The sequence below is a fragment of the Sinohyriopsis cumingii genome, chromosome 4, assembly GCF_028554795.1.
Source record: "Sinohyriopsis cumingii isolate HCF-2022 chromosome 4, ASM2855479v2, whole genome shotgun sequence".
NCBI classification, from domain to species: Eukaryota; Metazoa; Mollusca; class Bivalvia; order Unionida; family Unionidae; genus Sinohyriopsis; species Sinohyriopsis cumingii.
The window spans coordinates 25,758,983-25,903,161 of record NC_142964.1 but is presented as its reverse complement, the minus strand read 5'-3'; the positions used below and the strand labels follow the sequence as shown (position 1 = coordinate 25,903,161).

The window sequence follows — 144,179 nt, the reverse complement described above, 5'->3', positions numbered from 1 at the left end:
GAAAATTCATCTGATCTTAATGCAATTTTCTGACTTGAAAGGAAACAGATTTTGTTGCAGATTTTTTGATCATTACTTTGAACTAACTGATCATTGATTGTTTTGTAGTCAACCTATTTTGTATTGTCAAAATTGGGGATTTAAAATAATAGTAACCTGACATTCCAAACCATATGAATGGTGCAAAACTGAATTTCAACCAAATTCAGTACAGAAATTGTAACTGGTTCATAGCTTCTCTGATATTAGACCTGAAAAGCTTCTGGGATGGGTTTTGTCCATCAACACAGCACAAGTTTGCTGTCACTACACCTAAACTACTTGGAGGATTGCCATAAAATGTTACACACATACATTCATTTCATGATATTGTCAATTCTAAATGAAATTGGTGCCACTAAAACATCCATTTTGGCCACCAACGTGGCCATCTTGAACTTTTATCACTACTCCTATTGAATGGTCATATCGAGATAGTGTTTGCACTAAAAGACTTCTTTGATGTCTTTTTGGTCCAATATGACCAACACAGCAGACATTGTGAGAACCTTTTTATCGCTACTCTTCCAGAACAAAAAGTCATATTGGCATAAAGGATGTCTTGTTGGTCTCAATGAAAATACTGCCATGCAGACTTTCAAGGGAGCCATCATAAGTCAGTTGGTAGAGTGTCAGACTTGTAATCCAAGGGTCATGTGTTTGATACCTGACCAGGTCACCTGTCTTGGCATGTTTTCACAAAAGGCACTTAGCTCCAATAATATATTAACAGTGCCATTAAAACCTACAAAACAAATGGACAGGCATTCAATATGGCTGCTACATCGTGAAATTCTTGTTATTACTGCTCCTGAATGAATGATCATATCAGGATAGAGTTTGATCATATCAGGATAGAGTTTGATCATATCAAGTTAGAGTCTGATCATATCAGGATAGAGTTTGATCATATCACGATAAGAGTTTGATCATATCAAGATAGAGTTTGATTATATCAAGTTAGAGTTCGATCATATCAAGATAGAGTTTGATCTTATCAAGATAGAGTTTGATCATATCAAGTTAGATTTGATCATATCAGGATAGAGTTTGATTATATCAAGTTAGAGTTTGATCATATCAGGATAGAGTTTGATTATATCAAGTTAGATCATATCAGGACAGAGTTTGATCATATCAAGTTAGAGTTTGATCTTATCAAGATAGAGTTTGATCATGTCAGGATAGAGTTTGATCATATCAGGATAGAGTTTGATCATATCAAGATAGAGTTTGATCAGATAAAGTGTTTGATGTCTAGTTGGTCATGAATGAAAATGGTGCCAATCTGATTTCCAATTTTGCTGCCACAATCGCCATCTATAAAAACTTACTATCTCTACTTCTCTAGGAGATGGCTGGTCATATTGACATTGTGATTTCACTAGAAAACATCTTACAAATGAATCCATATGGGCCTAAATGAGAATGGTTTGCATATCCAATATAGCTGACATTATTACCATCTTGAAAGTTTTGTTTTTGTTAATCGTCCAAAATGGAAAATAATACCATCATGGGGGTGTCACCAGAAGATTACAAGATCTCGAATGTCTTAAATTAAAATGGTGCTGATCTCTGGTGTGGTAACCATGATGGCTATCTTGGAAATTTTGTTATCACTTGACATGGTGTTTTCATCAGAAGAGTTCTTATGGTGTCTAATTGGTCCTAGATGGAGATGATGCAAATTGATCCTCATTATCGCCACAGTTGTGATACAGACTAGGCAGTTTTATTTAATACTTTACGGATATTAGAACCCGGGTCCACACGTTATGGTACCCATAGTCTTGTTTGTAAGCACCAACCCCTATGCCATCTCATCCATGCACACATAACCAAAAGGGTATGCTATAAAGTCGCTGGTATAGGTATTTGTGTATAACTAATTTCCCAAGTTTGAATCTCTGTTAAGTATGAATCAGATTTCGTTAAACTGTATGATAATATTATTTATTCATATTTTAAAAATTGGTTGTTATCTCGTCTAAGATCCAGTGACAACACTTTCTGCTGTGTTAGATGTAGATTTGTAATTATTTATAATAACCACTATATTCCATGATTTCAGCTGCAGTAAATATGAGGGTTTGGGAGTTCTTGGTTCAAACCTCTCCATGACTTTTATTTGCATGCGCAAAATGCCAATTGTGCAACAGCATTCCATGGATTATAATAAGCGGAAGTGACACAACATATGGCCATACCAGAGGTCAGATAGAATGCAGGAACTCTGTTGGTAACTGACAAACCCCCATCATGATCCTACTATGGTAAACATCTGTGTGGTGAAGTTTTCATTCAGGCCTGTCTGATTGAATGTAACTATACTACATAAAATGAGCATGTTTATTTGCAAAAGCCAGATTTTCGATTTCGGATTACTATTACATTTCGTAAAAAAAAAAAATAAAGGTACAATTTGGATCTCATTATCCGCTTACCACGCTACGCCGAAGCGTTGATAAAACAACGGCAAATGAAAAAATCAACCAACTAGATAACGTTGTGTGTATATTAAAGGTTCAGTGGCATTGCAACTCAATTCGTATGCCTTGGAAAATATCAAATATGCAGCAGAATAATGCCATTACAAATAGTGCAAATCACATTTGGTCGCGTATCGAGATGGTTATGGTGCTCGACCGTGTCTTAAATGCAGCATCGGAGTGAAATGTTTCTATCAGCTTTGTTCGCCAAGTGGATCTGTTCGTTATTATTATCGCAAATTTCAACATAGATTTACTGAACCTGTGATTGCACAAACGCCTAGTGCTGTTGATTAAACACCCGACGATGTTGAAACAGACACAGAAGTAAATGAAATAATAGCTAGGATTGAGGCGAGTGCAGTTTCTGATATTAGTAGAATAAAAATAAAATTAAAACAAGTATGGAAATCGTCGAAGAAATTGATAAGATTCTGGAGACTTGGATAAAACAAACCAATTCAGGATCAAGATGAACTCTTGACAGATGTTCGTCAGTTGAGGCGCATGTTTCCACATAGCAAACGTTTCGCGGATCGAGTTATGTTCCAACGCCACGGTCTATTCCACCTCGGTCAGAGGTAATTGTGAACATTACTGATAACCAATGTAATGCAGTTTTGTTAGCAATACATTCAGCAACTGCTGCAAGTGATCTACCTGAAAATGCCAGCAATACATGGTTGAACTCAACTTTAATAATATTGAATTTCCTGTGCAGAATGCTGACATCGGCATGTTTGAACGACTCAAACCTGATGTCACTGTTGTCCGTGCGATTGTTTCAAAAAAAATGCCTGCAGCCGATTTGATTATCTCCACATGCGCGCTGTTGGTTTGGTATTGATTTGCTATTGTAGCATGATTCAGAGTCAATGTGTTATTAAGTGTGGATACAACGAATGATGTATCAACACAACAAATACAAGACAAATAAATTTTCAAGCAAATATTCTATGCATATATTTAAAATCCAACAACTGCTTGACCACCATGACTTTTACTGCAGTGGAATTAGGGGAGATAAAAAAAAAAAAGCACATCATACGACTGAGCCAGAACGTGTTAAAACATTTTGAAGATTACAGCAGTGCAATGAAAAATGAAAGTATCCTATATCATTTATCCAGACTTTTGCGTCCAGTTCTGCTTTCTGTAACCAAACAACAAATACAAAACAAGTTGCCGACCATGTTCCATGCGAGTTTTGTTACACTGTCGACAGACGTGACGCGAAAACTGATCGGCCAGTGTTGTATCGGGTAAGGATTTATTTGTGCTTCTGAAATCATTCGAGCTTACGGTAAAATGGATTCGACAGCAACTCTATTCGCCCACTGGCATCATTGTAACCGGTTATGATATTTATAAGTTTTCTACGGTCACTCGTTGCTGCACCTGTGATGATCCTTCCGATGGAAGCGAAGCTTCTCGTGTGTATAAGAGGAGCTGCATACAATGCATACAATTTACAGTTACCAATTAAACAGTCCAAGAACAATTCCAATAGTGCTTAATAACATGTGTGGGTATGATGGTCATCTAATAATGCAGGTAGTGTTCCATACATCATCGAAAATTACATGGCCTTGAAACTCGGACAACTACAGTTCATCATTTCATTACAGTTTCTGATTACGTCACTGGACAAATTAGTTAGCAATCTAGCGGCAGAAAACTTTAATTCTATTGTACCAGTAAGACTGACTTGTTAACTAGAAAGGGCATGTATCCAGGCGAGCACATAGCGATTGGGACAAGTTTATTCTTTGTTGTTGCGTGAAGGTGTTTTCCGCCAGCGACTTCGCGCACGCAATTACAGACTGTTCCTCATTTGATTACAAAATCATGGGTGACTATCACGATCTGTGCCTGCACACTGATGTGTTTGAGGTATTTCGTGACACTGTTATGCAAGTGTATAAGCTCGATCCCTCGCACCATTTTACGTCAGCGGAAATGGCTTTGGATAATGCGTTCTTGAAAAAAGCGAAAATCGAATTGGAATTGCTCACCGATATGGATATGCATCTGTTTAACGAGCGCTCACTTCGTCGTGCAATATCGACTACAAGTCATCGGTATGCGCGCGCAAAGGAACCCAAACATAGACGGGCATGACCCCGCTGTCCCAAACAGTTATATATATATATATATATATATATATATATATATATATATATATATATATATATATATATATATATATCTGTGTGTGTGAATAATCTGCGATTGGGCAATAGTGGATTGATCCCAAACACGTTGAGATACACAAAAAACATAAACGAGTACTACAGCAATAGCAACTAAGAATACTTCTTTGAAGTTGATCCAGACTTTCCTGAACAACTTCACTGCGCTCATAATGATTATCCGTTAGCACAAGAAGCATTGTTAGTGCCTCGTGAGTGGGTGTCCCCTTGTCAATCATTAATGAATCTGGACGTGAATAAACTAAATATACCAATGTCGTTCCAAATCTCAGAACAAAAACAACTATGTAGTGCACGTACGAAATATGCAGTTGTATTTGCGATTAGGATTGCGTGTAACTCCATCGAGTGCTTGAATAGAAATGCGTTTAAGCCCTTAAGTTATTGTTTAGAGTGTGTGTAAGTCCACTGATTACTTGATTAGGAATGTGTGTAAGTCCATCGAGTGCTTGATTGGGAATGCGTGCAAGTCCATCAAATCCTTGATTAGGAATGCGTGGAAGTCCATCGAGTGCTTGGTTGGGAATGCGCGTAAGTCCATCGAGTGAATGATTAGGTTCACGTGTAAGTCCATAGAGTGGTTGATTGGGAATGCTAGTAAGTCCATAGAGTGCTTTACTGGGAATGCGTGTAAGTCCATCGAGTGCTTAATTAGGAACGCTTGTCCATACAATGCTTGGATTTTCCAAAGCATTTGGATTTCCCCATACATTCAAATGAACACGGATTTGCACACAGCCGCTACCAACGACTTTAAGAAAAGATTTATTCAAGCTCATGCCAGTTCCGTATTGGCACAACAATGGAAAATTTGCTAAAGCGAATCTGCATCTTCCTTTATCGTGATAGCGAACAAAATAACTTTTCAAAGCTTATTTCTGATCTGAAATTTGAGTCCGAAAGATCTTTGACGGTGGCTTTCGTGTTGTTCATGGTAAAAAAGAGCAAAGATTAAGTTCACAAAACCATTCTATTTTGGCTCATCAATACCTGACTAATCAATGTTGTCCAATTATCAGTTTTGTTACGACAAAATCAAACCGTTTAACCAAGATCGTGTCAAGATGCTTGATACCAACACGACTTGCTGCTGATGCATATAACCACTGATGGCGTTTATTTAGATACCGCATTAAGCGCAATCACGAACGAATTTGACAACAGCGATTGTTCGAAAGAACGTTGTTTTGTATAAAAAAAAGGTTCGCAAATTCAAAGACGAATACCCGGGTAAACCAAGAATATGCGTGGTGGGCTCCAAGAACATTAATGGGGCGAAAGATGTTTTCATTGGTTATTGTTCAAAGGAACTTAGTCATGATATGTGGAATGCCTTCGAGACATTACCACTTACACTTTTGGTCATTTTGTGAATGCGAATCTAAAAGCGATTTACTGATACACTAGTACATTAAAATAGATGTTGGTGGTAACTCTGTATTTGCTGAAACTACTTGCAAGTCCTCTCTCACAGTTGCTCTGCTGGTAAGCTTAGGTCTACCCGGTGACAGCCAGAAACGGAAATGTGTTGGCTGTCTTGGAGTATCAGTCCTTTCCGAGAGAGTAAACAACATCATTATGCAATACTGAATCAGTAGCGTAACGTTGCTTGCCTTTTAATTACTTTGGTCCATATAAATAGCGAGCAAAATTATTCCTGATCGGTTCTATGGGTGTTGGTTGTTAAGTTTTTTTCTAAGTAACCGTTGATTATCTCTTCCAAAATTGTATTTGCTGGTTTTATTACTCATAAAATCCAATAGATGCTGAATTGCATTAGCTGGTTTCATTATTTGATGTTGTATGACTAATAAAAGTCGCAGTGCCCAGTCACGAGACCTCTTTCAGATACTTCACACCTCTCTCTCTCTCTCTCTCTCTCTCTCTCTCTCTCTCTCTCTCTCTTTGGGAGTAATAGCACTTCGAGACCTCATTAATAATTATTGTGCGTACTGATGACTGAATAAACGTTCTAAAAGTGTACGATTAAATCATTCCGCATTACCTTGGTCACGATGTATATTGAGATGTCCAACACGAACCCTCACAAGGTATTTCGTCAACAACTCACCCACGGATCCAAGAAATTCTTAACCAGAATCCCCTTGTAATAAGCGAGGCCATGTTGATGATGTTAATGCATAAATACTGTCAACAGCATTTGTAACACTTGCAAAATCTTTTGATGTCAGCCGCTCTGGTTTTTTTTTTTTTGTAACTGCTTGCGACGTCGACAATGGTTAACGCGTATTGCGACGTCGACAATGGTTAACGCGTATTGCGACGTCGACAATGGTTAACGCGTATTGCTGTATCTCCGGCCTTGTCGATCACGTACAGGATCATGTGGAAGAAATATGAGATCAGACTGATGAACCTCATTTGATATTTGGAAATCAAAACTACCACGTGAAATTTTTCTTTGGCACTGGTAGGTAAATTTTCCACAGCTCTTGTTTTATCAACCATGCTCGAGCAACACCATGAATGACCCTACCGTGCTTGCCAAGTTTTCAACGGCGGCTTTTACATCTACAAGAAACGCGAGGAATGTAATATATTTTGTATAAATCCGCTAAGGAACTTTGCTTGTTTCTGTATCAATATACTTTGCCTTCACTGGGTTCCCTGTGCAATCTAGACCTTCGTGCGACCTTTGATGCTCTCTCTAACGATTCGTTCTCCGACACTTGGTCCCTAATTCAGGAGCGGTGTCGTTTGATGCTTGATAAGGAAGATCATGTCGGTATCATGCAGAATCAGCACGATTTACGGGCGCCTCAGCAGGCTTTGGATGGTTGTTAGAATCGAGTAGTATATTAAGCCGTGTACCAAGCCCACATTAATCGTATGTAGGTCGGGGGGGGGGGGGCAGATGTGCATTCACCAGGATATATACTCCATGGAATTTCTGGTAGTTTTGTTAATGTAACAGTAATAATACCGCCGATGACTTGTTTAAAACCGAAACTTTCAGTCGGACGGCTTCGCCATAAACCGATGCGCCTAGAAGGTCTAATAAATGTGAACTTCATTGCTCCGCATTTAAAATAATCGCTGTTCTACCATTATGTGTCTGAACTCGAGTTGAATTTGAAGTACGATTTTTCGTGCGGCATCGCACACAATGTGAAGATATGATTGTATTATATAAAATAATTATGTTATACAATAATTGTTATTCAATGGCATTACGAAAACGATAATTCAACATGATTGATTTACCTGCACAAACAGCACCTAAACCATCCAAACATAGTTGTGATGGAAAAAAGTATTTGTTTCCAATCTCGGTTCGCGCGTTAATCATCGGTTCTACTGAATCAGAAAAACTCAACTGTTGTTGAAGATGATTTTATCATGGCTGACCTGGTATCGGTTGTTGGTTATTGCGCGTTTGACTGATGGTCAATCGTATTATGATATTCTCAAGGATTTAAAGAAAGCGCTGAGAGGCGAAGTGTCATCGACAGGATATGCCAATACCATTGATTTCTTTTCCACAAATTACAAAGCATCTACCACTGATGATTTGGAAGCAAGTGAAAATAATCTTGCAGTATACGACCATGTGATGCTTGAAAATCAAATCATTTCCGGAAGAATATAGAGATATACACAAAACACCGATGTAATGCATTTGGCTCCAGGATAAGTACAAGTGCTAAAAGTAATCCGTAACAACTGTAACACGTTGATGTTATTCCGTGCCATTGACGCTTATGGCCTTCCAAACACTCATTGGACTTTGATATTCCACTGGCTATTCGCGGGATGAATTTCCTGACATGTTTACGCGGATCACTAAGGAACCGTATAGTTTCCTCACTTTTGATTTGATTGTTCTTATCTGGACTCAAATGTGTCTCACACTACAGTTTATCAATAATAACGATCATGTAAAATGTCTGAACCCGACAGGGATGTAATTGAAGAGTACGAATAGCGACGCCGTAAAGCCGCTCACGAATATAAGGAACTGATTGGTAGTGTTACAGAAGGCCGCAAAGGTGTCAAAGGTCTGTTATAGTAAAGACAAACTGCAAAAAAGGTATAACAGCAGGTTTTGAACAAACGTTTTCACACCTGATTAATCCAACAAAGAAAATTGCGGAACGTGCCTATGATATTGCCAAAAGAACAACAGTAGAACAGGTGGCAGCGTCGACGGGAAGAAAAGAAGGACGACTCCAGTTCGTGAAATAGCTAAAAGCATCAAGGTTATTAAGATATCAACAAGAACCACTGCAGACGCTACTGCACGCTTGGAACAGGCGATTGAGGAAGTCAAAGAAGACGTCCGTGTAACTGGAAAGATTACATCAAATAATCACTTTACAAGCTTCAACCACCAATACCACATGTGTACCAGTCAATTATGCAAACACCGAAGCAACATTTTAATGAATACGGTCGGCATTGGATCTTTGAAAATCGCACCAGTGCAGGTCCTTACAAACACTTCAGCTGGGAAAAATTATTGGTCAGAGAACAAAATATTGTAACGCCCCGTGTGTTATATATATCGAAAAGACCAGAGTTCAAGACTAAAAATGCTTTTTAGTAAATAATAAAGGTGATATAGAACATGCTTCTCAATATGGCACAGTGACTTTACATAAACACAGTGTTCGTCACAACACTATCGGCTTTTGATAATATAAATCAGACTTAATTGTCTAAATGCTAAAAGAAAATAATACACCATATTATGGTAAAATTAATTCTATTATTAAATTCCTGTGTATATTAACAGCTAAATATTGGATTTACTATGATACATTCTGACATTGTAGCGTGATCTCAATAAAAACTATAATTTAGGTACTAGTGTACTTGAACAGTGTGGTGGGAGATAGCAGCGGCTTTATAAAGAATTATATAGTAACTCTTTAGCATTTAAATTTAATGGCAATCCTGTAAAAAATCTATTTAAAACTTCTCATAACAATTTGATTCAGTTCTGGGATTTCAAAGTTAATTCCGGTTGTGTAAATATGTATATAAGTGATGGTTTGCCTAAATTCTTTTCTACTTAGATGTTCATACTTTGCCGCTCTGACAGCTATCTGCCAGTGTACTGTCTGCACTCTTATTTATAGACTCCTATTTAGGTCACATGACCTTAGTTAGCCAATCAATGTTTGCCCTTCTCAGGGTTAGCCATGGCGGTAACCGAGTCAACTGTTCAAACTGCATGGAAAAATCCCTCTGCACGCAAAATTTAGACAGAAGTAAGTTGTCCTCTCTATGTCCGTGGTGTAAAATAACAAATTCTACATAACCAAGAACTTACAATAATGAACCTTAACGTTAGTTCTAACTCATCGTTCAACAAAAGTCTGACAAATGTGATTCTTTGGCTGGGCACATTGATAACATCACTATCCTGCATGTCCGCTGTTTCGGCAATGAAACTCCTCCGGATGGTTAAGTCTCTAATTTATGGACTAGCATCATATTTCTGGCTTTGATATTCCAAAAATCATGGAAGGTAAGATAATTCATTTCCTAAACCATTTATGTGAAATTGCAGAACGACACACACATGGTCCAACATGAAAATGAATATGGCACAATGACTACTATTATGCGAACTTCTTTCCACTTAATGTTGATATCCCAGGGCTTGTAGAACTGTTGATGTCTTTAAGTGAATTGCTTGACGAATTCGTTAATACTCATGACAACAGCGTGACATTCCGAGGACAATAGCAAGGTTTTATACTCACATTTAGTATAAAACACAGAGTACTCATTTATAAGAGATGCAGATGGCGGTCTAAACAATGGTGGGTGGGTGGCATGCATTCAGGAACGGAAGAAGGAATGTAGTTTTTAATAACATTTTGGTGTGCTGAGTTAGGTATTACACTCTTCCCACCTTAACTGGTGAACCGCCGGGTCACATACTCTATTTACTGTTGATGTTTGTGGGCTAATTCTCGAGTATTTGGCTGACTCCGGCTTTCAGGGTTAATTTGATTATGAAGTCAGTAGTTGTTTCCCTCCTGTCAGCTGCTGCTTCATACAGTTCCAACATTTTCCCTACTGTTGAGTCTTCTATAGATGAATTCCCAATGACTTTTTTGTTGTTGTTGTAGGGTTTAACGCCATTTTGCAGCTCACGATAGGCTATACATGGCGGCCAGTATTAATGGTGGAGGAAGAACACGGGAAATCCCCGGAAAAAAACCACCGACCCTCGAGAAGCTACTGGCAAGCTTTCTCACATACCCACATTGGCCGAATCCGAGACTCGAACCTACGCAGACAGAGGTGAGATGGCAGTGATCCGTAACGGAGAGCGCTTTAGACCACTCGGCCACTCGGGGCCCCCATTCCCAATGGCAATCGACCTTAAAGTCTCGTAATTATAATAGCATGCCTTCCTGTAAATTAGTTGTTCCGCTGTCATTATTGAGACCACCGTACCAGGGAGGGCCAACATATTAAATTTGTCCAGTAAGACGCCTCTGTATAGAAATGGTGGTAATGGCTTGTAAATATAATTCTCCAAAATCATAGAGGCGTACTCCCATTGGAGTAACTTCTGATCTGGATTCATTCTCTTCCAATCCTTGGGTGGCCAAGGCAACATAATTGATCCAGTTGGTATCTGGATTACTGTATCCTCCTGCCAATCCCGTATGGCTGGTGGGAACAAGGACATACAGCTCCATTCCAGTAGGTTGGCTGCCCTTGTTCTGTATGCCGATACAGGTGGAGGTGATGCTGTATAGGGTTTGCCTGTCCTGACCGGTGTATCCCTCTTCATAGACAGATCCAATATGTTTTCGTCATGCAGAGGTGTACAGCTTCTTGGTTCAGGTGACTGGCGAGCTGGTGTTGCAGGAATCGCAGGTAACAGGACCTGACTAGTTGGTACTGTGACAGGTGGTATGGAACACGGAGAGACAACAGCTGGTGGATTAGCGGACGAAGGATCTTCAATTAATTTTCGGCTTTTGCCTTCTTTGCTGACTTTGCACATATTTCAGATGATTCTCTTCTCTTAGAACCTAATCCAAACGTTGGTGGCATAAATCTTGATATGGTACTTAAACTCCCCTTGGAGACCCCAAGGAGAGCGATGATTTCATACTTTATCTCTTCTGACATTTCCTGACTTCCGCCTCCCTCTGGGAATGAATGACAACTGTCCGAAGTGACCGCCATCATCTTCCTTACCAGGCTACATGCATCCCTTTCATCCTGGCATCGGATGTCAACCTTATACCAAACTTGATTAATTTTATTAAAGACCTTCACCACTGCATTTGAAGCATCTATCTTGATATGATGAATAGTAAGTTCCCTTTTAATTTCGGGCCTCAATGGTGAGTAGGGAGGCGCCATCATGCCATCGATATCATCTTGGTAATCTGGTATAAACGCATGTTCAGACGAACTATGTCTTGATACAGTGGATATATTCTGTTTGTGTTAGTTAAGGAAGAGGTTCCAAGTTGTCGACTAGCTCCAGTGCTGTAGAGAACTTCCCATCCTCTCTGCCACTCAATCCTGGAGCGGGAGATATTTGGGCACTTTCCCACCCAAATCAATAGCCTTACTAGAGCTTGAATAGCTGCACTGCTCTCCTTGGGGGAAGCACCAACAATCTGGTTGTAATCTCTCGGGTGAAGAGCCATCCAAAAACCATTCCCTTCTCCAAAGAAGTCCGAAGGTACATCATCTGCAACCTTAGGATGTAACTGCATGACATGCTGCTTCAAGTCCACCATCCTGCGAAAAACTTTTCCTCATCTGTGCACCAGACGCAGACAACGCGTAGCCTTGAATGGGGCGCAGCAGCGAGATGACACCCAACACTTTGCAACTGCTTTAGAGAACATTCTGAAATTTTAAAATCATTTTATTAACTGACAAGGTCCATCAACATACTAACAATAACAGTTTAGTGCTCTGCGTTCTCAGATCTCTATCATCATTTGGAGAAAGAAGGCCGCTATATATGTAAGATAAACAGAAATAAATGTTTGTTTTTCTCTGGTAACAGAACTATCTGCCACGAAACATTATTGTTATTAAAACGCTGCTGCTCCCTCCCACACACAGTTTCTAATTTGAATAGCAGAACGCTCAACACTGTACGTTTTCCATGCGAAAAGTTATCACGTTCTTTTTCTGCATCAGCTCAGTTGTATTGCAGCCCAGCATATTCTATCTGTAGGACCTCATTACAACATTAACTCACGTATTTGGACACTTCACCATGCAGGTTCCTCTCGTTGTACTTATTTACAACCAGGGAGGACAGGGATCCAGTGATTTGGCGCACAGGTTGGCCAGACCAAGCCCAAACCGAACAATTATTGGTAGCTACCTTCCAGCATTGACTCCTCAGAGTCAAACTATTTAAATATCCCCCTGCCTGCACGAAGCCGTCCACTATCATGTAATCGTCTCCTACTCTTTGAATTTCTTTAGCTGCCTTCTCAATTTGCCACTCTTGTCTCTTCATACCGGTTGAGAAAACTGAAATAATTTTAACGCGCACATGGTTTCTGCTACTCAATTTGTGATACGTCTACTTCGGTGGGTAGAACCAAACTGGTATCTTCTTTCCTCTATACTGCAATAGGAGGTCAACGTGATAAGCTTTTTCTGGTTGTTTCTTCGATTTCTTAACTAAATAAGTTAAGTCATCAAGCTTCTTTGTGATCAGATAAAGTCCTTTCCATTTTGGAACTAACTTATGATAAATTCCTACTTTTCTTATTGGATTGTGCAGCCAAACTGCCTGTCCAACTTCAAATAATCTCTTCTTTGCCTTTAGATCATAGCATTTTCTTCTGGTATTGGGAACTGACTTTAAGATGGGTACGAGCGATGTTGTGTGATTCCTTCAACATCGACTGAAGATTTTTGACATAATCTGCACTTCCAGTTTCAGTTGTGTCCAGGTTGTTCAACTCCGTCGGAGTGCCTATTACTGCCTTCATTGGTAATATAATTTCTCTTCCCAAAGTCATCATGTCTGGTGTAAATCCAGGACTGGCCTTAACGGATGGCCTATATGCCATCATTACTTGTTGGAGATACTCATCCCAACTGTGTTGTTTCTTTTCACAATACATTGAAAGCATAGCTGTGAGGGTCCGATTGAATCTTTCAACAGTTCCATTTGCTTGAGGATGCATGCTGGTGGTCCTCGTCTTCTTGATGTGAAGAAGATCACACATTTCTTGAAATATCTTTGACTGGAAGTTGGTACCCTGATCAGAGTGTACTTGAAGTGGGGTGCCAAATCTACTAACAAAGCAGTCAACAAAGGCCTTTGCAATAGTTTGAGCTTCCTGATCTGGCAATTGATAAGCTTCTGTCCATTTTGTAAACAGGTCACACATGACAAGGATATATCGGTATCCATTTTTACTCTTAGGTAACATATTCAAAATATCCATTGCTACTCGCTCCATTGGCTCCCCAGCTAAATGTTGGCCTAGTGGTGCTCAGTGCGATATCTTCGGCGTTTTCCTTGCCACGCAGCTATCGCAGGTTGTGCAGTAGCTTTCTATCTCCATTCTCATATTTGGCCAGTAAAAGCTATATTTGATTTTCTCAAGTGTCTTCTCTGCACCCAGATGGCCAGCCAATGGAACGTCGTGAAAGTGCTTGAGTACATCTGCCCTCATTTTTGTCGGGACAACCAGCTGATAATGGGTGGTCTTGCCATCTTCACTTATCCATTTTCGGTACAGCATGCCATCCTTCAGGTGTAGCCTATCCCAACTGCGCCATAACGTCTTCAGCTCTGCTGGACTGCCTGAGATATTTGACCACTCAGGTCTGCCAGAAATGTCTTCAGCTGGAGCCATGATAGGGGCAATATCGGGATCCTGCAGCTGCTCTTGACGTATTTCGTCGCTGGACCATCCCACCATAACACACTGAGTAGGTTTTGGACCAGCTTCCGTATGTGCCTTCTGAGCTCGAGTTATGACCCTCACGACGTCTAAATCGTTCTCTTGTACAGGGAAATGATTCACATCTAAACTTTTCTTCTGACTGTTTTCGTTCGGAGAGACCTGAGCAACGTCGGAGGGAGCACCGGATATTTGAGACAGTGGTGGTGACTCATTTTTGTAATTTGAGAATTCAAAATCATCAGAGAATTCATCAGATTATTGTTGCCGCCGACAAACAGCGGAAGGATTTCGGGATAATGCGTCAGCGTTAGAGTATTTCTTACCAACTCTGTGAGTGACATGAAGATTTTAAGTGCCCAGTTCTTGCAGCCATCTTGCAACTTGCCCTCTTGGGCATTTCAGAATTGTCAGTGCGTATGAGGACCTCTTGCCCATAAAGATAATAATGAAATTTCCAAAGTGCAGAGACTACAGCAAGCAACTCCTTTCTTGTCACACAGTATGAAACTTCATGCTTATTCAAGGCTTTGCTCATGTAAGCAATCACCCTCTCATGTCCATCTTGCTCTTGGGAAAGTACAGCTCCAACTGCATATTTATTTGCATCTGTGTCTAAAATAAAGTGAAGTCCAGGTTGTGGATAAGCAAGGATTGAAGTAGTGGTTAGGGCTAGTTTCAAAGCATCAAACGATGTCTGGCACTCCTCCGTCCAAGCAAACTTGACACTCTTTTCACACAACTTATGCAAAGGTCTAGCAGTATCAGCAAAGTTCTTCACAAACCGTCTTTAATAAGAGCATAAATCTAAGAAGCTGCGAACTTGCTTAGGATTCTTTGGTTGCGGTCACTCTTGAACAGCTGAAATTTTATCTGGGTCAGTATGCACGCCATCTTCCGAAACGATATGGCCTAAAAATTTTGCACTGCGTTGGAAGAAGATACATTTTGATGGTTTCAACTTCAGATTTGACTCCAACAGTCTCTTGAAATGTGTTCCAAGCGTTCCAAACTCTGAGGAAAGGAAATCGCTGGTGCGAGGATGTCGTCCATGTATATCAAGCATTCCTTCCAGTGCAATCCCCTTAATATATCTTCCATTAATCTTTCAAATGTTGAAGGACTCCCCGCAAATGGCATTACAGTAAATTGGTATAGGCCAAGGCCGGTTGCAAAAGCTGTTTTCTCTTTATCGTTTGGGTCTAAGCCAATCTGCCAGAATCCTGAGTTGAGATCCATACAATGAAACCATTTTGATCCACTTAAGGCGTCTTGGCATTCATCAACTTTTGGTAATGGATACGCATCTTTGACAGTTACATCATTCAGTTTTCTATAGTCTACGCAAACGCGTGTTGATCCATCTTTCTTGGTAACCAAAACTACAGGGGAAGCCCAGGGGCTATTTGACGGCTCAGTAATTTTCTGTTCCAGCATTTTCTGTAGCTCTTGCTCTTCCACTTCTCGTTTCCCAACTGCTTGTCTCCTTGGTGGCTGGCGTATAGGGGCGGCGTGAAGGGTATTGATGCGGTGTACCACTCTGTCAGTGCGCCCTAGATCATATTTTGATTTGGAGAAAACATCCTGATACTTAATGAGTAGTTCCAAGAAGGCTTGTTTTTCATCATTACTCAAATGTTTGGAAATTCTTTGCAACAATTCTTCCAGATGCCCGGGCACCTTTCCTGGAGCATCATCTGCACTGTGCGTAAGAACTGTAGAACATCTCTGTTCTATCGTTTCTTCTGTGTATTCTGATTCACAAGAGCCCAGCTTCATATTTGGATATACGCTAACATCCGAGTCATTTTCGTTGACGACCTGCAACACTTTGTATTCCTTTCTTGTGTCAATAATGCCCTGAACAATATATAAATGTTCTTTTCCAAAGAGCTCTCTGTTTGATTCAACAAGTCCAATGTTCGAAAGGTGTTCAATTCCTGGTATCATGACTGGTAGCCACATGTAAGAGTTAGCAGATATAGTAATGCTACATTTTGCAACAACTCTACATGACATTGAAACTTCTCCCCCAATCCAACATTGTATATCAGCATAATTTGTCTGAATGCTCAAGTTCTTATAGTCAATTTTACTCGCAAACTTAAGCATAAAATTTTGTCCAAGGATACCTTCGGGCATAATGTCACACACAATCACAGTCTGTGCGTATGGAATACCACCAAACACAATATTTAGTAGAACTTGTCCGTAAACTTGTAGATGTTGACCATTTACTCCCTGCACTTCTTGTGGTGCAGCCACAAGAGCAGGTCGGTTTTCATAAGGTATCTTTTGAAACATAGAGTGCGACAAAAGAGCAGAAGTGGAGCCACTGTCAACACGAAACTTCGCCTCGACACCTAGAATACTTCCAGCTGTATAAAGTCCATTGTCCCATTTTCCTATAACTTCTCCAACCTGACCTAAACGTTTATTATCTACAGTTTTATTTTTCGTCTCTTTGGTCAAATCATTTTCTTTAGGCCATTGTCCTTCCATCAACCCCTGGCCTAATGAGCTGATGGTTTGCTGTTTCCCTGCTGTTTATATTGGGTCTGCTGAGTGATCGCTCCTTTGTATGTAGAATTTCTAGCTTCCATCTTACTTTGACACTTTTGGTAAATTGGGCACTTACGGAACAAATGATCCGGAGAACTGCAGATAAAGCAAGATCTGCTTTTAAATGGTTGAGTTTGAGGCTTCGTCTACCATCTAAATGTATTGTTCTTTTCAATTTTATCTAGCTTTTCCATAAATTGTTTCAGGGTATTTTCTAGAGAAGGGTCAGCTCGTCCATTCTTGTACGAACTTGTTTCTTCTGACTGGTCATTTAGCCCAACTGCACCTCTGACACTTGACTTCCTTGCATTACTATCTCCAATTACTGCTTCATATCTTTCAATCACATCAACTGCTTCTGCAACAGTTTTGCATTCGCCATCCATGCATCTACATTTCATCTCTAATGAAATTGCTTTGTATAATTGGTTCAGTGCAATGGCTTCTTGTGCAACCGCGCCCAAGTTGGAATAAGCCTTTTGTGCCATCTGACGAAGACTGTCCCCAAATAAGGCTATGGACTCATCAGGTTGACGTTTTCTTGCTTCGAATCTTGAAAGCCATCGGTTTTGCTGACGGGTGCTTCCGAATCTATGCCCAAGTTTCCCAACCAGAGCTGAATATGACTGTTTCTCCTCAACAGAGAGACTGATGTAGAAGGTTGGTGCAGCACCCCTAAGGCTTGCACTAAGGGCCAGAATTTTGTCACGGTCACTCCATCGTCCGAGCTCTGCGCAGTTCTCAAAGTGGGAAATGTACTCATCCCAGTCGTCGTTCCCGCTATAAGGTGTCGGCTGCATTGATGGACGTGAATGAGAATAAAATCTCTCAACATCATTAATGTCTTGTTTTATATTGTTTATGGCATGCTCGTGCCCTTCTCTTTCTATAGATATATCTTCACGAGAATCTTCCCTTCCGTCGCCAGGACCCTCAACATATATAATATCGCCCTGACCAGCCTCAGATTCACCCATGTCAGCCCTACATACAACTTCAGGGTCAGGAGAATCAGCCATTTTTCAAATTTTACACGTATATACAGCTATTTACAAGTGTCACTGTCCACCACACTTGCGGTCCAAATTTATGCTGGTCTCTTTAGGTTCGAATCCTGGATGGCAAATATATTTTTACCATCCTATCGCTGCCACCAAAATGTTGTAACACCCCGTGTGTTATATATATCGAAAAGACCAGAGTTCAAGACTAAAAATGCTTTTTAGTAAATAATAAAGGTGATATAGAACATGCTTCTCAATATGGCACAGTGACTTTACATAAACACAGTGTTCGTCACAACACTATCGGCTTTTGATAATATAAATCAGACTTAATTGTCTAAATGCTAAAAGAAAATAATACACCATATTATGGTAAAATTAATTTTATTATTAAATTCCTGTGTATATTAACAGCTAAATATTGGATTTACTATGATACATTCTGACATGGTAGCGTGATCTCAATAAAAACTATAATTTAGGTACTAGTGTACTTGGGCAGTGTGGTGGGAGATAGCAGCGGCTTTATAAAGAATTATATAGTAATTCTTTAGCATTTAAATTTAATGGCAATCCTGTAATAAATCTATTTAAAACTTCTCATAACAATTTGATTCAGTTCTGGGATTTCAAAGTTAATTCCGGTTGTGTAAAAATATATATAAGTGATGGTTTGCCTAAATTCTTTTCTACTTAGATGTTCATACTTTGCCGCTCTGACAGCTATCTGCCAGTGTACTGTCTGCACTCTTATTTATAGACTCCTATTTAGGTCACATGACCTTAGTTAGCCAATCAATGTTTGTCCTTCTCAGGATTAGCCATGGCGGTAACCGAGTCAACTGTTCAAACTGCATGGAAAATCCCTCTGCACACAAAATTTAGACAGAAGTAAGTTGTCCTCTCAATGTCCGTGGTGTGCGTTTTTACTTTTAATCTTATTTATATATTCATACCTATGATTAAGTAGAACAGAACGAAACGGACAAGTGAATGTCGATGCGAATCGAGCGAGAGTACAACGTACTGCTGATGCAATGAGTCGTAATACGGTTAGAAATAGTCCCTATCAAATGCATACTATTTCGCACATTAAAGTAAAATAACAAATTCTACATAACCAAGAACTTGCAATAATGAACAGTAACATTAGTTCTAATTCACTGTTCAACAAAAGTTGAACTGTTGATGTCTTTAAGTGAATTTCTTGACGAATTCATTAATACTCATGACAACAGCGTGACATTACGAGGACAATAGCAAGGTTTTATACTCACATTTAGTATAAAACACAGAGTACTCTTTTATAAGAGATACAGATTGCGGTCTAAACAATGGTGGGTGGGTGGCATGTGTTCAGGAATGGAAGAAGGAATGTAGTTTTTAATAACATTTTGGTGTGCTGAGTTAGGTATTACAATATGTATGGATCAAGTGAGTGTAAAGAGAACTTTCTGTGTATAAGCAAGCTTCTGAGACGCTCTTTAATTTCCATAACCAAGTATTTACTATGGCTTGAGCTGGAGAAATTACTCTAGCAAATGAAGCAATGAGAGATTTTATACATGAAATACACACGACAAAACCAGATCCTGAATAGGCACCCGAATTTAAATATACACAGAACAATGCGAATCAATCATATGCAGAACAACGGCAACAACAACGTACATATGAGTTAGAACAAATGCTAGCATCTGTATCCGTACTAACATGGGTACATCATCCGTATCCGTACTAACATGGGTACATCATCCGTATCCGTACTAACATGGGTACATCATCCGTATCCGTACTAACATGGGTACATCATCCGTATCCGTACTAACATGGGCACAAAAATAGACGAAAGACGTGCATCATCTGCAAAAACACAAGGAAAAGAACAAGTCCAATTGTAAAGAGAACACGAACTTATACAAACAAAAGTGGATAGAGTAACAAACTGTACTACCGTTTCGCAAAAGGAAGAACAATCCGAATGGATAGCATAACAATTAAAAAGGTGGCGAAAGCAACAACCAAAAGAAGGAGAAGGCCTTGGTGGACTGTGTGACCATAATAACCTGGCCGATGGATAGGAAACACTTTTGGGGTCACTTTGTGTCGGTAATAATGCACCAGAAATCGTTAATCAGGATGCATTGATTTGTCAGTAAATGTCCATACATGACTTCATGGACCGTAAAACATCGCTCATTAATGGATGAGCCTGTTGAAGACATCAACGTCGACTAGCTTTAATGAGAATTTATTACAGTTGGCCTAATATTCAATCGCAACCGTTTGGTGGTCTTGGTGCAAATAAGTCATTTGTGTTTTCATAGGACTCGGGCATGGCCTGGAATAATATTTGAACTCTCCGCCGGCGAGTGCGATATAGAAACCATCAATGAAGAAATTCAACGAAGAATAAAAGTTGTGACCGATAAATAGCCTAAAATTTCTCTATCTTCCCATGAACCCACATTCAGTTTTGCCATTCAAATCGATTCAGCACAATCTGCTGTTGACATTACATGGTTGTAAAAAAGATCAGTTTTAGGTTGGCCTTGGATTGCGAGCTGGTCAATTGATTCGTGATCGACTACAACGATTAGTGACTCGAGCACCAGCAAAACCCATTACGCTACCATCAACAGAAACAATGCTGGCTGCTGGTGGTAAAGCTCTTCATGAGCCGCCTTACAATCACTGTCTGAATCGGAAGCCGCTCAACAGCGTATAGGAGATTCCGCTATCGGAAATTTGGTAATGGGAAGTGGTGCTGTTCGGCAAAGCCGTATATGTATTTATACAACATTAATAATAATGTATCAAAAATGGCCCAATTCAAGGATACATCTGATCCTTCATTTGACATTCGCGCGACTGTGTTGGTGGATCGAAGCAAAAGAGATTTTCTGGATCACTCACTCCCAGCAAGGGTTTCTGATCAACAGAAAATAAAATTACATTTGCAAGACACATCTAGATTTCTACTTCCATGGGATGCATTCTTGGAAATTGAGCGAAAACATTTGCAACACGACACTGTCAATTATCTCGCCAATGCTGAAGCTGGATTTGTCAACAATTATAATATAATGTTGTTCAACAGTACGCTTGATCTCATCGACGGAAAGGTAATATAATCAATTCTAGACAACGTTGACATTGTCACATATATTCTCAGACTCGCTAGATATAGTGACGATTAGGCGAGATCAGCTAATCCAATAATGCTTGTCAAAGATTCAGCTAATAATACAAATAATTGACAGCTTATAATTAGATGACCTTAATAACCATGCAGAAACACCTGTCCCTGCAGATGCAGTAGAAAATTTCCCGTTTCCTAATCCTAACTTAAACTTTGGCTTTTAATCAGCGTCGATTGCAATTCATTGTGGACGCATTGCGGTTTTCGTGTGCGTTTTACCTGACTCGCATATTTGGGTATCTTCACTAGCCAAGGTTTCGATATGTTAACCCTATCTGCACCTTGGCCGATCGAGCAGATATTTCTGTGCTTCGAGTCCGTTTAGTTCATTGGATGCGGCGGCGAGCTGGTACATCCAATAAATATTAAGTTGTTAAAATTTGACCACTGTTCCTACATGATCGAGACTAACGGAGCGGACAACTTGAATGGTCTCAAAAAAAAAGCAATTTTCAACCACCGGTATGTGTTTAAACAAATACCTTTCACTAAAAAAAACAAAAAAAAACAAAACAAAAGGCAATAGCTTCTCTCTGGTACGCACTCATACTATCATTGTTAAATTTACAAAGTGCCCTGTTGAAGTCAACTGTCTCCACCATCTTCTGCCGATGTGCAATGCACCGCTGTTACACGTTATTGGTTAGTTGACATCACATACTAAGGCAGGCAACTCATGAAATCCAACAGATGCCGCCAGGACAAAGCACTAAAATATCTGATATATCCGCCAAGGTGTAGATAGGGTAAACATATCGGAACGTTGGCTAGCGAAGATGATTTTTTTCAGAGATGTTTGCAAGGTTATTTTTGGAGTAGAGTACAAAGTTATATTAGTTAGCAAGAACATCGTCAACTATAGAGTTTGGCGTGCTGCTGGTGTTGTTGATGGCAAAATTGCATTATAAATATTAACATTGTAGAAGCTTGTGCTAACCTTTTCACTGTCAACAGAATCATGTTTGTTGTCGTTTATGCAATCTGGAACTGCTTCATTTCTCGTATGCACCACAAATGCGCACCCAAGAAGTTGTTGTTGTTGTTGTTGTATGGTTTAACGCCATTTTCAGCACAAGATAAGCTATACATGGCGGTCAGTATAATTGGTGGAGGAAGAACCCTGGAAAACCCCGGGAAGAACCACCGACCCACGAGAAGCTACTGACAGGCTTTCTCACGTACCAACGTTAGCCGCACCCAAGAAGTGATATTATATGAAAATTTACATAGCAAATAAGTACCCAACGTGGTCTTATCGGACCAAGACATGTTTCTGACGCATTTCAAAATAGGAATCAGGGGAAAAAAAACCAGAGTGGTATGATATTTGTCCACTTATCAGTGACTGAGTTTTCTTTGCGGATAAATTGTCATCAGGAGTCTTCTGAAGAAATTTTGTTTAATTATGCAGATAATCAAACCGCAGGTGTATATCACAGTCTTTGATCGGATATGGACGTGCAGGTGTATGTCACAGTCTTTGATCGGATATGGACGTGCAGGTGTATGTCACAGTCTTTGATCGGATATGGACGTGCAGGTGTATGTCACAGTCTTTGATCGGATATGGACGTGCAGGTGTATGTCACAGTCTTTGATCGGATATGGACGTGCAGGTGTATGTCACAGTCTTTGATCGGATATGGACGTGCATCAAAACATCGACATTGATTTGCAAATTTCTCAATCCGATTTCGTACATTATACCCGATTTATTATTTTCATTCGAACATCTGGCGTTTACCAGACAGGCCATTGTCAACACGTATTGTTATGCATGTGTGAGTGGACCTTACCGACGGTGCTGCCGTCATAGTTGGTTACAAACTGATGTAGCCGAGGCTGCGGTAAAACAATACGTGGATGTACAGATCTTCCCCGATCACCTCGAGTAGTAAATATATCTACAGCTTATACAGGAATGCTGAATAGGGCAGAAGGAAAGGAGGAAACTGAAAGAGTGGCAACTAGTTGACTTGTTTTCTCTAACTGGGATGGGTTTGATAAACCCAAATCTCATAGCTTAAAGGTGTGCGAGTCTGTATTCATCTTATCCGGTCTTTCAGGTGGGTGGAGTTCGACAGTAAAGTTAAACAAATTATATCCAGTCTGGTGAATTAACAATACGTAGCACCGGGCAATACGAACTGACACATTTTACGGTAACGGTATCGCTGGTCTTCGGATATGAAATTCAGTTCGATGGATTCTCTATTCTTCTAATTAGGTACTTAAACGTTTTTCGCGTTGATGTTTTAAGATTAGATTTATTATTATACGCATTGGATTCTGACCGCGGTGATGAGGTTGCGGAACTGGCCGACACAGTGATCGATGAGCTAACAAAGAATGCTAATATCGATAGTAATTTGTTTCCACTTGACGAATATCTGCTTCAAAAAAGTATTATACCCTCGTACACTCAAATATAATCTTTTTCAATGCCAGATAGAAATAGATCGATATAACCACCGTGATGCACCAACTCGAAGCCAGCTTGGAGTCCTTGCATTAGTACGTGACAGCGCTCTATCGCTGACTTCACCACCAAATTTGACAACATAAAATGAAAAAGAAACCCGTTTTAACCGAACATTCCAGCCCCCTATTACACTGTCGTACGAATCCGGATTGATTGTGGACATCATCCTTTGGTTTGCATGGTCGAAAATGTTATAAAGAGTGTTGTTTACAAGCAAAACTATTTGTGCCGTAAACCGCATCCCCGTTTTGAGTCTTCGTAGAGTATATATATATATATATATATATATATATATATATATATATATATATATATATATATATATGTATATAATGTACGCCTTATCAATAATATACCACGAGATGTATACATTTTTCATTTAATGAAAAATGTATACAACCAGGGGCGGATTAAGGCTCACTGGTGCCCTAAGCACTGACAAATTTTGGTGCCCCCCTCCTTTTTGCGGAACATTATAGCATGTTTAAGAAACTACAACAACAACAAAATATTAAATACATAACAGTATGTGCTGCATGTAACCGAGAAATTTACCGTATGAAATCGACCTGGACTTCAACATTGTATCATTGATAAACACTGTAGATATATCCCAAGGAAAGTGCACACATAGTTACGACGAACCATATTCCTGCAGGTTACTTGGTGCAATTTCTATTTCAAGGTTTTAATCCAGCTCCAATTCCTTTTCTCTCTCACTCCACATTTCTGCGTAGTTTGTCCGTTATGCATAAGAAGGGAGGGGAACAGAAAGCAGAAAGGATTGTGATGAAAATGTGTACCATATTAAATTCATTTTGAAAACGGGCATTATTAATACTCATTATCGTTATTTTCATACGTCACTTTTGATTAATGTGTAGAAATTGATCACTGATCTAGAATCAACTGCAGACGCTCGCGAGAATGTTTATATATGCGTATTATTGCGCCATGGGCGGATCACAATTGGATATACCAATAGTATTGGTATATCAAATTGCTTTATACCAACACTTTAAATGCCATGTTATTTTTAATGAATATATATACATATTTTACTCCGATCATCTAGAAATAGCCACAAGAGAAGGATATGTTCCACTAACACAATTATGCTCAACATTTTCTATTCTTTTGCGTGTTTTGCATTATTATTATTATTATTATTATTATTAAACAAGGAACACATATCCTGGACAAGAAAGTGTCATCATGAAATTTGCTGACCCTGGTGTTTATGGAGTAATCTAATAGACATAATACTACATTGCACACAGAAAGTTCTTAGAATAGACGTACTTCCTTTTTGAACAGTATGCATGATTATAATTGCTAAGCAAAAATAGTTCCTACTTTGAAAACAGTATGGCGTGTTTATAATCGCTTAGCAATAATCGCTGTACCTGCTTTGAGAACAGCATGGCGTGATCATCTTCGCTTAGATCAGTCCTGCTGGTCACCTACGTTCTAAAGTCAGTCAAAGCGCGTGAGGTTGTGTCAATCTCATGCAAGCTGCCATTCAAGACCTGTGTGTTTTCAACCCATGGTGAGCTGATAAAATCTGTAAACTTATTTGTTTTGGCTTGTACTAAAAAAGTCTGAATTTCACCAGCAAAACTTAACTTTGGATTGAAACTTAAATCTGGCATGCAGCGATGATACTGGATGATATTTAAGTATATCTTAAAATTGACCAAAGGTCTCGAGTCTAAACTATTGTTTACGATTTCTTTTATGTGAAATTGAGTCAGTGGCAGAATGTTACAACAGTATTATAGTCTAAAGTCAATTTTAAAGGTAAAACATGCAATCCTGAAATAGAAGTCCAAGTTAGGTTGTCTTATGAGACATCTTATGTCAAGATAAAGTCTTCTGTTAGTGAAACAAAGGCCAGATCTCTTTCCTTGATGTGAAATATGTCAGTAAACTTAAGAGAAAGGGTCTTTTAAGTGTCATCCACTATGGGCAGGTTTCTTTTATGTAGCTTTTATATCAAGGTGCCCGCTAAGGCATATTTTGCTGTGTTTTATAACTAAGCCATATGAGATAAAATACAACATAATAAAATACTGTACTGAATATATATATTGTTTCCTTACAAAATATCACTACATGATAAATCTGATATGGTACATTCTTTTAACTGTCTACTCACGTAAATATTAATTTGATAAAATATGAACCTATGGAATGAGGTCTTGTCTGCAAAGGAGTTTGGTTCCAAAAGCTTTCCATTCAGCCAGACCAAATTATTGAGAAACATTTCAAGAGTCTTAATGGACACAAAACTCTGCTATATACGTAACCTTATAAGATTATCAAGAACAGAGCAAACAGAAAACAAGCGGCAGATCACGAAAATGTTTGGTTGATGAGTGGGTCTGTCCCATTTTCTTTTCAACAACAACAACAAAAAATACTTTTCAGTCTTAAAATAAATAATAAAATCGGTCATATTAAGCAAAAACATATACCTCCTTATCTATCTCGAGCCCCCAAAGGGGACGAAAATCCAGAATATGCAATTTCATAGATGTCTGGACGTAGAAAGTGATCTCTGAAAATCCTGAACATACAATTTCATATAGTCTGGACGTAGAGAGTGATCTCTGAAAATCCAGACTATACAGTTTCATAGATGTCTGGACATAGAGAGTGATCTCTGAAAATCCAGAATATACAATTTCATAGATGTCTGGACATAGAAAGTGATCTCTGAAAATCCAGACTATACAATTTCATAGATGTCTGGACATAGTGATCCCTGAAAATTCAGAACATACAATTTCATATAGTCTGGACGTAGAGAGTGATCTCTGAAAATCCAAACTATACAATTTCATAGATGTCTGGACATAGAGAGTGATCTCTGAAAATCCAGAATATATAATTTCATAGAAGAGGACGTAGAAAGTGATCTCTGAAAATCCAGATAATATACAGTTTCATAGATGTTTGGACGTAGAGAGTGATCTCTTGATTAGAAGAGAGACTTGTGTAAAAGAAAATTGCTGCAATAAAAACAGATTTTTATTTTTTTGAATAGACACAGGTCGACAACGTTCTTACAGTCTATGTTTATAAACACGGACTCGTGTATGTTGTTATGTATATTTAAGATATTTTATGTGCTTAACCTTTATCCATATTGAAGATAGATATTTGGTCTACCTGATTTTTGTCATGTTTGTTCAAAGATATTTACTTCTATTTTAGCTAAAGGCCTATCCTAATTTAAGAACATAGACTGGAAGTCTCGCCTTATTTACAGGTTGGTGAAGTTCTCCAGAAAATACTACTGCGTCATTGCTCAGGTGACAGTCTGTATATACAGGATGAGGTAAACACAATTCTTCATTCCTGTTTAATATCAGTCTCTGGAAATCTATGATCAGAGTTTATAGTTGTGTGTATATGTAATTTGAGAGGAAATATTTATTTAAATTATTCGTTGCAAGTAGAAAGTACATATTTACCTGTTGGAATAAAACAGTACTTTGGGATTATTGAAGACTCATCCAAAGACATTCTGGATTATATCATTGTGGTACGTCAGTAATATTGGTACATCATTTCATTCAATACATTGATACACCAACTCATCCAGATTAATGAAATTCGTTCGGAATATTCTATACTTTTGGACTTATGACTGCACAGTTTGGATTATTTGGCATTTAATTTACAACACTGTAAGTCCGTCTTAAAGTTTAACTGTGTAACTTAGCTGCGAAAATATTTGTTGATTTTACAAAGCTTGGTGGTTTCGCTTGTTTCTGTTACATATATTAAGACCACATAATCACAACAATGTCAAAAATGATAGGGTACGTGGGTTAATGAATGTCTAAAATCTGACGGTTAAATGGGTTAAAATATTCATTTTATTGTACTTTTGATACCTTCTAGGACAAATACAAGTTTTAGCTCAGTGGAGAAAAAATCTGCCTACGTGCTCATTGTCCTCGTACAGACTTTCAAGCATTCTGGCAGTAATATCCCTGACCTGAAACATCAGATGTTTCGATTGGTTGACTGATGAGTGGTCAGTGCAAAGAATTTTTAATGCTAAAAATGGAAAGAGAAAACTATATACATGTACATCAAGTGTTTTGGACAGGAAGGTTAGAAGTATTACTGTAGCAAATGTAGGAAAGTGAAAAACCACCACTGTATGTATATGTTATGGTGCGTGTGTGATATGTGATATGATCCGCAATCTCTCTAATGCGTTGGATATTGTTATCTAGGAGATTATTCACCGCGGTGTTATTGTCCGGATCGAGCAAACAATAATATAAAATATGAAATTAATGCATGGAGTAACATAGATCTGAACAAAGCTATATAATAGAACAACACTAGCAGCAGAGGGGCTGTACAGACCGAAACTTTTTGCACAATAAACCCCTCCAGGAAACTATTCCTCGATAGAGGGCTTATTTCGACGAAATAAACCCTTCTATTCAGAATACAGGACAAAAAAAAATGTCCCCCGAAAACTCGAAGAGTTTCCAGGGACAAACTCGTTGAGTTTGCACTGACAACTTGGGTTACTTCAATAAATCTGAAACAGTTTCCGTGGCGGGGTCGTTATTGAAAAATCCATGGGTCGGGTCCATCCCCTCTGCTGCTCTGGGAAATGAGTTTCCAAGGAAAAACATTTTTATGTTAGCGGAATTAAATCATTGACAAATAAATAATGGCAAATATTGGAGAAGCACATACGACTAGATTAGCTCGAGAACGTCTCGAAGCAATTCAGAAATTTCTTCCTGTCCGTGATAGTGTCAGACAAAAATTACAACTAAGACAGCAAGCACGGGAAGGCTTTGCAGAGACTACGGAGGAATTATTTAAACCCGTGACCAAAGCTACTGAAAAATCCGCAGCTGTTACCAAAGAGGCTTTAATAGAGCAAAGGAAAATTTTACAGGATATTTCAGCTGGACTTAAACCCCCGCCTCCACCCGATGAAGTTGTTGTGTCAGTACCTGCTGGTAAGCGAGTAACAGGGAGAATTACTGACCCCGCCAAAAGATTTACGCCGGATTATATTGAACTTCTTAAAAATGTACCAGAAGAGAAATTACCTGAGACAATACTGTTAGGATTGATTAGAAGAGATGTGTCTTTAAACCCAGAACACGGTTCTATGACAGATGATAATTTTATCAAATATTCGTATCGTATACGTGAAAATAAAAAACAAATCAGCAGGGACGATACAAAATACGATAGACTTGTAGATGCTATACGTAAACTTGAAATTCCACCATCGCAACCTCAAGAAGAAAAATCACCGTTGCAACACACAGAACGACAACAATATCCTTCACGGCGAAGAGCAATAGATCCTGACCTAACTCCGTTAAGTGAATACGAGGCTGCATCTGAAGGAAGTCCGCGGGGCCAAAAATTCAAACAAACTAGGTCGCCGATAATTAGCTTAACAACATCTTCTGAAAGTTTGCCTCAAGACATTTTATCCCCAAGAATTGTACCATCAACAGGGGAGGGTTTAGGATCCGGTTTTATTGCCTGCCCTAATAATATCATCGATGATGTATCACGGTTGGAAGTTCTCATCGGAGGAAGACGTGCCGGAAACAATTCTCCGGAAATTATAAATGAAGCCGCAGATATCTGTCAGAGACTATTTCAGCGTGGCATCATGGATATCAGCATCTACCGGGGGCTCATTGATGAACTCGCAGACGGTTACCACAGCGACTAATAATTAAATTTGCTAGCAAATTCAGTTAGATAAACAATAATTAAATAAAATGATACTACACGATTCTTTTCGCAGACCAAGAAGTGTCAGAGTAGTAAACTCACGATTACCAGTATACGAGGTTGTTTACGGAGATGGAGTCGGTGATGTTGTTAGGGATTTAGTCACAAGAATCGCTCCGAAAGCTGGACCGTTAGCAAAACAATTCGCGATGAAAGCCGCTGATGTTGTCAAGGATAAAGCCATTGGCACTGTTGGTAGTCTTGCCGGGAAAGCATTTCAATCAATCAAGGATCGACTAGCACAGCTGATACGAAAAAAAAACCCAGTCGAGAGGTTGGTGCCAGTAAAACTACCATCCACTGAAGCTATGCCGGCAAATGTTAGTAGCGTAGTAAATAAGGCCGTAAATCAGAAATTAGCTGAGATCGCAACAGCAGGAATTACCTCCAAAGCGTTGCAAGATAGTGTAACTGCTAATTTGATAGCTGGTAGTGGTTTCCGGTGACGATAACATTTTAATTAGATCATCACAAATAATAATAATGTTTGCACGAAAATCCAATGACGCGTTTGATATGTCCAAACCAGTACTTAAAGATGATTCTGTACGTGATTTTCAATATTATTCTTATGAAGCACGTGATCCTAACCAACGCGGAAGAATTGAACTACAGGTCCAGGATACAAGTAGATACTTCTTGCCCGCTGAGGCCTTCATCGAAGTTGAAGGTAGGCTTTTAAAGAATGATAACACTAACTACGGAATCGGCGACCGAGTTGGATTTGTTAACAACGGCATCATGGCGTTATTTAAATCCGCTATTTACATGATAGATGGAAAAGAAATTGAAACAATTCATGATAACGTCGACGTTGCCACAACAATTCTCGGGTTGGCGAGATACTCGGATGATTACACCAGATCAGCCGGACCATCAATGATGTTTGCAAAGGATATAACCGACAGCCCCGAGAACAGGAATGTAACAATGAATAATGCCGGTGACGCAGTTGCATCGATGAACGAAAATTTTAATTTGGGTTTTGCAACACGTAGATCGATGTTAAGTGGAGATGAAGAGTTCTCAGGTGTGATTCCATTGTCTCACATCTTTGGATTCTGCAGAGATGTCCACAAGGTCATATTCGGTGCCAAACACACAGTTGTACTTGTGCGAAAACCTGATGATAATGACGCTATCTGGCGAGATGCTGCTGTTGCCCCTGGTCAGGTAATACTAACTAAACTGTGGTTGTGGATGCCAGTGTTGTCTCCGTCAATCACCGAAGAACAACGACTGTTGTCTTTCATGGACACGGGCGGTAAATCACTGCTATCCTGGAAAACAACAACCACAGACGTTATTCAGGGTGATAATGGTGGGTTGTTTACATGGCATATATCATCGCAACAAGGAGTATCAGCACCACGACATATTTTCATTGCATTTCAATACCGTGCTAGAACAGATAGCCAGGAAAGAAATCCAATGGTATTTGATACACTTGGAGTTTCTGAAGTTTCGTTGAGAATAAATGGGCATCAGGAGCCATCTGAGGATATATTAATAGATTTCGAACATCATCGTGTCGCACGCGCGTATCATCGTCTGATGTCATTTATGGGGCGCGACCTTAATGTAGACACTGGCCTGCAAATATCACAGCGAGACTTTATGAGTTTATATCCGATTTATTACTTTTCGCTGGAACATCTTGATCTGGTTAAACAATCTGTTGTCGACCTACATTTCCGAGCTCGTGTAGGTGTTCCTGCTGGTGGTTACAGAGCGATTGCTGTCATACTCTCCGATAAAGCAATGCTGCTTGAAGGTGTTGGCGGACGAATGAGGGTCATCGACGCTCCAATCGAGAATATGTAACGCAATTAAAATCAAACTTAGGATATAATGTCATACAGTCATGTTAATGTCACCTTGACTTCCGGTCAAACGAAGAAATTGCAATCAAAGAACGCAAGCACGTGCGGGACATCAATAACACTAAAACGAGATCAGATTACTGGTGGTCCAAACAAATTGTCGTTGACTAATACTCAGCTTAAACATTTTAATAAGGCACTAACAGCAAAAACCGGTGTCCGACTTGATTTCTCTGCTGCAGCTATCAAGGACATGACTAAAACCGGTGGAATATTTCCTCTTCTCGCAGCAATACCGGCGTTGATTGCCGCGGCAGCACCAGCCGTAGCAAAAGCCGCAGCACTCGGTGCAGTTGGAACTGCAGCTGGAATGGCACTAAAAAAGGCAACGGGAAAAGGATACAAGAAAAAAAAGGGACGCGGTCTAAGACTACCAGGAACTCCACCATCATGGTATCCAAAAAAATTCTAACGCCGTTGAGCAATTTTGATTTACTCGATGCTGTTAAAAAATTGCGTGTAAAACATTTCAGAGGCGTATTTATGCGAGATCAATTACCGCAACGACCGAATAATCCAGAAACTGGCATTATCAATCTCGACAACAAAGATGGTCCGGGAACTCACTGGGTTGCTTACGCGATCGATCCACGTGGAATTATCTATTTTGATTCGTACGGTTTAGCACCGCCAGTTGAGTTTCTCAAGTATGTCAGCAGATTTTCTAATGTTCCAGTGTGGCAGTCGACGTTACCAACACAAACATTAATTGATCCGCCCATTTGTGGGAGGGAGGTTTTAAATGTTCTTGATGCAATCTCAAGAAATCCAGCAACTCCTCCTCATAAAGTAGTGTATGAATATACCGCATCGAGAAATGCTAGCATTTGAAAAACAGCAATAAGAATAATGGTGGATATTTACGGAAGACCTTTCACACGAGGAGGTAAACCAAGCACAGATGCTGATCTCTCAAAATATGCGACCAAAGATGAAGTCGATAATCTTTTGAATATAGCTGGAGTTGACCCAGATGAAGTTGCTATTTTCCAAGACAGGCAAGGAAAACTAAGAACGAGCAACATTAAGTGGAATGATATAATTCGCAGAGTTCTTGGAGCTACCAAGGATAACTTCGTTGCATTTAGTGATGGCGGCCGGATCAAGGACTCGAATATATCAATCGCAAGCATCAAAGACAGTATTGATAAAGGTGTTGATAAATGTGTGAAAAAAGCCGGTGACACGATGACAGGCGAACTCAGCATGAGCGGCAACAAAATAACCGCGTTAGCGAATCCCGAATCCGACCAGGATGCGTCAAACAAACAATACGTGGACATCGTCAACGGTAAACTAAATACGCTGCGTGCAGAGCATGATGTTCACGTGGGCGCGTTTACAAGATTTCGAAGAAACTTCGTAAAAACTGATGAGGTCGTGGATAAGTTCTTTGGGACTCCTCCAGTCGTCGATGTAAAACTCGCTGATGTAAAGACCGACATTAATACGATCAAACAAACACAGCAGGATATCGTATCGGGTATTCCTGATATCGTTAACAAAACCAGTTTGATTAAAGTTCCCACTGGAGTTACTCCGGGGCATATCACCAACATCGTATTCACGGTATCATCGGGATTCGCAACATGGTCACGACAAAATAACACTATCAAATATACAGCAACAGCCACCGGTGTTTACAGGTTGTCTGTGTTTTCAGCCGCTAAATTTGAAATCTTCACAACATATCCTTGGAGACATTCCACCGATAAGTATTCCGGGGTTTGCACTGTAATACTAAACAGCGGAACCGAGGAAACATTTATGCTTGAAGCCGAGGACGATAGTTTAACAGCAACATCTTACTGGTTTTGTTTGGAATTCGTCGCTGCAACGCCTCAATTGGTTACCGCGTAATTGAATAATGTCAACGACGCCAGATGCTCAACAATATCGATACAATCAAGTCCGTGAGTGGCAATCTGAGTTAAAAACTGTCATCGAAGTAACTAGTCAAAAAGTAAAAAAATACAAGCGCCGCATAACAGTGCTGGATATTATGGTTTATTCAGTATCTGCCGTTGTTGCATCTGCCGGAGCAATACTATCAGCGGTCACTCCGGTAACTGCAGCAGTCGCCGCCACGATCTGTGTTTCCGCGGCCACAACAACAGCTGGAGTTTTCGGCATCATAGCAAAAAAAATATCATCATGTGCTAACACAAAATTACACGATTACACGACAAAATTAAATACAGCCACGACCGCATATCAGAAATTATCATCGCTGATATCATCATCGTTAGACGTGCAAAGTAGCGACGCTACGATATCAGATTCTGAATTCAAACTAATGTCAGATGCGTACAATGACTATTTGAAAACTAAACAAATAAATAATGTCAATAGAACTGCTTCAACAAATAGTCACAAACACAACACCGGTAAGGACCACAATGATCTCAGTGTCCTCGACGACACCAGAATTCGGTATTAATTTTCGAACTCCAATTCCAGTGAGTGAAATCGCGTTAGCAAAGCTCAGTGTGTATCACAGCTGGCCCAATGTTAGGTCGGCATCATTTGGTGGTCTGCAGCCAAATAATTCATTCGTGTTCGGGAAAAGCAAAGCCGACTCCGGCGAACAGGGTGAACTTGACTGGAATACAATTACACTTCCCACTGGGAGTTATCAGATCGAAGAAATCAATAATGAGATACAACGCCAAATAAAACGAATCACCGGCAAGGAAGCCAAAATATCTATAACAGCTCATGAACCAACGCTGTCTGCGGTCATTGAAATCTCAACGCCAGGATACGCCGTGGATATTTATAAAAGCTCAATCCGAACATTATTAGGATGGCCAAAGGCCCCCGAGGTTAAACCTCGTCCACCAAAACCTGAAAAATCGGATTTTATGACCTATAAAGAAGCACTACACGACCTCGAGTACAATTATTATTTACTCCTTGCAGATCAATTACTAGCAAGAAAAAGTACTTTAATGCCCGATACTTGGAGTATAGAAGCTCCACGTGTTAAGGGGGGGCAGGAGCTCCGTGTTTACCGTCTAGATGATATAGAATCTGAATTATTTATTCCGATCAATCTAGTACATAAACAACAGCTACAACTCCTGCGAGTATATTTCCAAGATTATATTTCTGATTTAACAAGTCCGCGTGATAATATTATCACAACCATAGAAAAACTAAACAAACTCGCATCGGCCATGGAAACTATAAATCTAAGAATAATTCAGGCTTTACTGGATCTTAAAGACTATATCGATGATAATTATAGACAGATAGCCAGAGCAGATTTTGCAATTAAATATGGTATTCAAGTGAATGATATTTCAGATTTTAAATTTCCTGGATATAACGTGCCCGAGCTGAGAAAATCAGTCTCTGATCTCATCGATCAATCTTTCGAAGATATTCTTGCCGCGTACGAACGAATAAAACCACAACCTGTTATTCTCAAGCACGACAACAGTACAGCATCCGATGGCAGACACATCTCACCCGGGATCGTAAATATCACAGATGTTATTGCGGTCAATCTTGTATGTGACGTCATCGATGGCAGTTACAGCGCATCAGATACTACGACGGCACAACAGGGGTTTATCCTGTATACGTTCACACCAAGAGACCCCCCTGGTTTTCTGATTGTGCAAGAACCAATCAATCCGGTCTATCTACGGTGTCATAACCCGTGGTTGTCAACGATAAATTTCAAACTCACCGACCAGAGGGGGAATTTGTTGGACCTGCGTGACGAGACTGTTAGTATAAACTTACTGGTGAAGTCCTAAGTCAAGGGATCCATAATATTTATAATAGTTTTTTTTTCTGCACTGATCCATTTTCGTCATTTTATCGTGCAAATACCCTATCAAAACCAGCATAAGTTATCGTTGAAAGTGCTAGCACGCATTTAAAAAAAAAACGGTTGTGTATAATGTATCAACCCGAGTACATTCATGCACGAGTTCATATTCATGATAAGCAAATTCTTTACGAGGCAATAAAAACCGCATTTCAAATACAGACATTCCCAGAACAGTATTTCCCCGTTAAAATAGTTATTGACGTGTATGGTGACGAAGACTTCTTGTTAACTCCGTCACAATTAACAGAGCTACAGCAAAATCATATGATCATAGTTTGGTGTCAACGAGAACAGATTATGAACTATTCTCATTCCTGTATTGATGTTGAAACGCTTAAGCAAATCCTGAAAATCTGAAAGCGCCCTTCACTTGAGAAACTCTTTGAGTTTCCAAGGGCAAAAAAAATAATACACTTTTTTTTTTACCCGTGGAAATGTGCTTTACACTCCAAGCGGGGGGGGGGGGCGCTAGCGTTCTCAGGTTCTACTTTCACTTTGTGCTGTGAGTCACACGCTATGCGGTTTATACTTCCTTGTCGGCCTCGTAGTCAGAAACACTAGTATTTTTGTCAGAAATGCAAGGCATTTCCGTGTCTAGATTCTTTATATAACCTTTTAACCGTCTCACCCTGGTGCTAATTAATTTTCGAGTCTCATACTCTTGTGACAATCCAAGACGAATCTTCTCAACTGCACGGCACAGTGGAATAAATTCAGATACCTGATTTTCAGTTATCCCGGCAAGTGATCTGTAAACACGATCTTGCAAACCCTTAATGAACCTATAACGAGCAGGGAGATTGTTCTTCCCCAAGCGTGATAGCTCATTCAAGGATTCAAAATCTGACATAATTGTTTCAGTGTCTAGTAAAATATTAAAACCTCGCTGTTGTAATTCTTTAATTTCAACAAGTATGGTATTTATATTTTCGTGATTCATATTATTATATATTTTTATATTTTTAATAGAAACACTTTGCATGAGAAACGCTAGCTTTCCAAAACAAAACGAGACAGTCGGAAACATTTATCCCCTGCAAGGGCCTAGATCGTCAAATAACGTTCTAGAACCCCACGAGGACTGCTTCCGACATGACAATACAACATGTAACACGAAACACTTTATCCCCTGCAAGAGCCTCTAGATCGTCAAATAACGTTCTATAGGCTCAAGAGGACGTGTTTAGTGAATTGACAAGGACAAACATATAACACGTAACTTATCCTAAGGACGGACCCCTCTGACTGCCAAGTGACTCAGAGGCACATTTATTTACAAGACGAGACAGCCCTGGCTTCTAGGATCGAGTTCTCTAGCAGGCCCGGCAAACATTTATTTGACAACACAAACAACCTTTACCTCTGATTCGAGTATCACAGCAAGCAAAGGTACAATGAACATGTAATCTTATCCTAAGAGACGGTACAGAACAGACAACCTTTACCTCTGATTCGAGTATCACAGCAAGCAAAGGTACAATGAACATGTAATCTTATCCTAAGAGACGGTACAGAACAGACAACCTTTAACCTCTGATTCGAGTATGACAGCAAGTAAAGGCACAATGAACATGTAATCTTATCCTAACTTATCCTAAGACCTTATCCTATGACGACACAAACATACACAGGTGGGTCATTTTCTACGGTCAGCAGCAGAGCAAAACCATCCATTGAATCGACCATTGGATGGTGCACAAAAGACACCCGCCATTGGCGGATTAAATTTATGGTTTTGCTTGCGCGTGCTGACTTTCGATCGACCCAAAGGTCTTAGGGAGCGATTTCGTATATAACCCAACTGTTACTTGCGAGTTGGAAATTCGCTCTAGCAGTGGGCGGGACTTGTTTAAAATATTTTAATTGTATGTTTTCTTAAGCGCGGTCATATAACAAGCACAGAAGAGCAAAACAGTCGGATATATTCAGTAAAACGAGGATATTTGTTTTGTAAAAAAATATATATTCTACGGTAAATAAATGATTACATGTTATGAACTCGATAAAATATTTTATCAAGGTGGCTTTCTTAGGGGGAGCAAATCCTCTGACCAGCAACGACAACTCTGCAAAGCGTTACACACTCTCGGAGGAGTTATCGTCGTTTGTGTCAACGATAAGAGTTATATAACAGAATGAAATCTTCTGTTTGAGCTTCTTTGAAAATGCTGTTTTGTAGATCCCATCTGCGACATGCTGTACAGAAGGTGGACAAATACCGAAATACCTACCGGCTGCGCTCATTGATTGAAATATTATTTCTTCACGAGTCTCAACATTCACAGATTTCACTGCTCTTCTTATAGCTGTTTTACATTTAACTCTTCCTCGTATGGTATTCTTGCTCTGAGTGATCGCTTGAAGGTTTTCAATACTGTTATCAAGTCTGTTCCCGTTAATATGATCAATGACAAGGCCTTTAGGGATCTCTCCGTTAAAAACCTCATAGACGAAACGATGACATAAATACCTCCCTTTCCTAACAGTAAATCTTAAATAACCAGCATTATCAACTGTACCAACTTGTTTCCTCAGCCTGTAGTTTCTCACTATGCCATCTCGGTTTGCCTCATAATTTGGAATAGTTGGATGTCGGACGAATTCTTGATTCATTATACTATAAGCAAATCATTGTCTAATTCATAATTTGTCTGAAAACTTATTTATGTAATCACGCTCGCATTTGAGAGCGTTATCACAGTCTGGATTTTTTTTTATCATAATACCGTTTTAGTTCTCGATAGCGTTTTCCACCACACGCTGAACATAATTGCGTTTTTCCTCGTACTCCAATGCCGCATCTGATACACGGTATCGGTCCTAGACTCCCACCGCGGACCTGTTGAGCATGTTGTCCACAGTATTCGCCTCTGCAGGGTTTGCTACACGGCGCTGATGAATTTAGTTTGATCCACTTGCATTGGTTCATCATATAATATATTTGTCTATTTAAATATTTGTCTTAATTATAATAATGGGTTTTGAAAGACTATCCAGAATAAAACCCATATCAGGTTCTAGATTCGATCTTGACCGGTTAACCGCTGATCCACGACGAAGAGAGTTAGCAGAGGTAATTGGTGTTATCAAGAATGCCAAAGAAGAGTTTCGTCGTGATGGTGCCGCACACACGTGGTCTTCGTATAAAATTATCCTCGGAAACGCGAGCGTTTCTCGGGAAATGCAAAGCATTTCTCGTGACCGTATCATTGATGCTACCATGAACGATACAATCGCGCGTAATATAATTGGGTATCTCGACGATAGAAGATATTTCGTACAGATAAAATTTATTGTTGGAGTCGGCGAGGGAACGTGGATTATCAGAGACAAACTAGACCCTGTTCTTGATGCCAGAGGCGTTCGTGGAAAAACCGTTCTGTTAAGTAAAGACTCAAAACCGGGAGTACTTGTTGGGATTGATATACCATATTATGCCAGAGCGTATCCTGTGACCGCAGTTGTTTATGGAATTTATCCGATGAAGAAACCACGCGTTGATAAACTCAAACCGATGAAGGTGTCGGTGTTGAATTGTGTAGCTGAGCGAGTAATGGAACATTTTAAAAATGCAATGCGAGGAAACGGCCTAACACCGCTAAGACAAACTAAAATAACAGCGTGGGCGACACGAGTAGCGGATAAAGGAGCGTCAATAAATGATGTTGCTGAGCTAGAGCGATTACTAAAATTTCCTATAACGGTTTCATCGTTAACCGGTGAGGTATTGTATGAGTGTAAATACAATTCCCGTGGAACACCAATAACTATTATCGATCATAACAGTCACGCCTGGACTGACTCGGTTAGGATATTTCCGCAAGACCGTGTTGTGAAGTATTATCCGGAATTGCAAAGCAATTCTGGGAGCATGTTTGATTTTATTTATCAGATAAGTAAAACCGATCCAGTGTCTGTGTGGTTATTCAGAAGTAGCGAAGATGGAGAATATGATCAGTTTGTGAGACCCAACGGGGAAATATACAGAACAATGGCGTTACAGCAGGAAATGAAAAAACTCGCAGAAAAATATCATGCTGGCAACACTGATACGTTACTGACACACTGTTTTACTGTCCCGGGTGTTGTCGCGCATGTAGCCCGGGAACGAAATTCATGGAGACCAACTCCGAAAAGTTTTCTTGCTGATATCCAGCAGAGCTGTGTCGAATACGGACACGGCGGTTTGTGGAATACTCAGTATGATCACCGCGGTATGATATCCGTGGACATGACGGCGTGTTATCCAGGAAGTTTCCTTGGGCGTGGAGAATGCAGCGAATATTTTAAACGGTTTGGCCACGCTGGCAATACCATGACAAGAGTAGCTGTCAACGGTGTTTTACCCGATTTTGACTTGACCGGATTTGCTTGTGTGTCGTCGTTTAAATTCGCTAAGGATTTACATCCTGTGTGTTATGTTTGGTTTGGCAGACATTTCGTTGAGAAGCGATGGGCACCGATAGTGTTATTGCGATACATGCTTGACAGTCGAATACTGTTGTCGCTGACGGTCAGCGAAGCGATTATATGTTATTGTCGTCAAACCGAAGTTTGGTTGCCAACTCCAACGCCGGTTACGTTAGAAGAAGTCATCGAAGATTGGTCACGAGAATATCCAGAAACTTCTATCGACGCTATCATCAAGAAAGCTCCTGAAGTACTTAAAAGCAAACTCAGAAATGATGAAAGCACAGCAAAAGATCTAGGACGAAGAATAATAGGGAAATTCACTCAAGGTGGAGCGTATGATCATAAACAACATCACAGTCGATTAATCATGGACAAGACTGAATTGGATCTTATTGTCGCTGATGCAGCCACGAACAACATGTTCTGTAACCGCAAAGATGTGTTTCTGTCAAACGGGGAAAAACTAGGGACTGTTTTTAGTTATATTGACGGAGAATCATCTCAGTACATACATTTGAGATCTTCGATGCTGGCTTATGTATCCATAAATTTGTTGTCGATGATCAATAGATTCCCTGTTGCCGCAGTGAGAGTTGCAACGGATTCATTTTATATTGATAAAAAACACTCAGCGCTGTTGGATAATGTTATATCGGATGATCCATCGTGGGGCTCGTGGAGAATAAAGAATGAAATGTTACACGGATATTGTAAATCGGCTGATGTTGAAATCGAGGATGAGTATCGCAGCGCAGAAATATCTTCGATGGTTTCGTCGGGGGCAACTTCGTTGTTGCCGCCGGTGCACGATCCTGTTACAAGACACAAAAAAGTTTATCTGAACGGTCCTGGTGGTTCTGGTAAAACAACTCGAGCGATTGAATTATTTAGAAACTCTGACATGATTGTGCTAACACCCACACACAGACTTGCCAGGGAGATGAGACAACGGGATGTTAACGCGTGCACGTATCACAGTTTTTTCAAATACAGCGGCGGCACGTGGACACCTGAACGAATGGGAACGAAATATATTCCCGAGAAAATCATCTGGGATGAGATAGACACTGTGCCGTTGGATACATTAAAACAGTTTCTGGATTGGCTGCTAAAGAAAAATACCGCAGTGGTGATGTGCGGCGATCATGGTCAACCACCCCCATTTACAGGTGAATCTCCACACGAGTGGCTGAAAACTTTTGTAGATTATTATGAGGAAATAACTAACGATGTTAGAGCACTCGATGAAACGCTGAAAGAGTTTAAGGCACTGATCAGGCTACAAACCAATAAAGTCCAGTGTGAGATAATGCGTGAAATAATTCCAGAGACTTCGCTGAGCGACTTTTGGGAAACGTGGAAACCAGGTGATTTAATTGTGGCAAGTAGAAAGATAGTCAGGGACACACTTCAGCAGCGGTTATTTCAGTTACATCAGAAGAAATTTCCCATGTTGCCAGTGCCGTTGTGTTATAGACCAGCTGATACGCGATTGCAGAATATTGATGTTGATATTCCAGGGCGCCTGACTGCGTCGGGTCCGGAGAAACAGAATTTAGTATTAAATGATATTGTCACAGTTGATGTTGATGCTGTTGAACAGGCACTGAAAATGAGCAAATCCCCGTGGACGCTAGGATACGCTATGACCATCCACAGTTCGCAGGGACTAACTATTTCAGATACAACAGTTTGGATTGTTGATGATCGCATCGAGTGGTCAAATTTAGTTTATTTAGCCGTGTCAAGAGTAAGAAGGATAGGTCAGTTACGAAGAATTGTATTAGATGATGTTGTCAACGACAGCTCAATCGCTGATGACACAATAAGAAAGAAATTAGCCGGTTACAAACAGAGCGACAAAAAAAATGGTAGAGAGTTTGATCCCAAACAAAGTTTGGATGTTGAATTTGTAATACAATTACAACAACAGCAGAATAATCACTGTGCGAGTTGTAATTGTTTATTGCTGTGGCAGTATTCGAAAAACGACCCAAGGCAATTCACCGTAGATAGAATAGATAGCAGTCGCGGTCATACACGTGAAAATGTGATGTTGACCTGTCTTGAGTGTAACCGACGCAGAGGTGTTGCTGCAGTTATTTAAATGATTGAATCACTTCAGTGCGGATCACTTTAGTGATCGGGGTGGTAATTGTGTATCCTCGGGAATCACCTGAAGTTGCTCGCGTTTAAATCCGCGTTGAGGAGCAGTCGAATCTAATCTGTAGATTGCGTTTCTCCCAGTTGATCTGGTTATGCTGGATATCTTATGTGTAGTAACACTCCATGTGGGATCGGTTGCTCTTTTTTTTCCTCCTTCTAGTTCGCCTGGTTCGTATAAATACCTAACGGTGACATTACCCAGCAGTGGGGACGCTAGCGTCCCTGGCTGCGTTGAAACATTTTGTTGCTGTTGTCCGCGTTCACTGACGCGGGGTATATATTTTTTTGTGATTGCATTTACAGGTCTCATGTTTGTTGTTCTGGTAATTTCATTATTCAGTGCGGCTATCACGTTTGGCAGTCTTGCAACCCATTCACGAGATCTCGTATCGTAAATGAATTCCCTCGCGTACTGGTATCCGAATAATTTCTCAGCGAGTGTTCTATTAAATCGCTCAACAATTGCCTGATCCCGATGAATTTCAGTATGTCCTCGTCGTATGGTAACGTTATGCTGCTTTGTCAGTGATGACACCGCGCCCTGAAATTCCTTGCCAGGATCAACTTGTAATAATCGTGGCCAGTTTAGAGGTCCTCGTTGATAAATTCGTTTAAACGCAGAGGCGACTTCGGACGCTGTTTTAGTCGCTAACGGTTCTGCTTCTTTGTATCTACTGGCAACATCAACTACTGTTAGCGCGTATTTGTATATTTTTCTACGGACAGTATCATGAGGCAGGAATAGTATGTCAGCCTGATGAACTTCATTGGGCACACTAACATCAAAATGTGCAAAGTTGATTTGTCGAGGTGGTGGTAAGTAGATTTGCCATATTGCTTGTTTTGATAGCCAATTTTTGGCAACCTCGCGTGTTACTGATGCCGCGTTGGCGAGTTTATTAATTGCTGAGTTACCTCTCCAGTATCCGATTGGGGAATAATAAATCGCTTGCATTTTTATTTAATTATCCAGCGCCTAATACTAATTTAGATTTCATCGCTGATCTTACTAACCAATTAGCGAGTGACTCCTTAAATGATTTATTTTTTATGGCGCTTAGTGCATGAATTAATTTCACATCCGCGATATGCCTGTCTTGTAGATCTTTACTTCGATAAGCAACATCATGTATGTGACACGCTGCGTCGATAGCGTTTATCGGATACTCTCCCGGTTTTGGTTTAGATTGTTCATCAAGTCTGATATCTAGTCGGGTCCCTGGACCGCAGTAATTGTATCCTGGGAGATGTTTTTCTCCGGGATACTTTGCCCAGGGAGTTCCGGGGAGCTTTCCAAGTTTGGCTGCAATGTCACCTCCGCTAAATTCTCGCTTTTTTTTTGAAATCTAAATTTTTTTGTGCCACATCGCGTACACTTACCAGAAAGTGCTTGTCTGTTATTTTTTGTTGTAATGGTTGTTAGATCATTCGTAGGGGTTCGTGCCTTACACTTCACACAATATAGATCCATAATTATTATTCTTTATATACAAATGGAAATTACAGATTTTTCTGCGACAAAAAAGAAAGAGCCAGTTAAGCATAATTCAGTGCTACCAAACTCTATCCGCGCGATTATAATTGGGCCATCCGGTTCAGGTAAAACACAGCTGTTGCTGAACTTGATAATGAAGTGGATGAAATGGGATAAACTGTATTTGATAGCTCCATCTGTAGATGATCAACGATGCTATAACGTTATAAAAGATTTTAATGAGAGTGCAAGCGCGCTGAGTAAAGACGGTGAGGATGTTGTTGAATTTATCACTGATATCGAAGAAGCCCCCAGCGTCGAGGATCTTGATGAATCAATTAACAACCTAGTAGTGTATGATGATGTTATGTTGGACAAGCAAAAAAATCCCGCAAGAATATTTTCCCGGGGACGTCACAAAAACACTGATGTGATTTATGTTACTCAGCGTTATACACAAATTCCTAAAGTAATCAGGGATAATTGTAATCTTCTTGCGATATTCAATGGAGTTGATACACATACACTGAGAAATATTCATCAAACCTGGTGTGGTGGCGATATGGATTTAAATAAATTTAAAAATTTCTTCAGTCATGCTCAAAGAAAACCTCACGGATTTGTGACAATAAATTTACACGATCCCAGAACAAGATACCGTATTGGACTTGATACACTATTTGCAACATAAAAATGTTTTTCCTTGGAAACTCATTTCCCAGAGCAGCAGAGGGGATGGACCCGACCCATGGATTTTTCAATAACGACCCCGCCACGGAAACTGTTTCAGATTTATTGAAGTAACCCAAGTTGTCAGTGCAAACTCAACGAGTTTGTCCCTGGAAACTCTTCGAGTTTTCGGGGGACATTTTTTTTTGTCCTGTATTCTGAATAGAAGGGTTTATTTCGTCGAAATAAGCCCTCTATCGAGGAATAGTTTCCTGGAGGGGTTTATTGTGCAAAAAGTTTCGGTCTGTACAGCCCCTCTGCTGCTACACTAGCCCCCGTATATAAAATAATAATTGAATCAGTTACATAAATAAAGTGAAATTAAACATGGCATTTGAATAATACACTTTCTCTTACAAATAGAATTACAAGATTTGTGCGAAATGCAATTGGTCTTTTGTCATACCGATTAAACAAATTTCATTATAGAATCGAGTGATTTATCGGTTTAAAATAAATGGCATAACTTGGTAGCTTCCGGTCCTCATACAAACACAATTGTTAGGTCAGCGCTCTCTCTCTCTCTCTCTCTCTCTCTCTCTCAGTCCTTCTGGTCCGCAACCTAAACTTGATACCTGTCTATTGCCACTACGGGGTGCACATGTATGGAGATAAATAGTTTTCCTGTCTGCCTTTTCGAGACTCGCTCTTTCTACGCTGCAGAATCTCTCCCCGTGTCCCTGAACTTCTTACAGACCTCGTCCCTTGAACAATTTAACGAGAAAAGTACTTTTTAATGATCTCGGAGCCAGCTTTCCTTTCCACAGAAATACTTTGACAGCCAAATTTAACTAAACCTTGAATTTCATATGGGAAACACATCAACTCGTTTAGCTAAGCCAATCAAGTTAAGTTTCTCAAACCGCCAAAATTTTAAGACTGACATAGAAGTCAGAATAATTCTCTCTAGTTCGCCTTTATTAATAACCATTCTAGAAAATATAATTTTATTACCACCCATTTCAAATGACCCAATATTTACCAAAGTTTGTCTCTGGTTTGTCTCTACTTTGTCATTTCCTCCACTTGACCCAATGTTAACATATCTGATGGACCGTTATCCCAGCGGGTCCTAATTAAAATCCTATCATGCTTCCAAACAAGAGAGGTTAACCCTCGCAAGCTACCAACGTATGGCGCATGTATATATGTATGTATGTATGTATGTATGTATGTATGTATGTATGTATGTATGTATGTATGTATGTATGTATGTATGTATGTATAAGATTGAATGGTACCGCAGTATTATCAGACTATATCGTAGAGAAGTATAGTTATGGAGTAACAAGGATTGGTCCTACCTATCTAGTCCATAGCAGTAGAGAGAGAGAGTGTGTGTGTGTGTGTGTGTGTGTGTGTGTCAGCTGCAGTAACAATCTATGAGAAGTTTGTAAAACGAAAGCGTTCATCCATGATATTGGCAATTCAGTTACTCTGGTAATAAAGCTTTGATGTCTAGAAAGATGATCAGTTGATAAGGAGGTCTCTTTCATAACTTGCAAATACAGTATTTTATTGATATTAATATTTAATTTGTGCATTTAGTTTTGATTGCCGCGCTATTTATAATACAGTAAAATTAATACCATTGATATATGAAATAAAAAGTTAGACGAAATATTTCATAGGAAAATACTGATATTCAGTTTTCTTCATTTTGTGTAAGCATAATCTGCTACAGGGAAGAAAACAAGTCCTTATAAAATTACAAAGGAGATTCCCATCGTCTAGCTGCCATGCCTCTGGCAAATTCTGCATACAAAATCTCATATCCATTTTATGTCTTTTTTTGGCACATTGGCGTCGTTATTTGCTTCAGCCTTGGTTCTGATTAAATTTCAAGCCGTCTCCTTTCAATAGGGACGCATTGACTCAGACCCTAAATCTTGACTAATCGATCATGCACTTACAAAAGCTGCAAATGAAACTGGCGTGAATACACTAGTCGTCACGCACCCTGTCAAGGGAGGGTAGGTGGGTCGGAGTAATAATCAGTATTAAAGGTCATCTAAAGAGTTCAATCCGAAAAAGAAATTTCCTTCTGTAAGGGGTTTACATTGGAATTGAGGTGACTTTGTATCAAATATATTCTTTTCTGCGACAGACATGTTAATTCTGTGGTAATTTTAACGCTATATTAATATGGGAAATTTGTGGAATAATTTGAAAACAGTCTCTTTTAACTCCTTATTGCCGTTTTCATTTGAACGATATATGCAGATAGAGTTACTTATCGTCTCGGCGAGAAATAGGCGAAGGCCACGGCATGAATGTAATAAAACGATACCAGATTTATGCCAAATATAACTAGGATTTATTTTTGATTTTTGATAGTGATTCCAGTCAATTAAGAAACTTGATTACAGAGACAAACTTATTTTTATGTCAAGATTTTTTTAACTTATTTTGTCATTCAGGAATTACATAGATCTTGAAGGGAATTCATCTCTTTTATCACATATACCATGCGCTGACAGATCTGGGTATATGCACTTTACTAGGAGCAATCAAAAGAATAAACAACATAAACCCTGATATGCCGGTCAATTATTCAGGGTCTACGTTGTTTGCAGTAGGACCCGATTTCTACGCGAGTGAAGACAATGCATGAGATAATGTTAGCAGTAATGCATTAATCAATGCCTTATTGTTCTTCTCCATTTTTTGGGATCGGATATTAAAGCGAAAACGGGGCCATAAAACAACTGAAATGCATCTCTCGGCTGTGCCAATTAAGAATCGTAAAATAAATAATTCAGTGATCTGCTAGAAGTTCTAAATGTTAACCTAATTTCATTTTGGTGTGGAAGTTATGTAAGTACAAAGAAATGGGTCACCCTAGCATTAGTCTGTAGGGCATGTACAATTTTACATGTTTATAACTCCAAACTTTAGTCGTTACATTTTCGATGACTCTTCACATCTTTTTTTACAAATATTCTTGCAACATCATGATTTTGTTTCAGGAAGAAAAAGTTGATTTTTAAATAAAATGATTTGATTGATAATTAGTAAACGAGGAATTCTCCTAAAATCCGAGAGGTCTGTTGCGTTTTGTGTTATTATATACTTTGCGATATGTTTATGTCTTATCTATGACGAAACCAGGTATCGATCAATGCTTGACGAGATGACTGTATCTATTTTCCACTGGGGTCTTTTTGTAGCTGTTGTGTTCGTTGATAACCCAAAATTTCTACAATCTGAAAGAACTCAGTATATTAAGGTGTCGTTGTTATTATCTACGTAAACCTGACCGACTATCTGATTGATTTTCTACTTATATTTCAATTAATAACAACGAGACTATTCATTTACGGTCTTCACTTTAATTTGACTGCTTCTCCATTTTCAACACATGCTGGAATCTAAACCTCTGATTGAATTTAAACAACTCCACATTAATTTGATAGATTTATGTGATTACTCCTGGAAGATCCGTTCGTTCTGCAAAGAACGCTTGTTAGCAGCAGAACTATTTACCTAGGGTTCGACAACCGGCTAATTAGGGGAAATTTACGATCGTTAGTCTCACAGCCAAGGTAAACATCCGACAAATCATTGTTGATTTTGATCCGGAAATTACTGGCGGAATTAGGCATGATTGACACAAAATTGTGTACAACAGTAAGAAATGGAAATCTATATAATTCACACACACACACACACACACACACACATATATATATATCCATACTTTCTTGGCTTTGAACACTGATTCATAATCTGAAACTAAGTATAAATTATTACATTTTTGTGTTATATATATATATATATATATATATATATATATATATATATATATATATATATATGAGTACGTATACTTAACTTTCATTGTTTGTTCGTTATTTTTTATATTTAGACTTAACCTTGTCCAAAATCAAGTTTATTTTCTGTTTGACCTGAATTATCGATATTTTTTATTATGTAAACAGTTAATTCAGAGCTAAATTATTCTCTCTGTGTGTAGGTTTAATATCAGGATCATTATTAATAGAAGTAAATATGTTTATTTGGGTCTGGGTCTAGATTATTGGAGTTCCACTACAATTTACCTGGTGTACATGACCATGTCCACGTTATATATTATAAATTTAGCAACAGACTTTCTTATAATAACCAAGATTTTATTTTGTAGACATTAATAATTCCAATTATTATAAATTGACGGCGTCTTCTATGCTATGATAGGATGTAAACAGTCACGTGATACTGATCTGGAATTTTTTACACATCGATAAATTCTGCGGACTACTTTTGATTCCCTGTTACCATATCATTTGATGTGAAGTTTTATATATATATCAACGCTTTACACCCTAATAATAATAACAACAAGCTCCCACCCACCCACTCCTGTGATTTCCAATAAAAAATGACAAGCCACAGCTTAAAATCGACCATTAGAAGTTAAAACAATGTAATTTCACAGACCTTCCTGCACTCCAACACTCACCCCTTTTGCCGAAGAAGGCATATGGCAGGCTTTAGAAGCCAATCTTCGGAAATTATTGCATTTCACCTCAACAACATGTTACAGCAGCGAATATTAAAGGTCAGGGTCATATGTCAACCAAGCGATGTCACTAAAAATGGACACACTTTTGCTTTTGAAAGATCGAAATGCGTAGAAAGTAACAACGACGTTGCTATAACAACACATGCCATACGCAAGCGTAATTTTCAGTACTAAAAAGGAATATTCCTAGTTTAACCGCAACAACCATTTTTTATATATTAAAATAATAATCATGACAGTAAATCACTGGCATGACCCGCTATAACATTCTACCACGTATCACTGTATAAAGAATCGACGAATCTTGGCTAGCGAAGATAGGGCTATGTATTATATCGCAGTTAAGAAGTTAATGAAAGAAAACTTCGATGTACATAAAAGTGAATGTTTTGTTGGTTAAACCTGCTGATCTGATGTTAGAAAGGAAGTAAATTGGAATTATAAGGATTAAATGATCATGGTTCGGTATTTATCGATGTGTAAATTTTACCTAATCACTCACAAAGTTTACATAAAGTCCTTCGGACTTTATTTTCTTTGTGAGTGATTAGGTAAAATTAACACATCGATAAATACCCAACCGTGATCATTTAATCCCGTAAGAACTTTCTAGAAGTTTACTTTCCATTAGGTAATAGTTATGTTGTTTTATAGAAAATGTTTATTGTTTCCCTGAGGTCAAGTAGAGCACGATATAATCTTGTCACCAGAAAGGTTAGGCCTACTCATTCGTGCTTAAGATCTAGCAGAATCAATTTGTATTATTTGTCCAGAAATTCATTTTGGGCTGGAATTTATTTCTTGAAATTGTACACTTGCAAATTTTTCTGGAAATACAGAGTGCTCATTAACAAAATAATATTCTTGGACAGAGGCCTTCACTGGGACTTGTAGTGAATTCAAACCTGGAATTATATTGTGTTTCAACAAATGAAAGTTGGTACAACAGCACAATACAGGCCGCTACATACACATCAACACCTTCAGCGATGGATTTAATTTGGATTTCTACTAAAGTGTATTCAGAACTTTAAATTGTTAGGACTTGTGTCTGTAATTCTATGATTATTTGTGGATTTAATTTGCAATATTGTAAGTTCTTTTTTCATTTTCACTTTGTATTCTAGGAAAATAAATTATTTGTTGAATTTTACAAAGGTTGTTGCCTTTCACTCTTTTTGTTACTTATTTTCAGAGCATAAACTCTCTCTCTCTCACTATATATATATATATATATATATATATATATATATATATATATATATATATATATATATATATATATATATATATATATATATGACAATCGGAAAAAAACTTATTATATTGAAGGATGACATTTCTAAAACAAAACGATCAGCTGGCCTGTCCCTCATTAATTATCACCGAGTCTTGAAAGAAGGCATACAATCTACAACACAGAACATTTAAGGGCATGTTTCCATCAGTGTCAAAATAGAATCTTCCCGTAACATGGCAAAAGGTCTTTGTGATTGACAGGGTTCGTTATTATTAGTATTATAAGGACTGTCATTTCCTATTGATATACAGGTAAATGTCAGTTTTCTCCTCTTTGCCACACCCACCCCACCCCACCCCACCCCATTCCCATTCTTACCATTACACCCTTCATGATATGTACAGTTTTCTTTCCCGTCCCTTGATGCATGACTCCACAATCTCGGGAAAGACCAACTGTTGTGGCAGCACTGCGGCCAATATGACCGATTTTCACTTTATCTTTAGGCCACATGACATGACGCTGGAGCAATTTTAGTATGCACTTCATATTCTTTCAGCGCTGGATCTTGCCATATTTTGTTTCAGTCGGAGGGCTGATTAAATCAGCTTTTTAGCACTCACCCATCGCTACACAAACTAGCCGTATCTTTATTTCACTGTCATTGTTTTGTCGATACTTTTAACGGCTTTGATGGAAAAGCTCTTCCTCTACACATCTGGCAAATTAGAAAGCGAACTACTTCTACAGCGCAATTCGATTTGAGAGACAGTCTGAAGAAAGGATAGCTGTTGGGCACCCATTGAGCAGTGAATTCTCAGGAATAATTTCATTCAGCACAGAACGTGAGTGTTATAATTTTGCAGTTGCTAAATCTCTTAATAATTTTGGTTCTTTTCTTTAATGCAATGATTCTCTGTAGAGAAGTTATCAAAGGCTTTTGTTAACTTTGCGGTCGCTGCGCTGAAAAATAGATTTTTGTTTTTAACTAAGATAACAACACTTGTGTTAAAGCTTATAGTCGCAATCATCATGCATTGATATATTAAGTTATATTTTCACGAGAGAGAGAGACAGAGAGAGAGAGGTACGTTGGTGTGTGTTTTGTATTTTTAACGTAGCTTTAACAATTTTTCAGTCATATCGATGCGACGTCTGCAGTGTGAGAGTTTATAGTGATGTCTAGCACTGGGACATCATGCCGGCGACATGTAGCATCATGCCCCACCCAGTTACATTATCCTGACACCAAGCCGACCAGTCCTAACACTAATTCCTCTTAATGGTGAGCGCCAAGCAAGGCAGCTGCTTGTACCATTTTTGTAAGTTTTTGATATGATTCGGCCGGGGATTAAACCTGCGACCTCCCGCATCCGAGGCAGATACTCTAACCACTAGGCCATTGGAGCGGTCGAGAGAGTGAGAGAGATTTGCTATGAATTGCCAATGGAAAGTCAAATGGAAATGATGTAACATCGAATTAATGAATGTTTATGTTGATAGACACTTACTGACTTTGAAATGTATCCGATACAAGTCCCGCATAATTTTACCTAGTGTGGATAGCTACAGAAAGAATCCCATTTTATTGGAAGTGTCATGTTGTCGCAAATGTTTGGAAACACCGATTAACATCTTCTTTAACCTAACTGGATAATATTTTATACATGTTTGTTCTGTAATGTATTGTATGACAACAAATAGTTCGGTAAAGTTTTCGTACTAGCTAATTTGATCGTTGATTTTCTTCAGTAGAAAGTTTAAGAAAATCATTTTTGCGATTAATTTAAATTTAAGATAAAGGTCTTTTCTTAGTTAGTCCTACTCTCATGCCATGATTTCAAGGTAAACTTTCCAGATAATCTGTGTCTCATTATCTTTGTTAAGATCCTAGTTGAAAGAAACCAGAGAAAGAAAGAGAGAGGGTGTTTAAACGACTGAAGTGACTCCTACCAGATCGGAACACGGTTGTAGCAGTTATCTATTGAACCAATAATCCAGTAGCGAGTCATAAACAATTCGATTAACTGAGATCATTTTCTCATCAAATCAAGTGCGGTAGATATTAGAGAAAATCTCTTGAGAGTACTGATGTACCAGTGGCGTAGCGACCGCCCAAGCAACCCCAGGAACTGCGTAACGGCGGGAAAGGGAAGGAGGGGACATTAGTGATTCTACTCGTCTTACTGATTTTACTCTTCTTAATGATTCAAATATTTGACAAAATAATCAAGTCCTTTCAATAAAAAAATAAATAAAAAAATAAGACAGAATGAGGGGAGGGGCACACAATTTATTACTACTCCACTGTGACAAATGATGCATTTTGAAATCGACTCCATTTAACTCATAAGTTTCAAGTGCCTGCCTAGGATTAAATTTTAATTTTCTTCTGTGTGTATGTGCTTGTGTATGTGCTATCGCTGTCTGTCTGTCTGTCTCTCTCTCTCTCTCGTTAGCCAGTTAGATATATAGTTTATATTTTTATTAGATAAAGAATGGAGATTTGAGACCGCGGTTATTAATCTGCTCGCGTACATCAATCGACTTTTACTGCATGCAGTTCAATACAAATCATTGTTTTTCTTCCGTCTCCCGGTTCCGTACAATCTGTGCACGAAGCAGTCGAAAATTTTCCAATTTGGCGAACACCGTCTCGAAATGCGCCGTGGCTATCGATTACTAAACATTTTTTGTCCTCCTGCGACAATTTCCGAATTGTCATGTATTCGTTTATGTAAACGCAACGAAATTATTTTTCCACCGTCGCCAGCCAAACCAGTTGCTCTCGATAAAGCTCCAACAACAAATCCTTTTAGCACACCTGTGGTAGTTGCTACAGTCTCAATTAAGGTAACACCTTAAAAAGCGGTTGCTGGTGCATCGAGTATACAAATCGCATCACCGACAAAACAACCGCGTTTGTATTTAGTGAGCGTATTGGTGTTGTTCTTTTTCAATGGTGATTTCATCTCGCAGCTGTTCTTCTATTCATGACGTCACCGCGAAGTATAATTGCTCGATAGGCAGGCATTGTCCACACATATCGCGATCGAGTACAATATATACATGTACAAGCACCTCTAACCAATTATTTTTCTTCACTGGTACAACTGTCAATCATTGAAAATAATTTCCCGGGGAATATTTATGTCTCTGGTTATTGTTTGTACGCTTCTAGGTTCACCTAAGCCTACATCGATTACACCCTTGTGATGTGCAGTCAACGATTGTTCTAGTTAGTTTTGTACACGGACAATCGCGTCTTTTCATGAATATCAGTACGACCTTTTCTTTCGATTGTTGAGGTCTTGTTGGTATGATATAATTTTTAAGAATATTTTTATCGCGGTGGATTTGTCGGTGAATATTGCTTCATCGTTGTAGAAACAGTGTATGGATGTTTTTACCTCCAACCGTGTGTTTTTGGTGCATGTGCGATGACACGGGGGGGGGGGGGGGGGGGGGGGGGGGGGGGGGGGGGGGGGGGGGGGGGGGGGGGGGGGAGGTCGATGGAGAGGTTTCTGGGTTGACAAGCCCTTCCAATCGGTTTAGCACCTTTAAATTCCATAGGATTGTCATCGTGTGGTTCTTCAGAATTCTTCACGTATATGTAATGATAAATCTAAAACACAGACTTAAGGGACGGTTAAGTTCCCGATAGGCAGATGCTGGGTCATTTTAACTGAATTTCCTCTCCGGCGATCAATGACATCGACGTTGCATATACAAAATATTCTTGAACACTGTTGTCTTTTATAGAACGCTTGTGATCATTAGCAATATTTTCATTGTACTCCATCCGTCACTGAATCTGCTCAAGATGAACAAATACCATCCAGACTCGCGCACATTTAAGATATGAAGTTTACGTCTATTAAAGCCATCAATTACAGCAAGGCAAACACGTCCGCCCTTTGCTCTGATTGCTTCTTTCCCTCATCTTACAGTGGTCAATGGAGTTACTGCACGTATTGGTGAGGGTAGCGGCAGACGTAATTATTGATACATTTCATTGAATTTTTTTAACAGAATGAAGCTAGGTTGGAATTGGATTTAGAAAAGACACTTAAAGCAATTTCGTGAATGCGATGCTTTTTTATAATATAATTTAAGGATGAACGAATCTTGCGCCATACTCTTTTGCATAAAACCAACAAAATTATACGCATAGACTTCATCAATGGATCAGATAACATGATGTCGTTCTTAAATGGAGCTAATCACAACGTCAAACGAGAATCAATGTGTGTAACTCATAAACAAATACGACTGTTATATTGATCTATCCCCATGGATGATCAAAGCATAGAATGTATACATAAATATGAACAATGAATAGATCATTGTGAGGAAATATTCAGAATCTTTCATTTTTACGGCCATGATTCAAACTACATTGCTGACTAAAGGGTTACATAATGTTTATGACAGTCGGCTAAATGGTGTGAGGCCAACTGCAGATGGCCGGCTATGTGTTTATTCAGTAATTAGACGGTTGAGTGGGGCTAGTCGCTTCAAAGGGATTTAAGTTTTTGTATCTCTAAGAAGGCCAGATTTCTGCGCTTACAGTTCAATGTGCGAAGATTTGTGCCAAGTGACGCCGACCATCAAATGAGGAGTGCCAGCCAATCAGAATTTAAAAATCTATCAGGAGGAGGAGTTAGTGTCTCAGACAGACATGGGAACAGTGAAATATCTAGCCATACCTGTGTAAAATTAATCAGTGGTTTCCTGACGTTTGAAATGTGTGGAGGATACAAGGAAGTATCGAAATGAATTCCGATCGAACGAGACTCGGAAAAGAGAAAAAGGAATTAAACTTTGAAAGAAATAGGAAGCTTCTACAGGAAGCTCCCAGGGTGCACGTGCGAGACGGTACTAAACTCTCAAGAGAGGGAAGAATTCAGTACGCGAATTAGTACAGAAAGGGGTGCAGAAGAGAGGAGTACAATGGAGTAGCACAAGAAGGGTACGGGAGAAGGAGAAATAGCACAAGAAGCAACACAGGAAGAGTGCAGGAGAGAAGAAGGGATTATAGAAGAGAAGAGAAACGAATGCAGATGAGTAGAAGGGACTAAATAAAGAATGGCATTTGTTAACCAGGTCAATTAATGTATTAATTTAGGAATGCATGGAAATGTAATTGGAAGATTATTATAAATACTAAATAAATATTTAATAATTATTGTGATTAAATTGGTCATAATTGTCATAAATGTCTACCCTTTCTGCCTGCCGTACTAGCCCTAATACGTTGCAGGGTTGTGACAATCATCAACAAGTAAGTTTCATGTATCATTGATAGTAATATTTTCACCCATATAGTTATTGTGATTAATATCGATAAGCACATGAAACAAATGTATATCGTGGCGTTTATTCGATACGATGTAACTCCGGTTCCACAGCTCCCGTCGAATGGTCAAGAAACAACCACATAGAGTACGATCCGCCCAGTCTGCCGAATGATCCATCGAGATTCTTCTTATACCCTGCAGACCCATTGGTTCCTATGCTTTGGTTCCTCGCTGCGAGTAAACCAATATCGCCAGCAAGCTAATGTCACCGATGGCCGCATCATCCGGATTACACGAGACCCAATAGAGTTCTACGACCCCCATCAAAACAGCTCTGCAGCTGAGTATTGCTTCCGTAGAGTGGACAGCTTCCTGACAAAACTCAACTGAATACAGAGAAAAGTTACTCTATAAGAACTCTGGTTGTAGTCAAATCTACGACCAGATAACTGGTTACTGGGTTTCTCACTGCAGGCACTTTTCGTGTGCAGCAGTGGGTAAACCGATCTTAGTATTTTATCATAAAAACAGAGGTAAAAAGTCAACCACCCACGGGCAACGTTGTACGCGGCGATGACAATAAATAAAAAGCAATTACGTGCCACACATGTGTCTTTTATTTCCTCGTTCTTAGTGAAGTCGGAAAGGCATCCCGCGACGGCTCCTCGCGGCATCAAAACAAAGTCTTTTTTTGCCCAAGTTGTTTATTTGCAGTTTCCTAGCTCTTTTGGGTCTACGTCAATAACACCCCGGTTGGTCAATTCGGTCAAATCTATCGACACTCACTAGCTGCTGCCAACTCGTGAATTTATTTTTGGCTGTTTTGAAATGGTGCATCTGTGTTGGTGCCAGCATCAGTGGTTGTTCCTGGATAACATGGCCTGGGACAGTTTCAAATGCTGGATAACATGGCCTGGGACAGTTTCAAATGATGGTTGACGGTTGTTTTTCAAACGCGGCGAAGTACATTTTTAGTTAACTTGACAAGTTTATGTTGGTTCGACTACTGACTGCCTAAACAGGTCCAGGTGTCACTACGCAAATTGATCAATTAAGTATACGTAGTGAAGCCTGCTGAGAAATCTGCAGACACATGTCGATGTTCTGATCCCGGCCCATGCACGACCATAGCTTGTGATATGCACGTGCGACTTGATTGGCTTTGCAATCGAGCAAATTTCTTAGGACGATTCCTGATATCCGTTTAACTGCAGAGAAACGTCAGGCACATCTAACTTGTCAAATAGCATTACCCTGCGGACATCTCTGCAAAAAGTAAATATGTGACTAAGTGGAATCATTCAAGACAACAGCATGTGGGTCCCTTAAAGCATCCAGCGTAAGATGACATATGATTTGTTTCATATGATATGCATGATCGGATGCATCTTTAACCAGCATCAAAGTTCGGCTATTGGATCTCGCACTATGGTCGCTGTAACAGATGAGTCCCAATATCGTCGTAGCAACGCCGACGTAATCCAAACATGTTTCGATTTCATTTCCCTCGATGAGCTATCGTGCGCTGTTGAGCAAAGCCATGATGCTGATGTTGACAAGTGAAACCTTTTTATTGGCGCCGTAATTGTTATTGTTGGCAGGTAAAATTTCCCCTTAATGTCCGTAAAGGCCTCACACAGGAGAAAACATCTAGACGTCTGCAAAATTCACGCTGTTACAATTTTTGATGGTGTATGAGCATAATAAACACAAACAGGTATGAATGGATTTTTGTCAAACCTATTTTATGGATATATCTGAAGAATACCTTGATCGATACTGGTTCAATAAATTGTTTGTTCAATAAAATATTAATGAAAGATCAAAGCATATGAGTATACCTTTACAAATCTGTCACAGCTTCCAATATCTTCTGTTCAAGATATGAGATTGAAGCCAAAATGACAAAACATATTTTTGTCCTGCACCTATGATATATAAATGTTTACTCAGAATTATTAAAAATACTTTTATTGCAAATTTGATATGTTGAAACGATAAAAGGAGTGAATAAACAGACATTTTGTGAATTCCGGAAAGTGCTTGTGGGCCAGTAAAGAGTTTGTTCCTTGGGGACTTTTGTTAACATAGTCTGTTTTGGTGAAAATACTATTAGCCAAATGACGCAAAGAACTTATGATATTGACAAACAAATACTTAGATGTTCATATTTATATGTTTATATAATGTACTTGGATATACCTTCATGTCTCTCGGGCAATTTTTTTCCTCGATGTTTGAACTCAATCAACATTTAACTTCATGGTGACTGTTGGGGTGTGGACGTTTCGAGAATCATTCTTTAACTACACATTCGTTGGGCTAGGTCACATGAATAGGCCAAAGCGACGCAAAATGAGTAGTGTATTCTGTCACGTGGGGTTTATTGCGAAGTAAAGTCGCAGTAGACAGCGTATATAAAGGGAAGACTTAGAAATCGGTTTCATTCCGATTTAGGAGTCATTCTCAGTTCTTGTGCTCCTGTTATAATTCTGCAGACGTGTTTTATGTTGTGCTTAGATGCTATTCGAGAGGAAAAATATTTGTCTGGACTGTTCAGTGGAAATAGAAAGTGCTCTTTATTTGGACTATAATATTATCATGGAACTGTTATAATTCGATGGAATTCTGGACAACGCCATCTTGACAATGTCACAGTTCTTGGCGGACCAGTACATTTCCGGCTTTGAAATTTATCCGGAACTTTTCGTTCACTTATGCCTTTCATAGACCTTTATAAGGATTAGTTTGGATTCACTTCATAATACTGTAAGTTCGTCTTGTATTTTCATTTATAAATTTCATAATTCAATTGTTTGTTAAGTTTTACAAAGCACGTTGGTTCTGCTTTTTTCTGTTACTTACTTTGTCATCATAGAGTCGTAAAAGATCCAAGTTAAGGTAAGAATATAAGAAAGTATGATCCAGGTGGAGGTATGGATATTATAATGTATTATCCAAGTGGTAGTGTGTATATCAGAAAGTGTGATCCAAGTGAAGGTGCTTAAATCAGGAAGTATGATCCAAGTAGATGTGCGTATAACAGAAAGTATAATCCAAGTGGAGGTAAGATCATAAAGTATGATCCAAATTATGATTTTAATATCAGGAAGTATGATTGAAGCTGAAGTGTGTATATAAGAAAGTATGACATAGGTGGAGGTATGGATATAAGAAAGTATGATATAGGTGGAGGTATGGATATCAGAAAGTATGATATAGGTGGAGGTATGAACATTAGAAAATATGATGCAAGTGGAGGTATGGATAGCAGAAAGTATGAAACAAATGGATGTGTGTACATCAGAACGTACGAGCCATATAGATGTATATGATGCAGAAAGTATGATCCAAGCGGAGATGCGTATATCAGAAATAACAATTCAAGTGAATGTATGAAGATCAGAAAGTATGATCCAAATGGATCTGTGTATATCAGAAAGTATGAACCAAGTCAATGTATGGAGATCAGAAAGTACGATCCAAGTTGATGTGTGTATGTCAGAAAATACGATCCAAGTGGATGTGTATATATCAGAAAGTGTGATCCAAGTGGATGTGTGTATAACAGAAAGTGTGATCAAAGAGTATGTGTGTATATCTGAAAGTGTGATTCAAGTTGAGGTGTGTATATCTGAAAGTGTGATCCAAGTGGATGTGTGTATATTAGAAAGTGTGATCCAAGAGGATGTGTGTATATCTAAAAGTGTGATTCAAGTGGATGTTTGTATATCAGAAAGTGTGATCCAAGAGGATGTATGTATATCTAAAAGTGTGATCCAAGTGGATGTGTATAACAGAAAGTGTGATCAAAGAGTATGTGTGTATATCTAAAAGTGTGATTCAAGTGGATGTTTGTATATCAGAAAGTGTGATCCAAGTGGATGTATGTATATCTAAAAGTGTGATCCAAGAGGATGTGTGTATATCTAAAAGTGTGATCCAAGAGGATGTGTGTATATCTAAAAGTGTTATCCAAGTGGATGTGTGTATATCATAAAGTAAGATCAATGTGGATCTGTGTATGTCAGAATGTGTGATCCAAGTGGATGCGTGTATATCAGAAGGTTGGATCCAAGTGGATGGGTGAATATCAGATTGTGTAATCCAAGTGAATTTGCGTATATCTGAAAGTAATCCCAGTGGATGCGTGTATATCAGAAAGTGTGATCCAAGTGGATGTGTGTATATTAGAGTGTGTGATCAAAGTGGATGTGTGTATATCATATTGTGTGATCCGAGTGGATGTGTGTATACCAGGGCGTGTGATCGAAGTGGATGTGTGTATATGAGAAAGTGTGATCCAAGTGGATGTGTGTATATCAGAAAGTGTGATTCAAATGGAAGCATGTATATCAGAAAGTGTGTTTCAAGTGGATATGTGTGCATCAGATTGTATGATCCCATTTATGGCCATGATTAGTGCTGGTTTCCAATTATATCAATCTTCTTTCAAATCCAGAACAGAGAATATACCTTGTGAAAATTGATGCAGGTGGTTTTTGTTCACAAACAAAGTAATCTATGAAAGATAATTAAGAAAGTACCGACGATTCAGACATTCTAGATTATCTCCTAATTTCAGCCTAATATACGAATTAAGGTTTACTGTTTACTTTAATGTCGATATATAAATGATGTTCTCAATTTTTATGATAAATGTTTTGTATCCCGTGGATACATTTTAAGAAGGTTCGTTTATTTTGCGATAAAGACATTCAAGGCACTGCAATTTCATGAGACATTCACTGCATGAATCATCTATGACTAGTGCCAGGCAGTCTGGTGCAAACACCAATGGTATAGACAGTAACTACTCGCCCCAGTCGGAAAGCTCTCATATTTTTCCTCGGCAAGCCAGACAAATGTTTGGGATGTAGTCTTGGACTGCCCAACACGTGTTAGTGTAGAGAATTTGCAGGTAATTATCTTTGAAAAGAAACAACGATAGGCAAGGTCCCTTTGCTATTTGTTTACATCAAAAGCGGATACATTTTTATCTAATCCCTTGAGAAAGTGATTACATCAACAATATATGGTCACAAGACGACAAACTTGTTTATAAATAAATTGTTCTGGCAATATTAGTCCTTTCTGAAATACATTTAAGTTTTCTTTGCCTTAAAGTTGTGAATTGTCATACTTTATTTTCAATAATAATTTTATTTAATCTTTGTCTACAGTCTCCGTGCCGCCTAGCGTCCCATGTTCAATTTCACTTCATTTTTTCACTAGACCCGGATGTGCCTCATCATTGCATTGCATAGGGATGAAAGCCGAAAAAGACCGAGTGTTACTTTTCATGAGATAGAGGATCACAAATGGGAAATGATTTACTGTTGAATTTCTTACACGTGTTGGATAATGTCCAGCTTTTGCTAGCACATTTAATATGAAATCATTACCCATAACTATATTCAGAACTACTTTATATATATATATATATATATATATATATATATATATATATATATATATATATATATATATATATATATATATATATATATATATATATATATATCATGGATATGTAATGAGTTACACAAGTTAGTTCCAAACGTTTGGCCATTTTACGTATTTTATTATAATGACATTCTACAGACAAACTATGTCCTGATTTTAATTTGTACTAAGTAAAATTCTGACTCAAAATGGGTCAGCATGTGTTTTTGAGAAACATACAATTGTCCATGTATACTGTAGCACTTCTGTTGTTTAATCTTCAGTTTCGGAGGTACCTATTTTTAGAGGTTGCAAAACTCTACAGTTTTGGAGATTGGTAAATCTTACATTGAGCCGGCAACATAAGCAATCGGTCTTTAAAAACAGCCGAACTTGATCATTTAAAAAAAAAACACGTTAATTAGCACCATTAAGTTGGTTAAATTTCGTTGCTTGTAAAAATAACTTTTGGTATATAAGCTACTTTGAAACCGAGAGAGAGAGAGAGAGAGAGAGAGAGAGAGAGATTTACAATTTTTTAATGTAATATAGAATGACAATCAGCATATCTTTGCTTTGATTATTTGGTCAATAAAATACTAATGTAGTATTACACTGGAAATTTGCGATTAATAGTTGCCAATTTTTTTTAATTGAAGACGTTTGCTTTAACTTTACAGACGGTTTTAGATAGCAGAGAAAGCTCCCAGGCTTAGCAGGCAAATTGATTTCGGTATTCAAGCGGGATACAATTTTCGTCTGTCAGATTTTATCTAAAATATGTTGAAATGATGTATGATTGTCTTTAGGAATAGAAACGGTCGTTTATCATGAATAGCCAAATATGCCGTTTAAAAAGTAAATAACTAGATAGCATGTATAGCTTATCGAAACGCCATTCATTAGTTTCTTCTCTTTGGAAAAATCTTGTCAGTGATTTATTGACAAAAATGGGAAAAAGATAATAAAGTGAGCATAAAGAATCGGGTTGTAGTTCGGGCATTTTAATTGTTTGCTCATAGATGTTGCTATTATTTACAATAATGCATACATAGCAATTTGTATATCGACACTTTACATTTCTGTCGGTGATGGTGGATTGAAGCTGGGATTTTCTTTCGAACTGGAATGGAGGGTATGGGAGCGGGGTTCTAATATGGAACCTGCCTCTTGTTCTTTTTATATCCTATCACTCTTCCCGAAAGGCTAAACGGGGATGTCCTATCACTCTTTCCGAAAGGCTAAACGGGGATGCTGTACAATGCTGTTATGTATATATATATATATTGTTACGAGTCTAAGCTCTTACAAAAAGTAACAAAAAAGAGTGAAGACAACAAGCTTTGAATAAATTGAACAAACAATTTATATCCCTAGAATATCAAGTGAAAATGAAAAAAAAAAAATTACGCTTTTACGAATCAAATCCAAAAATATTCCAAGAATAAAAAAATAGAAGTCCCAGTAATAAAAGTCCTGAACGAAACTGAGTTCGGGTCCCGATCAAATCCAAAATGGCAGACGATGCTGTCTCTTGTAACCTGCGAAGTGCTGTTATGTCAACAGTTTCTTGTTGAATCACAGAAAATATTATTCCAGTTCTGAATTCAGTATAACTTCCAATAAATGTGTTTATCCAAGAATTTTGTAGGAGCACTTATGTATTTCCAGGGAAAAGAATCACTTGAATTCAAAATAATTTGAAGAAAATAAAATAATTAGCCCAAACTGGACACAACATAAAACAACTTGACTTTTCAAGTATTAAGGCAAGACTGACTGAATTCTTATCATAACATCAGTTATAAGACTAACTAAAACGCAAGACAGATTTCTGGATGTTGGTCAAGAAATCATCGTTCCAGAAGGAGTAGAAGTTTGTTACATGACAATTATAACGTCGTCCAGGTATGGCCTTGACTTAACTTAATAATTCTTACTCTGAGAAAGAATATAAAAGAATCGTTTACCAAAACTGTCGCTGGTTCTGAATCAAGCTCAGAAACTAGATACAGTATTTCTATTATTAGGTGTTTATCAATGAAATTTTTAAAAAATCAAACAGAACTGAGCTGAATTTCTGGACAATGTCAAATACAGTAAACAATATTACATTACAATAGCATGTAATATAATTAAAAAAAATTAAAACTAACAAACAAATAATTAAATTACACACACACACACACACACACACACATAATTTCTAGAAGGTGTGTCGTTGAATGCTGGAAATATAATTTATGAAATATGGCTCGGATGAGACTGGAAGGCGAGATCAATATTGGAAATATAATTCATGGATTATGAATAGGGTGCGATAGGAAGGCTTGATCATTATTGGGACTATAATTTATGGACTATGAATAGGGTGTGATAGGAAGGCTTGATCATTATTGGGACTATAATTTATGGACTATGAATAGGGTGTGATAAGAAGGCTAGATCATTATTGGAAATATAATTTATGGACTATGAATAGGGTGTGATAGGAAGGCTTGATCATTATTGGGACTATAATTTATGGACTATGAATAGGGTGTGACAAGAAGGCTAGATCATTATTGGGACTGCCCTGCATATCCAGACTGTTGGAGTTTGAATACTGGAAATACTTTGACGAAACATTCTGCACATTTACTCAAGAATTAACAGTGATTGCATTCTGCATGTAGGTCAAATTAAATCAATCTTCAAGGTTACAAGTAGGTCAGATATTTAGGTTACGACTATCTTGATATCCGCAGTATTATCTTTCTTAAAATCTTCTGTTGAAACCTTTCGCAGATATCTTTTTAAAAAATTGTCTGTTGAAACGTTGCGCAGGTATGTATTCTGATCAGAAGGGCCTATAAATGACTAAATTCCCTGGATTCAAGTTCAAAATCATGATAAGGTCATATAGTCTAGCATGACCATTCAACGAGAGCATTCTTATTGTGAGTGTGTAGGAGCAGATGTATCATTCTAGTTGTTGCTAACTGATTCGTATAGGATAAATAAAATTTTAAGATCTCTCCCTCTCTCTCTCTCTCTCTCTCTTGGATAGTTTTCATAACATTTACAGAATGCGATGGGAAGCACTTTCTACAAATTGAACTGAGCAAATAATGACTCTGAAAGTAATAATACTGTAGAGAAAGGGTCAATTATGGTAGAAAGCTAGACGTGGTTATTATAGGTTGTAGTCAAGAGTGTCATTCATAGAGAGCCTGGGCTTGAGAGCATACCTTATTTATCCGTATGTAGAACCTGACACCGAGATTATGAACCTCTTTGAGGCAAACAAATAATTTAACACTAAAACGTAAAAACCTGACAATAACTGTCAATTTCATTGATATTTGGAACGCCTAAAGCAAATAGCTGTCAATATCATTGATATTTGGAACGCATGAAGGGAACCGTTGTCAATGTCATTGATATTTGGAACGCATGAAGGGAATCGTTGTCAATGCCATTGATAGTTGATAGTAAAAACCAATGAAGGGATACAAAAAGTCGGGACCTAATATCCAAGTTTTCATTTATAACCTCACTTAGAGAGTAACTATGAAAGATTCAGCATATTGGAAGTGTACGATTGGAGTGTATTTTCATGTTTTATGTTGTTATATAATGCGTTGGAATATCCAATATCGCATTATTCACATACAAGTACGTGTTCTATACCGGTAATTCAGACGATAAACTATAAGTAGAAAATCAGCATCTTTAGATATTTTGTAAAAGACAAACAAATAAGGCGAAATTTACATTAAGTATGCAGATATCGCCCTGGCCGGCTCCGAGTGAAAGACACTTGTTTCTTAAAAATGTACTCTTTAGTCACTTTGCCGTCGCTGATCAAGTTAGGAAACAGATATGTGTGATTCGGAAAAAAGCTTGTTGGAAATATTTCAATATTTCCCCCCAATCATATAATCGAGTAAACACATCGCTCTTTCGAATCGCGTACAAATACGGCGTGTACTCAAGTTACTTTCCATTGATACTTGAATGAACAATAGCCCCATTCTTTGCGACAGACATGAATGTATTTTATGTCTATGTACAATCTGGATATTTGAAAACATTTTCCTTATGCCCACTCACTTAGAATTTGTAAACAACATAGGGAATGTTTTTTTTTTTTAATATAGTGTATGAGTAGCGGGGGGTGGGGGCAACCTTACAAATTTTGTAAGGGTCCATTAAAAAAAATAAACCTTCCAAAAAATGAAAAAAAAAATTCTAAGTGTCTATTTCTGAAAATGAAATCTAAAACAACGCAAAACCACTGCACTTAACGCTACTACAATTTTAGTCTTTTTGGACACTTCATTGTTGTCGTCGACACCTCTGCTGCTGTTTCTTTAACCAAAAATTTTGTCAACACATACACGATATCGTGATTGAGAGTCATGCAAATTTATTGTAAGAAATCCTTGCGGAGTGGCTTGTTCTCTTGAAAAGGAATTTTTAAATTCAATCATGTCCATATCTCCTGAACACCAAGTCTGATGAATATTTCGCAGAGTATGTGTATCAACTCCATTAAACACACCTAAAATATTACAGTTATCTCTGATCACCTTAGGTATTTGTATATAAGGCTGAGTAACATATATAATATCTGTGTTTTGTGCCTGCCTTTAGAAAAAAACGTGAAAGTAAAGGACAAATTAGGTGTGTAAATTGCATATGTGGAGTACGAGGAAAAACACAATCATGTGCACAATGCTGGCGTAAAAAAATATCAAGAACTAATGCGGTATTATAAAAGGAAGTACAATACAGATGTTATTACCGGTTCAATTTCCTCCAATGAGAATTTCAGTTCTGTCAGCATCGGCAAGGACGTTATTAGGGCATGGAGTAATAAGACCACATCCTCGAGTATCAATATCACTTCCAGTTGTTTCTTTTGCTTCCTCGGTGAACGCAATTCCCTCCTTCGTTTAATTTCTTCAGATTCCAAATCTTTTTATTCTTTTTGTTTCCTTTCTCGCTCAACCTCTTTAAATTTCGACTTCATTTATTTTTCCTTTCGTTTCCTTGTTGAGTTTGCTTTTTCACGTTGCTGCTCAATTTCTTCGTATCTTTGTCCCCTTTCCTGCATTGTTTGTCTTATACGCTCATCTACTGCCTGGTTAAAGATGCCAACGTTACTGACATCTTCCTCAGATCTGATTTGCGGAGTATCAGTAGAGATGCGATATACATTCCTAATCCAATCGACAGATCTCATCGTTTTAACATATTCTGGCTTTACATACTTTTACATACTTATATCTTTCATGATATCCAAATGCGGCAATATTAATTATTTGGTTTGGGTCTTTGATAGTGGCGATACCTTCGGGCGTGAATTTATCTATGTTAATTCTGACTATTGGCAGAGGTTGTGGTTGAGGAGGTCGCTGGGGTGGTGGATGAGCTGCTTTAAGGCGTCCAGCAATACCAACAGGCAATGTCTCAAGAGCATTTTGTACTGCCTAAGTTGCTGTAACCATTTTCCTTGTTGGTTCGAAAATTGGTTTAAATAACTGTTCTCCAACTTTTACAAATTCCACCTGAGACCCCTGACGATCTTGTAAATTTTTTTTGACAGAATCACGGACTGGAAGATATTTATTAATTGTCTCTAATCGTCCTCGAGCTAATCTAACTGTGCAAGATTCCATAATTGGCCCACAATTACTCATTATTATTTTATATTATTAAAGATTTTATTATGTACACACTACAGCAGCGACGACAACAATGAAGTGTCCAAAAAAGTAAACACGATCGACAATAATTGTAGTAGCGTTAAGTGCAGTGGTTTTGTCATCATTTTAGATTTCATTTTCGCAAACATTTACTCAGAAATTGACTTTTCTTACAATTTTGTTTTCATTTTTTGGTAAGCTTTTTTTTATTTTTAAAATGGACCCTTCAAACATTTGTAGGGTTCGCCCTCCTCTGCTGCTATATGTAAGCATTCTCCGCTAACAACACATCCACTACCACCACCACCACCACCACCAATAATGAAAGCAGCATCGACAACAACAAAAGTAGCTATTACCAACACTAGTATAGCTATTTCCACTGCTGCTGATACTAATATTACTACTGGCACTACTACTACTATAAAAACAATATCAATTACTAATCGATCGCTCCGGTGGCCTAGTGGTTTGAGCGTCCGCCTCGGATGAAGTAGGTCGCGGGTTCGAACCTCCAGCCGAGTCATACCAAAGACTTATTAAAATGGTAGTAACATCTGCCTCGCTTGGCGCTCAGCATTAAGAGGTTAGTGTTAGGGCTGGTGGTCCTAGTGTCAGGATAGTGTGACTGGGTGGGACATCATGCTACATGTCTGCGGCATGATGCCCCCGTGCTAAACATCACTTAACTGTCACACTACAGACATCGTATCGATATGACTGAAAAATTGTTAAAGCTACCTTAAAAATCCAAATCACAGACACTCAATTACTAAAATTGCTGAAAGTCTACTACTACTATTCCTACATACTACATTTTTTGAGTGTATACTGTGGCATATGCTGACTTCAAGACATGAAACGCCCTGAATGACAACAAAGACACTAAACGCCCTGAATGGCAACAAAGACACGAAATGCCCTGAATGGCAACAAAGACATGAAACGCCCTGAATGGCAACAAAGACATGAAACGCCCTGAATGACAACAAAGACATGAAACGCCCTGAATGGCAACAAAGACATGAAACGCCCTGAATGGCAACAAAGACATGAAACGCCCTGAATGACAACAAAGACATGAAACGCCCTGAATGACAACAAAGACATGAAACGCCCTGAATGACAACAAAGACATGAAACGCCCTGAATGGCAACAAAGACACGAAACGCCCTGAATGGCAACAAAGACACGAAATGCCCTGAATGGCACCAAAGACATGAAACGCCCTGAATGGCAATAAAGATATAAAACGCCCTGAATGGTAACAAAGAGCAGAACACTATCTCTGTACATACAAATATATACATATAGCGGAGATTAAAGCATTTTAATTACAGTTCAAATTCGTTTTATTCCGGCTCCAAGGTTGCAATTACAGTCTCCTCAATCTATATTTTCGTGTCACCAAAACAGTCTTCTAAAAAATCAATAGTTCCAAACAATTCAGTGTGGTTTGATTTCTTACGCTACTCTGTAAGCATCACATCAGTAACTGCGAGAAAGTCCTGGCAGGAATGTCTCTCTGCATGGAAATTCGGTAAGTCCAAAATGTACCTTGGTCCTTATTTTAAACAATGTATCATTTGAGTTAAATAATACTTGAAACAAAATGAGACCAGACCAGGATTATCTCTATACATCGTCAGTTGTATGTATAGATCGGTAAATCTAAGACAGGGGTCTCAAACTCAAACCACCCTGAGGGACGCATGAGGGTATTTTCGATGGCCCAAGGGGTGCGAAACCTTTGTTATCTTTCATGACGCCTTTTGACGCCAATCATTTTGTGCCGCGTGTTTGAGACCCCTGATCTAAAAGGAGACACCGTTAATTGTAATAGTAGTATATTAATGGTAATTTTGGATGGCTATTACTGTTATAAGTCACAGTCGCCATCCCGCATGACTTTGTGCTTATACTACAATAAATCACACGTGTATGAATGTGATCCCGCGGATTGTAATCCGTGAAAATCACAAATATGCGACCAGGCAAGAGGACAAAGTCATGGAGGTAAAATGCTATAACTTATATCAGTGACCGACAAAACCGCCATTGACACACTTTTATGGTAGACATAATTATCTATTGTGATTGTTATTTATATCTATAATTATGTGTTTTAATTTTTATGATTATACGTTGCAAGGTGTATTTAGTAAAAACATTAAATAGCTAATTTTGTCTATTGTGTGTTTGAACTTGCTGAGAATATTAGATACTGTAAGTTATTTTTAATTTTACTCTTTGTATTATAGGAAAATAAATTATATGTTGAATTTTACAAAATGTATTGGTCTTTACTCTTTTCTGTTACCTAGTTTAAGACCATATAGACATAACAATGTTAATGATCTGCATCAACGCTTGCATGGTGAGCAAAGCGACCGACGTTTTCACTCAAAACTATATTACTGATTGTGGCTATACTTCATTACTTCAGATATAGAGTTATTGATTGCCAATACACTGTGGATATTTTTAGGGGCATATAATATGTTACGCTAACAAGAATATTACCATCAGCAGCAACAACGCCAGCATCCGTTGGTAAGATCATCAATGAAGCCGCCAAGCAACGTATACGTAAATCCGCGATTGCAAATATGGTTATAGGGAGATGGAGCTTTAAAAAGCGACAAGTGTTAGACAAAACCAATAATGTATATATAATAGTCCAATTCGAAGATACATGGAATCCCGCTTTAGACATGCGCGTGCCTATATAAATGGATCGAATCAGAAGATATTTCAGTTTTATGCATATCCGGCTAGATACTGTTATCAACAAAAATGGAATTACAACTGCAGGACACGTCTAGGGATCTTCTTCCATATGAGGCATGCCTCGAAATTGAGGGAAATGTGACACACGATGACAATAACCATTATCCTGGTGATGCCCAAGTTGGATCTGTCAAACAACAGAATCATTGTATTGTTCAACAGCGCACGTTCTTCCATCGACGGACATTGCCACAAGGATTCTCGAATTCGCCAGATACAGTGATGATTATGCGAAATCAGCCGGATCAACTACGAAGTTTATCTAAGATACATATAATAACACAAAGCATCAAGTGTATACTATTAGAATGGTCCGAACACGACAGGAAATGCTGAAATTATTCCGGTAGTTGCAATCAATGCCAATATCGTCTCTGAACTTCTATGGCGTCGACTACGGCTGTATGGAGGATTTTGAGGCTGTAGTGTGTGATTCCCCTCAGTCACATATTTGGGTTTTGTAGTTATATTCGCAGTGTTATCGCACAGTCCCATTAGTTTGTAAGAATAACGCCAACGATGCAATTTGGCATAAAGAAAGTGTTCCTGTTAAGTTTGAGTTGTCATCAGTGAATTTGTGGGTGCGTGCGCTAATCGCCTAGCTCTATGCATAATAACGTTTTTCTTCGTGACAAAGTCTGGCACTCATTCAACGCCGTCGTTGCTCGTGTAAACCACAGACTCGGGTTTAACACTTAATACGGTGGAACAGTTTACACAGCAAATAAGTACCAATATGGTTTAATAGAACCAAAACATGTGTTACTTGCGTTTGAAAAACAAAACAAATTGAAGTAATTATGATAAGCGCAGATGATATTTAACAGTTCAACAGTGTCTCAAGTTTCACTGCGGTAAAGCGGTCACCAGGAACCCTCTGAAGAGATTTTGCTTAACTCAGAAGACAAGTTGTACGTACATATCACAATCTCTGTCTTATTTGGTCTGACATAAAAACGTTGGCACTGGTTTGCAAAGTTCCCAGCACGATGTTTGTACGTTGTAGCTGATTTATTACTTTTTTGGAACACCTGAAGTTCTTCAGATGGTCCGCGGTCAACGTTTATATTCACGCACGTGCTGTGGTTTCATTCTGACAAGACTTTGTTTATGGAGAGTACGAGTGGTCGAAGGAGGGTCCTTGCTGTGCTTGTATAAAATTGATAGAACTATTGAACCTGTAACGTTATTAAATAATAATGTCCTGTCACGAAGTTGAAATTGACCCTAACTAAAACCAGCTTGTGAAAAAAGAAAACGCAATCAAAAACGATTGTGGGATCACATTAAGGCTTCTACGAAAAAGTTAACTGGAACCGTTCCCTTGTGGCGGATCCAAGATAACTTAATTAACTTAAACTACAGCTAACTGAAATAATACCTCAGTGACACTCAAATTACCCCAGTTTAAAAGGTGGTGCATCTGCAAAATACCTATGCAATATTTGCATTCCTAATGGCGATTCCAGCGCTGTTATCGGCTGAGGCTCCTGCGATTGCAAAACCGGTTTCGTTTGGGGATATCAGGAATGCTTTGAAAAGGGCAATTGGTGGACAAATAAACAGACTGGGCCCCAATACCAATCTGTGTCTAACTTCTGCAGGTCCATAATTGGTCGCATTATTGTAGGCAAGTGTGTGATAAATCTACCAAGGTAAGTGATCATGCCCATGGTGCGACGAAGCTCACTGATATTTAATGGAGCAGGTAGCTCCTTCACTGCAACAACCTTTGCTGGACTGGGGAGTATGCCATCAGAGCTGATCACGTGACTGAAGAATTTCATTTTGTTCTTCCTAAATTCACATTTTTCGTTGTTGAGCTTCATACCACTCCTATTGAGCTTTTCAAGTACCAAATGTAGGCGTCTGTCATGCTCCTCTAAGTTCCTGCCATAAATGAATATATCATCCATAATGGCTTCTGTCCCTTCATAGCCAGTCAGCAGCTCTGTCAGTTTGCTCTAAAAAAATCTCTTGTGCCGACGTAATACCAGATGGGACTCGTTTAAAGCAGAAGCGACCTAGAGGTGTAATAAAGGTTGTCAGTTTTGCACTTTCTGGATATAAAGGTATTTGATAAAATCCGCCTTCTGCATCAAGTTTGGAGAAGATAGTAAAGCCTATCAGCTTCGGTGATATATAATGTAGAGTAGGGAGCATATATCTTTCCCGTTGGACAGCCTCACTGAACTTCTTCAAGTCAACACAAATTCTGACTTTGCCATTTTTCTGAGGGACTGATACCATAGGCGTACACCATTCTGTGGGCTTAGTTACTTCCTCAATGATGCCTTCCTGATGCATATGGAGCAGTTCTTCTTTCACCTTAGACAACAAGGGAAATGGTACACGCCTGGGTGCAGCTATACTGTATGGCCTGGCATCATCCTGGAGTATGATCTTTACTGGCACACACTTCAACAGGCCAAAAAGCTGTTTTGTTGGTCTCTTCAACTCTTTTCACAAGACCCATTGCATGTGCAACTGCACGTCCAAGGAAATTATTGAGACTTGGTCTCTTGATGTTGTTTCAGACATAACTGTTGCGTCTGCTCCAATGTCTATTTTGAAGTGAAATGAGGCTCCACAAATGTTCCAATTCACACGCCATGCCTCATTATCATCATCGCACATAGTTACTGAGCCAAGGAAGAATGCTTCTTGGTATTCTACATAATCTGTAGCTGGTGTTTCATTGAATGTGACTCATCTACTCTTTTTGAGCGACAGACAATGGCAAAGTGGTCAAACCTGTTACAACGTCTGCACAGGTTACCTTTAGCGGGACATCTCTCACCTCTACCATGCCTCCTGCTGCAGTTGTGACATGTTTGTTGTGCTGTTGTTTGACCAATCTGATTTAGTTTTCGCCACTGACGCTGTCCATTTCATTTGGTCGATCCTGGTTTAGTGCTTGATGCCTTGTTCTGTTTAGAAATTTCATCCAAATCTTTGACCGTCTTTGGTCCCTTATCTGACTTTTACTAGTTCTGACTTTCTCGCTATTTGTATGGCCTGCACTAAGGGAAGGTCGGCCTCCATATGTAGCTTTTTCGAAACCTCTTTATCCAGAATTACAATTACAAGACGATCCCTTATTCTTTCGTCCTTTTGTGCGCCAAAGTCACAATAATCGGCAATTTCATACAAATACCTCCACAGTCTCTCCTGGTTTTTGACTAAGTTGGTGAAAACACGCTCTTTCGTGGATTACATTGCTCTTGGGGACGAAATAATCATCAGATTTCTGCAAAACTGGAGCGTACTCGTTGGCATCTTCGTCGTTAGCAAACTCAAATGATTTAAATATTTGTTCTGCTTCTTTCTCCATTGCATATTTTAGTGAACTTACCTGAACTGCCTCATCTTCCTTATTTAGTTTGGTGGCGTTCTTAAACCGCGCGAAACGCTGTTTCCAATTAGGCCACTCCACTGGCTTACCAAAGTTAAAGATCTACCATGCCTTAAATTTCACCATTTTCACTCACTGAAAAAGTATACTTATCTTCTGCAGTCTCATCTGACATCATGTCATGAAAACGAGGGAGTCTCAAGTTGTTACACAAACAGTATTTATTCACACACGTTCTGAGTACACATCATAAAGCTTCCATGATGGATCGCGGCGCCCCCTGCCTCCGGGAGCATTCCCTATCTAATGTTGCAGCTACTAAGGGGAGCAGTTACTAGTTAGAACTACCAAGCAAACTACGATACGACACACATAAGTAAACAACATTTAATTTTGAAATCATAAAAATAGAGATACGTACTAAATACAAAACCACAGTGGTGTCCGGAGAAGTAACTAGTTTGATGTAGCGTATTAACTCGTTTCAGCCCGACTCAGAACAAAACACTTATATATGCTTTATGTTCATTGATGATACACAGGCAGATACTATCAGTAAATACAAGTGTTGCGTTTCAGTACCAACTGTTCTAAATAAGAACATATATCATCGTTCCTGGCTGTAAGGATAGGCTTTTATACGCGTAGGATACGGACCTGGTGCTCGAGAGCCAGCCATGTTGTGTGGATAATCTTGGCACAGGTTCGACTATTGCTTTGTTCGAATTATAACTCTAAGCTATGTAAATATATTGGCTTCATTCTCATATATTTCTTTCATATAATCATCAATCGAGCAGGTAATGTGGGACCCAGGGATATACCCTTACTTTCTGTTTGGTATAGGTGCCACTTTATAATTACTGCTTAATTTAAGGTGTTGATCCAATAGGTTTGTGCTTTTACAAGTTAAATTCCTTTTGCTTAGCAAATGAGTTCCCGCAGACCTCGAGTTCATACCTTCGACCTTGTTATATCCATTTTAGGGAATGAATGCATGACCGGAATGTTTTGTATTATTTTGCATAGACTTGTGAGATTTAACTAGTTTAAATTAAACAATTTTACCTCGATTAACATTTTTGATTTTATTCTGAAATGAAAGTTGTATTGTGGTTTTTTGTTGTTGTTTTGTTTTTCATTCGCAAGTTACACATTCTCGGAGTCCCTAAGCAGACGAATTCAACTTTGTGACATTCATGTACTTTATGACCACTGGATGCATTTAAATGTAAAATTGCTTACTCATGAATCATTGTTATTCATGAATCCATTTCAACGATCTGATTATGTATAATACACATTGCTCCGAATATTCTAATTTGCCTCTTAACCAGCAAATAGATTTTTCAGTCTTGTAATGAGCCTTGATGGGTAACGCTGTCGTCGATCTGTGTCTGTTTTAGAAGGAATTGCCTGCTCTTATCTCAGAGTAAACACATAAATAAACAGACAGACAGACAAAACAGACTGGGAGATAGACAAAAAAAGCTTTATACTCAAGATGTTATTGAATAGTCAATTATGTTTATGTAATCACACACACGCATATATATATATATATATATATATATATATATATATATATATATATATATATATATATATATATTTCAGATCTTCTGCTAGGAACGCCGATGTTTACTGGTGACCCAGTAATGACCTAGACCGACCATACCGGTATTGTATTGTCATGCCGACCGTAGAGCTCAGATGTCTTACTATACTGACAGTTTTCTCTTTCATAACAGGTAAATATATATATATATATATATATATATATATATATATATATATATATATATATATATATATATATATATATATATATATATATATATATATATATATAGAGAGAGAGAGAGAGAGAGAGAGAGAGAGAGAGAGAGAGAGAGAGAGAGAGAGAATATCGCTACGAGGTCTGCAGTGTGACAGTTTATAGTGATGTTAAGCACTGGGGCATCGGCATGACATGTAGCATGATGTCTCGCCCAGTCACATTATGCTGACACCAGGCCGACCAGTCCTAACACTAACCTTTTAATGCTGAGCGCCAGGCGAGGCATCTGTTAGTACCATTTTTGTAAGTCTTTGGTATGACTCGGCCGGGGATCGAACCCACGACCTCGCTCATCCGAGGCGGACGTTCTAACCTCTAGGCCACCGGAGCGGTAGAGAGAGAGAGAGAGAGATTGTATTCTCATTTTTTCTTGTTTCTATTTTCTTTCCTTCATGGTAAGTTCGACATTATTATTTATATCGCTAATTTTTTTTATTTCGTCGCTAATCAAGGTTATTTATTTATTTCCACCTGATAGTGTATTTGAGGAGTAAATAAATTCACTTATGTCAAATGAGTTTTCATATTTGTATCATATTTGCATGACCAGTGATACCATTTTTATTTGTTTACTCGTTAAAAGGTCATGAGCGGTTTTTCTTCTTTCTTTTTTCTTTATATATTCCGGATCGTAAATTCGTGATGAGAGTGACACCGGCATCGGATACGATATTGATATATGCTACATTATACAAACATTTATTGGATTGTATGTATATAATATTAAACACGGAAAACATCACTTACAGAAAAATAGTCAGAGAGTGTTTCAGGAAGATGGAGGAAATGCAGCAAGATTACACACTGTTGACAAGTGTAAACTTAACTTCGTTTCCTCCATTGTATACATGCATGCTTGAGCTTGAACGAAAGGAAGGAAGGAAGGAAGGAAGGAAAAACGAAAAGGGAAGAGAAGGATAGATAGAGGAATCAAAGACTGTATGGAATTGAATAGGAAAAAGTCTACGATATTGATCTCGTTTGAAAAGCAACATATTCGATGTTCTTACATTGACTGACATAAGCTATTCATTTTGTACAAGTTCAAATAGTACCGGAAGAAGGTGACCCTATTTGGTATAGACCAATATTTCAATACTTAAACCCCGAAAAGATAGCCATTCTTCTGCAAGAATTAAGAATAAATTGAATAGGCAATTCCAGATGAAGTAAATTCCATTGCAGAAAAATCTTGATATAACATTATTAGCTTAATCAATAGCTAGAATATTGTTATTGAAACAGACTTCAATAAAGGAAAGGTGACCTATGACATAGTGCTGCGTAGAGCAGGCAAAGCCGACATGCCATCCTCATCACTGGTGATTCCTAATCGGATAATGTAATCATATCAAGCAAATATCAGTAAGGGTGGCTAATACTGACTATATGACTGAGAGCCCTCAGTGGTAGATCATATCAGAAAATTTGCATAAATGTTAACCAGACTGTCTGTGCCGTAATTATTCATGTTGATCTCTTTTCTCCACTCCAATCAACCCCCGACTTTATATCCTTATCAATCGCCGCCTGTTTTCTCCATCCATCCACCCTCTCTCTCTCTCTCTTTTTGCTGTCCATGGTACTGTCTATTTGTAGCCCCCGAATTCATGAACTAGGTGCAGCTTTTGTGTGGACAAGAATCTATTTCTATTTATTACGTCACCCTGATGTCCTTACGCTCTATCAATCGAAAAAAAAACTAAATGTAATCCTGCGAATGCTTCTATTGGGGATTTCAAGAAAAAAAGTGTGTTATGTTAATAGTTCTTTTTCCCTTTGTTGATGGCTAGTTTATCGAACAAGCAGTTCTTCCTTTATTTCCCAGTTTATTGACGGAACGACTCTCAGATCGTTGCGAAACAGAAAGACATCATTCTGGACTCCTTTTAGCGAGCTGTGTCACTCGTGCGATGTAGAAGTTACATCGCTAGTATTAGCGAAGAAGTACTACGATCGAACCTGGAAAAAAGGAAGTCAGAAACTAAGTCTGCGGCTCAGCAAATCCTACGATCGATCGGGTCAAAGTCTGCTAATGTCGTGTATCCCTGAGAAGATACTAAATAACCTATCTGTGTTGATGTACCGTAAAACGACAACCCTAAAACAATTTTTGGGGCTGAACCCTTACACCGCCTTCAACTGCACCCTGCACCATCGGCGCTAAGTAAGCATCTCAGCTATCTGGCAATGTACTATCCAGTTTTCGATATTATCCCTACGGAGGTTACTTCCGTATGTTAAAAATCGCAAATTAGTTACAAACACGCGACCCTCTTACTTTATTTTCTTGACTTGCTAAGGCGAGTCTAATATATCTCTTGGTTTTAATTTAAATTATTCCTATGTGTGTATATGTGCTTTTGCAAAGCGTAAAATTGCCAAAATGCTTAAATATAATTGATCGGTTTTGAAACATTACTGGAACTTGTAAAGTTTGGCGAAAACCGTAGGAGATCTTGTTTGATTTGACCCAGTAAATAAATAATGTCTGCCGAATACGACTTGGAATGTGTTCTTTTGCAGGTGACAAACTTGGGGCGGAAAAGAGACTCTTCCTGAACATAACTTCCGGTTACAATTCCATATCTCGTCCTGTTCGGAACGCAAGCCATACATTGGTACTTCATTTTGGTCTCCACCTCAACCAAATACTAGACCTGGTAACTGTTCCTCTCTCTCTCTCTCTCTCTCTCTCTCTCTCTCTCACTCTCTCTCTCACACACACACACACACACACACACACACACACACCACTTCTGATCGGAAAGTCAAAATGAATGACTGTATATTGCAAATGTTTTGTATTCCATAAATAGTGGATTTGATCACAGGAAGAGATCGGCATTGATAAAACACAGCGCTAGATGAGTTTACATAACTGTTTTATCTGGCAGCAGACTTTTTTAAATTTAATCGTTTATCATAGTATTCGAAGAGCGATATATATACAATCAGATTAAATCGTCTTTCATAATATCTGAAACAGCAATAGATACGTGAGTAGTATATGGGGGCGATTTGGCGACAAGGGGACTTACCATTAAAAACATGGTCCACGCCCTTTGGCGACTATGTAAATTTAACATCGGAGCACAGGATAGGCATTATAGCGACAAGGGGAATTTAACATGGGAAAAACAGGACCGGCACTATAGCGACAAGGGGAATTGAACATGGGGAATGTGAACAGGAATGGGCCTATAGAGAGACAATGGATTGGGTCTGTCTAGGGACAAGGAAAAAAATGGAACAAGGGAGAGGGAGAGGGAGAGAACACAGACAATAGACATTTTTTTTAAAAAAAGAAAAAAAAAAGGTAGGCATGAAAGGGAATATCTTTTCGAGGCATTGGAGTGGCCCTGAAAAGGGACTTTGGTTTTCTTCTTCTTCTGTTTCTTCTTCTTTTATTTCCTCCACCTCTTCCACCAAGTTCTTACTTTTTCCATCATTCCTTTCTTCTTCTTGTTCTTCTCCTTCTCTGGCATCCAGTCAGGATGACCCAAGGATCTGAACTTTTCCTGGACTTTGATCCAATTATTATTTAACTTCTCAAACTCTGCCTGTTTCTTTTTGTTTTCTTTTCTTTCTTTTGTCCAGTTGTCTTTGATCTTCTGGACTTCTATCTCCATCACTTTTCTCATTAATTTCTCTCCTTTCTTCAGTCTGTCCAGGCTCTCTGCACATAAGAACACTCTGTCCCATACAACATATCTTCAAGAAAGCACCTGACTTTGCTTGCATTGTCAAGTGCTTCCTTTAAGCTTCCCACTCTGACATGGGGGGGATTCATCATACCTCTCATCCTCTTTTCCTCCTCTTCTATCATTCCTGCTATCACGTCTTTTGCTAGGTTCAGGATATTCGCATAGTCCAGGTACTCTGCTATCTTCCATTCTTTTTCTAGTCTCTCCACTACATAGATAGCATCCATTATCCAATAGTAAATATGTATCAAGTTGTTGAACAACTCTGTTGTAGCTACCATTTTCGTTCTCGTTATTCCGTAGAATGGTGCGAACGACGAATGCTATGTGTTCTTTTATAAAAAGCGCGGACGTGAAGGAAAACAACCCCTACTTTTCCCTTCTCATATTATCTACTATCCATACTAACGTAATGAGACAGAAAAAACGTAACCATAATCTACTATCCACACGCGTGAAGAAGCAAAACAAACTCTTACTTTACTATCCACAATCCCCCATTATATACTATCCACACACGGGAAGAAGCCATAACAAACCCCAAAATCTACCATCCACACATGCTAAGCAGCAAACTTAAACACAAACTCTACTATCCACACACGCAGATATGCCAAATCCAACCCCATAATCTACCATTCACACAAGCTAAGCAGCAAACTTAAACCCAAACTCTACTATTCACACACGGGAAGAAGCCTAAACAAACCCCAAAATCTACCATCCACACACGCTAAGCAGCAAACTTAAACCCAAAATCTACTATCCACACTCGCAGACATGTCAAATCAAACCCCAAATTATACTATCCACACACGCTAAGCAGCAAACTTAAAAACAAACTCTACTATTCACACACGGGAAGAAGCCTAAACAAACCCCATGATCTACCATCCACACACACAAAGTAGCAAAAATAAAACCATAATCTACTATCCACACACGCAAAGCATCAAAAACATACCCAAAATATACTATCCACACACGCCAAGAAGCAGAAACAAACCCCAAAATCTACCATCCACACAGAAGGGAAGGTTAAATAATCACACATTCCACTATCCACACAAACGTACGTGAACGCTTACAAAACCCAAAATCTACTATCCACACAAACACACCTGAGCGCTTACAAAACCCTATAATCAACTATCCACACACGGTAAGCAGCAAAAACAGAAACAAAATATACTATCCACACACGCCAAGAAGCAGAAACAAACCCCAAATCTACTATTCACACACGGGGAAGCTAAACACATAACCATAATATACTATCCACACGCGCGAAGAACCAAAACAAACTCTTACTATACTATCCACACACGGAACGAAGCCATAATTAACCCCATAGTGTACCATCCACATACGCTAACAGCAAACTTAAACCCAAAATCTACTATCCACACACGCAGAGATGTCAAATCAAACCCCAAAATCTACCATCCACATACGCTAAGCAGCAAACTTAAACACAATATCTACTATCCACACACGCATATATGCCAAATCAAACCCCAATATCTACCATCCACACACGCTAAGCAGCAAACGTAAACACAAAATCTACTATCCACACATGCAGATATGTCAAATCAAACCCCATAATCTACCATCCACACACGCTAAGCAGCAAACTTAAGCGCACACTCTACTATCCACACAAACGTACGTGAGAGTTTACAAACCCCAATAATCTATTATCTACACTAACGTTCATGAGCGCTTACAAAACCCAATAATCTACTATCCACACACGCAGAGATGCCTAATCAAACCCAAATTATACTATCCACACACGCAGAAAAGCAAACAACTAAACACACAATACTATCCGTTTAATGTTTGATGTGACAAGAAGAAACGTCACAGTACGCAACACAGGGATTGTAAGTTTACACTTCAATCTGTCTGCACTGCAATGGTAACAACGCTCTTGTGTTGGCATTATTTTGCCACACTACCTTAGAAAAAAACAATGCATCACTCAATGAGATCGAGAGATTGAGAGAACAACGGTGTTAAATCCAGTTGGATTACAGAACCAACACGACCAGTGAAGAAATATATTTGTTTGATACCTCATGAAGATTATTTTTTACAATCTAGTAGACCCAAAAGTGACTTGTAGAAAAAATTTTGAACGATGACATACACCTACACGGTTACATTAAATGGTTTACGTCAATGGTTGCTATTTCTTTGTTATTAAATGTTCGTACAAACGATATGTGTGTAAGCGAAAGCTAACACACACGCACGCACACACATACAAGTGTTACTGCCTTGGGTGACAGTAGAACGGGACAGTACTTTAGTCTGGAGTGTTTTGAGAGATGGACAGATATACTTAGCATTACAGTGGAGAGAAAGAAACAAAGAATGGTAAAGAAAAAACAAACGTAGGACACCATTTTTTGGTTCCGTTATTCTTGCGGTATTATAGGACAAATAATTATTGAGACAACCATACATTCTATGTGACATATGTTCCTTGTTTTCATTCATTCATCAATTTCATAAAAAGGTAATGTGATATTTATTGTCGACTGACTGCTTAACCTATTTCAGATTTAAGATATGTCCTGTGTTTTGCAGCACACGTTACCAACCAACAATGTTGCAAAGTTTCCACAAATCTAAGGGCGGGAAGAAAAGAAAAAAAAACAGCACTATAACGCTCCTTGTTCTATCCACAGTCTAAACTGGGAGAAAATAGGTCGAATATTGTTACATATTTTCTGAACGTGTGTTTTGGTTTTAAAATTCCGAGTCAACCATGGGCAGGGTTATTCAGTGCAATGCCACTCGCGTCATTCTTGAACATTGTTACATTTTTTCCAAACATGTGGTTTGGTTTTAGATTTCAGAGTTAACCATAGGCAGGGTTATACAGTGCAATGTCACCCGCGTCATTCTTGAAAAAGTCTTCTGTTTGTTTCCTTTCTTGAAAAACGGTAGATCTAATGTTAGAATTTTTTTCCGTGACACATTACAGTGCCAAAATAAAGAGAAAGCTACGATGCCTGAATTGTATAAACTCGTCAACTCAAGATTTTATTTCATCCAACGATTTACTGATTTACAATTTGTAAGGATGTAAGTGTTTGAAAAAACATGACATGACAAACGGAACAGTTCACAGAAATAGGGTGACTACTGATCACATTTTTGGAGAGGTATCTTCAAACAGGCACAGCTACTATTAGGATTTCAATAAAAACTACTATGACGGAGAGAGAGAGTGTTATTCCTACTGTAGAACATATCACGACCCTTACGTTTGTTTTTACAGTATATTTTCCTTAAGAAAGATTCAAAGAAACATATATCCCACTTAGATCATCACAGCCATAGAAAAAATCCACCATTATTAAATATCACCAGAGTGAACTGAAGATTATGGAAACTAAAAATTCCTCCTTTTTTGATAACGTGGATGTAAAGTTCTTACAGAATAGTTCATCCAAATATGCTGTCATGCATTTGACTATAAAACTGACACAATTTCTGTGGGATCGCCCAGGGTACGATTGTTCTTGCGTTAGTTTTGCTTTTTTTTAATTATTTTATAAATCGCCTAGCAGTGAGACACGACCTATTTCGACACTGTGTGAAAAGGTACTGAAGTCAATTCGTAGTGAACGCGGTCAGAAAATAAGTCTAGCCAATGAAATCGTTTATGATGAGTGATGCATTGTTTTGTTCCAAGTTAGTGTGGCAAAATAATGCCTACGCTCTTGCGTTGTTGCCATTGCAGTGCAGACTGACTGGAGTGTGAACTTGCAAGCCTGTGTTGTGTATTTACCATTTCTTCTTACCACATCAACTACTGAAAGGTCACAGTACTGGTTCACGTTCTGAAACTGTCAATTTCTTTTTTACCTCACTTAAACATTTTGACATACACACTCACATCGGTAGAGTCAGAAGTGTTACAGTATTGAGTGGTATGGTTTTTTGTTTGTTTTTGTTTTTAAAAATTGTGACTCTGGGATTTTTATGAAGTAAATAAACTAAAGTACAGTGAACCTCAAAGATGATAACCCAAGCTGTCTGTCCATTGATGCATGTATTTACATCAGAAGTAATATGATCTCTAAAACACAAAGATATAAAACAAGCATGATTAGAACGAGCACAAAGACAGCAAACTGTAGTAACAAAGATGTTTTCCTTCTCATCTGCGTAACTTAAAGTTTCAATCCCCTTGCAAGACAAACTTGGTACCTTTTGTAGAGCTTGAAATAAAAAACTGAACAAACTTAAGCACTTTGCTATAGATATTTTCTTTCGCAGCAACAGACTAAACAACATAAATACCGTTACAGCAATAAACAATCTTGCATCTTCTATATAAAAAAAAATACGTCAAAAATAGAATTAAAGATTAACGATGATTAACCAACAAAACCGAATTTAACAAAGCCAATGACATGTGTAGAAATGCCTCTCACTTTGAGAAGGTATTTGGATGTAATCTGCCATGCACCAACAACTTGAAAAAAATGTATAAACAGAGAGAAACCTTAATTCAAAATTTAATTTTATTTCAAATTGTTTGCGACTTAAGGGAACATACCAAAGCACTAATAAAGGGTGGAACAGGGAAGAGACACATTAAAGCTTTGATATTTCTGAAAAAAAATGAGGGGATATTCCAAACGTTCTTAACCTCCTATATATGCTTGGACTTGTCTGTGACTTATCCACAAAACAAGAAGTACAGAGTTCTGGTCACGCTGCAAGTGTGTGCGTGTTTTGGAAAATGGTAAAAATTGGATATACAATTTTCTCGTGACACTTATAAAGTGAAGAGAATATGCAAGTGTCAAAAGCCTAAGTCATATAACTTTTGTATTTTGTACGGCTTGTAAAGATTTCCACTTTAGAAAATGTGAAGTATCACAAGTTATTATCACAAACAGAAGTGGAACATAGGGGCTTGCAAGAAAGAAAAAAAAAACAGACAGTTGGTGTCATCAAGAGTGCTAGAGACGGTACCCAAACTTGCTTGCTTGCTTACTTGAATTAAAGTGATTTTCGCTCCAATGGAGCATGTATCACTGGTTTAATCACGCGCCGCGTGATTTTTAATTACTCCTGGGGAAGGAAAGAGAGCCTCATCCCCCAGGCTTTTATGTACTCACAGAGTACTTTTAAATTTAGCCACTCAGGTGTAGAACTAACTAGTCCTTAACAACCTGACTGAAAGGCTTTAAACATGAGTGGGGATAGTCTCACCACACACTCATTTTTCTTAGATGATTGAAATGTCTCAGGTGTCAACCCAAGCAGTATGTAACGCCCGCTACGACTGGTCGGCAGCGATGAGGTCACATTAGGACACATGGGCGTGTGGCAGGTGGAAATCGTTCCACATTCTACCACGTGTACGATGTCCCAGCGTGGTAAAGGAGGAAAAAGGTACTCAGCAAGCCAGCCATGGATGTTAAGTACTCCCCAAAACGCCAGCCCGTACTTATTTCAAATCAAGTCCAGTTTTTGCTAATGGACAATAAAACGTACCAATAATGTGTTAGCTACCTGTGCAATTAGTTCAAATCTAAAGAGTCTGTTAAATTTCATACTTCCTAACGTATTTATCTAATATTAGTACTTAGTGTGCATAAAAATAGCCATACTGGTCTTATTTAAATTAATATGTCTAAGCGACATATAAAAGTTTTGTCACTGTTAGGTTTAACAATTTAAGCTTGTTGCGGTGTTCCAATGGGTCAAGTTTGTTTCGAGAATAGTTTAGTCAAGGAGGGATACCAAGCCAAATATGATTCCCTATTTAATAAAAGGCAATCTTTTGGAGCCCTAAAAAGGGCTTTTTTTCTGCTATAAGGTACCACGTCTCTCTTTCGCCCTCACGATCTTTTCCGCACTCCTAGTCTCATGATTCTTGATATCAGGAAATGCGTAGCCATGATGGGCGGCAATGTAAGCAGCGGCTTCTACCAGTTGACTGAGGGGGTATCCAGTGTAGGCTCGTCTGTAGAATTGGGGAGAACTCTGACCCCAAATCCCCATTGGTTTAAAGGTGTCTAGAGATTTGTAGGCAACGTATCGTATGGTTCTTATAAACTGCCCTGCTTTGTTGACGTCATACAATGCTTCATCTAGCCCCATTTCGGTGTACTTCTCAACGAGGGGTCAGTGTCCCCCTCCTCCTCCTCAACCGCCTCTATTTCCTCTTCTGGTTCTGATACTAATTCTTCAGTTGAGGTAGATAGTTTCAAATCCGCTGCTATGGTGTCAGTCGCTGTTATTGTTATTGTGGTTGTTCTTTCAACTGGGATTGCCTGTAGTATCGGAGTGAGAGAAGAACGTAGTGCCTCCGATAATTGAGTTTGAGTTTGCCATACCGCTTGTCTAACATAATTGGCCTTTTGTTCTGCCACCACTCTTTCCGGCGTGGGTTGTTTGTTAGGTATAGTCGGCTGTTGCCTAGATGTTATTTGTGGTCTCGAGGTGGGTGGAGTGCTAACTGGTTGGGTCTGCATTTCTTGCTCCCGCTGTTGTTGCGTATATTTCTTCCCTCCACGCCGAGTTCTGGGTCTAATTCTTTTAATTTCGTCGTACCCGAACTTACATTATCCATATTATCACCAAAAAAACCGCACAGACCTAAACTAAACACTCACTCACTTTTTACTGACCATCACTATTTAAAAATTTTTGATAAGCGACGGAAATGAAAGGTTTAGAGTCACACTTTCTAACCAAGATAAAGAAATCTTGTGCTTATAGACTCACTTCTGTTGTGTTTTGTTTCTAACTGACTAACATATCATAGGCAATGGAATGTTATTTCTTTTTGAGAGGTTGGGGTAGCCCCGAAAAGGGCTGTTTTTTGTGCGAACGAGGAGCTATGGCCATCTTTTAGGATCTAAGATGGCGACCTCCTCTGGCGACAGGCTTTCTCACAGGATAAGGTCTGCTTCTTCGGAAAGAGAAGAAGAACTCTTTGGTGTCGACACGACAGTCGACAAAGCCTCTATCAGGTTCATGCTGCTGCTGCTGCTGCTGCTGTTGCTGCTGCTGCTCTCTCTGCTGTTTCTGAAGTCTGTACTTCTCCGTCCATTCTTCTTTCTCCCTGTTAATTTCTTCTCTGAAGAGCTCTTCTATCAGGTCTTCAGTAACTTTTAACATTCTAACATTCTCTATCTCGGTATCAGATTTGTAATGACCCTATGCAAATTCACGTAGGCTTCGTTCAACTTGGCTAATCTTGAGCACATCTTCCTAGGAGGATGAAGCGATAAATGGATGGTCAGACTGGAGACTCTCCCGGTTTTATTGTCAAAGCGCGGACGTGAAAGAAAACATCCCTATAAGGTTTTCGAGTCGGAACGTTCAAATAGTGTCATGGGAGGGATAGAGAGAAGCATTAATCAGGATACCTATAGCAAAACAAACGACAAAGGCACTTTTTTTTCTTCAAAACACAACATTTTTTTATTCAGAATCACTTAACACTAACAACTAACAATACAATTTTTCTTTTAACATTAACTATTCAATTTAACTCACAAACATTTTTTTTCTCTCAATTCTCTAACACTATTTTGGACAGGGCTGAGAACGTTGTGAATGAAATTGTGATTTCCACTGTTGGAAGTCATTAGGCCATTGATGGACACTACGTTTCCTAGTTGAGACAAAATATAAGCATAATGGTCACAAAACCATCGATCTAATTTCTCATCGTTTCTAGAAGGATGACGATCAAAATAAGTCACCAAATGTTCTAAAGAATAGCCCAGACTGCGATGATGCAGAAAATACACACAATATTGTCCACACACCAAGGAATCTGTGCCTTGTAATTTCATATTATTGAATCGGGTGGTCTGAGCATTTCTTCTCATAAAGTCAATGATATCGTCTTCCAAAGGGGGCAATCCATACGAATCGAAATATTCCATACATCCTTCTTGAGGAAAGTAGACGGCTACCCAGTGGGTTCCTGGGAGATGACTGTCGTCCGTGTTGATCACATAAGCTTGATGGTCTTGAGGTTTGGGATGAGGGAGTTCATCTTTAGCACAGACGACAGGATTCCAAGAAGCAGTGTACGAACTGTGGTTCAAAAGATAACAAAGTTCCCAGGTATCCACGTTCTGTGTTGTTTTTTCTTCTTTACAGGTGATAATAAGTGATCAATTCTATCCTGACTTTCTCTTGGAAAATGTCTGACAAGTAAAAGGCGTTTAGCTCCGACTTCTTACTCTGGTCCACGAGAGTTTCGATGCGACCGATCTCCAGAGGTGTTAATGGAGGAGAAGAATATTCACGCAAGCCTTTATACCACTGATCCAACACGAATTCTTTCGAGATGAGACCCCACGCTTCGTCCAGGTACTCGTCCAATTTTTCTTCTTGACTCAACATCAGACATTTATCGTGTTGAATTTGGCTGGGATGATCGTTTTGACATCCATAACACTCTTTCTTGATCAATTCCTTCATTTTATCTCCCAGGACTGCAGCAAAACATCGAGACTTCATCATGAGGACTTCTTCGTCTTTGTCTTGGGATTCTTCTTTCATGGTCTCCTCACATTCCATGTCCAAAGTTTCTCCACTAGGTAAAGAGGGATAACAGTCTTCCATGGCTTCTAATAGTCTAGAGTGACTTCTCTCAAACTGTTGATTTCTATCGTATTGTCAAATTCTGCATACAGGGTAACGTTGACCGTCTTGGGTAGAGGATCTGCAAACTGAAGTTCCACCGAATTTTATAGGGTGGAAATGCCTCTCGTCGCTGCCTTGGTCGGAAGTGAAATCAAAAGCCCACAAAGCATAGCCTCCTGCATAATCATCGTACGTAAGGCCATGACTGGTGTTACTTCCTAACTGTCCAGTGGCTTCGTACAGGGACAAGTACGACCTCAAGTAATTCTTCTTGTCAAAGTCAGGTTCGAAAGGTCGGGTACACAATATCTTGCCATAGCGAATGATTTAGATCTTGGACACGTCAAAGTGTTGAAAGTGGAAAGGATTTTGACTGTGGACTCCGTTGAAGGCTGTGTTCATGACAATACCAAGGATTAAACGTTTGGGTAACTGTCCTTCGAACAGATGATCTTCGATCATGGATCGCTGTCCAGTGGGAATGGTGAAGGTTTTCACTTCCACGCGTCGTATTGGATATCTGGCGGTCGTTCTGCTCAACGTGTGACTGATGTCCTTTCCCACTTTAGATAACCCTTCCACACGTCGTACGTAGAGTCTGGCTTCTTGGATGATGGTTTTGTAATCGGCACTATCAGCCACTAAATGGAAAGCGGTACTGCTACGATTCAGTCTCAGGCGGACATTCACTCCGTTCAGCAAATACTTTTCTTGCAACCACATGTCCAAATGCAAGCGATACATCAGTTCTAAGCTCTGTCCATTTTTGATTTTATCTCTTCGTTCTACAGATCCTTCATTGTGGTCTTTCTTTGTATCAATTTCGGTTTCGTCAAAGTGGCCTGCATCGTCAACTTCCCATACCACACAGGCATTGAGATGAGTGTTCTTGACGTCTATTCCGTACGTCAAGAGATTTTCCAGGTAGGCACGATAAGGGTAAGTATCCATGCTGCCACTGACTAGTTTGTTATTCAAGTACAAGTCCACTCCGCTAAACAAGGAATGCATGAAATTGTTGACGGGAGCTACTTGCTCGTCATCTCCTATAGCAGCTCCTGTCTTATCTAGAACTTTGACTTTCAGGTACAAGTAACTGCTGTTCAGATCGATGTAATCTTCAGGTTGTCCTTTGATTTCAAACTCGATGGGAGATGAATCTGTCAAAGAGGAGACAGGATGAAATTCCACCCATTGGGATTCTTGCATGGTCATCATGGTGGGTGGCATGGCAAACAGATCCAGTTCCGACTTGGAACATGCGCAAGACTCTCAGTGCATCATTTTTTTCTGTTTCTCAATACTTTAATAATCGAAAACATCTAAGTCTCGAACGGTTCTTCTTTTCTTTGTCTTTCTAGCTTTAGAATGTGAAGTCTGGTAAAAGGGTGTTTTCTTCTTCTTCGTCTTTTTCTGCCTTGTCCTTGCTGTGTCGTCAGGGAAGTAGGAATGACTGACTCGATAGTACTCAGGGCATTTATAGGTGTTTCTCGTCGGCCTAAAAGGTCTTTGCCTGTTTGCAACAAGACATTTTTGCCTGCCCTCAAGAAAGCTTCTTTAGGGTTTTGTTTGTCGATGATGACATTTTGGAGAAATTCTTTGCCTTGCGTCAGTGCCGCATCTTTCAAGGCGTGCAATCCGCGTGTCACCATCGGTTTCAACACAGGAACGAAAGGCTGATTTTAACATATCTCCTAAACCGTGTCCTCGCTGTCGAGCAACGCCTCGGTACACTGGATACATGACTTACGAGTCGTTAGAGAACCGTTTTCGAAAATGGAGATTCACCGTGACTTTCCCTTTGGTGATTGGAATATTTTCTCCCAGATCTCCTTCTATAGCAATGTTGACCGTGTCCAAATAAGACTTGCTGACAGGCAAATAGTGAGGACGTACAAATTCGCGGTGTACTTGATAAGTGTTTCCACCTTCCTCCTCAGCGAGCGTGGCAGAATCCACTTTGAAAGGAATGACACGCAGTAACGGTACGGAGGTGTGTCCCACCACGTTGTACTCCACCACATCGGAGTACACAAAGATCAAATTCAGTCCCTGGTTCAGTTCTACCGGGGAAGGAAAAAACTTGCCGAAAGAATCGTTCTCGGAAATTACTGGTAATTCGTTTTTCATTTTCATCCTCATCTCCATGTCCCCGCCCAACATGTCAAACAATTCAGGACAAAATAAGAAAGACAACATTTTGTTTCCCTCAGGAAATTTCATCAGGAGGCGACGAGCTACTTTATGGTACTCCAGGGTGACACTTTTTCTGACACTCTCCAAAGCTTTAAGAAACACGACATTAAACCGGGAGGCCATGGTGCTCACCAAATGGTGACCACTAAAATAATAGCCTGGGGGAATGATCAAGCGATAGGTCGTCTTTTGAGTTTCTGAGTTATATATTTTGTTATCTTATTTGACATGGGTATTCAAGTACTGTTGCATTTGCTTGTCATGAACTTCCACTGGAAAAAAAATTGATTGGGTAGGACATTGAGGACTTGGGTCGGATGAATGATTTCCACTAAAGCCACTTCCCAATGGGCTTCGTAATCTAATTGGATGGCCTGAGGTAATTTGGCCGTGTAACAGCACAAAGTGTTATTGGGAAACACCTCCATGGAACTGTCACTGGGTAAGGTTAAGTAAAATTGGTTAGAGTGACTCATAATAATTCAGAGTTTTGGGGTTGTCCGAGGGGTTACTAGAAGTCAGAGGAGTGTCTCCGCCCAAAATAGGGTTAATGTTGTTGTTGTTGGAGTGGTGACTGACACTGGCACTGGACACAAGGTTCCCGTTGTTCCCGTTCGAGGAGAATTTCAAGGAGGATTGGGCAGCAGGTAACCGATGCAACTGCTCAATAAAATGGTCCACAATTGTTTGTCTCCTTGTTGCAAACTCAAATTGGCAATGGCTGCTCCGATGACACAATACACCACGAAGATTTGGCAGAAAAAGACGATTTGCGTTTTAGGCACACGCTCTCCACACCACACCCACAAGGGTTGTTTCTGTAAATCTTGCAGAGAAGAACTGGGTGAAAGAGTGGTCGCAGTAGCTGAGTCTGTGTGAAAGGGCATGATGGTCACTTCTTTTTATAGTCGATGACTTGCGAAGCGTCGATCCAAGAATCAAAACTGAGTGGATATCCTTTCCAATGTACTTTGACTTCTTTGACACGTCGTTTGCCCACTTTACGGGTTCTGCGTTTGAGAATGCTTTCGATGTCGTACACGTCTTCTTTTTTGGTGACACGACTTGATTTGAAATAAGTACGGGCTGGCGTTTTGGGGAGTACTTAACATCCATGGCTGGCTTGCTGAGTACCTTTTTCCTCCTTTACCACGCTCGGACATCGTACACGTGGCAGAATGTGGAACGATTTCCACCTGCCACACGCCCATGTGTCCTAATGTGACCTCATCGCTGCCGACCAATCGTAGCGGGGGTTACATACTGCTTGGGTTGACACCTGAGGCATTTCAATCCAACTAAGAAAAATGAGTGTGTGGTGAGACTATCTCCACTCATGTTTAAAGCCTTTCAGTCAGGTTGTTAAGGACTAGTTAGTCCTACACCTGAGTGGCTAAATTTAAAAGTACTCTGTGAGTACATAAAAGCCTGGGGGATGAGGCTCTCTTTCCTTCCCCAGGAGTAATTAAAAATCACGCGGTGCGTGATTAAACCAGTGATACATGCTCCATTGGAGCGAAAATCACTTTAATTCAAGTAAGCAAGCAAGCAAGTTTGGGTACCGTCTCTAGCACTCTTGATGACACCAACTGTCTAGGTTTTTTTTCTTTCTTGCAAGCCCCTATGTTCCACTTCTGTTTGTGATAATGACTAGTGATACTTCACATTTTCTAAAGTGGAAATCTTTACAAGCCGTACAAAATACAAAAGTTATATGACCTTGGCTTTTGACACTTGCACATTCTCTTCACTTTATAAGTGTCACGAGAAAATTGTATATCCAATTTTTACCATTTTCCAAAACACGCACACACTTGCAGCTTGACCAGAAATCTGTACTTCTTGTTTTGTGGATAAGTCACAGACAAGTCCAAACATATATAGGTGGTTAAGAACGTTAGGAATATCCCCTCATTGTTTTCAGAAATATCAAAGCTTTTATGTGTATTTTCCCTTTTCCACTCTATATTAGTGCTTAGATTTGTTCCAAAAAAGAAAAAAGACAACATCCCCCTCAACACTGTAACACGTCTGTTTTGACTCTACCGATATGAGTGTGAGTGTTTATGTTAAAATGTTTAAGTGAGATATAAAAAAATGGTCAGCTTGAAAACGCGAATCAATACTGTGACGCTCAGTATTTTGATGTGGTAAGAAGAAATGGTACAATATACAAAGAGGGCTTGCAAGTTCACATTCCAGTCTGTCTGCACTGTAATGGTAACAAAGCAAGAACGTAGGGATTATTTTGCCACACAGCCTTAGAACAAAACAATGCATCACCGGTTGTAAGCCATTTCATTGGCTATACTTATTTTCTTACTGCGTTCACTTCTAATTGACTTGAGGAGCTATTCACACAGTGACGAGAATGGCCATGCTTTACTGGGTCTATCCTATAGGCGATTTATAAAAAAAATACTTAAAAAAATTAAACTAATGCACGAACAATTGTACCATGGGCGATCCCATGGAAATTGTATCAGTCTTATTGCAAAATACATCAAGGAATGATGTTTAATTGTACTATTCTGTGAATACGTTTTAGTCGCATTTGTCAGCAGTTCACTCTGGTGATATTTTACAATGGTGGATTTTTTCCGATGGATTTTATTTTCTAAGTGGAATGTGTGTTTCCTTGAAAATTTCTTAGGGAAAATATGCCATAAAAAAACAAACATAATTGTCGTAATTCTTTTTAAAAGTAGGAATAACATATTGTCTCTCTCTCTTATAGTAGTTTTTATTAAAATCTGAATAGTATTTGTTCATTTTGAAGATACCTCTCCAAAAATGTGATCAGTAGTTACCATAAATAGGCGAGCTGTTCCGTTTGTCATGTCATTTTTTTCCCAAAAAAACTTACACCCTAACAATTGTAGAACGATGATTTTTTTTTCTATCAGTAAATCGTTGGATGAAGTAAAATCTTGAGTTGACGAGCTTGGACAATATATGTATTTTAGCTTTATCCTTATTTTGGCACCGCAATGTGTCACGGAAAAGTTTACAACATTAGGTCTACCGTTTTTTTTCTTCTCAGAAAGGCAACAAACACATGACTTTTCAGAGAATAACGCGAGTGTCATTGCACTGTATAACCCTGCTAATGTTTAACTCTGAATTCTAAAACCAAAACATGCGTTCAGAAACAAATTTATCACTGTTCGACCTATTTTCTCTCAGTTTAGACTGTCGATAGAGGACACACGTACTAATAGTATGGAAAAATGGGAACCAGCCTGCCTAAAATAAAGTATTTATATGGGTTAGGCTGACCAGGATTGGTTAATAATGTAAGTTATGTTGTAGGAAAAAGAACTTTTTGAGAGGCTATCCTAGCTGTAAGTGAAAAAAAACAGAGACGTTGTTTTATTGATGGAATTTCAGTCCTTTAACATTCTTGAGTTTGGAACGCTCATTACTAAAATTAGCACCTGACTCTTTGGTGCAGAATTGAAAGCACATGTTTCAAACAAATGCAGGTCCAGAAAATGCCGCGGCTCATATCCTTTCCTCTACAAAGAAGCTGACATCCAGGTTTCATCTATACTGATAAATATAGGTTTGATCATGAGTACTCAAAAACTGTAAGTTATTGAACTTTGAAGATCATGGGGTTTGCATAGGTTTACTATGGGGACTTAATTAGTACCGTGACTCCTAGAACAAGGCGAGTTTTGGTGCTGCTTTTTCCCCGCCCTTAGATTTGTGAAAACCATTCAACATTGTTAGTCGTGTGTGCTACGAAACACAGGACATCTCTTAAATTTGAGATATACAGCAAAATGTTAAGCAGTTGACAATAGATATCACAAAACCTTTTTTATAAAATTGATGAATGAATGAAAACAATGAACATTTCTCACACAGAATGTGAGGTTGTCTTAGTTATCTTTGTTCTATAATGCCGCAAAAAATAACAAACCAATGTAATGTTAAGTCTGCCCATTTCTCAAAACACTCTAGACTAAAGTATTGCCCGTTCTATTGTCACCCAATGCAGTAACACGTGTTTGTGTGTGTGTGTGTGTGTGTGTGTGTGTGTGTGTGTTTGCTTTCGCTTACATACATATCGTTTGTACACAACATTTAAGTACAAATAGAAACCATTGACGTAAACCATTTAATTTAACCGTGCAGATCGCTAGAACAAACCTCTAATAATACATTTTGAAAAGACACGGATCGCCATTGTCGCTTGTTGTCTGCTTTCTTCTTCAAAAATAGATCGTTTCGTCTTGACTATAAAAATTTAATTTGACTAAGTTTTACGCACTACTTGAACTCATACATTTCACGTTGTTGGTGTAAGCCGTCGTTCTCAGTTTTCTGGAAGTTCTTTTTTGGGTTTCTCAAATGTGATACTATCTTTTATGGACCGAACGAAATTTCTTTTGGCGTGAATCAGGACTAGTGGTTTTGTGGCATATTTGGAGAGCATTGATTAAAACTCAGTTATGTCGTCTTCGAAATCACTGACACGGATCTGAGCTAACACTTCAGCTCTTGTGTGAGGCGACACGGCACGTCATTGCCTTTTACTTTCTCAATGAAATCGTTTCATCTTATTGCAAAATTACATTTGACTAGGTTTCATACGCAGCAGGTCCCTGTATATAGGGAGAGTGTCTTAGAGTCAGAGTATTCATTCCACTCTCAAACGATCAAGAAGATGGAAGAGTCAGCACAGATCGACCTGCTGGTCAAATATTTGCTAAAAGTCATACGAAAGCATAATTCACAGGCGAAAGTGGCAACAAAACTTACTCTTTTGGTCGTTGATTTGATGAGTCATACGAAAGTGGATAAGTGCGATGAAGTTTGCTATATCTGCAAAGGTAAATGGGTATTTGTCTCCAGAATACCTGCTTCGTCCAAGAAAGAGAGACTAAAGTCAAGATACCTGTTATCGTTGTCGGGAGAAAGGACACTGGGATTCAGAGTGCCCTAAGAGGAAAGAGAAGAAACAGAAACAAGACGAAAAAGAGGAGAGGGATTCAGAAGAAGAAGAAATTGAAGATGAGGAAGAACTTGTGCCAGTGAAGACATGGAAATGGAAAAATTGACAATGTGAGCCGATGCGTTGGCCCTGATGTGAAATTTCATACTACCTTCTAAAAGAGAATAGACCAGAAAGAAAACGTAAGTGTCTCTTGGTCTTGATATTCTATAATAAGGATGGCGTGTTTTGTTTTTACTCACACTTCATGAAATTGTGCTCTTTCGCCTCTCTCTATCCCTCTGGATCATGTTTTAGTTAGAATTGAAATGGAAGGATGTTTTCCTTCACGCACGCTCTTTAGGCATGCAAGTCGGTAAACAATAGTCAGTCTATTCATCCATTATTTTGTGTCTTGATGTTTTCTAAAAACACACACTGATGCCATAAAATGACGGTTTAAATGGGTTTTGTAGTGTTGGGGTGGGGGTGGGGTGTAGATGTTTGGCAGAGTTGGTCATTGCAGGTGAGGGCTTAGGTGCTTTCAAAAAACTTTTTCTTCTTCACTCTGTGTTGATGGAATATAATGGGTTATTTTCTTCATTCTATGTTGATAGTATATATAAAGGGTTATTTCTTCACTCTGTGTGGATAGTGTATAATGGTTTTCTTCTTCCCTCTGTGTGGTTAGTATATTATGGCTTTTTCCTCTTCCCTCTTTGAGGATAGTGTATATTGAGTTATTTGTTTCTTCTTCCCTCTGCGTGGATTGTAGATATGGGGTTTATTTTTTTACATCTCACCTCTGTGTGGATAGTAGGTATGGGATTTGTATTCTTCCTCTTCCATGTGTAGATAGTATATTTGGGGTTTGTATTATCTCCCTTCTGTGTTGATAGTATATTTGGGGTTTGTTTTTTCCCTTCCCTCTGTGTGTGTGTGTGTGTGTGTGTGTGTGTGTGCGTGTGTGTGTGTGTGTCTGTATGTGTGTTAGAGTACGTTGTGTGGATAGTATATTTGGTTGTTTTTTTTCTTCCTCCTGTGTGTCGATAGTATATTTGGGGTTTGTGCGCGTTATCGACGTTGTGTGGATAGTATATTTGGGGTTTGTACGCGTTAGAGACGTTGTGTGGATAGTATATTTCGGGTTTTTTGCGTTCGCGTACGTTTGTATGCATAGTAGATATTACGTTTGTATGTGTTCGTGTACGTTTGTGTGAATAGTATATTTGGGTTTGTTTTCCCTCCCTTCCGTGTGGATAGTATATTTTGGGGTTTTTATTCTGCTTCCCTCTGTGTGAATAGTATATTTTAGGTTTGGTTTTATTCTTCGCTCTGTGTGTGTGTGTGTGTGTGTGTGTGTTAGTGTAAGATAGTGTGGATAGTATATATGTTGGGTTTTTCCCTCTTCCCTGTGTGAATAGTATATTTTGGGTTTGTTTTTTCTTCTCCCCTCTGTGGTGTGTGTGTGTGTTTGTGCGTATGTCTGCGCGCGTACGTCTGTGTGTGTGTATGTATTGGTCTCTGTTTGTTCCTATTAAACTCCCTTTATCCCTATCAAATACATTCTACCTACCTACAGTAGCGCGTATTCAGGTCAGCCACTTGCAACACTGTTGCCATTTATCCCCTAGTGTCGAGCACAGTGACGTCACTGACGCTGGAAATTTTGAGACTATAAATATGGACTTGGTGGTTTTCCACAGGTTGTAGCTATACATATATACTAGAGTTCATAAACAGGAACGTCACTCAAGCTGAGGCAATAAAAAGATAGTGAGGTTTTCCACAGGAATTTCCCACAAGTTGTAGCTATAAATAGATAGTGAGATTTCATAGGAATTTCAACTGATTATAGCTATAAATAGATACATGGGTGTTTATCCACGATCGTCACACAAGTTGATATTGTAAGTAGTTACTAGGTTTATCCATTTTAGTCTAAACCATTGTAACTTAATTTTCGGGGATATGTTTATTCTCCTTTAAATTCTGGGACAATTTCGTCATTTTAGCGTTACTTTTAGTCACATCCATTTTGGCGTTGAGCTTTTCCTTGATTATAGCTATTTATAGCATCATTACAATTATGCAAATTTTTGAACACCCCAGCAACATTTCAGGTCTTGGTAATGCTTTATATATAAATCTCAGGCTTGTACTAGTGCATGTCTGTCTCCGTCTCTGTTGTGTTTGGCCCTCTACCATCATTGTCCCTAGACAGGCCCTATACAATTTCCCCATTGTCCCTAGACAGTCCCACCATGTTCAATTCCCCTTGTTGCTATAATGCCGGTCCTGTATTTCCCATGTTAAATTCCCCTTGTCTATATAATGCCTATCCTGTACTCCTATGTTAAATTTCCATTGTCGCTATAAGGGAAAACCCCTGTTTTTAATGGTAATTCCCATTGTCGCCAAATCATCCCTATTCACTACTTACATGCATTTTAAATAACCATTGTAATATCTGAAATAACAAGAGGCATAGTCATTTGACTATTCGAATAGTAATAGACACAAGCAGTTTATACGGTCTATTGCAATATCATGAAATATCAATAGGTACGAGCAGCTTAAATAGCCACTGTAATATCCCAAATAGTAAATGGTACGAGCATAGTCTATTGTAATAAAAATTGAAAACAATAACAATACAAAAGCACAGTTCACAAAAAAAACGCACGAAATGAAAACATATTAAATTAAATTAAAATAAAAAATTCTGCAAATCATAAAGTGTTTACATTTCTTTTATTAAAATTTCAAAATACTTTTTCAAGTTATTTTAATTTTTTGTTTTTGGAAGGCAAACTTATACATTCGTACATAAATATAATTTTGGGCAATAATAGGTGGTGTTGCTGTTTCAAGATGTATGTCTGATCCTGAAAAGGATTGCTGTAGAATGACCTTATTGTCTCAGAGAAGAGTGGTATCTGCACCTCTCAGGCCAGGCTTTTCACACTCCATATCTCTAGATGTACTGGTTTCCGCCCTAAGGATTGATGGAGACAGACTGGCTAAAGTTAAGCTGCTGAACTTTCCCAATCTTCTTCCGTAGGGATGAAGGCTATTGGTTCTTCTTGCTACTGTTGTTGTTGTTGCTACTGCTGTCTTCATTACTTGAAGATTCCATTGCTGCCAATGGTGTTGGTAATACTAGAAGATTCAATTGCTGCTCACTATTCCCCTTTTAGCGCTTTGATTATTTCTCTTCAGATTCAGTCATTTCTTCTCCCAAAATTGTCTTTGCTCCCTTCCATGACGTATCTGATCAGCTCTTCTGTCATCATAAAGTATACATTACTTCTTTCGACAATGCAGTCTAAACATACAGCCACAGACAAAATAAAAAATGATCATCATTTCGACACTATGATCTTGTTTGATTTTCTTTTGTCTGTCATTAAATTCTTTGTTTTGGTCGGCGTTATCATCAATAATCAAGGCCTTTTGGTCGAACTTGCCCACTGTGTTAGGTTTCTCCACAGCACAATTATCTATGTGTTTTTGGCTTCGTTTCCATACGTCAGTAGATTCTCTAGGTGAGCTTTGTATTGGTGATTGTTCATGACGATTTTGATGAAATTCGGCTTCGCTGCACAAAGAATGCTTGCAATTGTTGACCACTCGAGGAAATACAAATGTATTCGTATTATCGGTCGTAATGACTTTCACTTTAAGGTACAAGTAACTGTTGTTCAAATCTATGTAGTCTTCAGTTTGCCTTTTAATATCAACCTCGATGGGAGATGACGTCGCAATATACAACACAGGATGGAGGTTTGCCCACTGAGATTCTTGCAGTTTCATCATCGTCGATGGCACGATAAACATATCTAGTCCTGTATTAGAACATCCTTTAAAAAATACGGTGCATCATTTATCATTATCTAAGTAATCAGAAACGTCAAAGTCGTTAACTCTTGTTCGCTTCTTAATCTTTGGCTTGCCTTGTCTGTCCGGTCGTAATGCTTTTCTACGTTTCTTGAGGACTTGTCTTTGCTGCTGCGTGGAGGATGAATCAATGGCTTCGACAGTTGTTTGAAGTATATAGGTGCTTCTCTAAGTCCAAATAGTTCTTTTCCTGTCAGGATCGACACATTCTTCCCTGCATTTAGTGACTCTACTTGTCGATTGAGAAGTTTTGGATGAGTTCATTTCCTTGCATCGGTGTTTAAAACATACAGTCCTTGGCGAACAATATGTGTCAAGACAGGTATCACATACTAAAGGTCGATCGTTGTATAGACACTATTCGATACACATAATACATAAGTTGCAATTCATTTGACAATCGTTTTCAAAACTGCAGTTACACTGTGACTTTTCTGTGACTAAATTATGTTGTCAGAGGTCTTCGTTTTAAACCTTGTCGTAATATGAAATATTGAGAGAAAGATAAGAAAGATGCACACATTTTCGGTCAAGCTGATAGGTGTTTCCTCCTTCATCGTAAGCAACTACTGCAGAATTATCTTTAAAGGGAGTCACTTTTCTGTTGCAAAGATGAGGTAACACTGCATGGTACAAGTCTGTTGGTAGAAGAACTTTGCATCTTATTATTCCATCTAAGCCGTGAATGGGTCTGACGTCTATGTGTCTGACGTTTAAGTGTCTGACGTCTATGCGTTCTGTCCAGTGTTCTTTTATACATTCATCTAACACGAGGATTCATATGATCGACATCCCACACATCGAGTCTTCCATGTCACATATATAAATTATAGGTATGATTTTAAACGTATATACTAGTCGAGTTCCTACATCTTCCTTACATAGTGAAACTTCTTTGAACTTCCAAACTCCGATGTCATTGGTGAGTTCTTTTGTGCGGATATTCGACTCTCAACCATGTACATGGATATTTCAGTTATTGGTAAGAGTTACAACAGAAACGGCCCTAGGATGTGCGGGGCCCAAGGCAGCAAGTGATAAGCGGGGCCCCAAGCAAATAAATCGGATTGTGGACTTGCTTTCCGTCAGCAGTGCCGGGTCCCTGAAAGCGCGGGGCCCAAGGCGGTCGCCTCGTTCGCCATGTCCTAGGATCGGGCCTGAGTTACAGATGTGGCAGACATCCATAAAATTCGCACACGATCGGTGTTCTTGGTTAGCGTTACAAATGTGACACACATTAAATTATTCTCACACGATCGGTGTTCTTGGTCAGCGTTACAAATGACACACATTATATTATTCTCACACGATCTGTGTTGTTATACAGCCTTACAAATGTGGTAGATATCTATAACATTTGTACATGATATGTGGCTTTTCCTAATGATTACAGATTACAGAGTAAGGATCGATCATCTTTTCTCCACTTTTTTTGGCATGTTGTATCCACATTTATTAAGTCGGTACAGGTAATTTCACCAACGTAATGCCTTGCCTTGCCAGAATGCCCCTTTTTCACTAATTGATACGTTTGAAATGTTACAGCAGCTAGGCTGTTCTTGGACATTCACAAATCTTGGCAATGATAGAAACCTGCATCAGCTGATTGATACCGAGAAGTATCTGTCGAAACTTTTCCCTGCAACGAAGTAGAATGTGTGTATGGGACCGATAATACTTCGGCATATCTTCTTGAAAGCAGAGCGAGTCCGAATGGCAGGCTTGGTACCATGCATTGACAACTTTCCATTGTTCTGAACGGATACAGTCTGTGTCGTAGTAGTGTGCCTCGAACAAACGAGGTTGTGCCAAATGTTGTTTTTGCTTCGGTACTGAATAGTAAGGAAAATATCCTTTAGCCTTTTCAGTCCGTCTAAACGTTTGATCATTTTATTCAAAGGTATTGTTACAACTATATGGTCATAAACTAAGTAACAGAAAGAAGCAAAACCAACATGTTCTATAAAACTTAAAAAATAATTTAATTATTAAAGTTATAATGAAAATGTGACAAGAACTTACAATATTATGAAGCGAGTCCAAAATAATACTGGAAAAGATCTATGAACGTCCAAAAAATGAAAAATTCTGTATAAATTTAAAAACTGAAATGTACTGGTCCGCACAGAATCGTGAAGTTGTCAAGATGGCGTCTTCATTAATTCCTTCGAATAGTTCACAACAGTTCCAGAATAAAAATTACTCCAAAAAATGAGCACTTGCTATATATACTGAACAGTCCAAACAAATGTTTTTCTTCTCGAATAATTTCTAAGTACAATATAAAACACGTCTGCAGACTTACAACAGGAATAATGAGGAATAATGAAATGTGAATGACTCCAGTCCTTATATACATCATCTCTTACGACTATATTTAATAATACAGTGTATAACCCACGGAACGTATCTTACAACTCATTGTGCCTCGAAATTGCCTATTCATGTGACCTTGCTCAACCAGTGTAATGTTACCAAATTCTTCTAGAACCGTCCAAAACACTTTAGCCAGAGGGACATCAACCCTAGGCACCCTTAAGTCTTGTTATTAAGATTATTATTAGTAAGTGTCAAACATATAAGCATCTATTGTTACATGCTATGTAATGTTACGCTCTTAACCGACTCAGTGACGTAGGCAACATGTAACTAAAAATAGGCTATACAACTTACTGCCAATGCATAAAAATTACAAAAACCAATAAAAGTATGTACAATGACTAACAAACGTATAAATATACATAGCAGGTACAGCCGAAAACCTGTCGAATATTGATACTGTACTGGACCGTCATCCGAAATACATTGTAAGCAATAACTGTAGCGCATCGATGGCATTTACCGTAAATACTGATCTCGTCTTCTTCTAATTCCAAAGTGGGGTCCGGGACCCATTCAGACTAATTGGAAAGATCCACGAAACATATTTTCTCGTTCACTCGGGAGCATGTTGATAATACAGAGGTTCGTGAATACATTCATGTAAATTTGTGTGAGTAACGCAAACGTTACTGGTAGATTGTAAACAGGATTAACGGCCATGAAAATTGCATGGGTGTTGCTACAACCATCAGAACATTTAGACATCATTCCAATTTCATTAAATGGGGGCCAGACAATGACTGAATCAATAACTGGATCAAATATGCATGTTTCCTGGATAAAACATTTACCATGTTAAAGATGATACAAAATCACTTGATTTGGGAAAGATTTTCACACCATAAAGTAACAACCAACCAATACACACTTCACAGCATGCAGTTTTGAAGATTTAGTTTTCACAAACACCCAGTAGCAAAAACAAAAATTCAGTTACGGAAAAAAATTGGTACAATTTGAAGGAAGAAAAGATGGAACGACCGTTGTAAAATGCTATAAATGTCAGGCAGACACTTGTAGAGAAAATGGAGAAAAAACCAACAAAATGCCAGAGATTGTGCAAAATGATGACATTAATCTGTTATTACAACGAGAGAATTTAAATATTGTTTAAAAAATCATACATAATACGAATGTCACAATCTTCCAAAGGCCTTCATGACTGACTGTCTGAAAGGCTTTGAACAGGTTGACCAATGTCATGTATAAGTTGGAGTTCTGTTTTTGGCATATCTGTTAAAGTTGACGAGCTGCAAACACAGTGTCTGTGGTCCCTCGTCCTTTTCTGAAGCCGCTCTGACTCTTTGACTACTAAACACATATCCTGATAATTTTGCTGGCGACTGAATAAACAATCTTTTTAGATATAAAATTTTAAATTATTTTTCACACATGATTGGATGCTTTTGCAAATTTTCTTTGCATCGTTATCAGTCCTGAATAAATAGAGTGTTCTCATTAAATATAAATATCGCAAAAAGTGGCATTTTTCTAATCTTTGAATATACCCGGTATATTTTATTCCTATGCTCCATATTTAACACATTATCGTTGGAAACGTTATTAGTCTCTTACAATTGTTTGCCATCCTTGATGTCCCTGTAAAAGTTTTCTTTCTCAAAATAAATGCATAATGAATATTCAATATTCAAGCATTGTTGCTGATATGTTTTTCTATCGTATTTTAAAAATATGGTATGCAAGTTTGATTTTGTTTTTCATTCCATCAAAATAACGAACATGTCGTTACCATCTGTTTCTTTTCTGTCCGTGACCATCTTTGTGTTTCTCTGTCTTTCTACCTGCTCTAATATATTTGTCTTGAATTATGACAAACACATCGACTGAAATATCATAGTCATTCTCAATTTTGGGACCCTATCTATTCTTCATGACATTTATTGACCTAAATACATCTATCCAAATTGCAATTGTCGTCTATCTACATGATCACTTGGTGTTCTTAAACTTGGTTCAGTAGTGTAATAGAAACATCTGTCATCCGTATTGCTACGTTTATGCAAATCTCCATATGAAATTCCTCTGATAATTATTAATATTCAGTGTTGTCAAACATCGAACTTTTAATTTTCTGTCCAAATTCTCTATGTCTAACATACGTTTTAATGAAATTGTACTTCGGTTGATTATGTAACTAGTTGTTATTCTTTGGTAAATTTCTCTGTATTAAGTTTCTTTGCTTGCTATGTTTTTCTCTTCGTAAGTATGATAGTCAAGCCGTACTTGTACATACCCAAACTGATAAATTATCCTAGTGACACCTTTCTTCATGTATGTGTCAGTTACATTCAAAACTTCATCCAAACCTTGAATGCTATCACCATAAAATCTATAGTGGCTTACATTTAGATAAATTTATAAGTGTCTTAGTGATGAGCCTGTTCCCATTTTGTTTATTCCTACATCTCAGTTCAAGACAAGTTACATATACATTGTCAGGGCCTTTACCCGTTTCAGATTTTTTTGGAGATAAGTTGATCAAAGCAAGTCTTCAGTTTTTCTATTTAGCTAAAAATATATATGTCACTAAATGTACTTTAAATGTGCATGTAGAATGTTCAGTTAATTTGTTTCCACCATTGATTTATGTGTGTGTAAGCAACTGAAGTTTCACCATCGTAGAAAAGATGTTTTAGATACTGTTTTTAACGGCTATCTACAACGGTATAAAGACAACAGAAAATTGACTACCTGGTAGCGAGTAGACATTTACCTGAAAATAATGTACGATTGATAAGTTTGCTTTGGCATTATCAACAAGCCATCAGAACAACTTTACATTTTATTACAAGCAATCTGTAAAATTATTCTGTCCTTTCAAAGGTATGAACGATTTAATATTGATAAAATGCGGCCATTCCCACGGCTTATTCAAAAACAGCTACTTCATACAATGAGACATTATTAGCGTTTAATCTACCATTATTTTCCATACATTTAATCTACCATTATTTTCCATACATTTAATCTACCATTATTTTCCATACATTTAATCTGCCATTATTTTCCGTACATTTAATCTACCATTATTTTCCATACATTTAATCTACCATTATTTTCCAGACATTTAATCTACCATTATTTTCCATACATTTAATCTACCATTATTTTCCATACATTTAATCTATCTTTATTTTCCATACATTTAATCTATCTTTATTTTACAATACATTTAATCTACCATTATTTTCCATACATTTAATCTACCATTATTTTCCATACATTTAATCTACCATTATTTTCCATACATTTAATCTACCATTATTTTCCATACATTTAATCTACCATTATTTTCCATACATTATATTTAGGATTTTGTTACATCGTTATTGACTGATCTTGTATTTGTTCAGTTCTCCAAGTACTGAATACAAAATTGTGAATTTGTCTACATCAAAAGCGTACATCAAGCCTTCCTCACACTGCGCTATTTTGACCGTTTTGCTATCAGGGCTGATAATTCTTGTTTCTTTGCAGTTGTCATTGAATGAAATATGTAAATCTGCATCTTTTCTCAAACATTGCAATACATAGTTTTATATGTCAGATATCGATAGACCATCCTTTGTATCATCTGGAATGTCGTTTTGTATCACAACCTTTGTATCATCTGGAATGTCGTTTTGTATCACAACCAGCTTTGACCATACTTGTGTCCAACCCAAATATTGAAACAAACCAGGTTAATTCTTAATACAAGGATTGTTGCTTTTAACCCATCGATTACCTATATTACATCTTTATACACTGTTGAGTTTATCACAAATTAGCTTTTCTCCATTGTTTTAGTTGCATAAAGAATTTAAAACGTATTTGTGTTGTGATTTTGCACAGTGAAGAAATACCAACGTAGTCTAGCAAGTCGAGACTGCCTTCTTAAACTTTACCTGTGGGGTCCAGGAGCTTTTATTTATTTTTCTGCAGTATTACATAAATTGGACCAGCTCTGAAATGTAACAATGATTGTGGGACTCGATGGTGTTTTATGTTTTTTTTCACATGCTGAAAGTGGTGAAGTTCTGTAATATCAAGTTAGTCCACGTTGAGAAAGGGGAGACATAATCGGGACGTAACGAAAGATGTGTCATTTAAAATAAACAATCATTTTTTTAGTGTATGAGCGTGGGAAACAACTCGAGGAAAAATCAAACAAATAAACCCCGCAACAAATCCTGTTCTTTTGTAAATTCTACTATTGTTCCGGTCTGTCATTTCCTCCATATAACTCGTCAAATGTTTTTGACAAATGTCGACTGTTAATTTTTGCCCATATAGTTTCTTTCTAATGACCTTTAATTGGGAATGTATTTTCAACTACGTTTAGCGCAAGAGATGACACATCAACCAATACGTTTTAATTTGATCTGAATTGCTTCAACCAATATTTATGTCAATTTGCTTTCTGAAGGTTCAATGCTGCTTAAACCATAATCTATGCCAATTTATTTTTTGAAGGTTTCTTCATATCACAATCGAGCACCATTAAACTGGCCATTTCTCGTGTATCTGTTGCTTAATATTTATCGCACTGTTTCTAGTTCTGATAAATACATATATTGGAAGCAAATATAACACAAAAACTATAAACAGCTGAATTGTTATCGATGTACTTAGTTACAAAAAAGGAATTTAAAAGAAGAAAAACCTTGGATAACATTTGCAATGGTAGACAAAGAGTTTCAAATTCAAACTCAAATGTGTCATACATCGTGAACCAGAAGACAGTGAAATCTTGTTATGTGTGGCTAGTTCATACAGAATGATAACAATATTTGGTTGTGTCCCTTAAACACATACAATGGTGGAACATTGCATTATATTGATTATCGCGTTACCATAGACTACTTGCCTTAGCTCAGAACCGTTCTTCTTGAGAGAATGACAATTCTGTATCAGTTTATAAGTGAAAGTAGAGTCGTGTTTTCATTCCATCCTTACTAATTTACGGTTAGGAACTTTCATATTCAGAACTAAACAGCGTTAATCAAGCGATTTGTGCAGTTAATGAAATTGTTATTCAACACGCTCCTCTGGACAAAACAGGAAATTGCTTCTTCAGAGCAATGTATTCACAATGTAGAAATCGAGTTCGTTTTTATACTCTCTCTCTCCTTTGCAACTAAGCAATTGCGAATGCGACTGAAAATCGGTCAATAAAAATCAGTCAACGAAACCATCAGTCAATTATTAATGGGAGAGTGAGTCTGTAAACCCATATTATCGATAAAGAAGCTGATCAAATACATTGTACAAGTTCTTCCTGAATCTTCGAATAGCACTTTCAGATAATAGTTTCCGTTTTTTTTCTCTAAATAATTGCTTTTCCTTTTCTCAGTTCAAAAACATACTTTCATATCCAAGCAATTTATTATGCAGAGTCCTCGTCACGTATTAGTTACAGCGTGTACTGCTATATTGACTCCATACAGATATCCATGGGTATATGTACTTTGTTGAGTCCAGTATACGTATATTGACTGAATGCGTGTATCCATGGATATATTTACTTTGTTGAGTCCTTGACACGTATATTGACTCCCTTCTTGTATCCATGGGTATATGTACTTTGTTGAGTCCAGTACACGTATATTGACTGAATGCGTGTATCCATGGATATATTTACTTTGTTGAGTCCTTGACATGTATATTGACTCCCTTCTTGTATCCAATGATATATGTAATGTGTTGGGTCCTGTACACGTATATTGACTGAATGCGTGTATCCATGGATATATTTACTTTGTTGAGTCCTTGACATGTATATTGACTCCCTTCTTGTATCCAATGATATATGTAATGTGTTGGGTCCTGTACACGTATACTGACTCCATGCATGTATCCATGGATATATGTCTCTGTCGGTCTTGTACACGTTTATTGACTCCATGCATGCATATATGGATATATGTACTTTGTAGAGTCATGTGCACGTGGTAGTGTACCACTATAATGACTCCATGCATGTATCCATGGATATATGTACTTTCTTGAGTCATGTACACGTATATTGACTCCATGCATGTATCCATGGATATATGTACTTTGTAGAGTCCTGAACATGTGTTAGTGTACTACTATAATGACTCCAGTCATGTATCCATGGATATATATGTACTTTGTTGAGTCACGTACACTTATACTGACTTCATGCATATATCCATGGATATATGTATTTTTTTGAGTCCAGTACACTTATATTGAATCCATGCACGTATCCATGGATATATTTACTTTGTAGAGTCCTGTACACGTATATGGACTTCATGCATGTATCCATGAATGTGTGTACTTTGTTGATCCCTGTACACCTGTATTGATTTCATGTATGTATCTATGCATATATGTACTTTGTAGAGTCCTCTACACGTATCATGATGCCTTGCATATATCCATGGATATATGTACTTTGTTGAGTCCTGTACACGTATTAGTGTACTACTATATTGACTACATGCATGCATCGTTGGATATATGTACGCTGTAGAGTCCTGTACACGTATAATGCCTCAATGCATGTATCGATGGATATATGTGCTTCGTTGAGTCCTGTACACGTATATTAACTCCAGGCTTTTATCCATGGATACATTTACTTTGCTGAGTCCTGTACACGTATATTGACTTCATGCATGTATCCATAGATATATGTAATTTGTAGAGTCCTGTACACGTATATTGACTCCATGCTTGTATCCATGGATATATGTAATTTGTAGAGTCCTGTACACGTTATTTTGACTCCATGCTTTCATCCATGGGTACATGTACTTTGTAGAGTCCTGTACACGTATATTGGCTCCATGCATGTATCCATGGATGTAGGTACTTTGTAGAGTCCTCTAGACGTATATTACTCTATGCATGTATCCATGCTTGTATCCACGGATGTATGTACTTTATAGAGTCCTGTACACATATATTGTCTCCATGTTTGTATCCATGGAAATATGTACTTTTTAGAGTCCTGTACACTACTGTGTTACAGTGTGTTCTACTGTGATTTTGTAATTTGTCATGTGGTATGAATAATCACGAATGTTATTAACATTCTTGTTGTTAATATTCAATAGTAAAAGCTCAATGGATCTTTTGTTTTATGTTTACTTTGGGTAAAGATGACTTAACTTGTCAACCGATGTAACAAGAGGAAAGTTAAAGAAATAAACTATTAATTTTCACGAGAACCTGCTTATTGATTGTATTGTAAAGCTAACGTTTTTTTTTTTTTTTTAAATTGCATTCTTGACCCAATAATTCACTGCTTCTCTTTCAGAATGAGAAACATCAATTTCTCAAGACATACGTCTGGATCAATGAGGTAGGTCACTTCGGTGTTTTTAATGTGACAGTATACGTACATATGTGCGTCTGTGTGAAGCAAGTGTCCGCGTTATATTCATTTTAAATTCTCTTACGTCATTTAATGCATATACGTCAAATATAATTGCGTTGATTTGTAAATGTTTTACAGTTACGAAATTTTAATCAGTCTCCTTAGATGAGTAGAATGTTTGATGTATATACATACGAAACGAAAATAAAATACATAATCTGTTTGAACTTGCAAAGGGATCCAGGGTTAGCGCTTTCTTCTCTGTTTATTTTATAGTGTTAATTTATAAGTACCATTTCTTTTTTCAATTATATACCCAGCTATTGTTAATATATCCAGTGGTTTTTATTTTTAGAGTGTAAAGCGATACAATATTAGATAGTCTTACTCGTTTTCAATGAAAAGGTCGTTGTGCTATAATTATGTGGTGTGCCCGACAATTCGGTATAAAGGGATCATGGTACAAGAAAATAACATATTTTTTTTGACAATAACATTTCTTTTTTCCGCTTTCTATGAGTGCGTTGAATGGGGAGGGGTGTTCGTAACCTTAAGACAAAAGGCAATTCGTTGCTTCAAATAATTGATATCTTTTTAAGCCCGATGCCTGTGCAGAGGTAAAGGACACTTTATATCTTTGACTGGACCTGTGTGCGTTTGTTGCGTGAGGGTGTCAACTAAAAAAATCCGTGTGTACATTTTCATCATCAAGCTATGTAGGTGAATGTAAGAGCGATACGAGAACTAAATAGTTTTCAACCATATGGCAGTTACACATATCCAACAATCATAGTTGCATTTGGAAAAGTATGCCAGAAACTCTTAAGTGCTTAGAGACATCGGGCTGCATTATATCGAATATGCAAAATCCCAAGTGACCGTTGACCAATGACCACAGGCAGAAAGTTCATCTGACGTTAAATAGTATTATTGTTTGCTTTTACAATACACAGTTACATGTATGGTCGGGGCCCCGAGTGGCCGAGTGGTCTAAAGCGCTCTCCGTTACGGATAACTGCCATCTCACCTCTTTCTGCGGCGGTTCGAGTCTCGGATTCAGCCAATGTGGGTATGTGAGAAAGCTTGCCAGTAGCTTTTCGTGGGTCGGTGGTTCTTTCCGGGGGTTTCCCTGGTTCTTCCTCCACCATTAATACTGGCCACCATGTATAGCCTATCGTGTGCTGAAAAATGGCGTTAAGCCCCGCAACAACAACATGTATGGTCCTAACACTTGGTTTGCGCATTCACCATTATATGTAGCGGTTTCGTATATCCTGTTTTATGTATGGTTCTAACACATGGTGTGTACATTCACCATTATATGTAGCGGTTTCCTATATCCTGTTTTATGTATGGTCCTAACACATGGTGCATGTATTCACCATTATATGTAGCGGTTTCCTATATCCTGTTTTATGTATGATTCTAACACATGGTGTATGCATTCACCTTTATATGTAGCTCACTTTCCTATATACTGTTACATGTATGGTCCAAACACTTCTTGTGTGCATTTAGTTTTACATGTAACGGCTTCCTAGATACTGTCACATGTATGGTCCAAACACTTGTTGTGTGCATTCAGTTTTAGATGTAGCGGCTTCCTAGATACTGTCGCATGTATGGTCCAAACACTTGTTGTGTGCATTCAGTTTTAGATGTAACGGCTTCCTAGATACTGTTACATGTATGGTCCAAACACTTCTTGTGTGCATTCAGTTTTAGATGTAACGGCTTCCTAGATACTGTTACATGTATGGTCCAAACACTTCTTGTGTGCATTCAGTTTTAGATGTAACGGCTTCCTGGATACTGTTACATGTATGGTCCAAACACTTCTTGTGTGCATTCAGTTTTACATGTAACGGCTTCCTAGATACTGGTTCATGTATAGATTTGTTTTACTCAGTTTTGCTGGTTGTAAAGTTCAATATTATTGTAAATTTATCTTGCGTTTTCTACCATGTTTTTCAAAGAGAAAATATGTTCTAGATATATGACCAATCTGATATATTCCAACTGTAACGTCAACATTAGTGTTTTCCATATATTGTTTCTTTCTGTATGTCTGTCTGCCTGTCTGTCTTTTAATATATTTTAAGCATCATTATATAAGTTAGCACTGAGAACGTTGATGCTTATTGAAAAGCTCATGTATTATAGAATGAATGACATGAATTAAATATGGCCCGTTTATCGTAAATAGGAATGAAGAGCTTTTGGATATAATTTTTCAGATTTCTTCAGATGAAAACGACATATCTTAGTCTATTCAGTCGAGCTTTGGAAATTCTGATTTCTACTGAATTTTTACATTTACTTAGAAGAGGTTGTAATGTTCGTATTCGAGATCATTTCACTCGAGATAGGGTCACTGAGATTGTACCACTGAGATTGGGTCATTGCGATTGGGTCACTGAGACGGTCACTGAGATTGGTTCGCTAATATTGGGACCATAAGAATCGGTCACTGAGATTGGATCACTGAGACTGGGTCACTGAGGCTTGTTCACTGAGACTGGGTTGCTGATAATGGGCAACTGAGACTGAGTCGCTGAGACTGGGTCACTGAAATTGGGTCACTGAGATTTGGTTATTGAGATGGGATCAATGAGACTGGGTCACTGAGACTGGGTCACTGAGATTGGGTTGCTGAGACTTGGTCACTGATATTGTATCACTGAGACTGGGTCGCTGAGACTGAGTCACTGAGATTGGGTAAACGAGACTTGGTCACTGAGATTGGGTCAATTAGACTTGGTCACTGAGATTATGTCACTGAGACTTGGTTACTGAGATCGGGTCGCTCAGACTTGATCACTGAAATTTAGTCACTGATGCTTGGTCACTGAGATTGGGTCACTGAGGCTGGGTCACTGAGATTGGGACTCTGATACTTGGTCGCTGAGATTGGGCTGCTGAGACTGGGTAACTGAGATCGGGTCACTGAGATTGGGTCAGTGAGACTGGGTTGCTGAGGCTGAGTCACTGAGATTGGGTCAATGAGATATGGTCACTGAGATTGGGTCGCTGAGACTATGTCATTGAGAGTCAGTCAAAATGAAGTTTTATGACACTGTGCCTATCATATTAGTCTCTACTTAGCGTAGTTCAAAATGAGGTTTACAAAACTTCCTTTTCAGCTCAAATTCTAAATTTATATAGTGTCACACAGTTGTGTTTGAACATACTGTACCATGGGAATTTGTTTGTTGTCAAAAAGTTGTGCTTGTACATACAATGTCATGGGAATTTGCATGTTGTCACAAGTTGCATTTGTACATGCATCACCACGGAAATTTGTATATTGTCCCACAGTTGTGTTTGTGCATACAACCATGTCAATATGTGCACGACCGCTCCGGTGGCCTAGTGGTTAAAGCGTCCAGCCCAGATGCAGTAGGTCGTGGGTTCAAACCCTGGCCGAGTCATACCAACGACTTCTGAAAATGGTACTAACAGATGCTTTGCTAGGCGCTCAACATTAAGAGTTAGTGTTAGGACTGGTCGGCCTGGTGTCAGGATAATGTGACTGTGTGGGACATCATGCTACATGTCTGCCTCATTGTTAGACATCATTTTAAACTGCCACACTGCAGACATAGTAGCGATATGACTGGAAAATTGTTAAAGCTACGTTAAAAATATAAATCACACACAATATGTGCACTCGCACATGCACAGGGTTGTGCATGCGCTATGTAGTTTCTGGAATGCTTGAATTGTTGATGAGTTAATTATTTGAAGGTTGTTAAAGTTCCAATGATGAATGTTTAAAGTCGCAAACTCTTTAGTTTTAGCTAGCAGTCATTCGATATTTTCTTTCTTCATTTTCAGCTGGTAATCTTTCGATATTTTCTGTGTTTTGTAGGAATGGATAGACGAAAACATCGGCTGGGAACCTAGCGAATTCGACGGACTAAACAAGATCATGCTTCCATCTACTCAACTCTGGGTCCCTGACATCTACATATTCAATATGTGGGTTATGTGTCCGTCTGTATGTGTGTCCGTCTGTCAGTGTCCGTTGTTTGTGTCTCTGTCGGTCGGCCTCTGTCACACAAGTAAACTAGTAAGGTTAAAACTAGTTAAAGTATAAAGACCTGAGTTTAGCTAACAATTTTTTTTACAAGTAAGAATGAAAATTAAGTCAACAACAACATCACTGTCCTCTGATACTGCTGTATTAAAATAAGTTAAACAGTTGGAAGACTATTGAGTAGCCTATCTCTGTAATCACGGTATACCTGACTGAATCAAGATTGTTCATTTCTATCGAGTAACACGTTATGTTATACATATAGTCATGCGAAATACTTCTATTTAAAAGATACATTGATTATTACACTTATAGCAATGTGAACATTTCCTATTTAAATAATAGCTTAAAACAATTACTTCAATAGCAATGTGAACATTTCCTATTTACATAATAGCTTAAACAATTTCTCCAATAGCAACGTGAACATTTCCTATTTAAATACTAGCTTATAACAATTACTTCAGTAGTAATGTGAACATTTCCTATTAAAATAATAGCTTAAAACAATTACTTAAATAGCAGTGTGAACATTTCCTATCTAACTAATAGCTTAAAACAATTATTTAAATAGCAATGTGAGCATTTCCTATTTAAATAATAGCTTAAAACAATTGCTTCAATAGCAACGTGAACATTTCCTATTTACATAATAGCTTAAACAATTTCTCCAAAAGCAACGTGAACATTTCCTATTTAAATAATAGCTTAAAACATTTTATTCAATAGCAATGTGAACATTACCTATTTACATAATAGCTTAAACAATTTCTCCAATAGCAACGTGAACACTTCCTATTTAAATACTAGCTTAAAACAATTACTTCAATAGCAACGTGAACATTTCCTATATACATAATGGCTTAAACAATGACTACAATAGCAACGTGAACATTTCCTATTTACATACTAGATTAAACAATGACTAAAATAGCAATGTGAAAGTTTCCAGATAATTTGTGAATGTGAAAATATTGATATATTTAATGATCAACTATTGCTTTATCAGAACATAGCAGCACTAGTTATGTGAGCACAAATCCTACCCAACACAGGCAAATACCAACAGGTCCTCCATTTTCCCCATGTACTGTACTTGTAGACGAAAGCCATAGGTCGAGCCTCCATTAAGAAGAATCCTCGAGTTACGGATTGCGACCAGCACAATCACTGTAAACTCGGTCAAAGCCCCACAATTCGGGCTTCACTCATTCATTCAGCGAATCAGTCTACAGACTGGAACTTAACTGAATGTGTAGTTTGCCATTCTTAAATATCACATGCATACATAAGTGTAATACGTGTGATAACATAAGAAATTATACAATTATGTACATTGTAATCTATCCATAATTGATCATTACTGAAAATGAAATGATACAGATATATTATAATCATTTACTGTATAAAGAATTTATGATAAATACCAAACAACAATGAAGACAAAATCAGGCCTAAACATTTTTATTGTCGCCAGTAAAGTATTTCGGTATATCTACTTAACTATACAATCCTAAATCTGACATAATGCCATTCTATACGAACCTAAATATGGCATAATGTCAATGTATACAATCCTAAATCTGGCATAATGTCAATGTATACAAAACTAAATCTGGCATAATGTCAAAGTATACAATCCTAAATCTGACATAATGCCATTTTATACGAACCTAAATATGGCATAATGTCAATGTATACAATCCTAAATCTGGCATAATGTCAAAGTATACAATCCTAAATCTGGCATAATGTCAATGTATACAAACCTAAATGTGGCATAATGCCAAACTATACAAACCTAAATATGGCATAATGCCAAAGTATACAATCCTAAATCTGGCATAATGTCAATGTATACAATCCTAAATCTGGCATAATGCCAAAGTATACAATCCTAAATCTGGCATAATGTCAATGTATACAATCCTAAATCTAGCATAATGTCAAATTATACAAACCTAAATACGGCATAATGTCAATGTATACAATCCTAAATCTGGCATAATGTCAAAGTATACAATCCTAAATCTGGCATAATGTCAATGTATACAAACCTAAATGTGGCATAATGCCAAAGTATACAAACCTAAATATGGCATAATGCCAAAGTATACAATCCTAAATCTGGCATAATGTCAATGTATACAATCCTAAATCTGGCATAATGTCAATGTATACAATCCTAAATCTGGCATAATGTCAAATTATACAAACCTAAATCTGGCATAATGTCAATGTATACAATCCTAAATCTGGCATAATGCCAAAGTATACAATCCTAAATCTGTCATTATGTCAATGTATACAATCCTAAATATGGCATAATGCCAAAGTATACAATCCTAAATCTGGCATAATGTCAATGTATACAATCCTAAATATGGCATAATGCCAAAGTATACAATCCTAAATCTGGCATAATGTCAATGTATACAAACCTAAATCTGGCATAATGATATCTATAGAATCTTAATCTGGCATAATGTCATTATTTGTATAACATATATGCATGAAACAAGAATGAACACATTCTAATAACAAGATAACAAGAAGGCAGTACCACTAGTTATGTTGTCAAGACCATCGAAGCAATTGTGTTTAATGTAATTGATCCGCATTAACTATACAAATCAGATCGAATTCAGACAAGTGGGTTAATATCTCATCGTCCATGCATACCAAAGATTTGTGAATTAGAAAACAAGATGCGGTAAAATATTAAAAGATATTTTTTTTTAAAACTTTCTTTGAAACCATATTCGTTAACCAATCCTCTCTCTTGTTAATGGTCGTTAATGACTTTACAAAAAAAAAAAAATGCAACTAATCACATTGATTACTTCCGCAATATTGGGTTACATATTCCCAAGGACTTTCATTCATCCTTCCGGATATGGAATATATGTCAACCGAATATGGAATTTATGTCAACCGGATATGGAATTGATGTCATATGACATGCTCCTTCGGCTACAATGCATTACTGGGGATGTTGTAACAAAGGAAATCATAAAACTATTATAGTTCAAAGGTTACTGTTTGGATGTCTCTTTGAGTTAAACCGCTGACATATATAATTAACGTGTCTGTATGAACAGAGAAGCTAGACGCGCCCCCCCCCCCCTTTTGTAAGTTAGGAGACGATTCGATTTTCATTAACTTTATACCTGTATCTGTTTTTCCCATTGCTAGCGAAAATTCTAGAAAAACACGTTTCTAATTCATTTATGACTTTTTAGAAGAAAATAACTTTGTTTACCCGGTGTTGATCAGGTTTCGGTCCAAATCATTCGTGCAAGACAGTAGTGCCTAGATTGCTTGATCGACGATTGAATAATAGTGATGACAGGAAATTGCCTTGAGTTTTTTTTTCCACAGACCATAGCTTTTTAAAATATTAATCACCTTAAACGTTTACTATATAACTTACTAGCATATATTGTTACAAAACGCTTATTGCTATGGTTTTCATAAAAATCGATAGCAGATACAAGCTACGAATTGGATGATTAATATCGCAGATATAACGGAATTGTCTATTGGAATACTACAGGGATCAATTTGAAGCCCTCACGTTTTCATGTTACATATAAATGACCTTCTAACGTGTTTGAAAAAGCCTACAATGTCAATGTATACAGATGATACATTGCAATAAGTTAGTAATGAAGACGTTAGCTTGTTCATAGCAAGCTAAATGAAGATTGACAATTTGCTATGGTGTCGAAGTATGACGATATCCTTAATTTCCATTCCAGAAACCCAGTTAATGCTTTTCTACTCTGCACAACTGGAAACCACATAAAGAAAATTGTATTTAGAAGTCAACAGCAAAAAAAAAAAAAAATTTAATTGCTTTATGTTCCAAACTTTTAGGTATCCTTACTCATAATACTTCATTCTGGTTCATCCACTTGGAATTTTTTAAAGATAAAAGTAGGTTTTTATCTAAATGGATAGAACTTTCGTGTGGTATCATTTCTTTCCAAATGTACACAATACATACCATTTTCATAATTGTAGTTATTGCTGTACTGTGTGGCGATAACAGCAAGTCTTCTTACGTGCAAATACTATACAATTTACAGAAAAGGGCACTCGTCGTGATATTAAATGTTGAAGATATGTTTACATCTACGCTATCTATCTTCAAAATTCTTAGATGGATGGCAATTACGGATTATATTAATTTTAGAAAAGTTCTTACTACTTTCAAGGCAGACATAAACACAGACAGATTTTTATTTAGAGTCGTTTGCATTACATCGTAAGAAACATAAGTCACTGGAACAGTTTTACCAAAAATAAATAATAAAAACAATAAACTTTACATACATAAATACATACACTCATGCGTACGTAGGTAGGTACAAAATACATCAATGCATACAAACGTATATTATGTAACTAGTTCTTACAAATTGTTTCTCTGCTATAAATATATACACCATCTCATAAAAAAGATATAATTTCTATTTAAAAATTCGGTGCAGATTTCTTTTTATATAGACTCTACCCTAAAATTGTACGTAGCTGTAAAGCATATATGCGTAATGGCTAGACAATGCATACATGTGGTACCATTTTGCATGCATACGTATTATAAATATACACGGACAAGGAGTGTAATAAGATTATGTTCATACACACACAAATCACACAGATATGATTAATATATATAATGCACACACATATGATTAACACACAGAATGCACACAAATGATTAACACACACAATGCATACACATAACATTAAGACACAAAATGCACACACTTATGATTAACACACAGAATATACACACACAGACTACACATATATGATCAACACACCGAATGCAAACATACACAATTAACATAACGAATGCCCAAATCCTATGATTAACACACATGATACACGCATATGATTACAATACAGAATACACAAGCATATACTTAACACAGAGAATATCCACACATATGATTAACATACATAATACACATATAATTAACACACATAATGCACACACATATGATTAACACTGAGAATACATACACGTATAATTAACGCACACATCACAAACATATGATTAACGCACACAACGCACACACAAACGATCAACACTGAATACACACGCGTATGATTAACGCATACAATGCACACAAGTTTGATTAACACACATAATACACACATATGATTAACACACATGATGCACACGTATGATTAGGGTGTAAGCACTGGAAGCATATATATATACATGTGCTTACACCCTAATCATACGTGTGTATCGTGTGTGTTAATCATATATATATATATATATATATATATATATATATATATATATATATATATATATATATATATATATATATATATATATATATATATATATATATATATATATATAAGAAGAAGACAGAGGAGTTAACAGCAACTAGCAGCAATATACAGGTAAACATATATAAGAACAATGCACACAAATTAAAAGTAACCAGTCAAAACTACAGAACTAAATCTATAATATACAAGCAAGCTAAAGAACTAAATTGATATGCGAAACTATAGTCTGAAAAGTTCGACACACAAAGCGAATATAAAATAGTTAATTTAAATCAGCGATGGTAAAGAAAGTCCATCTAATATAGTTCATGTAAATCTAAGACGAGAAGGAAAATCAATCTAAAATAGTTCATGTAAATTTAAGACGAGAAGGAAAATCAATCTAAAATAGTTCATGTAAATCTAAGACCGGAATGAAAATCAATCTAAAATAGTTCATGAAAATCTAAGGCGAGAAGGAAAATCAATGTAAAATAGTTCATGTAAATCTAAGACGGGAAGGATCATCAATCTAAAATAATTAATATAAATCTAAGGCGAGAAGGAAAATCAATCTAAAATAGTTCATATAAATTTAAGACGGGGAGGGATCCATCTAAAATAGTTCATGTAAATCTAAGACCGGAATGAAAATCAATCTAAAATAGTTAATATAAATCTAAGACGAGAAGGAAAATCAGTCTAAAATAGTTCATGTAAATTTAAGACGAGAAGGAAAATCAATGTAAAATAGTTCATGTAAATCTAAGACGAGAAGGAAAATCAATCTAAAATAGTTCATGAAAATCTAAGGCGAGAAGGAAAATCAATCTAAAATAGTTAATATAAATCTAAGACGGGGAGGGATCCATCTAAAATAGTTAATATAAATCTAAGACTGGGAGGGATCCATCTAAAATAGTTCATGTAAATCTAAGACGAGAAGGAAAATCAATCTAAAATAGTTCATGTAAATCTAAGACGGGGAGGGATCCATCTAAAATAGTTAATATAAATCTAAGACTGGGAGGGATCCATCTAAAATAGTTCATGTAAATCTAAGACGGGAATGAAAATCAATCTAAAATAGTTAATATAAATCTAAGACGAGAAGGAAAATCAGTCTAAAATAGTTCATGTAAATTTAAGACGAGAAGGAAAATCAATGTAAAATAGTTCATGTAAATCTAAGACGGGGAGGGATCCATTTAAAATAGTTCATGTAAATCTCTGACGGGGAAGAAGTTCTAAGTGTAAGCAACAGTAGTCATGTTTAGAGAAAAAAGCTGTAAACAAATCTGTAATATTAAAAGTAAAACGCGGATACAGATTCGTGTGCGGCAAGTAACTTGAAATGATTGCTTAATTCATTAAGTCTGCCGAATTGTTTCATGATTTCAAATAGACTGCACATTAATGATAGACACATCCCAGATAGCATGGGGAGCACGGATTCCAGGATACAAGTCAAAAGAATAATAGAGCCAAAGGCTGTCATACAAACATTGCAATTACCGAGAGTTGTTATTGGTGTTATTGGGATGATAATCCTTCTGGAGAAGGATGATAATCCTTCTGGAGAAAAAAAAATCATTTAAAACAAATGCGTGCAAGTATCAGTCAGACAACTGTAGCATTAATAACCAATATGGGATATTCTTACATGGTAACAAGCGATTACATGTCACCGAAACATTTAAGAATGAAATGAGAAATGTTCGCTAGCTCTTACCCTTACAGGTGTGATATTCAATCCAAATAATTTAGCGATTAATTGTGTTACTTTATAAAGACATTATATAATTTGTATCATTAAATATAATATTTTGCGGAATAAAGAACAACACCAGGATCAGAAGAACAATTAACTGTCAATTACGTGTGATTCGGATTCAAATTCGTTACAGTTAATATTATGTTGAAATTCAAGATATATAAGTAATTGTTTGCAAATATGATTTAATATGTATTGATCATCGTGAAGACTCATCTATACTTACGTTAATTCTGATTGAAGCAATAAATTTAGGTGAGTTAATAAAGCATAATTCTTAAAGTCGTAGTTATAAAGAACTAGATGTTGTTTAATGTGAAGTGCGGAATGATCGTCTTTGTTCTGTGCACAAATTGTATATGGACAACTGAGAGTGTGGTTACATAGTTACATTAAGTTGATACTACTTATTTTGTTGTGATCACTCCCACCAAATGAACAAACATAGATTTGTTAAAATGAAAATGAAGTACTTTTATATATCGTATTTGAAAGTTTGAAACCAGTGGCTATGAATCATTTATGTTTCTGAATGCATTTACTCTATGCATGCAGGTAATATATTTCGGTTCAAGGTCCGCCCTTCTTCTGGCTAGTATATCTGACTGAACCAAAATATGGACACACCACCCTCGGCAGTACGATTTTTCCGGAAGATACGGCTGCAATGAGTTGAAATAGAAAATGGGAGATGAAGAATTTATTCTATAGTCTGTCACAGCCAAGAATTCTACCGTTTTGTTGATAAAATATTGTGAAACTTCACCAAATTTATTACAAATATGTCTTATATTAAAATGAGCAGGTAGAAAATTATTTGATGTCTTTTCTATTTTTAAAACCTAATTTCAGTTAAAGATTGGAAAGGATACGCATTCAATTTATTGTTGGACTTATGCAGGTGGTGTTTTGTGGGGATAGATGTGAAGGTTGTTTGGTTGATTCAGAGGCAAAGAGTGTGAGTCATATGGTACAGAGTATAATTAAATGTAAGACTTTACACGGCATAAACAGATTAGTGTTAGACTGTACACTGCATACTTAGATAATAATGAGTACGACTGTACACGACATAATTAAATTATAAAAATTGTTCAATAAAATAAAGACTCAAACAAAGGGTGAGGCTCCACGCAGTAAAAATACGGTCTACCGACTAACATTAAATTTGCATAAAAATACAAGTATAATATAAAACAATGAGCAAAAACTTAATTGCATGAGACTCTTTTCGTGCTAGTCAAATTCTTGTAATAGTCCAGTTTGTGTAATAGTCTTAATTATCGTAATTGTTAATCTTTCTTTATGTACTATATATATATATATATATATATATATATATATATATATATATATATATATATATATATATATATATATATATATATATATATATATATATATATAAACACACGCATGTGTGTGTGTGTGTGTCTTCGTGCTTTTCTTGTCTTTCTAATGAGTCTCAAATTATACAGAATTTACATGAAATGGTAGTGTTTCTTGCGAAGATCCATCATCTATCGTACGAAGATTAAGGTATTCACTAGAAAGGGGCGGTCTTTAGTTGGCATAAAAGAAATATATAAACGGATTTCACTTATGGTATTCAATAGAAAGGGGTGATCTTAAGTCGGCACAAAAGAAATACCTCAGCGGATTTGGCTCCGGCATTAACCTTTCGCCAGCTGAAGTTAAAATGTATTTTATTCGAAGTTTTGGAGTCACAGAACCGATATCACTTGAAATGGGAATAGTGCACGTTTAATCTAGCAATAACTTTAGTTCTTTTTGGAAATGATTATAATTTCTTTATAAAAATCTACGTTTTTCATCAGTAGTTTGTGTTAGTTTGGATTGTTTCCGTAGTTAATGTTTTAAACTGGTTCAGTAGCTTGTGTTGGTTTGGATTGGACCAGTAGCTTGTGTTGGTTTGGATTGGTTCAGTAGTTTAATAATAATAATAATAATAATAATAATAATGAGGACTTTGTGTAGCACCTAATCTTTAGAAGCTCTAAGCGCTTTACAACATTAGACAACACCTATAAGATAAGAAACATAATAATATTATTACAAAAACAAACAACATGAAATTAGAAAAACATTAAAAAATAAAAAACATTCTGAGAATATTTCAGGTAGGAAACTTTATTAGGTCTTTAAGTTTGTTCTTGCAGTCGAAATAAGTGAGTTTTTGAGAGCCCTCTTGAATGTGATCACTGTGTCTTTGTGTCTAAGTTCAATGGGCAATTCATTCCACGTTGCTGGGCCCTGGTATGCAAAAGAACGCTGTCCATATGACTTTGTTTTCATAGTGGGAATAATGAGTATGCGATTGTCAGAAGAGGAGCGTAAGTATCTTGCTGGTGTGTACACATAGGTGAGGTCAGATAGGTATGTTAGACTAGAGTCCGACAGAGAAATGTAGCACAGAGAACAAATTTTGTATTTGATTCCGGATTGAATGGATAGCCAGTGTATGGTACAGAGCAGCAGGTAGGTGTGCTCTGATCGTGGTACTCTAAGTATGATCCGAGCAGCTGTGTTTTGAACTTTTTGAAGTTTCTGGAGTAGATATTGAGATGAACCAGACAGAATTGAGTTACAATAGTCCAGTCTTGAAAGTACTAATGAACACACAAGTGTTTTAGTGGCATCACCTGAAAGATATTTTCGAATTGAGCAGATGCGTCTCAGCTCAAGATATGCAGCCTTGCATATGTTCATGACATGTTGGTGCAATGTGAGAGTACTGTCCAGAGTAACACCTAGGTTTCGTACTGATTGTGTGAATTTAATGTTAGCGTTGCTGATATTTATTGTTTGAGGTAAAGGATGTGAATGAGAAAATCTTTGTGTTGTGATCAGAATGGCCTCATTTTTATCATATTCATATGCAGCTTGTTACAAGTCATCCATGATTTCACATCAGAAATGCACCTCTCTACACCTTGGATGGCAGCATCAGCTTCAGTTGGGTGTCATCAGCGTGCAACTGGTCAAACGCTGGATGATGATCTATGACACTTGAGAGCGACTGAGTGTACAGAATGAAGAGAACAGGTCCCAGAACAGACCCCTGTGGAACACCACAACATAGATCAACTGGGCTGGATTGTATAGTTTATGTTAGTCTGGATTTGTTCAGTAGTTTGTGTTGGTTTGGATTGGTCCTTGGATTGGTTCAATAGTTTGTGTCGGTTTGGTTTGGTTCAATAGTTTGTGTTGCCTTGTATTGGTTGAGTAGTTTGTGTTGGTTTGGATTGGTTCAGTAGTTTGTGTTAGTTTGGATTGGTCTTTGATTGGTTCAATAGTTTGTGTCGGTTTGGTTTGTTTCAGTAGTTTGTGTTAGTTTGGATTTATTCAGTAGTTTTTGTTGGTTTCGATTGGTTCAGTATTTTGTGTTTCCTTGGATTGGTTCAGTAGTTTGTGTTTCCTTGGTTGTTGTTGTTGTTGTTGTTCTAGGGTTTAACGCCATTTTCAGCACAAGATAGGCCATATATGGCGGCCAGTATAACTGGTGGAGGAAGAACCCTGGAAAAACCAGGAAAGAACCACCGACCCACGAGAAGCTACCGGCAGGCTTTCCCACGTACCCACGCTAGCCGAGCCTTGGACTCGAACATACGCAGACAGAGGTGAGATGGCAGTGATCCGGAACGGTGAGCGCTTTAGACCACTCGACCACGTGTTTCCTTGGATTGGTTCAATAGTTTGTGTTGGTTTGGATTGGTTCAGTAGCTTGTGTTGGTTTGGATTGGTTCAGTAGCTGTGTTGGTTTTGATCGGTTCAGTAGTTTGTGTTAGTTTAGATTTGTTAAGTAGTTAATTTTAGTTTGGACTGGTTCAGTAGTTTATGTTAGTTTGGAGTGGTTCAGTAGTTTGTGGTTGTTTGTTTTGTTTCAGTAGCTTGTATTGGTTTGGATTGGTTCCGTAGTTAATTTTAGTTTGGATTGATTCAGTAGTTTGTGTTGCCGTGGATTGGTTTAGTAGTTTGTGTTGCCGTGGATTGGTTCAGTAGTTTGTGTTGGTTTGGACTGGTTCAGTAGTTTATGTTAGTTTGGATTGGTTCAGTAGTTTTTGTTGGTTTCGATTGGTTCAGTATTTTGTGTTTCCTTGGATTGGTTCAGTAGTTTGTGTTTCCTTGGATTGGTTCAATAGTTTGTGTTGGTTTGGATTGGTTCAGTTGTTTATGTTAGTTTGGATTGGTTCAGTAGCTTGTGTTGGTTTGGATTGGTTCAGTAGCTTGTATTGGTTTGGATTGGTTCCGTAGTTAATTTTAGTTTGGATTGGTTCAGTAGTTTATGTTAGTTTGGATTGGTTCAGCAGTTTGTGTTGGTTTGGATTGGTTCAGTATCTTGTGTTGGTTTGGATTGGTTCAGTAGTTATTTTTATTTTGGACTGGTTCAGTAGTTTATGTTATTTTGGATTGGTTCAGTAGTTTATGTTATTTTGGATTGGTTCAGTAGGTTATGTTAATTTGGATTTATTCAGTAGTTAATTTTAGTTTGGACTGGTTCAGTAGTTTATGTTAGTTTGGAGTGGCTCATTAGTTTGTGTTGGTTTAGATTGGTTCAGTAGCTTGTATTGGTTTGGATTTGTTCCGTAGTTAATTTTAATTTGGATTGGTTCAGAAGTTTGTGTTGCCGTGGATTGGTTCAGTAGTTTGTGTTGGTTTGGATTGGTTCAGTAGTTTATGTTAGTTTGGACTGGTTCAGTAGTTTGTGTTGCTTTGGATTGGTTCAGTATCTTGTGTTTGTTTGGATTGGTCATTTGATTGGTTCAGTATTTTGTGTTGGTTTGGACTGGTTTAGTAGTTTATGTTATTAGGATTGGAAATGTGGAAAACATATTGCAGGGAAACTTTGATAATTATTTTTGTGTTGACTAAAGATCAACCTACTTTGTTATTTAAAACAATCACTGAAATATTAGCTACAAGAGGAAAAGCCAGTTTATGATGATTTATTACAAAATAATTCTTATTGATAAAGATGTTTTTCTTCTTTCGTGTTACAATTACATTTTATTTCACATTAAAGAAAATAATTGGATAGAATTCTCAAACTTTTAGCAGGAAATGCACCTTAAACGAAACCATTATATAGATTTTAATTTCTTACATGACAGTAATATCTCGGTCTGGTCTCAATATACAAGAACAGATCATTCATGTGGAGGGAAGCTAGTTACAAAGTTATCTGAGAATGTAGATAATATTGACTTTCATACGACACTGAGCTTCCCAAGGTATGTGAACCCAGAAATGAAAGTAATGGGCAATATTCATTTCTTTGTCATTAAAGCAAACAAAAGTAAACACATTTGTCTATATCTGTCTAAGGAAAGAAATATTTAGCCAAAGTCTCCATACTAAATTTTCTGTTTATGTCTTTTATTCCTTCTTTTTAAAGAGCGGGAGCGGCCCTTGATGGCTTTGTCAACGTGACAGGAAGTTACCTTGTTCTCCGCCACGATGGCCGGGTGCAGTGGAACGTGCCACTAGTGATCAAAAGTGCATGCATGGTGGATGTGACGTACTTTCCTTACGACAAACAGGCCTGTGAGATCATGTTCGGTTCGTGGATTTACGATGGTTCACAAATCGATTTGAATATAAGATCTTCAACACCAGATCTCTCCGAGTACGTTCTTAACAATGAATTCGACCTTTTGCAAACAAGCATGGAGCGAATCATCGTGGGTGAGGCTTGTTGTCCAGGGGAAGGGAATCATCCGATGGTCAGGTTTCGGTTAAAGATGAAAAGAAAATCCATTTACTTCGACTACATTGTGATAGCCCCCACCATAGACCTGTGCGTGCTTACATTAGCCACGTTTTTGCTCCCCTGTGAGTGTGGATGGAAGATTGCCATTGGACTGACGGTCTTTCTGACGTTGTACGTCCTCCAGCTGCTAATAGCTGAGAACGTGCCTGATACCAACTCCACCCCTTTACTAGGTAACTATTTAGATTGATTTTTTACGTATGTCTTGGAGAACAAATGGAATAAACCACTCGTCTTATATATACTACTACTACTACCAACAACAATAATAACATTAAAACTACTTCTACTACTAGTATTATTACTACTACTACCACTACTACTACTACTACTAATAATAATAATAAGTATTGACGTTATTTATTATAGTTTCATCTCATCCGGGCCGATAACATGCAAGAACTACAAATTATTTATAATAACATACACGAACCACAGATTATGTACAATAATCTACATGAACTACAAAGTGCTCTTAATTATTGCCTTTAACTTATCGAAAACCTCCTGATAATTTTCAGACCAATGAAATTTGGTTTCTTGCTCAATAAATTTGCCAGGGGTTCAGCAGTTATGGAAAAATGGGAGCAAAATTTCTGATAGTATCCAGCCATACCCAAATATCGCAGTCGCTGCTTTTTACTGATAGACACAGGGAATTCAGAGATAGCCTTGGCCTTATAATCTATAGGTTTACCTTGTCTATGTCCCATGATGTGTTCTAGAAAAGTTACACAAGCACGGCAAAACTCACTTTTTGATAAATTAATTGTCAAATTTGCGTCAGTGAGTATGTAAAAGAATTTTCGAATTGTCGTTAATTGATCTTTCCAGGTGTCGTTGTAGATGATGACATCGATAAGCATCACAATAATTGAGTAAAAAATCTTTATCAAAGCTTTTACTGTTGTTTTAGTTTTAATCTTCCTCAACGGAACTGCCTCTGGAAATCTCGTAGACGCACACATTATGGTCAACAAGTAATGGTTACCTGACTTGGTCTTAGGTAAAGGACCGACACAATCTACCAATATTCTGCTAAATTGTTCGTCATATGCAGTACTAGGTTGCAGATGAGCCTTGTGTACCTTCTGATTGGGCTTTCCTACCATTTGACAAGTGTAACAAGATCTGCAATATTTACAAACATCACTTTGAATTTTTGGCCAGTAGAAGTGAGTCAAGATGTTGGAATTAGTCTTACTTATCCCAAAATGACCAGCCAGGTGAGTTTCATGGGCCAGACTAAGAATTTCCTGTCTTTACGATTTTGGAACTACAATTTTATAGTTCACTGACCATTCATCACCATTAGGTGCCTCAGATGGTCTCCATTTTCTAATAAGAATCCTATTTTTAACAAAATAACAAACAGGTAATTATTTGGCTTCAGTTTCATTAATGGCCCTTTGAAACAAACAGGAGCTCTTAGGATCTTTTTCTATTCGACGACAAGTGATTTTCGTTTGTCACCCTGATTAGAATATAGCGAATGAGTAGTTAAAAGATGATCACTGTGATCAATACCTTTTAATTGATCCAAAGAAGGAGTGAAAGTGACCTCATCAAAAGCCTCACCAATACATGTGTCAGCTAAAGGAATACTTTTCTTATCAAGACCATTCTCAAGAGCATTCTTTGCCATAGCTCTGATAACTGCATAAGCTTGGTATAAGTCGGATTTCGTGTTCAAAAGGATGGACTTTCTGATCCAAACAAGGCTTGTCAGTTACAAGTTGATTAACAACAACCTTATATCAGATAGGGCATTACCTAGTAATAAGTAAATACATTCAATGGATAAAGACAACACTGTTCCGACTGTTACGGGGCCTGAAACTAAGTCTGATGGCAAATTTACACAATAGAGAGGAACACTGACAAAGCCACACTCTACTCCCTGAATAAGAACTTTCTCATTAGAAGAAGACTTCTCATAAAAAGGCAAAGTACCTGATAATAAAAGACTCTGAGAAGCTCATCCATCCCTTAAAATTTTTAATAAGTATAGCACTGGCCGAATCACCCATGAGTGATATAGATCCCTTCGACATGAATAATTCATAATTCTCCAGAATAATATCAGACCAGGGTTTATTTGACTTAACAAATGTATTGCTTTCAATATACGACCGTGACCTTGACCTCTTAGGAATAAGAGCATTTAGATTATTTGGGTTATGCTTCATTTTGCAGCAATCATAAATAAATTGTCCTTTCTTCTTGAAATAGGTACACGTAGGTAGATATAACGACTTCTAATCAATCTTATCAGAAACTTTTTTACCAGACGACTGATGAGCGGAAGACTTACCGACAGCTTTATGAACTAAGGAATAATCATCTGTTGTACGAGCATCATTTTTTTGTATTGTTTCAACCGTTTCCTTATCAATATAAATCTTAACGTCGCTATTGACTCAATTCTTGAACTCTTCAACTAAGATGAGTTGTGTGAGATTGTCGTAATCTGCATCACCTTTCTTGGCTAAGTACAATCCCTCAAATAACTGCTCTTTTTCTCTTGCAAATTTGACATGAGTTTGTCCAGTTTCTTTTTTTTATTGCTTCTGAACTTTTGTTGATAAGCCTCAGGTACTAACTCATAACCCTTCAAAATGAATTCCTTAACCAGATCATAGTCAGCACTTTGATGTGCTGGCAGGGAAGCGTAGTTGTCTCGAGCTTTGCCAAAAAGTTGACTTTGTAATAATAAAGTTCAATGCTCTGTTGGCCATTTAGAATTTTCAGCAATTGTTTCAAAATGAGGAAAATATTTATATACTTCTTTTTCTCTAACCGTATATTCTTAGTAACATTAAAACTTGAATTTGAGTGTAAAGTGGAGGATTGCTTTTCCCTTTCCAGCTCTGATTCTTTTAATCCAAAGGAATATTCCGATTTTTTTTTCTTTCTTTTTCTCTCTGCAACTGCAAGTTATCTACATAATCTACAAACTATTTACACTAACCTACATGAACTACACATGAACAATAACATACATGAACTACACATGAACAATAACATACATGAACTACACATGAACAATAACATACATGAACTACACATGAACAATAACATACATGAACTACACATGAACAATAACATACATGAACTACACATGAACAATAACATACATGAACTACACATGAACAATAACATACATGAACTATAAATTATGTACGATAGTCTACTTGAGCTACATATGAAAATAACATGTGTGAACTACAAATTATGTACAATAACCTACATCAACTACAAATTATGTACAATAACCTACATCAACTACAAATTATGTACGATGATCTACTTGAACTACAAGTTATGCACAATAATCTACTTAAACTTAAAAATATGTATAATAGCATGCATGAACTACAAGTTATGTACACTGACCTACATGAACTATACATTATTTACACTAACCAACATGAACTATAAATTATGTACAATAACCTACATGAACTATAAATCATGTACAATAACCTATATGAACTTCCAAATATGTACAATAACATGCATGAAGTACAAGTTATGTACAATTGCCTACATGAACTACTAGTTATGTGCAATATTGTACATGAAGTGCAAGTTGTACAATAACCTACATGAACTACAAAATGTACAATAACCTACATTAACTACACATTATTTACAATGACCTATATTAACTACAAGTTATGTACAATAGAATGCATGAGCTACACAATATGTACAATAATCTACATGAACTACAAGTTATGTACAACAACATACATGAACTACAAGTTATCTACAATAACATACATGAACTATACAGTATATAAATTAACCTACATGAACTACACAGTATGTAAAATAACCCACATGAACTACACATTATGTACAATAACATACATGAACTACACAGTATATAAAATAACCTACATGAACTACACAGTATGTACAATAACCCACATGAACTACACAGTATGTACAATAACCTACATGAACTACACAGTATGTACAATAGAATGCATGAGCTACACAATATGTATAATAATCTACATGAACTACAAGTTATATACAATAACATACATGAACTAAAAGTTATCTAAAATAAAATACATGAACTATACAGTATATAAATTAACCTAAATGAACTACACAGTATGTACAATAACCCACATGAACTACTCATTATGTACAATAACATACATGAACTACATAGTATATAAAATAACCTACATGAACTACACATTATGTATAATAACCTACATGAACTACACAGTATGTACAAGAACCTACATGACCTACACAGTATATGCAATAATCTACATGAACTATACGGTATTTACAATAACCTACATGAACTACACCTTATTTACAATAACCTACATGAACTACACCTTATTTACAATAACCTACATGAACTACACAGTATTTACAATAACCTACATGAACTACACAGTATTTACAATAACCTACATGAACTACACAGTATGTACAATATTCTACATGAACTACACAGTATTTACAATAACCTACATGAACTACACAGTATTTACAATAACCTACATGAACTACACAGTATTTACAATAACCTACATGAACTACACAGTATTTACAATAACCTACATGAACTACACGGTATTTACAATAACCTACATGAACTACACAGTATTTACAATAACCTACATGAACTACACAGTATTTACAATAACCTACATGAACTACACAGTATGTACAATATTCTACATGAACTACACAGTATGTACAATATTCTACATGAACTACACAGTATTTACAATAACCTACATGAACTACACAGTATTTACAGTAACCTACATGAACTACACAGTATTTACAATAACCTACATGAACTACACAGTATGTACAATATTCTACATGAACTACACAGTATGTACAATATTCTACATGAACTACACAGTATTTACAATAACCTACATGAACTACACAGTATTTACAATAACCTACATGAACTACACAGTATATACAATAACCTACATGAACTATAAATTACATACAGTGCCATGAACTACACAAGATATGTATTATTAAAGAATGACGGTCATATATTGTAGGAACCAGTAAAAGTGATAAAGTGATATGTCTCTTAATAATTTTGTTGTATATTTGTGTTTAGAAACAACAATTGTTGTGCATGATTTTTCATATAATTTAAGATATTTTATTTTAAAACTCCATTTATGTTAAACTCCTTTCAAACATTTCAGTTTTGGCTTTTTGTTATATTTAGTTTACTTTCAGTACAAGAGCATGTAATTCAGTAATGAACTTCGGACTCTGGAATAAAGTTATTCAGATAATATCGTGCCATATTGCTTTGATCTTTGTACACGAGAGCTGATTTTTCATCATGCACCTGGTATAATGCCGGTATGTTACGATGTTGTCCGTTCGTCAGTTAACAGTTGGTTTCCGCATAATAACATTATTTGTTCACCATCTACAGTTACCAAAACCATGTGGATGGCTTGCACGTGGGTAAAAGATATACTTTTGATTTCCGATGAAAAAGAGCCAAAGGTGAAGGTTAATGTGACTGAAACAAAAGTAAATGATTTCTGCACAATGACGTCATTTCTACATAATATACCACAATCACACGTTTTACATAGCTTGAACATCGGGTACAAAATAAGGCGTTTGGCTTTAAAGTTAAAACGTTAAAGGCCAAGGTCACAATGAAACAAAACAAATGGTTTTCGTGCATGAAAGACCGGACAGAAGCTTGGTTGATAACTTGAAATTATGGTAAGGAAGAAGCCATTGATTTTGGGATCAACAGATCAAAGTACAAGGACACCGTTAGAGTGTTGTGTATTTTTGTAATTCTTGGTTCATGACCGTGTTATGTGTAGTATTTATTCATAATTATAAATCATAATGATCATCTCTGGTCAAGATCTTAGATAGCTAATTTTTGTTTTCGGGTATAAAATATTATTTTAAGATATTACGACTGTCGATTGCGTACGATCTATAAATAGATGTCAGGTTTCTAATAATAAAACTTGTTGACAACCTTTGGGGTAATTTCTCATTGGCTGGTGGGTTTATGTCAGGTGGGTTCTTAGAATAATTAAAATATTTCTCATTGAATGGGTTGGGTCACATGAATAGGTATTTTGAAATATTAGATTGAGTAGTAAGATCTGTCACATGGGGATATTGCGACGTATCGTAGCAATAGACCCTTGAATGTATATAATAAGGAGAGAACTGAGCAATCAGATTCATTCCTATTTCGGATTCATTTCTATTTTGGAGTCTTATTCCAGATATTGATATCAGTCTGTAGATGTGTTTTATGGTGTGTTTAGATAAATTGAGAGGAAACATTTGTTAGGATTATTCATTAGAACTACAAAGTGCTCATTGGACTAGATTATTATTCCAGGACTATTGTGAACTATATAATATAATTATGGACAATGCCGTTCTGATACGTACATTTGATGGTCTAAAATGTATTCGGAACATTCAGTTCTTTTGGACTTGAATATAACGTTTTAGGATTATTTTGGATTCATTCCATAATACTCTAAGTTCCTCTTACATTTTTTAATCTATACCTTTGATAATTAAAATTATTTGTTAATTTTTACAAAACTTGTTAGTTTTGCTTCTTTCTATTACTTAGTTTATGCCAAAAGAATAGTAATGGTTAGACTTTATGCTGCGATATTAGTAAGTACATTGCACAACAGACATTAAATTTATCGTTCGATGGAATCAATTACCAAGATAATGATAATACACTAATTTTCACTTTCACTAGAAACCGATTACTTGTCTACTTGACACGTCTGCACTAAACTACTCACATACACATTCTGTCCCTCGATGACGCAAACTTAAATTCAAAGTCAAAATCTCATTGTTAGCCTCCCCCCCCCCCCCCGCTTGTTGCATCATGTAAGTTTACCACAAGTATACTATCGCAATTCCATATGAGACGCTTGAGCTGAATGTTTACTGAAGTTGACACCTTTAATGGCAGCTGTATCTGTACCCTGAGTTATTATAGTTTCGAAAGCAAGGAAATTTACAGATTGAGGTAATGATGATACTATTATTATTAATGGCATTTCCTCTCACTGATCTTGAATACACAATGTTTATCGACCGAATGATCTTAGCAGATTAATTAAGGTGCAAGGAAACTATATCCAGATAGGTAAGTCCTCAGTAAAGTTGTTTTAAGTGATTGACCTCTAGACCTAACTTTCCTCTATGTTCCTTTAAACAGAACTGAAAACCAGAAAACGAAATATCAAACACGCGGATTCCGAAATGCTTACCGGAGGTTTGATATGTCGGGAATAAAATGGTGGCCGTGTAATCCATAGTAAACTGTAATAACTATCGATGAAATTGTAACAGTGGTATGATCCTTGCTCTTCGTTGTCATATGTGTCCTTAAATTATATATTCCAGGTGTATTCCTGTTACTGGTGATGACCTTGAACTGTGTTTCACTTATCATGGCGACAATAGTGATAAACATTAAAAAGAGATCACAGTTGGATCCCATTCCGCCTGTCCCTCCTCTCATCCTCAGTTTCTGCGAGAACTACCTCAGCAAAGTCGTCTGCACTCATATCGACGATTGGAAGAGGCGGTTGAACGCGCAATATTTCTTCCTCTCAGAGAAAGATGAGTTATTACAGGGCAACAACAGAGACCCAATTGAATCTTCTTTCACTGGGGAAATCTCATTGAAGGAGATAACCCCAGAGACAGAGGACACGGATAAACTAATACATAGCTCCTCGGATGATAATATATTTACTGAAAACCAGTCCATAGCAAATTTATCTTACATATCAGAGGAGAGTAGCGAGGAAGAAGACAAATTATGTCCCTTGCCATCCAAGAACTGCAATGTGGACAAGTCGCTATACAGACAAACAGTGAATAATTCGTATAAGAAGAGACCATCTTACAGGAAAGCAATCAGGCAAAATAATGTGTATGGTGCAAGAAGGAAAGACTTAAGAAGAAAGACAACGAAAACATCCAGTATTTTTATTGGATCACACCAAAAATACCAGTGGTACTACGTGGCCGAAGTGATTGACAAGGCGACATTTTTGGTTTACGTAATCAGCATGTTTATATCAATTTTGACAGCTTTAGTCATTGTTCCTGCGCTGACCTAATAGGTTCTATAATTCGTTATGTCATGGCACTTAATATAAAAAAGAAAAGAAAAAACTAACCAAAATACTATGATTTTATCGGGGAAGTGTTTTCAGGTGGGTATGTGTCTTGAAGAGTTGTGGGTTGTGGTGGGGTACTGATGCTGATAAATGTAGAAGTTTATACAAGGAACGGAGAGCTGTAGTCGCCTCGTTTACTTTCTAGACTTCTCATTTGTAAAGTCCAGTTCCTGATGTTCGTTCTTTATTGAACGCTTTTCAAGGAAACTGTTCAAGAACATCCGATCATGGATGAAAGTTTTCGTCAAGTACGGTCTAAGTTGAGCAAAAACAGGATCGTGTTCTTTACAAATAAATACAGTTTCTTGAATTTATTTCCTTCAAATGCAATCGTTGTAAAGTTTTGATAGTTTAGAAGCAGCTTTCTATACAGACGTCCTGGCTACAATCTGTTATTTCAAAATGGTATAAAACCCTTGTATATTTGCAAAGAATAAGTACAATCTTAGGTTTGAACCATAACCTATACTCTACTGAAAATCCCATGTTTGAGAATGGAAGTAGAGTGAATGGAAAATAATGAAGACTACGTGAAAATGGGAAAATGCATCAAAAGCATCATATGGCTCTGATGTATGGTTGTTTTTTGAAACAACTTACAACAGACACAGACTGTAAATTACACAGAGGGAGCAGAATAATACATAGACATAGACTATTAATTACACAGTGGGAGAGTAATAATGCATAGACACAGACTATGTAAATTACAGAGGGAGTGTAATACTACATAGACACAGACTGTACATTACACAGAGGGAGCAGACTATTACACAGACACAACCTGTGTAAATTACACAGAGGGAGTGTAATAATGCGCAGACACAGACTATGTAAATTATACAGAGGGAGTGTAATAATGCATAGACACATTTTATGTAAATTACACAGAGGAAGCGGAATATTACACAGACACAGTCTATTAAATTACACAGAGGGAATATAATAATGCCTAAATACATGTAAATTAAACAGAGGGAGTGTAATACTACATAAATACAGCATATGTAAATTATAGAGGGAATGTAATAACGCATAGATACAGACTATGTAAATTACGCAAAAGGAGCGTAAAAATACAAAGACCAATTAGAGAACAATGTTTCTACAACATAATAGTTTCTAAATTATTTCGAAAAGGCTACTGTATCGATTGAAACAACATGTAACATTTAGAACAGAGCTTTGTATAGCATATCCCTGGTATTTTCAAACGATTTTAAGTTGCATCAACACAGTGAAAAGATTAAGGAACCAATCTTTTTAAAATGGCAACGACTAATGTTTAAAGTTTCAATACCGCCGTTTTTATTAATTTCACCATTCTTACAATCTGCCTAAGGTTTGGAAGAATGGCAATGAGTTGATAAAAAATCTATCTGACATAAACCGTTCTTTAACATAATCAAGATACTAGGTATAAACGAAGTTCAAATATTCAGTTTAGACATGAGATGTGCCGCACCCGCATCCGAGGCGGACGGTCTAACCACCTAGATCACCGGAGCGGTCGCACAAATTGATTCAAAAGGGAACGAAGAAATGCAGCCAGCTTTTTGACAGCGGGTATGAGAAGAGAAAGCATTAGATAAAATTTAGACTCAGGTGAATATTGGTGATCAATAGATGCCCCGAAATAGTTGAAAGCACGAAGACAATCCATCATATCGTGGTGTTGACTTCTTACGTTTACAATGCTCACTTCATAAGATCTTGAATTGGAGCATCGGATCAAATCGTACACATTTGAAAAATGGCAGGGTTTCTCAGTTCGAGGGAATTGGGATAAAAAACAACACAAACACCGACAATTCTGTGCAACTAGTTTCACATTTGTTTTGAAAGAAAGCGGATGACGTCTTTTATTTTAAAATAACAATTACGTCATTATTATATGCTCATTTTGCTTTTCTCCGTTAACTTTACATTATCAGAATCGTTCAATATTTTACGATATTGCACACCTTCATATTGCACCCTCGCGCAGGACACGTGTGCCCAATAGTGTATTCGAAACTACTTTGTAAACAAATCATGTACTCTCGTGTAGCAGATGCTTTACGTTTTGGTTGATTAAATTTGTTTCTGAATGAACTAAAGCAGATGCTTCGTGGACTGCCACATAACAGCTGTTTTGCTACATTCCGCGTTAACTTTTTTGATACAATGTTTCGGATTTTGGCGATAGACGCCAAATATCATAAAATTGCTTGGTACCTACAAATAACATGCCAGTTATAAAGGCATAAACTGTCTCATTTAGCTGGTAATAAGAATGGCAAAAAATAAACTTACAGTTTTACATTCTAAATTTCCTCAAAATGTACTTAGTTCTGCGAAAATTCGAATTACATGAGCAATGTCATGAGTTCTCAAGCTTGATTACACATTTCGAAACTGTACTGTAATTTCGACTATATAAGTATATTCCAAGTGCAATTACATCCTCCTTACTGCGCTCAAAATGAAAAAAAACCACATTAAATTCAGTAGCGTCTTTTTGATAATTTGCAATTGAAACACTTCATATTTTTCCTACATTATGATTTCAAATAGTCAATGACAGAACAAACACACTTGCAGATGTAAACACGCCTCTCCCGCGCTGCTTCAATCCGATGTATTTCATGTACAATTTGCACAGATGAATCCAGCCCATAATCACGAATTTTCGTAGAATAGACAAAAATACCAAAATCTATTCATTCCAGATCAAATGGAAAACTTGTTGCAATGCGCATTCATACACAGTATGACTCCAATTTCAATTTTAAGTAGACAAAAACGCCATTTTCTTTCGAAACATATGTCTAGCGCACGACAAGTTAAAATTTATCTGGGCGGAGTTATGTGCACATTAATAATGTTGTTGTTCTGTAATGACAAATCTGCGCTTGTGTATTTAGTTTGGAATACGGCATACATGCATTTACGTTGTTTCTTGTTGTGTATTTTGTTTATATAATTAAGCCTTATGTAGAATAAGAAAATGAGCATATAATAAAAAGGTTACTGCATTTGTATGGAAAAATATGAACTTGTTTTATCGGATGGATATACTGCACTCCCAAGGTCGTGGAGTATTCCATCCGAAAAACTCGTTCATATTTTCTCATACAAATGCAGTAACCTATAATTACGTAACGTCATAAATAATATGCATCGTCATAACAAGTATGTGTGTGTGCATATATATATATATATATATATATATATATATATATATATATATATATATGACAGGATCTAAAAGATACACGAGTCTCTATTGAAACCTGAATCAGTAAAATTATAGAGCAAAATAGAGGCAAACAGTCATACATATAATTATATTGCAATAAAGGATATACAATATATCAATATAAAACATTTTTTTTATTGAATTCATAAGTTAGATACTTTGTATCCTAATGGCCTTAATGCCAATGCGCTAGATAAAATTGTATATTTAATTAAAAAATTGATATATTGCATATCCTTTATAACAATACAATTATATGTATGACTGTTTGTCTCTATTTTATTCTGTTATTTTACTGCTACAGTTCGAGGGGGAAATTATATGGCTCCCTTTGTGATGGAACCTCGAAGTTATCTGGTTTTAACGGAACCCAGCGATGTTTAGGAACAATATCTTTCAAGATTCAGTATTTTTCAGATGATTTAGCATGTGCAACATTTTGCAAGTAACGGCGGCATAGGGATCTTGACATTTATTTTATTTGCGATGACAGGGCATTTCATGTTTAGCTAGATCAGTTTTCATATTTTATGTATGCGATTGAAGTAATTGCGGTAATCAGTATTTAAGTGTTATTTTAGAAATTTATTTGAGTACTAGACGCTTAATTGATAATGCTAAAATAACAAATGTATGTAGTAATATTAAACGTACCCCCATTACTTTCATGTCTCTTCATGTTCTTCCTCTTACCCGTCGTCTGGCTCTTTCACCTAGAACTTAAAATTCTCATTATCAATCACATCAAGCTGGTGTTATACACACACACGCACACACACACTCTCTCTCTCCCTCTCTCTCTCGTTGTCCAATAAGCAGCAGGGAAGGTGAACAGACCAGTTTTGGAGCAAGTCTTCTTGAAAATAAAGCTTCATTCGAAACAAAATGAAAATACAAGGTCAATAACGTCAAACTGAAGCCTCTAACAGACCGAGATTTTCTCTAACTGGGTTAGCTTGTTTTGTTTACTTTATCTATGTCGCTCGTGTTTTCAAATGTGTATGCATATTTGTTTACCCACCCCGACGCTCATTGTTGGTCGTCACCGTTCCTGCTGCTGTAGTGTATGTGTAATTAAATCCTTATTATATCAATAATGGAATCTCACACAGCTAGATCAGCTCGAGAGAAACTCGAGGCAATTAAGAAATATCTACCCGTTCATGATTCTGTCAAGCAAAACTTACAAGCGCGTCAGTAGTCTCAGGTGGAATTTACAGAAGGTGCAGAACAAGTATTTAAACCGGTTATGAAGGCTACCGAAGGAGTTATAAAGGTTACCAAAGGTCTTCCCCCGTTGGAGCAAACAGCTAAAGCAACTGGAAAAATGGCAGAAAGAACTAAAAAAAATAACTCTGAACTTCAAGGTTAAATAGCTGCGGCTCAAGCACAAACACAAGAAATACTTAATGGTATTGACCAGCTTCGTACTGAAGTAGCCGATATAAAGGATCTTATACCACAATCAGAACCAAAACAAGCAAGAGATAGAACTGAAGTAAATGATCAATTTACCGAAGAGAATATTGCCTTCATAAAAGAAATTGACAGCATGGAAATATTATCTTCGTTTGACTTGCGCAGTTTTGATCAAAGAGAAAAAGTTGTGAAACCCTAGTCCGTTAATGATACTGTAAGTCGTGAAAACTAGTACAAATGGATATTTCGTTTACCCTACGGAGTTGATCAGGCCCGAAATAGTACAACAAGATATACTGCATTTATTAATGGTATAAATAACTATCTTACACAATTACAACAACCACAACAGTATTACAACAACCAGGCAAACAATGCGGAAAAGTCTTGCCAATGGCAGTGTAAAAAACAACAACAACAAATTCTTCCGTTGCCCGATAAACTTTGTCCCAATAACGTCCATGCGGATGGTGAACGAACTAGAAATTTTGATTGGCGGAAAACGATCCAGCAATAATTCCCCAGAAATCATTAATGAAGAAGCTGCTATTTGTCAACGATTATTTACAGGCGGTATCATGGACTTTAATGTTTATCGGTCGCTCATCGATGAAATCGTTGATGATTATCACAGTGATTGAGGGTATGCAATTAGATACAATGACTAAAATAAGATGATCATACATAATGCTCAACGTGGACCGATCCTAGTCAGGGTGATAAATTAACGATTGCCAACGTACAAAACGATCTACGGTGATGGACTCAGTGATGTTATTCAGGGTCTATTCAAAAGAATAGCCCCCAAAGTAATATCGATTACAAAACAATTATCAATGAAATCTATTGACGTTGTTCGTGACAAAGGTATTGGTATAGTTGGTGATGTTGCCAGCAAAGCATTTTCAGCAATCAAGGATAAACTAGCACAATTAATACGACTTAAACCTCAGCCAATAAAATTGCCCAGCACTGAAGTTATGCCTGCAAATGTCAGTAAAATGATAAATCAAGCTACAACTAAAAAATTAGCAGAGTTGGCAGGTGTACCACTGTCAGTTGTTGTTGTTGCTGTTGTTGTTGTTATAGGGTTTAACGCCATTTTCAGCATGAGATAAGATATACATGGCGGCCAGTATAAATGGTGGAGGATGAACCCGGGAAAAACCCCGGAAAGAACCACCGACCCACGAGAAGCTACCGGCAAGCTTTCTCACATACCCACATTAACCGAGCCCAAGACTAGAACCCACACAGACAAAGGTGAGATGGCAATGATCCGTGACGGAGAGCGCTTGTCAGAAAAAGATAAAAAAATATAACTGCTAGTCTGATAGCAGGAAGTGGTCTTCGTGTTAGACGATAACAATTATAAAATGTTTAAACGTGTATCTCATCCAGCATTTGACATGGATGCACCAGTTCTCAAGGATGAATCTGTGCATGATTATCAATATTATTCTTATGACGTACGTGTACCTAACGCACGTGGAAAAATCAAATTACAGGTTCAGGATACAATTAGATAGTTCTTGCCCGCTGAGGCATTTATTGAAATCAAAGGTTGACTTTTAAAAGCAGATGATACAGTGTACGTAATTAATGAACGATCTGGTTTTGTTAACAATGGTGTTATGGCATTATTCAATAGTGCCACACACTTGAATGTTAAAAGCCTATGGTGTTTCAAGCTTGTTAGGTTGTAAAAAAAATGCTTTAGATTTTTGAAGGTTGCTAGGTTGTAAAAAAAACAACAGGATATCAAACCTCTTTAAGATAGATCAAAATAAAAATGATCAGAAGTGTTAAACACCGAAGATTATTTTCGTATTTGAAAAGCAAAGCTTACTTTTGATAAAGGCTTTTTTTCAACAGAACAACGAAACTTTTGTGCCACATGACACCTGCGTGGATGTAACCCATCTGTTTTAGAGCGGAATATATGAATGGAGAAGTCTTTAGAAACGAACTTTTTACTTCCTCGAGTTACAGAAAGTGGCCAAGAAAAGACTATCACGTATACGGTATTAAAATCATTCTCGATCGAGGAACACGGAAGTGGGAAAATGTATCCAAGAAGCCAAAGTCCGTTGGAAAAGATACCCACTCAGTTTCTATTATCGGATTGTAGCTTCACACATCATTGACTAGAAAAAAGGTAAAGGTCACAGACATGTCTTTAAACACTGATTCCCCTTCTTTGAGTTGATCCCCGCAAGGCCTACAAAAACAACAACCACAGTTAGTGTGATGTGGAGAAATGCTCTCAATAATCGAAGCGTCTTCTTCGATACGAACTTTGTGGTGCATTGTGCCATTTGAGTATGCAAAACACAGATCAAACATTGTCATCTTTTTCAGTCAGCAGATTGTTTGGATTCTTCCTCCCAGTCTTTCCTTGGAATAAACCGACAGTAACGAAACTCATTGGGAAGAGTTACAAATCATTCATATCACTCAAGTCTCGAATATTATTGAAAATCAAATCACTTTCTTCCTAGAAATGCTGAACGAACAAGTTCAAAAGCACTTAGCCAAATCTGATTCTGGCTTTTACTAATCCAAAATGCAAGCTCGGGCTAATCCCACGTTGAACAGCTATATTCAGAGAGTTCCTTCAGAATATTATTTTAGTACTCGACATCTGATCTAAACGTTTTCAACAATGGATAAAACTCACCAACGTGTACTGACCGAGGACGAATATCTTTTCGTCGTCTCAAATTTGGCGGCAAAACACTTTCCGTGGCTATTTCATCCAATGTGATTTATATTCTGAGTGAAAGCACATATCGAATTTGATGCTTGTGAACGCCGAGTGGAGAACAGCGTCGTTGAAACAAGAACTGCTCCGTTGCCGATAATAATTAATTTGAAATTGGATTCTGCCATTGGTTCTTACGATGACACATCAAGCACATATTGACAGTGTCAATATTAGTTTACAAGAGGATCTTGAAAACTATTGTATATTCTCAAAGCAAAAGTCTGCAAATCTTCATTTTCCAAAACGATTCTCCAATGAATTGAAACAGATGTATCCTGTGTACAGAGGAGAATCTCAACAACGAGGACCTTGTTTTAGAGATATGTTAAGATCAGCCTTTCGTGCCGTGTCTCCCATCTCGAAAACTATGGTCATTCGATGATTGTGTTTTCTAAAGTGATGACTTGATGCAAAGAAAATATTTTTTTTCCCAAAATGCACTCATCGAAAAACAAAGTCCCAAAGAAGCCTAACTGAGAGTAGGAAATAGTGTTGGTTCAGACAGGAACAAATCTTTTAGTCTTCGAGAGATCCCCATAAATGAATTCCATGTTCCTCTTCGCCACGTTAAGAGCAACGCAGAAAGAGACGTAGAATATTTTTTTCATACCTTATAGACAAGATCAGAAAAAAAGGCTGGAGATCTGGACGTTTTGGATTACTCAAAACAAATGTGTGGGTAGAATTTCATCTTGTGTTGTCTTTCGCAACTGCATCATCCATAGATTTTGAAATTAACGGACAAACCTGAAATAACAATTACTTGTACTGAAAGTCAAAATTGTCAAAATTGATAACTCCATTCCAGGTGCCGATGCTAGGGTGACTCCAATCAACAATTTCTTGTATTCATTATTCAGCGAAATGGATTTATACTTGAATAAGAACTGGTCAGCATAAGTATGAAGACTTATCCTCACTGAGCTTACATGAATAATTTCTTGACGCACGGAAAAGATGCCAAGAACACACTTCAGTATTTGTGTAGTATGAAAACTTGACACATTGGATGCCTTCAAAACGGCTTAGAGTGCATAGAAGCTAACGATCCTTACAATGTTGGATTTAATGAAAGACAAAAGAAAATCACGCACAGACGTAGAAACGATAGTTTGTTTGTATTTGGACATGTGATTGCAAGATAAGTATTTGTTCAAAGGCGAGGATGTACGTCTGACACTGAATCGGAGGTAGTGCAGTGTTCTATTTGATGGCTGATTGTTAACAAGTACACAAATAGCAAAGAAGAAGCCAGATTTGACGTGCGTCTATTGGTCTTACCTAAAGTCAAACTCTGAAGAGAAGTACTGCTACTGGACTCCAGAATCGAAGATCATCCCTTCCAGGGTCAACTGTTGAACAATATGCTGATCAGCATCGTCAGCAATGTTGCCCTCAACAAAACTATTGATTAAAGTCCTTTCAAGTTCCAACATTTGAAAATATGCAATATAGAAGTCACCTGGGATGACAAAGCGTTGTGTGTCAGGCCTTTTGAACATACTTTGCCCAGAACAAATACTTCAGATAGTATTACCTCTGGTGAAAGCCATGTGGCAATTAAAGAGAAAAAATCAGTACCCACGGTATTACGTACGACAATTATGTACGAAGACATGATTTGTGGGGATCTGATTTCACTCGAGACAAAGGCAGCGACGAGGGACATTTCTACCCTATCTAACCAAGCAAACTGTGTGCTTGGAATTTTGAGTTTGTACTAGCGCTAGAGAACGTATCGAAAATGATAGGCAGAATTTAATAATAGTCTGGATATCAACAGTTCGAGACAAGATCCTGAATTATTACAAACGAAACATGAAACATGAGGCCATAGACATAAGGGAGGATAATGTTTCCCATCCCGAATAGCAGTCACATATCCCAAATCTATGGAGACTATGTACATATCGAGCAGCAGGGAGGGTGAACAGACCATGTTATAGCAGAGTCCAGTCACGAAAATAATTCTTTATTCGAAAAAAAATTAAAATACAAGGTCTAAAACGTCAAAGCGAATCCTCTAACCGACCGAGATTTTCTCTAATTGTGTTAGCTCATTTTGTTACTTTATCTTTGTCACTCGTGTTTTCAAATTTGTATGTGTGTTTGGGTACCCGTCGGACGCTCATTGTTGATCGTCATCCTCCATGCTGCTGTTTCTTAACTAAAACTTTTATCAAGACCTACACGATATTGCGACCGAGGATCGATGTAAATTTATCGTGATAAATTCGTGTGGGGTAGCTCGCGCACGTGAAAAGAAGGTTTCTTCACTTAATCATATCCATATCCCCTGAACACCAAGTCTGATGAATATTTCGCAGACTATGTGTATCAACTCCATTAAACACTACTAAAATATTTCAGTTATCTCTGACCACATTAGATATTTGTGTATATCGCTGAGTAACAAAATTCAGGTCTGTGTTTTTATGTCTGCCACGAGAAAATATCGGAGCTGGATTTGATTGTTTGTCCAGCATCATATCATCGTATACTACGAGATTAATAATAAATCCATCGAGGTCATCCACATATGGGGCTTCATCAATATCGGTGATAAAATCAATAATATCATTGACGTCCTCGTCAAACAATTTTGCGTTTTCAAAAAATTCCTTAAGCACATCGTAGCATCGCTGATCATCTACGGATTGTGGCACTAAATATGACTTATCCCACTTAAGCCATCTCATTATCACATTAAGCAACAATTTCGCCTTACCAGACCCAGATGGACCTATGATAATTGCTCTGATAGAATTTGGTAGCGCTGGATGATGCTTGACTGGCTCTTGTTTTCGTGTCGCTGAGAAATCAATGACATCCATGTTATACAAATATAATGAATAATATGGATTTATATTGTGTTTAATGCAGAGCACCCACTACCACAAGTGGGTTAACACCAACTATAATAACGAAAAATAAGAAGCGTGCACTTACAGGTAAGTGTGTGAAATATGGTACGAAAAAATACAAATTTATTTCGTCTCGTATGAAGACATGTAGCGATATCGCTGCTTCATTAGGAAAATTACCAGGAGCTCCTTGAGCTAAATACCCAGGAGCAAAATGTCTTTCTGGATATAATTAGTGTGGTCCTGGAACTCGACTTTATATCCGACTTGACGAGAAAGATGAACCAAGACCTGGAAAGTATCCAAAAATGCTATTGATCAAGCATGTCTGAGTCAGGATGTAGCGTATAAAAATAAGGATTTACAAGAAAGACATATTTCAGATATCATGTTGATTCACTCTTTAAATTCCATTACAAAAATCTCTGAGAATAGCTTGCTAACTTGTTGGTAAGAACTGCGATGAAAGATAAACTAGTACTAGGGGCCGGTAATTAATCAACCGATTATTATGATAATAATGATATCGATTTATTATAGCCCAAAAGGAGATTGGAGGGCTAGAGCAGCTATTAGTAAACTTGTTGATGCAGCAAATGTCATACGTTCTATTGCTGAAAATTGGTTAGCACAACAGGCAATATGACAAATTAACTACCACCACCTCAAACAATTGAGGCAGATATTTTGTTTTTACCACATGATACCATTAAACTTGGTAGACGTCAATTGCGCACATACAAATACGTGTTGACTGTCGTTGATGTTGCAAGTAGTTATAAAGAAGCAGAACCACTATCAACTAAAACAGAAACTGAAGATGAATCTGCGTTTGAACGAATTTATCAGCAAGGATCCGGACCACAAGGTGGTCTACGATAGCCACAGTTGCTACAGGTTGATCCTGGCAAGCAATTTATTGGTGCAGTATCGACTCTGATGAAAAAAACATAGCGTCAAAATCAGACGAGGACACACCACAATTCATCGCGATCAGGCAATCGTTGAAATATTTAATCGAACACTTCCTGAGCGGTTATTTTGGATATCAGTATGCGCAGGACATATCCCTGAACAAAGTTCGGAAAGATATGAGATCTTGTGAATTGGTTGCAATTTCTGTGACACATATGAATGCGATCACACACACAAAAAAGCATGTCAATACAACGACATGACTCCTTCTCAATACAACCAGTACTAGGTAATGTAACTGTAAGATATTTATATGAACCTGGTGAACTTGA

The 144,179-nt window shown here is 37.6% G+C and overlaps 2 protein-coding genes across 5 annotated transcripts; both read left to right on the top strand.

Moving 5' to 3' along the window:
* Positions 1 to 50,457: 50,457 nt before the first annotated feature.
* Positions 50,458 to 136,548, top strand: LOC149800833 (neuronal acetylcholine receptor subunit alpha-10-like). 4 transcript variants are annotated; one of them, XM_089954841.1, is made up of 7 exons: positions 50,458 to 50,805; positions 74,162 to 74,295; positions 76,911 to 77,005; positions 107,452 to 107,496; positions 111,383 to 111,492; positions 124,039 to 124,586; positions 131,857 to 136,548. In XM_089954841.1, exons 2-7 carry the CDS (start codon positions 74,238 to 74,240, stop codon positions 132,579 to 132,581), a joined length of 1,581 nt encoding a protein of 526 aa, XP_089810967.1. In that variant the 5' UTR covers positions 50,458 to 50,805; positions 74,162 to 74,237; the 3' UTR covers positions 132,582 to 136,548. The 4 variants fall into 4 exon arrangements, with proteins under 4 accessions (XP_089810967.1, XP_089810964.1, XP_089810965.1 ...); XM_089954838.1 differs by having other exon boundaries at positions 50,461 to 50,805; positions 76,911 to 77,047; XM_089954839.1 differs by lacking the exon at positions 50,458 to 50,805 and adding an exon at positions 73,088 to 73,247 and having other exon boundaries at positions 76,911 to 77,047.
* On the top strand, positions 126,512 to 130,050 carry LOC149800834 (uncharacterized). Its single transcript, XM_089954842.1, has one exon. The coding sequence runs from the start codon at positions 128,634 to 128,636 to the stop codon at positions 129,408 to 129,410; it is 777 nt and encodes a 258-aa protein (XP_089810968.1). The 5' UTR covers positions 126,512 to 128,633; the 3' UTR covers positions 129,411 to 130,050.
* Positions 136,549 to 144,179: the final 7,631 nt, after the last annotated feature.

Excerpts from the sequence above, each read along its gene's own strand:
- LOC149800833 (XM_089954838.1), top strand. The coding sequence starts at position 74,238 with ATGCCGACCGTAGAGCTCAGATGTCTTACTATACTGACAGTTTTCTCT. Across the intron at positions 77,048-107,451 it reads TCAACCAAATACTAGACCTG|AATGAGAAACATCAATTTCT; the intron begins GTAACTGTTCCT and ends CTTCTCTTTCAG. Across the intron at positions 111,493-124,038 it reads GACATCTACATATTCAATAT|AGCGGGAGCGGCCCTTGATG; the intron begins GTGGGTTATGTG and ends TTCTTTTTAAAG.
- LOC149800834 (XM_089954842.1), top strand. The coding sequence starts at position 128,634 with ATGTATAATAACCTACATGAACTACACAGTATGTACAAGAACCTACAT.